The 144,179-nt window shown below is 42.6% G+C and overlaps 2 protein-coding genes and 2 long non-coding RNA genes across 4 annotated transcripts; 2 read left to right on the top strand and 2 right to left on the bottom strand.

Annotated features, from left to right (window-relative positions):
* Positions 1 to 34,296: 34,296 nt before the first annotated feature.
* Positions 34,297 to 108,628, bottom strand: kctd16b (potassium channel tetramerization domain containing 16b). Its single transcript, XM_037120772.1, has 2 exons — positions 107,464 to 108,628; positions 34,297 to 40,918 (listed from the first exon to the last, which is right to left on the bottom strand). The coding sequence occupies exons 1-2, from the start codon at positions 108,299 to 108,301 to the stop codon at positions 40,455 to 40,457; spliced, it is 1,302 nt and encodes a 433-aa protein (XP_036976667.1). The 5' UTR covers positions 108,302 to 108,628; the 3' UTR covers positions 34,297 to 40,454.
* LOC119031944 lies at positions 108,379 to 109,913 on the top strand. Its single transcript, XR_005078750.1, has 2 exons — positions 108,379 to 108,519; positions 108,627 to 109,913. It is a non-coding gene; the product is annotated as an uncharacterized LOC119031944 (long non-coding RNA).
* A 14,553-nt stretch (positions 109,914 to 124,466) lies between these two features.
* On the top strand, positions 124,467 to 130,383 carry yipf5 (Yip1 domain family, member 5). Its single transcript, XM_037120206.1, has 6 exons — positions 124,467 to 124,621; positions 125,349 to 125,466; positions 125,877 to 126,049; positions 127,677 to 127,822; positions 127,930 to 128,111; positions 129,229 to 130,383. The coding sequence occupies exons 2-6, from the start codon at positions 125,357 to 125,359 to the stop codon at positions 129,389 to 129,391; spliced, it is 774 nt and encodes a 257-aa protein (XP_036976101.1). The 5' UTR covers positions 124,467 to 124,621; positions 125,349 to 125,356; the 3' UTR covers positions 129,392 to 130,383.
* Positions 130,384 to 136,504: 6,121 nt separating this feature from the next.
* On the bottom strand, positions 136,505 to 141,839 carry LOC119031628. Its single transcript, XR_005078658.1, has 3 exons — positions 141,626 to 141,839; positions 140,053 to 140,392; positions 136,505 to 138,524 (listed from the first exon to the last, which is right to left on the bottom strand). It is a non-coding gene; the product is annotated as an uncharacterized LOC119031628 (long non-coding RNA).
* Positions 141,840 to 144,179: the final 2,340 nt, after the last annotated feature.

The raw sequence follows: 144,179 nt of genomic DNA, 5'->3' as shown, positions 1-144,179 counted from the left end.
GTGGGTTTCAGTCAACACTCACTCTCCCTTTTCATTTTTAGATTTACAACCTTGCTGGTTATCGTCTAACACTTCAGCCAGGCTTCAGCTTGTCTGTTTTTGATGGGACTGAATATCTTTTTTTTGTCAAGCCTGTAAAATTTAAGAAATTGGAATTCTCAAATGGGACACTGCATAATACAGTATTTTGCCATCTTCTGTAAAGGGAATTGAGTGTGTGAGTACCTTATCTTATCTCTGACATCAGTCAGCACTCAAGTGTTACACGTGTATAGAAGCCACACTCGATGACTGTACTTCACTGTATGCTTTGAAAAGTAGGATAAAGGGAAATGAGACAGAGAGAGAATTCAACAAGCTGTTCCTTCCTGTGATTAACTCTGACACTCTGACACACGTCCAGAACGAAGACACTTGCTGAAAATCTGCACAGAAAATAGACAAACAAGAGAAAAATCTTGGTTTGGAGAGGGATCAACACAGGAGATACAGAACAGAGTGAGAAGGTCATGACCTGCACTCCAGTGGTCAAGTTAATGGCCAAAAAGAGCTGCAAGACAAACGCACCTCCAGCCAAGAGTTCAAGCAAACAGCATTTGGGGCGTCAGACATCTGCGAATGGCAATTAGGAGTGAGAGCAGAAGAAAACTGACCATCTACAACAACAGTGGCGCAAAAAACACAAAGTCTTCTTTCAGATGTGTTTTTTCCCTTTGCTGTCTTTGGCATTTTCATCACAAGAGGAACCAATTACGGTGCTGAGGCCTGAATCTCACATTATGTAGTCTCTAATATCAGTGAGATGTCAGCGCCCAGAGGAGAATGAATCGGACACTATTAAATATTATATTTGTTCTGCTAGTTCATGTAATCTCAGGGTAAAATGTAATAACGAATAATTCAATCTCCATTTATTCTGTCCATGAAATTCCATTCTGCTGAAGTGTTGAATGAACACACTGTCACGTCTGTATAAGAAAATTAAAGACTATGTCAGGCTCCGAGTTATTGGAGTACCTGCTGCGCCCTTATCAAGGTGGCACTAATTCTGAAATGGAATAATCTTGTGTTAAAATAATTCATGAACTTCCTCCTGCTAAGATGACTTAGAATGACAAATGAGCAATTCATTCTGCGTGTAGTGGCTCCTGTAGGCTGAACTGTAACATGAACAAGCTTCAGTCTTCACGACCCTGAGGGAGAACTGTGGCAGCATCGTCAGGAGCACTCATATTACTCTCACTATTGTGCACATTCATTTCTGCAGGACAACGATAACATTTGAAATGAAAAGCAGCATTTTTTTTTTTACGTTACCACAGAAGTTGGGTAGCTAAGCTGTTGTGATTTAAACACGAAGGCAAATAGAGCTTCAGATTAATCGCAGTGTCTGTTCTTTTGTCTGCAGGTCTGTCTGATATCTATTTTATTTCCTTTTTCATAAACAATTCATCACTTATCACTTAACCCATCACTTATTGAGTGTGCACTGGACCTTGTAAATCTCCTGCACTGGACTTAGTAAATTGCTGCTATTTCATGCTGCTGCTAAATTTACTATTTTTTTCACTTTATACCACTTGTCACTTTATTCAATCTTATTGTGTACTTTCTTTTCAGTTTTATGCTGCTCGCGGTTGGATTGCATTCTGTGTACTTAGTAACTAGTTTATTTATTACTTTACCATTATTTATTACATTTGTATTCCTTTCTCACTTTGTTTTACTACTGTTGCAAGGCAATTTCCCTCGGGATAAATAAAGTCGTCTTGAATCTTGAATCTTGAATCAGCTGTCTCAAGTTACAAACCACATCTTTTCAGCCAAACTCTCGGCATGATTTGAGGAGCCCACCACTTTGGTCCAAACTAAAATGTCTCAGCAACTGTAGAATGTGTTTCCTTTAAATGTTCATGGTTCAAACAGGATGAACCATATGATGTTCCTACAGGTGTAAGGAATCAATCCCCATCAGGATGAGTTGCAATCAAACGCAGTCAGATTCACATTCTTATGATTTGAGTTACAGTTTTGTGTAGTTCTCTCCTCACGTGTCATGTTCTGTTTTTTCCTTCTCCTGCCTGTTTTTGTCCCGTTCACCTGTGTTTCAGGTGTTAATCGTCCCTGCGAGTGTTTTTCTTGTACATTTTTTTTAGTTTGTCAGTTCTGTTCCAGTCCTGTGTCCTGTGTTCCTCCCTGTGTTCCCAGTGCTTCTTTGGTTTGTACATTAGTTATTTATTTATATTAGTTGTGTTTTATTCTTGGATTCGTCCCTGCCTGCTCCTTCTGATTTTGCATCCTTTTGTTCCCAGCTTCTTCTTTTGCTCATGCATTTAGGATTTTGTGTCTTGTCTTAAGGTCCCGTTTTGTTTGAAAATAACATACACTTATATAACATACATATACATTAGCAGTTAGCTAATGGGAGGCTGTGTCTCAGGGGCAGAACCAGAGTCTTGTTATCAGAAGGTTGCTGGTTCAATTCCCCTGGTCTGCATGTCCAAGTGTCCTTGGGCAAGATACTGAGTCCCAAACTGCTCCTGATGTGCTGCTCAGCACCTTGCATGGCAGCTGCCACCATCAGTGTGTGAATGTACGCATGAATTACTTTGAGTCACTTCGGACTAAAGCGTCTGATAAATGTTAATGTAGCTCAAAGCATCACTCTTCCAAAAACACTATATACTGTATCATAAAGCTGTGAGCACGGCTGCTGACTCTTCTGTTGTCATGCTGCTTCAGGTTTTCTGATCATGTCTTTCTCATTTGCTTCTTTTCACTGTGACATCTATGGAGCTAATATGCAAACCACACTATCTGACTGATGTAAAGCGCTTTACAGTGAAGGCCACAATAGAATGCAGCTCACATACAGCTCAGGCTAATGCTCTGCATTTTGAGCATGTTGTCAGTGTACAGTATGGACCTTTGACCCTGATGGGAGTAAAGACGGGCCATCAGGCAGACAGAGACCTCTGCCCGTGGCAGTAGAGGTCTGAACCAGAAACAGAATGGATAATGTTCTCTCTCCCTCAAGTGCTTTAGTCATGATGCCCTTGAGCAGGGCACTAATGAGGGCGAAATCAGTAAAGTTTTCATGCCCTGATGAAGTTTTCTCTCTGGTGGTATTTCATGTTAATGGCTCAGTGAGTACTTCATGAGCAGCTGAGATTTTGGCTTTTAAAACTTATTTTTCCAGTCTGATCTCTGTTTAAGAACAAAAAAACTTCCTGCCCACTTAGATTTCAAACCCCTCTCCCTAACTTTAACTATTTACTCACAAATGCATCCAGCTAAACTGTAAAAAGACTCAGACAACAACTACTCAAACAACACCTACTGTGCGTTACGATGGCACTGTGAGTGCTGGCTTTGTTTTACACAAGGCGAAACAAACCTGGACATTTTTAGTATTCTGTTCATCTGTGCCTCTCTCCCAAGGGTGTGAGCACTGACTTTGGCAGATCACTTTCTCTGGAAGAGAAATTATGGATTTATTTGAAGTGATACAAATAAACAGTGCATACAAACTTGTTTTTCGTCAACAGAGTGTGATATTGTAATTGATATTGCAGAGAACTGGAAGGTGTAAGAGAGAGCGAGTGTAGAGAGGGAAGATGAGGCAGAGAGAGTGACTGAGGCCCAAAAAATGGAATTATCTAATTATTCATGTCGGAAGTCTATTAAGATTCAGACCGATCAAAATGTGATCCTTGGGGTTTGAAGTTTCAAACATAATGCAGCAAGAAAGATGAGAAAATAAATGTGATCCGTATCTGCAAGAGACAAAATGCTTATTCATGCTGGGATCCGGCGTGACTTTGAAGAATCTTTGCAGACAGTTCTTTCAGGCCAAGCCGAGAGGACGTTACGATCCAGGTCACAACACCGTGACACTTTCACTCTGTTTCCAAAGTGTTTTCTAGCTCTGAGTCACAGCTAACCTGCCTAATCAAAAGAGACATGAAAGTGTTGCTTCTTTTGAACCAGTCATTAGCAGCAGCAACCTCAGGGACTCAGTGCCATTGACAACAGTGCCCCGCCTAATCACAGGGATAACAGCTCGATTTAACCAGAATGGCCACATGTCTGACTGTTCTGTCGAGTGTTGCGCTCCAGTTTTGGTGCTCAGCTGCAGTGTGACCGGCTGATGTCTCCAGCTGGATGTCTGGCTCAGATTCAACGAGACTTCAGTGGAAACGATGCTTTCAACCTCTCCATCGAAAAATAACTGTCGTGACCATAAAAGGCCGCTAGATAAATTAGCATGGGAGCAGAAAAGAGATGAGTCTCATCACTAACTCTTTAAATACTAATGCTCAAGATTAGTAGGGTGAGTCGCCATCCCGACACACCAGTATTTGATGATTCAGAGGACAGACAGCCTGTGACTGTGAAAACTACTTGGTTACGATTGGGAAAAAGATTGTGGTCGTGGCTTGAGTAAAACAGACTTCTCTCTTTGCTGACTTTGTGGCTCCTTTCTAAGTTATTTCTTTGTATTCTTGCCTTTTTATTTGACAGTCCAGAGAGAGGCAGGAGGCATCATGGGGAGAGAGAGCAGTATAACATCCTGCGAGGGTCTCCGGTCTGAGAGGCGAACCGTGACTGTTGTAGTCATGTAAAATATCACATTACTTACTTCTTTGCTTCCAGTAGATGAGAGATATGTTCCCACATCCACGCCATCGCTTGACTTTAACATAAAAGATAAGACTTGCAGTTTGTCACTGTCTCCCCAGAAACGATCCATGAGACCCTGCTAAAGATTAGACTTTGAAAAAGATCTGGATTAGTTTTGGAACAGGTCGCTTTAGAGAAAAATGTCAGTTTTTTTTGTAGTAAGCATTTACATTTATGTTACTTACACATTCTCTCAAAGGTGGGAATCTGTGACATCCTTTCATGGTGAGCAGTCATCGGGATGATATTCCTGCCCCTCCTGTCCCAGAACTTTTTTCATCTAGAATAACATCAGCCCAGACGGGTGCGTTAGAGTGACTTCTATCCAATTAGTTACAAGGAGCTTGTATAATTTGCTATTATTCCTCTTGCCTTTCCGTGTTATTGGTCTTTTAGATGGAAATCATCTCCTGCCAGTGTGATGACACACCATTTACTGCGGGTCAGATGAGTACCTGTAATTATGTAAATCACCGTTGTTTCGTGGACTGGGAGTTAAGGCTGGAGAGAGGGATCCTGGGTACTGCTGCAGTTCAAGGTTCTGTCAATGTCGGCTTTTTGAATATGCATGTCAGCACGTGTGTGGTTTGTGACTTAATATGAAAATTATATATTCATTTATGTTCCTGTAAGTCAAGCAGTGGTGCTGAGCAACACAAAGGCTTCGTCAAAATGATAATGATCATTCATTTTAGAGTGAGACACCAACATTTTTCAGGTAATATCTATATCTATATAATGCCCTTTTTCAATCTAAGAAAAAGTGAACAGGGCAGAATTATGAGACACTGCTGAGAAGTTCACAAGGTAACAGGCAAGTTGTAAACAGAAGCAGTTAAAATGAGATCTGCAGCAAAACTCGAGAAAGGATTGATCGTTTTGGAATGGAAATAGCAGCTTTATAGTAAGAGATGTACATACAAAAAATGAAGTGGTTGAAACCGTCTCTGAAAGGTCGGAAATGGTTTCAATGAGTTTAGCTGCACAAAAACTGCACAAAGTAAGGTAATACTTCAAAATACATTAGTCAAATAATATAACAGGATTGTATCATATTGAACCCTGCCTTAAAGAAAAGGTTTAAACAGAGCATGAATAAAAGCTGTCCGGTGTCTAATGGTCTGGATGGAAACTAAAGCAGAAATAGAAGAGGAGGTTCCAACATCTTTAGACTCGGACAATTTGCTTCATGCCTCTTCTTTAAAAAGAACTGGAGGTTTTCTATAATGAGAGGGAAGCAAAATAAAAACAAAGTTACTGTGAAAGCTACTGACAGGATACTGACATCTTAAAACCAATCTCAAACATTTTTACTGTGTTTTATTACCATCCCTAACTCAAGCTAATCCTTTTCCTGTTTACCTTCAAGCCGCTGAGGATGTCACACTTCAATATCAGATCATGAAGTGAAAACAACACCAGTGGATCATCAGTCAAGCTTTATCTTGCACAGCAACTCTTGTAAACAGTTAAGAGAAACTCACAGAATGTGTGAAGTTCAAAATGAATCTTTTATTATTTGACTTTGGCCTGTCTAGTTTACTGCTAACAGTTGTTAGGGAAATTCTCTAATGTCCCTTTTAATTTATTTCATACGTTGTTTATGCATATGAAACCCAACACATGATGTGTAACATCAAATGTGTGTCCAGGGTGAAATCTTGTGTCTGTGGGCTTCCAGCATGAGTTCTGTCTAATGACAGCCATCGTGTTGTTGATTATGAATGGATGTATTGTGTATATGAATGTGTCGAGAGAGCTAACTATCAGGAACTCAATTAAGGAGTTCATCCTGGAGGGGGCTGATGAAGCCTCCTCCTGTGTACAGGTGTGATGACCTTAGCTTGACGTATGGTTGACATGTGTAGAACGGTACATGTGTTTCCTGAGGAGGACGTGGAGATGATTCAGATATCGTCTGCAGTGAGATCACATGTAATCTTGTTACTGTGCTACAGCTGTGTGTATTGCTCTCTGACTGCCTCTCTTCAGTCATCATCTATGTGTTACTGTTGTGTGACTCTTGCTTGCAAGCAAAAAAGAACTTCTAGAAAATAAATATTGTGTCAAACTTGACCGACTCACATCTGCATTAGACAAGTGACAACACAGTTTTGTGGATTATTTTTGATGCCAAAGTTTTATGGAGCTGTGATGCTGCTTGTGTCTTTCCACGATCATTCTTGATGGAAATAACCGGCAGGAGAAAAAACGTGAGAGACATCCGGACCTCCACACCGTCTTACATTCTCACAGTCTTTTCATTATCTAAGTAAGAATATGTAACCTCCCATCACATGGAGATTTTATCTTTATCTCACTCGAACGCTCACTCAATCTCTTACACAATTTCTTTCACTTTGAGCCAGAGAGAGGTAATACTGCATGAACTGTTCTGCCGTGGCTTTTACAGTAAAAGGCTGAGAAAGTGTTGTCAGTGACCTTGTCATCTCCAGTCTGGCTCTCCCGCTGAAGACTGCTGAAACCTCCCTCCGTCTGTTTCCCAGGTCTGAATATAGGCTCGCTGCTTCAGCTGACTGACATCTGGACTTTCTCTCTCCGTCTCAGTTTTCTTCTCGCTGCATTGCCGTTTTATAGGATTCTCCATCATCCCACACCATCAGAGAGATAATCTAGATAAGAGTCCTACGAGGACATGAAAAGAAAAAATCCCATCCCATTCCTCCATCCTTGGTTGTTATGATAAAGGAATCAGAAAACTCACTCTGGACCAGCACCGACGGGTCATCTGACAGACCTGTGACCTGAGGAAAAAAGTGGATTAAATTGTAGAATATGAACACCAGCACCAGCTGGTTTGGGACTTGCTTACTTTTGGACCAAACTGCTGAAATGTTGCCTGAAGGAAAGTCCCCTCTCTAAAATGTCAGAATATATCGGATCTTTATTTAGCATATGTTGGAATTTACTGGGAGAGATTAGTTTTACATGTCAGTTTCACAGACAGGAGGCCGTGTGCAGACACATGTGTATTTGAAGTGACAATGATAGATTAAGCTGCAATATGAAATACAGGAGGCATTTGTCTTAGTGACACTGTCACAGTGCAGTTTCATTCTACTGTAAAGACGACATATAATAACATACATCCTATGGGACAAAGACGATATAAGCTTGTTTTATACAGTGCAATATCAAGGTCAATGTATGCATCAAACTATGCTGTCCAAATAACTCAGACACATAAAACAATCTGAAATCACAAAAGTCAAAAAAATAATGTAAAAAAGAAAGAAAAGGAAGCAAAGTCAGAACATTTCCATGTGTGTGTGTGTGTGTGTGTGTGTGTGTGTGTGTGTGTGTGTGTGTGTGTGTGTGTGTGTGTGTGTGTGTGTGGCGACCACTGTGAAGGAAAGAGACCGAAACACAGAGGAAAATGTTAGTTTGTTAAAATATCAATATACATGTGGACGAGGACCGGATCTGAATCAAAACCTTTTGTCCACTGCGCACACATCCACACACTCACGGTCTAAATTTGTATAGCAATCACAAAAGAGCAGCACGGTCATATTGACCCAGATGAAATCTTACGGATGTAGTTTGCTCTTTATTATGGGTTATGGATCAATGACCAATCTAGCTAGAAAATTACAGGTCTCTCCTTGTTGCAGTGGAGCTCTGAGCCCAGCACTGTTGTTCTCATCTGAATCCTGGAGAGACTGCCGATATCCTTCTGGCACACATGTTGTTCTGCCTATTATTTGCCTCAGGACATTTTGTGCATCATAATCACACCAGTGAATATGTATTTACTTACTACATACATGCACATATTTTGTGCACATCTGAGAAAGCACATAATCATTTTCCTTTCTCTTATAAATTCACCGTCAGAGAAAGAAAGGTGAAATCTTCCAACCATTTCTTTATTTCAAGAGTGGCTGTAACTAAAATTCAGAGGTCAGGCCCGTTAACTTCACACCAGATTTAAGATTTTTTAAGGTGGCAGACATTTTGTGTGAAAGCAGAGATCTGGGAAAGAAGGAAACAGTGGTGGGAAGGAGGAAGAAGAGAGAGTGATGTGATTGTGTGAATGAATGGAGGATGAAGAGAGAATGAGGACACCAGGGAAGAGGCAGATGGCAGGACTAGGAAAAAAAAGAGTTAAAAACAGAGAGAGGGGGGCTAAGAAGGAGGGATGGAGGCGCAGAACAGAAGCGACAGAAAGAGACGAGGGATGATGGATGGAAGGAGTGAGATAGAGAAGGAAGGAGGTGTCCAATTGAATGTTAGTATGGATTTCTCTGTGTTAACAGAATACCTTGTCATGTCTTGCCTGTCTGAAGGCTAAAATCTATCGGGATCTATAATCCATCATCAGCTGCAGAAATGGCGATCAATACCGCCTCAGCTGTTGGTTCAGGCCTAATTAAAACAGCTTGTGGGATAAATCACGTGATTCTGAGCCAAATCCAAAAACGATGCCGACGAAATAAGTGAGTGAGTCTCTTTTTTTACAACCACGACTGGTTTTCACCAACTGATGTGAAAATGCAACGCTGTTTTTCTGGTGCACAACAGCGTGGAGAGAGTCACCATCAGGTCAGTCAGTGGAGACGGTGTTTCACTGTGAATGACACTGAACAGAGCTCCTGTGTGTCCAGTGTTTCCCAGAGTGTATTTGTTACAACACCATTACCATTATTGAAACTAGTGTAAAGCTCTTTTTGTCTCCTCAGTCTGCAACATTTCAGCTAACTCACGTCCACGTGACAAACCTAACATGCCTCCCAATACAATCATCAATTTACCGCTTCCAATACAGCTCACCTGCAGTTAATCCTCTGTATTACATTTAAAGGTGCAATAATTGATTCTGGAGGAAGATAGTTGATTTTTACTGCCCGTTACGTGAGAAAGCAGCTTTTTACAATGACGAACGATGATTGTTGTAAGGAGGAAGTCAGGTGAAGTAATATAAAGAGCAAAAACGTCTGAGTGTTCTTCATGCCGGTGTGTCAGAGAGGATTCTGGCCCACTATTGTTGTGTTCAGAACTTTATTGAATCAGTACATACAGTATCTCCCTGTAGACCAACATCCACTGACAAAATTACAAACATAACCGGAAAGTTTAATCAAAACCATGTCGACATTATTGTCAGCAGAAACTGCACAATATATGCTTTTTAGGAGTTATTGCAGCCCAGCGTCCAGAGGAATTACGTTAATATTGGATGATTCCGCAGCTTGTGATTTATGTCCAATGCCAACAGCAGTAGAGGAAGTGCTGCGCCCTGTATATATAGCAGGGGTGTGCAGATCAAGGTGGCTGATGGGTATTTATTCTGTCAGGCTGAGATGGCATCCACAACACCAGAAGTCTCTGTTGTTTAAGAAGCTGCATCAACAATCTTTCCCCAACTTTTACCCATCATTTATTTACAAAATGTCCCCTACCACATCCAACTTGCCATGCACATTTATCATATTATACGTAATATTCAGTCAAAGTCATTTTTATATTTATAGCCCAACATCACAAATGTCATTGCCTGAATGTCCTTAGGTGCTCGATTTAGACGCCTCCTCCCAAAACCATGTAACAGATGTGGCGTGTTTCCTGTTGACAGTGTTGTAGGGTTGTGTGTTGGATTACACTGTACAGAATTATTTACCACCTTAACCTGGTAACTCAGTGTCTTATGCTCAATTTATAGAAAAAAAACTAAACTAAAAACAGCAGCGTCCTCTCACATCACTGCACAGTATGAAGGAGAACACATCATTTCATTGAATCAAATTATGAATCATGCATTTACTCTCCTAACGAATGCCAATCACATCCGTTAACATTCTGTTTGATCAGAGAAAGTCATCGCTTCCAAAACAGTTGATATTTCTTATTCCGAGCACCACCTGGGCTCCACTGTGAGCCAAGGTGTGAGATACAGAGGTGTCTGTGTCCAGAGTGCTACAACCAGCCCGGCCAGCTTCTAAAAGCAGCTAATTAGTGCTAAGATGAATGCCCAGCGGGGCGGGAGCCAAGGTTAGGCCCCATCTGGTGCTGTTTGGTACAGATAACAACTGCAGCGGGCCTTCAGTCTCCACTAAAGATAGCTGTGACCTATGTGTGTGTGCCTGAGATGTGCCAAGTCTTTTTTTTCCATCACACACAACAAAATTGCTTCGTATGGTGATATATTGATTACATGAGCGAATGCTGTGAAGTGGCCTTTGTTACAAGGTCACCTGAGGTCAGCGTGGCTCTGAGGGTAATTGGTTTGGCTCGCAGCACAAACATTAAAGCAGCTCCAAGAACGAGTTCACCATTTGATTGAAAGGTTGAATGTGTTTTTGTTTTTTTTTTGCATGTTCTATATTTAAGATCTGATGGAGACACACAGAGTGAGCTAACCCAGTGCTGAGACGAATGTTTACACAGTGTACCACTTTGCTCCTGAATGTCAATTCTCTGCTCTCCATGTTTAACACAGAGCCTCCACTTTGAGCATTACAATGAGTCAAAAGAAGTCGCCTTTTATCAGAAAATTACAGCGATGCTCTACAAATTCTTTGTCAGGTCGTGGAAGGGTGAAACAAGCCCGGCTGGCCATTTGACAGGCAGCTGGAATAAAGGAGCACACAAACCACTGAGGCAGCATCCAAGTGACCATGACAAATACGCAATCTGTAAAACAAGAACAGCGGAGGTTTATACGGTGGGTGTCTGAACAGGGAGGGTGACACACATTTGTGTTTCTGCCAGCAGAGACTCGAGTTCTCACGCAGCCAGATGGCTGGTGCTGGTGCTGTCTTGATTCGTCTATCCGGGGCAGCTAAAATAGATAATTACACACCTTAGTGCCAGAAACTGGCTGGTACACATCAGTTGAAGTGGGTGAGTGTGATCCCCTCACATCAGTTCAAAACTAAATGAGACATCTAGCTGAATGTTGTCAGGAACACTCAGCAAATTGTTTTCATGCAAACACTTTAACAATGTGAGCGTTGCCAGTTCCCAGATATCCATGACTGTAATGGGGTTTATTATAATCAATGATAAGTATATTTGATAAGTCAGTGTTTTCAGGGTATTTCACAGCTATCAGAGGACATCAAAACACAGAAAAACAGCACTGACATGTTCATATTTGTACATGTTATAGGCTACGTTCCATCTTGACATTTCAGTAATGTATGAAAGCTGCTGATGACCACTGATCGAGACTGCAAGTCAACATCTGTAAACATGAAACCGCTGGATCTTTTTAGAGAAACCTCTGGAAAATGTCCAGCTGTGACGCGGAGTTGGGACGTTTCTAGCCTTTTATGTGGCAACCAAAGCTCGTATTTGAAGCCAAATCATCAACTTTCCTTCCACTAACCAAGTGTGTTTTTTGTGCCCAAACCCAACCAGAGCACAAACACAAAAAAACTGAGAATAGAACCTACAGAAATCTAAAGTATCAGCGTACCACTGGCAGTGAACATGTTTCCCACTCGCCATATGAAATACAGTGTGTGCAATAATCATTTTTTTGCCATCAATGGATGGGACAAATATTTCAAGGTTAAAATCAACAGCATCTAAACAACCACACACACAAACTGTGTTATTTCTCAATATGCACACCTTCAGCACCTTCGATAGGAACTTGGGGGGGAAACATTTACATTGCATCGCCTCCGGCTGAAGAAAGAGGCATCGAGCTGTCAAACAGCACATTACCACACTGCAGGAATAATCTTCAAATGAAAAACATGTCTATTAGAGGAACGCACTGGTCCCACACGTTTTTTTTCCTCCCCACAATGAAAGGGCTGATTTTTTTTTTTTTTTCACATTAAGCACATTCACTTCAGCTCCATTTTTTTTCTGCAGCATTGTTTATGCCTTGGCACAGCAGAAATCAGGCTGCAGGTCAGAGAGGTGTTCCTCCAGGTCTCCCTCAGTGGGAAACAATGGAGCCTAATAAATGGCACTCGAGCTATGAGCATCGTCTCTGTTGTGACTCTGTGCATCACAGGGTTTTTAAGACGAGAGCACATCGAGCTAAAATGAGCTGCAGGTCAGAAGGTGCCCGGCGTCCTCTCCCAGCGGGTGACAGTACAGAGCTTAATAAATGACTTGTTAACCAGCGGAGGCATCTTATGAAACTGAACGGAGCGAGGAAACACCCGGGGAGTTCACAGCACCGACGTGGAAAGGTTAGAAGGTCTGAGGCTAATTTTCCTACTGTAGATATCTGATAAATAAGCAACTACTGAGAAAATAAGAAGAAATAGCTGAGAGAATAAAATCTAACATAGACCTGCTGTACCAGCTGCTGAACGGCAGAGCAGCAAAATGGAATGAAGCTAATGTTAATTAAGATTTAAGAGTCGTGTTTACATCTCGTCTCAACATGCAGAAAATACCTTCCTCGATCAGACCCACCAATTCTTAACATCAATACCATGAGGGAGCGCAACACCGGGGTAAGACGAAATAGAGAATGCATCAGTCTTCACCTCAGCAGCACGACACATTAAAGTTGAATCTGCTGCTTTGTCTCCATTATGAGTGCATCTCAGAGGTGAAGTCACCAGAAGGGGACAAAAGCCCTCCAGGTAGACCTCACCCAGACATCTGTCTCAGCAGGTGTGGCTCATAATGCCTCTTAGTTTGTGCCTCAGAGGAAAAAACAGAGCTCCTGGATGAGGCTTCGTACATCTCAGTGGGTTCTGATCTGAGTGCAGATGTTGGGAAAACACTGTGATCACGCAATTGATTACATCTGAGTCAATGAATCTAAGTAGAATATATTAGTGCAGATGTGTGACCACAGGCTGTGGAGTAACACGTTCTGATTTGATTAAATATATTCCAAAGACACAAACTGGTATTAATATTTATATAGAGAATCTGAACTGGAGTTTCAGACTTAATGTTCAAACTTAAAGTTTTGTTATGTTTCAACTTCCTTCGGTCTCGGCACAGAACACCGCTCGGTTCGGCTCGGGAAAATATAAAAGTGTGGCCTTCAACAGAAACATCTTGATCGCCCATCGCAGCCTTGAAGCTCATAAAAACAAACAAAAACTAATTTTGAGCCGCAATTTTCTGTTATCGCTATTTTCTGACATTTCATAGACTAAACAATCATACTAAAAAATAACAAATGTTTAAAATAATCATTAGCAGAGGATCTGTTTTTTTAGTTTTTCATTCTTTGTTTCTTATTTACTCTTTTTCTGTATACACAAGAAAAAACCTGGAACATATTTTACTTTTCATATTCCAGCTCTTGATGGATGTTTATCCTGTTGTTCTCATTACAGCTGACAGGAGTCCACAGCCTGCTATCATTTGATTTTATCTCCCTCAAGGTAAAATTTGTTTTGTGCAGGAATGAAGTGAGAAGCATGCTGCAGACCTGCTCCCCTTCTCCCAAAACTTATCGGTGACATTTCTAATTCATGTACCTCGCTGCACTCTCCCCCAGGACATCTCACTTTCTCTCTTTTATTGATATTTATGGTGTGATGCTGTCTGGGTGCGGGGACTGTGACAGCTCACTCTCCAAAGCAGCACTTGGATTGTTTGCTGCTGTGCGCAAAGCAATAATGTATTTGTCACCCACTGCCAAACGCCATACACTCCACCGTTCATCTTTCTGTGTTCCATTTTCTGTACAACAAAGCAAAAATATGTCCTACTTTCCCCGGCAGGTGCGGGAAAATATGGGGACCTGAAATCAGAAATCTTTGGTAAAAGTGTGAGCCATTATCACAGAAACAACTGACTTTGGGTTTTCATTCATGAATAACCAGGCAGTGTATTTAAAATGGTCTGGAATGATTGTAGACACACTAAACAAATGTCAGAGGCAAGACAGATATTATAGTTTTAATATTACATGAGATGGAGTGAAAAATGTGAGGATGTACAGGACAAGAACAACAAGAGCTGAAGAACACTGCAGTGGTTGATTAATTCAACCAGGAAGGATCTCATTTTCAGGATAAATCTGGTAAATACAACTTAGTTTTGGCTGTCATTCCCATTGGTACTGTTGTAGTAATAATAATAATAATAATAATAATAATAATAATAATAATAATAATAATAATAATAATAATAATAATAATAATAATGAGAATGAAATAAAATATGTTGTTAATTAGTGAGATCTTTGAACAGGGCGCAGAACACATCCAGTCAGACAATTAGACCGTTTTTAATCCCAACCCGAGGCGACGTGGAAGAGAAAATGATTGCAAACAGTGAAAATCATTAGCAGAAATATGTGTTGTAAACCAGGGAGATGTGAAGTGATCTGGACACTGTGTTAGGATGTAGATACAGTACATGCTGTATATATCTTAGCACACTGGTATCTACCTCAGCAGACACCTCATTGTCTCTTCTATACGTACATAAATGATCCTGCACTTTGTGCACGCTGTGGTTAGATGATCAGCATTTGGTTGTCTCAACGTTAATACTCGAGTGTTTCCTGCTTTACTTGGGGGGACTGCTCAGGTATATTTGGTGACCCATTTCAGCATTTTATATTTTCATACTTTCGTAACAGACCCCATTTTTTGAGACTTGAGACTGTCTTTCTTTGTTTTGGATGATTTTCTGAATCCCTCTGGACTAATTGCAGTGGATTCAGATCACCTGTGTGCAGGTGGTGGAGACTGACTCCTGATTGAGGAGTCGGAGCAGCTTGAGGCGTTTCCCTCCCAGCCAATCAGTGAAGGCTTAAAAGAGGTGGAGGTGGCACCCAGCTGGCTCCTCTTTCCTCTTAGACTGTGAGCTAGAAACTCTGGTTTGTCTGGTCTGGTAATACCTGCTCGCTGGTATTACATCCCTCCTGTAAACACACTGATTGTTACGCGATGTCCCATATTTAATGTTGGATGTCTATTTAGTTCTACTTACGCTACTGTATTGTACAAACTTGTAAGTGCAGCTGGTTGTTGTGTTGTCGTTAAGGGCACGTTGGTTTTAATCGGCTACATTGTGAAAAATGCTGATCACAACCCAAACTATCATCTTGAAATGACATTTTGTCCAGCAAACTGTCCAAAACCCAAAGAATCTTCATTAAATGTAGTAATTGACCAAAAAAAGCAAATCCTTACATGTAATCTACTAACCCATTAATCACCAAAGCGAGAGCCCTTTGTGTGGCTGTCAGAAAAAATATACAGGCATTTATTTTGTGGATAAAAGTCTTTCTGGGCGTCACATGAACTGTAACTCTCACTGTTTCCACCACACCAAAGCCCACTGCTGTACTCACCTTACAGACTGACTCTGGTTGAAACCACCATATTTCACCTTACCTGTGTGCACACATCCATCCATCCATCCATCCATCATCTGTACACATTATATGTACGCCGCTTAATCCTCTGCAGGGTCGTGGGGTGTGCACACATCCTTCCTGTATTTCCCATTACTGAGGATTCTTTGTGTCTGCTCACTGTTGGTTTTTACTTCTTCATATATAGCGATGTGACCTTTTGCTTGCCTTGGTTTTATGGACTTTGTTGATGCCATTTTATAACCAGATGATCAAACAAAAGAAAATGATGGCCAAAGGTCTAAGAAGACAGAATCAAACCTTAAAGAGATGTAGAATGTAGTATGATGTGGAAATCAACTTTTTATATAGGTATATAGAGAAATTATTAGATTTTACTTAATATTCAAGCAGATTTAGTCTTGATATAACTGGTGAGAGGACTCCATCATGCACACGGCCACTTTATACATGTGTGCACTGTCTTTCAAAGCCTTTGCTGTAATTCAGCTGGTCGGAAGCTCTATCTGAAAGAAATCTCTGAAATCTCGGATAGATTAAGTAGAAGGCTATTTATAGAAAACGGGGCTATTCTCTGTGTGGCATGGTGCGTTAGTCTCTAACAATAGTTGAAAGGAGTCGATGTGCCGGAGCAGAAAGATTGGAAATTCCTCCATGATGGGTCGGAATGGAGTCAGAACCTTGTTAGAATACTTCTCCTGTAAAACTGAAGCGCTGTCAACAGAAATGCCGTCCCATCCGTTTGTGTCTCTTTAGGGTACAGACCTAATCAGCAAATACATTAAATGTGATTGGCTGGATTTTTGCACAGATGCGTCTAACCTCCAGTACATCTCATTCCTGTAATGACTGAGCCAATTTAATTGGATGGATGAAAGCGAGCGCTCTGCCACAGTATCCTGATAGTTAGAGTTATTACGTCTGATTTGTCACCCAGTGGCAGCGAGAAAGCATCACACACTGGAGGAGCCTGAAGGTTGCTTGGCAAAAATAAAAAGCTTCCTTCCTTTTCTTCCCTGCCAGCTTCCTCTGAGTAATTACCAAATGGGAAAAATGTAATTGGTGAATCTGGGAACTGAATTTGCGGAAGTCCATCCTCATCTATTTTCAACTGTATCTCCACCAAGTTATGTTTGTATATAACTAAATTGTTTTAATGATTACATTGTGGAGGAAACATAATTGTTGCCTGGATTTGAGTGAATGTAATGAATGTTGCTGGAGTCACATGGAGGGAGTCAGGGTGGAAGTCCACTGAGTCGGCCCTCACGCCTCCACGTCCATCTTGGCGTGCGGCCGACGTGTCCTCGTTACTGGACGGGGATCAGTCGACACGTGTTTCACAAGCAGCACAAAACACTTCAGTGTCACGTCATGTGTCATTTCAAGTGGAAAGCACACCATTAAAACATGATTTCAGTGAAATGTTAATTGTCTCACATGGCTGACTTCTTGTTTAACGCCAAATAGTAAAGCGTTGCCACAGAAAACCTCACAGTCTTCACCTTATACCCCCGTACTGGTCTTACAGAGACTGTCAGCTCCTGCGTCCAGCTGCTGCCACTGAGTTTATCACTGAACACCGGAATGTAAATGTTTTCAGGCCGGGACTCTTAAAGGGTCACTGGCAGATTCAACCGTGTACTTTTGGCTTACACCAACTTCTGGTTAGTGGCAGAACATTGAAATTCGCTTTGTTAGATCATTTCATCACTACATGCAGCAGCTATGTATATGTGCTACGATTGATTTAATTATCTCTAACAGACCTCTGTCAAAATGTTTCTGCTCCAACAAACTGGTTGTTTTTAACATATCTTCTGTGAGGCAGTCAGACTCACTGACATTTCATCTGCAGAAGAAATAAAGTTTAGTCTGAAGTCACCAAAAGACAAAGCAATTTGTTTTGTTTGTTTGTTTTTTCCATTTTTGCCAAACACTATGAAACTTAAACAACAAAAACAATTTCAATTCTCAAACATCAACTCCAAAAGCACCAAATCAAACTTGTTTCCATTTTCAGTTCCAGGCAGATTGAGTCCGGATGGTTCCGCAATTTCATGGAGCATTTTAAAGTCAGATTATCGCCTGAAAAATGCCTTTTTGCTGTTCCGCTATTTGTTTGTCCCCCTGCCTGGTAATACCGTCCTGGTGCTAAAAGGATTTGACTGCCATCTGCAAGTAATCCTTCCGCAGCACCCTGTCCTTGATCTGCTGTTCATATCAGAAACACATCAGGGGCGACCTTTGCAAATATTTCAGCCTGTTTGTTTCAACAGAGCTGCAGCTTTATGCATTCTGCAGATACTAGTAGCACACGTCCTACAAGCTCATCTTTATTTATATCATTATTTTATTGTACATGTGCCTCATTATTTCTTTTTAAATGTCTCTATCTTTTCGTACCCATTTCTGTCTCTGCCACGGCAACACCTGTATTTTCCCTTTGGGATCAATAACAGCTTATCTTATCTCGAAGGCCTGGAGCACTGAAAGACTTTCTGTTCCATTCAACTGGGTTAATATTGACTTTCAAATGAAATAAAAATCAGCACAGAATCAAAAGCAGTTCCCATTTCACATCTGTTATTGCTTCTGAGCAGATGCACTGCAGACTTACTGGAAGGACTCAGTGATGTCGGCTGCATGAATGATCGCAAGGCTGCGGCTGCCTGCGAGGATCTGAGTTGAGTTTACAGTGCAGTTGCAGTGGTCAGACCTTTTAATTTCATTACAGAAATACAGTTTGTTCATTATTCTGATTCTCAACTCAAGCTTTCCATCATCAACAACCCAAATAAATCAACAGCAAGAGGAGCATTTTATAAAATGATAATTCCATTTGTTGAATATTCATTGACAGGAGAGCAAAACCAAAAAAACTTCATTCGCAATTTCATTCAGCCACAGAATAAACTCTTCACACTGGAGTCAGCCGAGGCCCAGAGGCGTTATGTTTTCACTTAGTCCATCCATTTCATTCTGGAAAGCGACTGCTCGCTCCGTGTGGGAACTTTTGTCAATTTAGACTCAAAGATGAAATGATTAGAATTTGGAAACGTCTGTCCATAACTCAAGCATTCGTTCAGTGATCCTGACAACAGTTTACACAAATGTCTACTAGGCTACAGGATGGAGTTATGACATTTATGATATTCTGCTGAAACACTTTGATGTCCATCGTTAAACAATATGATCCATCCACAGACGGGAGACTGTGACTGTGTTTTGTGTTTGGTTGCTTCCTGAATCTGTGACACTAATCTTGTGTGCCGACCTTCAGACTGTGGTGACTGTACAGTATATTCTGTGCTGCCAGGCTGTGAAGCGTCCACACTTTGATAATTTTGTAGCTTTCTAGATAAAATTCAAAAAATGAAAACAAAACAAAACCTCACATGTACGGCATGTGTTTTCCGTCCTTCCTGCTTGTGGAATCCAACTCCTGTGACAGAGTTACATCTATCATTTTCTAGTTTTACCTCCATTTATTTCCCCCAAACTTTCAGGGAGGCAGTCTGTTAATTTAATTCCAAAACTTTTGCAGATTATATTATGAGTTTGTAAGTAATCAATATGCAATGAAATACATATATTAAAACTGTTCTCCCCAGTGCTTAACCTCTTTAGCATGCCTTGTCTTCAGTCCTTATCTCAGGTTTTGTTCTTACATCTCAGGATGTCTTATGATTCCAGCAGGGTTTGTAAGAGTTTTTAAAACCTTTATGGTTATTAAATTTTCTCTTAAAACATTTAGTCAGGTCTGTATTGACATAGCCTTGCAATCTATCATACAAATCAGCCAACTCCCTCTGGCTCTTTTAAAATACCCTGATCGCCTAATAAAGTTGAGGAATATGGTGTTAAATTGGCTTGAGGTCCTATACAGTGTGATTTTTCTATTATACAATAAATGGAAATCTTCTTCAGCAAGATTATGTCGTTTAGTAGAGGATGGTCAGGTAGTCTCCATCTATCACCCAGTAAAGAGAGGCCCGCTCCCTCTGGTCTCTCAATTAACTCATTTGTGGTGAAAACACAGAATCTATCACAGTTATTTAAGGCGTCACTTGGAACAATAAAATATTCTACTCCTGCTTTTCATTTAAACAAAACTGAAGTGAAGGTATCCCGAAAGGTATTCTACAATTAATCACACTACATTTAGCATCCCTCGAAGACTCACATAATATTTCCCCATAGTTTACTCTGCTGTCTAAATTAATGTCGTTATATATTATACTATATTATCCACAATTGTCAAGACAATAATTACAACTACTGAAGTCCACACATAAATAAACAGCATCTACATCAGACAGACTAACAATCTGAGCCGTTAAATGCCCAGAAAAAGGAACTTGGATCTTTCTGGAGGCAAATAATAAAACAGTACCTAGTTAACCTCTTTTAAAGAGGTTATGTTATCGAAAACAGAAATGTTCAGATCTCTACAAACTTGCACATAAAAAACATACAATGGAATAAATACCTCCATTCAATAATGTCTGGAGTGAGGACACAAAAATAACTTTAAAGTGAACATGTTGTCCTAAAAAAACATGAAAGAACAGCAATGAAAAGGAGGGAAATGGAGAGCAGTATGTTGGGTCTATTCCAAATCATAGTTATTAAGGGGAAAATTGTTAGTCTGGCTAATAATAAGTTAGAAACCTGTAGCCATTATTGGCCTAATTACACCATTTACTGAGCCAGAGGAGAGATTTCAGCCAAGCTAAGAAAAGTTAGCAACGCCCTGACACACATTACCATTCTTCACACAAACACTGCAGCCTTCCTCCTGCCTGCGACTCCTCTGACCCTCCACCAGCCGCGTCACCCCGAGTGAGTCAACCCCTCCATAGTAATGGTTCATCTCATTAAGTTATGTGGCATCAAGAATTACAATGTGTCACGGTCCTTCTTTTCAAATGACACAAATGTTCTGAATTTCGTGTCCATGTCTGTGTTACACAGACATAAGGGGAGAGTCTGTGGTCAAACTGTTTAAACCGTTCACTTTAATCACTGCAATTTATGCAACTGTATTTGCAACTCTGAGAATCTTTTGCAATAAAAGTCATGGATCCAAATGAAGGACGGCGTCTGTTTGACCCGTTTGGAGCGAGAGACACTGTAGAAAGTCAGATAGGAACGTATACATTTATTCTCATGTGTCTCATTAGGTACGTATGTGAAATTGTTACTAATGCACACACAACATTGCTAATTAATCAGTGTTAGTTAAATGAACATGTGAGTTAACTGCATGCATATTTTAATGGTTTAAGGCTTTGATGCAGTATATGAACCTGAAAGGAGGCAGACGTTGCCAAATGGAAGGCATCAATTCCATACAAACAGAAATGTCCAATGATTCCGGGAAGCTTCTGTCTGCAACTGTCTATCAACCTCTGTCAAACTTAACTCACTGTAAAATTGGAATATCTTTCAATAGACTACAGAACTGAATCTGTTGGGGATGGGACACTGCAGAGGGAGCTGTGGATCATTGGATAGAGAGTGTTTTGCATAGAGAATATATATATATATATATATATATATATATATATATATATATATATATATATATATATATATATATATATATATATATATATATATATATATATATATATATATATATATATATATATATATATATATATATATATATATATATATATATATATATATATATATATATATATATATATATATATATATTTTTTCCTTCTGCCCTCTGGGTACCATCATCACCTGAGACCTCCAGTGGGATCAGAACATCAGTAGTTTCACCAAAGGATGAACTTCTTGTGGCCGAAGAAGTTTAACCTGCCAAAGTCGATGATGATCCATATCTGTGCCGCCATCACTGAGTCCACCCTCACCTCCTTCATCACCATCTGGTACTCTGCTGAGGCTGCCAGGGACACGAGCCGACTGCAGCATCTCATCCTCCGAGTGGAGAAGGTGAGCGCCTGCAACCTGCTGTCATATTCCAACTATGATTCAGATTCCAAAAGAACTGGGCAGTTTTTTTTCTTCATATTGGTGCACGCATCATGTGTTGCCTACAATTTTGTAAATAGTATGTTTTTTCCCCCTTGAGGGTGTTACACCCAGCCTGTCCTGAATAACATTATCTTCTTCTGATACATAGCATTTCTTTCAGGTGGTGCGCTCGGAGCACGGCGGATTAAACGCATGTGAGCTGAGAGAAAGATTGACAGCTGCTAACGCTATGCTAACAGAAGACTACACAAGCTCACAGAGCGCAGGGTGATAAAGGCACCACACTCACCGGCAGTATTCACTGTTCAGACAATCTGTTCCAACAAATCGACGTTTCTGTCTCTGTTATGAGAGATTCTGGCTGATGAAGCTCAGGATAGACCAACACAGACAGAACAAGCTTCTCCTAGATTTTCTGGATTACCAGGGCAACGGGAGACAAGACCCGACCAATTATTGAATATTACTGTGTGACTGGCTGAAAGAAAAAAGCTTTGGTGATGTAACCAACGCCTTTTAAGAAGTTGAAAGATTTTCAGCTTGGAGACAGACCCTTTAAAACTACCTGGTGAGGTTTGATAAAACACAGTTAACATGAACATCGGTCTCGTGTGTGAACGTTGTGTGCTTGTCTGTCCCAGACCTCCTACCTATGAAGACTTTCTTGCTCTTAATACTACAAAAGAAATTATAAAATGTAAATACGAGTTCTTATAAGCTGCTTTCACATTCGGCAGTGGATGTTCTAATCAGGACGGCGTGTATCGTCAATCACAGTCACTTGCTCCTCGTTATTACAATGTGTTTGTGCACATTGTGATATCTCTATCAGGTTTCAGGAGTCTTTCCTTTTTTCCTCTCCAGCGATGGCCACAACAGAACAGAAGGCCAATGCTCACAAGGTTCACCGGGGAAGTGCACAATCTTCTGGATTCCCAAGTGGGAAAATTGGCCAGCGAAAGATTTCGTGCACTTTCGAGCAGCATTGTCGTGGCCTTTGACTTCTCTAGGTACAGCTACTGGACAGTATCGTGCCCATCATTTCGGAGCTTGGGAGCGGATAAAGCAGGTCATCCAGTTACTGGAAGGTCGCTGATTCGAATCCCCAGCTCCCCCGGCTCCATGTCAAAGTATCCTTGAGCAAGATGCTGAACCCCTAATTGCTCCAGGTTGTCTTGCATGACATCCTCAGCCATCAGTGTATGAATGTGTGTGTGTGTGTGTGTGTGTGTGTGAACGCGTGAACGTGACGAGCGTTGTAACACACCCTCAGCGGTCACTTACCTCTGTTCTTCTCAGTGCTTCAGTTCTTCTCTTAGATAATCACATTCAAAAAAGGTACAAGAACAAATTACTCATCTTAAGTGACCAGATTTTATGCGCCTTATTGTAAAGAGTAAAGTGGAGGCTTGCTGAAATGTCATAATACACGCATGACTGACAAGTGCAATAAAGAGCTGACAGCTAAATGACGGGCTGACATGCAACTCGCTGCTGTTCAGACTGTACTTTGTACTTTCACAAGATTGAAGTGGCAGCTATATTATGTGTGCTGAATAGTACAAAAGTATAGCTCTTGAATGCTAGATAGTAAAAAAAAAAGTTATTTCATGTGTATCCAGCGTAAAAAGAACATTACTACAACTGTTTCTGCCTCGTTCCTTAAAGTCGTAACACTTATTTTAAATCACTATGTAGTAAAACACGCACTTGTGCTGTGAAAACAATTTGTAAAGATATGTGCTGACATTAATGTTTGATGTCACACCGCTGTATTACAACTCGGGGAACTAATTTGACTAATGAGCTCTACGCATGAAGAAGTAACTCATTTCTCTGCCTGCACCTGTCTGCCCTGAGCTGCTGACCCTGGTTTGATGCTCGGGGAGTTGAACGTCTCTTAATCTCAACAGCACTCACCTTGCCAGCCTAACAAAGGCCCCACATGCTCTCCGCAGAGCCACAGACAGATTTCAGGTTTCATACACGATAATAACTGGACTGCCACGTTGGCAGGCTCCGGTATGTTCCGCCATTAGATTCACCGGTGGCCTCCCTGGCAGCTGTTAACAGGTGTCCACAGAAAGAACAGGCTGTTTGCAGATCTCTCTGCTCAGACTCGATCGACTGCGTCTCTGTTGCTGTAACATGTTGGCTTTCAGGCTTCCCACTTTGTAATCACTGGCCTGACTTGAGTTTAATGTGGCTGTCACTCTGCCCAGGAAGGGGGCTATTTCCGAGTATATTACTGGAAGCTGCACAATGTGACTGTGTCAGCCCACTGAAGGATCTGGCAATGCAAATAATGAATCAGGTAATTGCTATTGGCTACAACTGTGGGTATTTTTAAACACTGGGACAAAAAGTAGACGTGCATGTAAACTACTGCAGCCAATAGGTCTAATGGATTTTTGGGGTCTGATGTTGATATTTAGCCAATATTCATATATTCTCAGAATATGTGCATGAACAAACATTACAAGCCCTCTAATGTGGGTATCAAAAAGAATTGAGGATAATTTACCGTTTAATGACAAATATTATCTAAAATGACATTGGAGCAATGAAACAATGGGAATTTAGCAATTATAAATTACCCCAAGAATCTTTTTCTATATTATGATCTGAAAAAAAAGGATCATCATATTGGCCGTTATCAGCTGATAATATCTGGCAATCGATATGTATCAGTTGAGCTGTAGAAACACATCTGTGCTCTGTTAGCAACGTGGCCGACCCAAATTAAGATTAACTATAGTATGTCACAGATGTTTGGTCAGTCTGCTAGTTTAGCACTAGTTAAGAATTACAAAATTTTCCCGAAATACTGCAAAATATAAATTCATGCTGTTTCCCAAGAAGTTAGAAAACTCAGCTCCGCTATGCTGAGCTGGTAACATATTTCTAGGTGTGCTGTGATTTTCCTCGTCTCTCTACTTTGGAACCAACTGACTTCATGGACTGCTGCAGATTCAGCAGGTGATCAACAGACGAGACTGAACAGGATCGTGTAAAGTAAAACATGGACCCTATTAGGCCGTTAACTAAAGCAGAACAGCTGATTCTGACGTTTGTGTGTCATGTGACTAATTAAAGTAACTCTACTGGTTGTGTTTGGATCTTTTCATCACATTTTTCATTCTCTTTTTTTGTTGCCCTCAGTGGTCACTCAGCTACGCCTGGTTTAAGTTTGGGTTTAATTATGTGTTCTTGTTCTGTGTGCTCTAACTGATCCACAGAGGACCGAAGGCACCGCTCATCACAGGTAGACCTCAGATGTACAGATCTAACATGATTTATTACGCAGGACAAGACTGAACCTATCTGTGGGATTCTGTATTTGTTTTCCAGCGATGCCATGCATAGCACAATTAATTACAGCGCTTGTATTAATGAGCATCCTCTATTAATCCGACAGTGTTACATAAATAGTCACAGCCTTGTAGCGTAGCTAACAGGGCCTGATCATAATGTGTAAAGCGAGCACTATATTTATCCTACAACAATGCACATACACAGTAGTGGTGACACGCACGCAAACACAAGTTTGCACAGACCTGCTGACTTGTGAGATTTAAAGGTGATTTTGCACGAAGTCGATGGAGCATGTTAGATTGTTTTCCCACACGACACTTTAATTAACACGTTAAATATTACAACATGGTGCAATATTAATGTCTCACACATTCTGTCACCCCCCCACCCTCTGCTCATATGTGTAAACGTGTGTACATAAAATATGTTTGCCTTTGTGCTTCTGAGTTTATTTTATTGTTTGAACTGATGAAGTATCTGAAACACAAGTCAGAAGTTCCAAAAGCACAGCAGGGATGGTGGTTGGTTTCTGTTTTTTTTTTTTTGTTTTTGTTTTGGCTCCTGTAAAATTTGACGCTCTGTCTTGGGATGGAAAGAGTCGATGCGCTGGACGCGGTTCCAGCGTCCAAGGCCTTCAAACGGCACCAACGTCACATTTCTGGATTGAGGTATCATGAGCTGATTGGCTCTGTTGATCTGGCATCAACAGCAGAGATACACAAGCTGCTGACAGCAGCCACAGCCAAATATTATGAGTCAACATATCTAAAAATAATACCAGGTCAACAATGAGACAGAAATAGATTGTAGTTCTGAGCAGGACTGAAGAACTGACAGTAAACTTTCCAACAGTGGCTCAGTTTTCTTCAGGTTAAGGTGATAAAACTCCTCCGATCCCAATTTTGAACCACAAATTGAAACTTCTTGGTTTATATCCTCAACATTAAAGAGCGCATTCAGAGAATAAAGTAAAACCTGAATGTGGATATTACACAGCTGATAAAGCTTCATCAAATTCATTCACCAGCAACACAGTCATGTATATCTTTTAGTGTGTGTGCAGTTTACCGTGAGCTCGGAGAAGCAACGAAACAATCAAAATAGCACCAGCACACAGGAAGTGGTGACAGAATTACACCTTGGAGGGCTCTTCACCACACCTTGTCCACTGGAAGGGCACTCTGGAGGAGAGTTAGTCATGTTTTATCGAACATAAGAGCATCCAGGAGGCCACGAGTGGCTCAGAGATTTGTTCACTTGAACATTGACACTAAAATAATTTCACATCAGGGAACAAGAAGTGTCTTCATCTTCGAACCATCGAAAGATACAAACTCACCAGAGTATCCAGGAGTCTCCCCCCTCTTGACTTACTGACTGATTTCCAAAACAGATCTAATTTTAGTCAAATTGAGTTTGATTGAGTCCACATAGAAAGAAGATGAAGGTGAAGGTGAAGAGAGCATACTTAGAAAACCTTCTTTTTTTTTTCTCATGGCACAAAAGACAAACATGAATCGTTCCCTCACTCAGCAGCACCACTGCAGGTGTGTTTAACACATCTCACCCTTTAATTTGCACACGAGTCTTAACAACGGCCGGCTAATGGACTGAGGTCGTGACTCCTGTAGCAGGAAATACCATCAGCTTCATCTGCAACAACGCTGTACAAACAGACACTGAAGTGTTAATGATCCACTGTGAGGAACAATAGAAGTGTTGGCAGTCCACAGATTAATCATTTAAATAGATGTAAATGATCAGAAGAATGATGCCAGTTTAAATCTAATGGCTTAAATTAACACAAATAAAGTTTTTTTTTTTGTTTCGTTTTGTTTTTTTTTTTTAATATACATTATGCAGAATGAAGTGGGCCACTGCAATCACCACGTTTTCAGTGTTTAGTTATAATTAATGAATAAACTGACCGATCACATTAGCATTTTAAGGATGCGTTAAAAAAATGATAGTAATAAAACATCCTTTTTATAACTAAACAACAAAACTAAAATGGAATATTTGAAATCAATTTGAAAGGCTTTTAAATGTTTTCATGCATATCTGTGTTTGTTCTTAATGCTTTTAATGTTCTTTAAAGGTTTACTGTTCTTTTGATTTTCAGTTTAATGTTTTCCGCCCTGTCTTTATTTTATTAACGTGTTAAAGCATTATGTAAAGTCCTTTGAATCGCCTTTGTGTAAGAAAATGTGCTGTACTATTAAAACTCGCCTTGCCTATGAAATACAGTCTCCATTTCTGCTGCTTTTATGTAAAAGTTGGCTCTCTGTAATTTAAACAGCAGTGTGTCAAAAAAAAAAAAGAAATATTCAAACTCCAGCAGAAATAGAAGCTCTATTTGGCAAACTGTCTCGCGTCGCTGTTATCTGTCCGTTCTGTTCACTTCTGTTTCCTCTTTGTGTTCCTCTGAGATACTGGATGTCCTTGTTCAAGTGGTGAAGAAGGAGAGGAAGCTCGCTGATAAATGCTCGATGAAATGATCACTGTTTTCAGCTATAAATGTAGAACTACACTGCACAACTACATATTTATGAACATTTACAGACTAAATAGTTTTTTGTTTATCATGTGTCTCAAATCAATAACAGTGTCAACATTTGTCGGGGCAATATGGAATACCAGTGATAATGAGATAATGAGCCTTAATTAAGTTTTATCCAGCAGGAGACATAAAAGGCCGATTAAAGGTTCCCTGTGGATTCTAACCAAACTGCATCCTGCGATCATAAAGGCCTAGAAATGATACTGAACACATTTCCTTCCACATTTGAAATGATGATTAAGAAACCGGATTTGTTTCGATCCATAATGTTCCTCTCTGCCTTTTGCTGGTGCAGTTCTACTGCCATCAACCAGGACGAGTGTGAAGCCAACGGACGTCATATGTACGATGCATTTGCATTTCATTTGCACAGCAGGAATGTTCCATCACCAGCCTGCTTGTGTGGGTATAAAAGTGCCATTTTGTGCCTGTAAAACAAGAGATACAAATAAAACAGGGACTCTGTAATCTAAACATTGCTATCACAATTAGTCATCCCTCTCTGCAGAAAAACAGTCAGGCTGATGGAAAATAAATTATTCTTTTAAAGAAAGGCCATTTGTCTTGAATCTGATTCTGTCTTTTCGCAGACGCGGCTGAAAATGACCCCGAGGTTTCCTTAAAAAAATCCTGTGTCATCACACTTAAAAATCTCAAACCGCGGCCAGTTTGCAGTCACCTGATACATTTTGGCAGTGCAGGTTTCTGCAGACCACAGATGTGAGGAGTCTTTATGTATCTTTAAGTTCCAACTTTAGGTTCAATATTATCTTGAGACAATGTGCTGCTCGGTTAGGGTTAAAAGATTCACTCAAATGCTGTGTTACACATACAAACACAATGTTCTCTAGCACTAACTAGCACTAGTTAGTAGCTTCACGCTTACAGATATTAAAAATGGTTTCAGCTGCAGTCGCTGGTTTTCCAGCTGTCGCCTGTGTGTTGTTGCATAAGAATGACATGCAGTTTAATATTAGTTGGACCTTAACCTCATGAAGAGACACTTCAAAGATACAGACTAAATAACTGAGCAGCATGTCATGTCTGCCATTCTGTATATTTACAAGCTTGCTGTATCCATTGTGTGCCTCTCATTGCACAGGACCTCAAGCAATGTTCGTCTTGCTTCGGTTCACAGAGAGAAAGAGATAACGCATTAAATGTCCTTTTACTAATCTTGTCAATGCGATTGTGGCTCCAGGACACAGCTGAAGCTGGATCAGCCAATTGTGCACAAAGGCTTGCACCATTGTTTGCTTCACAATGCCTGGCAGTGTGCATCATTCAGCCGTGTGTCTGAGAAAATCATCCCGGCTAGTGGCAACAATGGCGATACACACGGCTGATCTGATTGCCGTGCAGGAGCGCTCCCTTTCATCTGTAATGCTGGAAAACAGATCATGTAGCTCGAGCTCTTATCTCCGAGATGGATGTTGACAGCCAACACAGGCTCTCTGCACTTCCTCCTGTTTTTTTTCCCTCTCCCAGCTCTTAATCTTTTATTTCCTCTGCTGCACCTCACTCACATCGCCACTGTTACTATCCGCCCGTACTCCTCCTCCTCCTCCTCCTCTTCCTGTCTCCACACCTCTTTCTGCTCTCTGCTTCTTCTCTGCCTATAAATTGCCTTGTATTAGCCATGATTTCTGTTCCTTATCTTTTATTTCTTCCATTTATGTCTCCTGCCTTATCACCGTTCCCTCCATCTGCCTGGATCCCTTCCCATCTATCTTTCCTACCCTCTAACCTCTCCCTCCTCCCGTCCATTCCCTCTGCCTCTTTCTCCTCCCTTTTCCCACCTTCTGTCCTAATTTAATACCTTTCCCTCTTTCAACACTCTTCATCACCTCTCCCTCACACTTCCATCCACACCTCTCATCCACCCATTTCTTGTGTTATCAGTCTCTTCATAGCTCGCTCCGGCCAGCTCTGAGAGCCACATGAAGCCCCCCTCGCCTGATCTTGAGAAGATAGCTGATCCCACTGATGCTATTTTAAGCCTGCCATGCATACTCTGCCTCCTCTTCTCTTCCACGAAAGAGCTGGCAGACACTGAGAGGGACATGAAACATGCATTCTTCCCTCACAACCAGACTTTCTCTTCCTGATTGTGACTTTGAAATCAGTATAATTAACTGTATTGTCAGGGGACGAGCCGGTCTGACAGAAATAGCAGATTCCTCTCCATATGCCGTTGCTAAATAGATGATTTAATTGTGCAGAGTTTTGTCAGAGGACTTGGAGAAGGTAGAAAACAAGTATTTTAAGCCGAAGGTGGATTTTTGTGTTGTTTTTAACAGCGTGTGTCTGCGTCGCTAAGAAGGAAAATGTGTGAATCATGATTCCTGCTCCATTTCCATCTCCCACATCTGATTAGGCTCTGGCTCTGTCCCAGTGAGCACCCTGAGAACTGAACCTAGACTTTAATAGACATCATCTGCATGATCAGTCAAAGTGCCTGAAGTGGAAAAGGTTCATTTATGAAGCCTGGGACAGCAGAGTTTGAAATAATTATCCGGGGCAGAGGCCTTCCTGTGGCTCGGAAAGCGCGTGAGTCATATTTCATCAAGCTGAGTCTGTTTCTGAATTTAAATATATAATAAGTCACATTTCAACTTTGAAATGACTCAAATGTAATAAACCCTTGCTACATATTTTGGTGTGTTATGTACTTTTGCTTTCCTGGTGTTGTCTGACATATCTGTCAATGATAACTGGATGTCTGTTTCTTTAACTTCTAAGGAAATATTAGCTGATATTTCAGATATCTCAGAGAGATGAGAAGTAAGTTGGAGAACGTGACCAAATGTAACATGAAGGAAACTTTCATACATTAGCTTTTGTTTTTCTGCCTGAGTCCCATCAGATTACAGATTTCCATCTGTGATGGTGTTTGTTTAATGATGAAGACAGCAGCTCCTATGATCCCACACTGATCACAACGTTATCACATTAATCAGACCTTCATCTTGTACAGTACAGACACAGTGCTTTCTGCTGCATACTTTACATTACCAGGAGACAGTCTGCTCATTTTCAGCTCCATCATTTTATTAAAGGTTTCTACTAGAACAGGTTTTAACGCTCAAAAAACATCAGTTTTCTCACACTGTGACTGCTGCAGCTCTGTACTCCCCCTCTGAAACACTGTTTTAGCTACTGTCTCTTTAAGGCCTCCCTCTCAAAAAACACATCAGTCTGCTGTGATTGGTTATCTCACACAAGCCTGAGCCGACACCGCTAACTGTTCCTTCAGTCGGGTCAGTCTGTACATTTCAGATTACTGACCTTCAACCAGCACCTGCATTTTAACCATGTAAGGTAACTGTGTTGGTTTCTGGCACCGTGAACTTTTTTCTTTGTATTCTTTCAATAATACTTTTTTTTTCATATATGAGGGGCCTGTGTGGAGATAATGAGATGGAGAGAGAGAGAGAAGTCAGAACTTTACACCAGAGATTTCTCATAAAACCTTGAAAAAAAACAATAATGGGAAGATGGAAAGTGGAAGAACAAGAAAAAGATCCACTGCTGAAGAGACTTTGGCGGCAATCCAGGAGCTGAGTGAGTCTAATGAAAGAGAAGTTTCTCTCCTCCTGGATTGGAGTGAGGAGGAGAGTTAAATAACACTTCAGAATCATCCTCTGATCATCCTCTGATGGCAGAAAGACTTTCTTCTTTTGAATAAACTGAGAAACACAAATACATCAATAAATTAGCATTAAATTGGCATTTATTGGTCACTGACTGCCTCTTCTGTTCTACGCTCTGAGATATTTTGTTTGTTCCCCTTAACTTTTAGTAACTTCCTCATGATAAAAATACATTATTGATGTGCTTGAGAATATGTACAATGAAACTGCATATGACAGCCTGACAGACCATGCAGTTACCTCAAGTGGGTACTAGGATGCTGGTAGTCTCAGTAATAACGTACCCGCAGCTCTTTCAAAATGTATTTTTTATGATTTCTGACAGAATGTAAAAAGGCTGCGAATTTCTGCAGCACTGCAGACTTATACAAGAAAAAGGGCTCTAAACGTCCTGAAGCATTCATGTCATTTATGTCTGTTGATGAGTTTGGCGGAGAGTCTGGTGAGGAGGGCATTTGCAGTCGTGGATGCGGGAAATGACAAACGAGTGAACCAGGATTTCGGTGCTGGATTGGGAAAGTGATGGGCGGAGTCTGGAGATGTGTCGGAGGTGGAGGAAGGCAGTCCGGGTGATGTTTGAATGTGGGGTGCAAATGAAATTGTGATGTCCAGAATGACGCAGAGGCTCTTGACTTGGGGAGAGAAGGGTACAGGGAATCCATTGATGATGATGGCTGGGGCTGGGGTGTGTTGTGGTTTTGGAGCTGATGAGGAAGACCTCTGCGTTAATGCCGTTAAGCTTCAGGAAGTTCCTGCTCAACCAGCCAGACTTGTGTTCCCTTAATTGCACTTTGCCAATTGTTGGTGGTCAGTGGGATACGATGTAAACCAGTAATGTGCAGCACCAGTGATCCCAGTGTCAGCCAGGCGGTCCAGGAGTACTGTGAGGGAGATTGTGTTGAATGCTGCACTGAGGCGTCCATATCAGGAAAATCCAGCTTCTTATTTCATCTCCTCTCAGCTTAATTACTGCAACTCCCTTCACACTGGTATGGGCCAGTCATCTCCGTCCCTCCTGTAATTGGTCCAAAATGCAGCTGCCAGGCTCCGGACTAGTTCCAGGAAAAGGGACCATATCATCCAACGCTTGCCACCCTCCACTGGCCTCCTGTATGATCCATTTAAAGCAGGGGTGTCAAACTGATCCAGTAAAGGGCCACGTGGCTGCAGGTTTTCATTCCAACCAAGCAAGAACACACCTGATTTGGATCAGGTGTGTTCTTGCTTGGTTGGATCAGTTTGACACCCCTGATTTAAAGGTTGTACCATTTATTTATAGAGCCCTAAATGGACCAGCCCCATCCTATATCACAGACCTCTTAAGGCCTTACATTACATCCAGACTCTTTAGATCAGCTGACTTGGGTCTTTTTTTACCATCCTGCTCTTCATCCTTAAACTCAGAGGTGATAAATAAAGGAACCGCTCACAGCTGAAAACAGTTAAACCTGAATGTGGACAGAAGTTTTTAGCTGTTTGGTCTCATCTGTCTGCTCGCTCAGCTTATGCTCCTTCTTGAGTTCTGTATCCATGTTGCAGTTTGATTGAATTTCCTGGTAGTTGATTAGAAACAGCTTGTTTTTTTCTTTTGTGTACTTTTCCCACTCGTCATTTCCAACCTTGCACTCGTTCACCTGCCCAGCAGACAGCATCGTCAGGCTCTCTCCTTTCTGCAGATCACCTGATTCAATCAGTTGCCTGCACAGCTGCTTCTCATTTCCTCATCAGCCTCTCAGTAAATGTGGTGGGAATTTTACCCTCGCTGTTGTCAGATTGTCGCGCTTGCTTTTGCACTTTGGCTGTTAGTTTCTTTCTGATTACCTGATTTACCTTCTGTCCTTTATGTTTTACTTTCCAGCCTTTCGTTAGTTTGGTCCTTCGTGCTGTCTGGCTGCTTGTTTTCTATCTGACCTTTTTAGTGAAGGTTTTTAATTGTGTCCGCTTCATCTCGTCTCGTCTGATTTTGCGAGTTCTGTCATAACCTGCGACAAAAGAAAAACACCAAACTCCATCAATGACAGACACTTTATGTTTGAAGAACACATTATACTGAGCTCTGAAATCACTTCCTGTTTACTTATTCAGCTCCCTGTACAAGACAATCAGTATATAGTGAACAGTAGTTTGAGATTTTAGCAGTTTTGATGTGGACGTGTTTGGATCATGGCCCAAAACACTCCCCTCCTTCCTGCACCGGTACAATAACAACATTTGCCTGAAGTGAATGTAAACCATCCCAAGATCAAAATGTTGTCTGTACAAGCTTGTTAAAAGTATCAGTGGGTAGTTTAACAAAGTATTTGACACTGGATGACCTGTTTCTGAACACAAAGCCTGTAACGTGTCATATTTTTCTTAATTGAATAGAATGACGGTGGTTTAATTGCAGCGCGGTGTTGAGGTCAGCGGTCAGTTAAGGATTTCTTCAACAGGAAACAACAGCTCGCTATGAGCTTGATGCCATTTTGAAGCTGATCAATCACCCACTGATCTGTGAAGTATTAATCTCCAATGAATAATGAATTTAATAATGTCTCTATATTTCTAGATGTATAATGTATGAGCTGATGAGAGCTGGCAATGAATACGGGTCTCAGTCGCTGTACAGAATGTCTTGTTTATTGGTTGTTGTCATACATTTTCAAAATGACTATATGCTTCGTATCTAAAGACTCTGAGACGAGTCGCACCGTCTCTACAGACAGACGTAGTGACACCTGGAATACAGGGCAGCTCCCACCAAGGATGTTCGGCTGTTGACGAATAACATTCACTGTAATTTCTGGAGGTAAATGTTCATTTAGTCTAGAGGATCAGAAAAAACTTTGACAGGTTTTAAATGTGTTTTCACGATTACCAAAAGAGTATTTCATTGTTATTTTCAGAAATGCAAGTACTCCCATGAACGATGATATTATGCCCCTGGTGAGAATCGCTCTGTTTTGCAAGTGCACGCTGCAGATTGACTTTTTATTTGATAATGTTATACACCTGTGGAAGAACAGCAGACACCATCAACACATTTGTGCTTATCTTTTTTTTTTTTTCTTTTTTTGCGAGTTTTCTTTTTTCTGTTAAATATCAGTTTTTGACATTTTCTTTTTCACAAGAACAGACTAAATGAAATCTGTTATAAGTTTTGTATACCAACATGCTCACAATGTTTCTGAACCATTTTTTCTTTTTTTCTTTTTAGTGTCAGAACAACAATAATCAAAACAGACGCCCTTTTGTCTCGAACAGTGCCAGATCTACCGTGACCGTGGTGTCAGAGTAATGGGATTTTCTTTGTGGTTCGCAGGTTCATCGAAGGCAGGAGGGAGAGAAGAGACCTGCAGTCACGTGCACGGGCCTCACCAGCAGGACATGACTATAATTTCAGGAAAAAGAAAATCACAGACTGTAGTCGGGCACTCGAAAACAACATAACCTGACAAACTGGACATCAGTTCACAGTCTCACATCCGTTTCATACATCACATTTCACTTGAAACAAAACCTCAAGTCATTTATCAATAAGATTTACAGTATCAGTTGTTCTTTTCAGGCCAAAAGAACGTCAACATCTTGTGCTCTGAAGGTGAAAACTGGTCGGCATGATCTACAATCTGTCTCTCTGATGGCAGACACATGATATGTGGCTGTGTTGTGCATGTTAGGTGATTATTTAATTTGTTTCTCTTTCAAATACTTTTTTTTTTCTTAGTTAACTTTATACATTGTGCAAAAACAGCTGTCGTCTACTCTAGAAGGCCACCAGGTGTCTCGGTATTCATTTTCACTCTGCGTCTGTTCAGCAGCACTTCTAATTGTGTCTCGTGACAAATCTGTGCGTCAGAATGCTCTCTGATATATTTTCTGTGACGGATCGATCTTGTTGCTGAATTATCTTAAAGTAAACGAACCCAACAGGAAAAGAAAAGCAGGCAAAGTCGTACAGACGTGATCCCGAACATCAACGTGCTCTCTCGCTTAAACTGGACTGAATATGAACAGCACGGGACCGACTGCTGCAGACGTTAAAAAATAAGTTCACAAAAAGCTTTGCGATCATTCTCTCCTCATAATCAGACTGTCACTTTTCACATCAGTCATGTTTTCACCTGTTTATCCAATCAAATGACAGTATGTGATGATGGGCGACATGACGGCTCCTCAGAAGTGAAGCCAAAACATCTAGATTGCCCAAATTATAGCTCAGAATCAGCCACCGCCAGACGGCTCGTTTCACTGTCAGAATCTGAGCCGCTCCGTCTGTTTTTCTACATTTTGAAAGTCTAGAAGAGTTCAGAGCTGCACCGTTACACCGTTTTACCCCAAACTCCCTGAACCGCAAGTCAGCCGCTCGTCCTGGAAGTCTCTCGTGCAGATATTACGAGGACGGTCAGAGTATTTTAAAACTCTGAAGGTTCAACATTTTAAGCTTCATGAGTCAATGGCCAACTTCTGCAAGATCTTCCCTCATTAGATCCACGGTGGGGCGGGACCTCAGCATCACAGCTCCACTATCCTGGATGTTTTGGCTTCATTTCTGCAGTGCAGTCGAGACATGTTGTCCATCTTTTCACAGTTCAGTTGATTCAGACTGTTGATTGTATGTGGATCACTTTGCCCGGATAATAATAATTGTACCGGCAACTGAAAACAAAATGTTTCATGGTACAAGGAGGAAAATGTTCTCAGCATGCTGTTCTCAGAAAGCTTATAGAGGCAAAAATGCAGCCAGAAGTGAAGTACTGCCTGGTGTGATGCTCAGACTGAGCTGTTTCTTCCTGTATTCATTTGACTTTTCCACGTCACTGTACGTGATCTTACAACAAAATCATGTGGAAACTGTTTCCTTTAGATCTAATCCAGAAAATAATCGGGGGATGCAACACCTGTACAAAGATTTACATAAAATTCGATCATTTCTTTGTGTGTGTTGGCTCTTTACTCCACACATGAGATCTGAAACGAAACAGACGGAGGTGTTGAAGTCCTGATTCTCAGCTTTAGCTTGAAGGTGTTTACATCCACACAAGACGCAGAACCGTCTCCTCCAAATCAAGTTGTCTTCTTCAATATTTGGCTGCTCTGCCGGCCGACACTGCTGCTGCTGTCACTTCTTACAGGCTTTGGCAGCACTTTGCATTCAGTCGAGCTCTCAGCAGTAAAACACACCATCAGCTGGACTGAGGTGAAGTGACCGACTCGATCAGTCAACAGCACTTCGTTGTCTTGTCTGCAGGTTTGGAATCGTCGCCTGTAGCTGCTGAAAGTCAGCACTTTGACTTCATGGTCATCTGTTTCATCTCAAAGCCAATGTTCTGGAGTACAGAACCAACAGAACAGAACACATCACTGTCCTAACACTTTCTGACTGCCCTGTATGGTCCGACAGTCACAGCTGAACAGTTTGTACCTTTTGTACTTTGAGTTTTAAACTTTTTATGTGTGTTTTTTTTTTTTTTTTCATTCTCTTCAGGCCTGAACATTTTCAGAGCTCTTCATCTCAGCTCAGCATGTCAGACTGACTGCTGACAGTCTGTTTGTGACACTGTTGTCTTGAAAAGCGAGCAGCTTATCGTTTGTTATCGTGGTGAATATACGTATATGTTATATGTGTGTATTATATTGTCCTTTTATCCCTGATGGTGCAACACTCAAAAATAATAAAATGAGAATGGCTGTATTACATTAGCGTCAGTCTACTGCATAACTAAGAACAGCGGAGCGGCCACACCTCATGGATTTGCATGTTATATACAGAGAGTATAATACATTATTCTGGTTAGGTATGATTTATGATGTTTATTTACATATGATATGTAGTCCGGATTAACATATAACAGCTCCAACTTAAGATAAATGACTTTAAAATGAAAATGTAATATTCTAGCAATGTAGAAAAATAAGTCATATTCATCGTATCGACATGAGGAAAATGGTTTTGTATCTAGCACCTATTGCAACTGTATTATTGTATACAATAATAAACCATAGCAGATATATGAGCAGCGCTGAATACAACTAGAAGTTTCTGATTAACCTTCAACCATCTCACATACAGGAAAAACAGCTTATGGGCAACATGAGGGAATTTGATAACCTGTTAATTTAAAGGCTTTTAGATAGAAAAATAAGTATAATAAACATTTTTTTAAATATATATTAACATATCGGGGACACTTTTAAATAAACTCATCTTTGAATAACATTAAACTATGCATATTTTGTTCTTATTTGTCTGTGCTTTTAATTCAACGTTATACTTTGTGCTTTGTGAAAGTTATGATTGGTAATGAAGCCCACTCCCCCGCACGCTCACATGCTGCTGTAACAAATCACAAGTAGTTTTAATAAAGTTTCAACTGTCTCCTGTTTTTATCTTCCTCCTAAAACACAGAAGGTCACTCTGAATTTTTATCTATACAGATGGATTCATCAATATTCATAACTTCTTAACCAAAGCTACGTCTTTCATCATAGCTGTCTATCACAATATTCATAAATACTTTGAGTTTTACCTGAAGCTGCTTCCTCTTCTGGAAACTCTGATCAATGTGTCTAATACATCGAAACACACGCCAGGATGAAATGTTGGCTCTCTACATTTCTGCAAACCACAGATATGTTATGTTTCTATTATATATTTATGTCATCAAACATCATATCTACATTTCTACTCATTCTAGCAGGGGTGAGAGGATGCCAAGCCAAAGACCGCTGTTCAAGACTTCAATATTTGTAATTAGTAAATCACTGCCTATTTTCAATAACCCACAGGGGCATGCTTCTGCTGTTTTTTTATTTTTTTTATTTTGGCAACAGAACAGTGTAAGCCACTGACACCTTGGGACAAATTCCAGTTTGTGGGGAACAACAATTTAAAAGTTAAAAGGACGTCTCCAGGTGTTTTAATAGACACGTCATGCCACGTCCAGCCTTGTTTTTCATGACTAAAGAAGGTATTTTAAGCCAAAACATGATCTTTTCCTAAACCTAACCAGACCAACAAAAGATTCAACATGTCTGTGGTTTGCAAAAGTTAAATCACCTACATTTTCTCTGGTGGTTGGCTCGGGAACGTTGGACATAATGAGGGTTTAGAAGCTTCCTTCTATTGTACTTTGAAGATTATGCTTGTTATCAGCCCCTCACGGCCGGATTAATTTACAAAATAGTCAGGTGTTCATTTGTTATGTTGACAATCTGCTGTACAATATGTTCAATCCTTTTAAATTTGTTCTCTCTTTTAACGTCTCTCCTAAAACAGAGATTTCCATATTAATAACACCTCTGTAAATAAACAGTTAACTAGTCTGACTATGAATGAGTCGAATGAATGAGCCATTTATCATCTTTAAAAGTTTACCATCATAACTTAACATGACACAAATGTTTTGTGCTCACAACATCACTGAATCATCACTGAATATCTTTGTACTTTTTTCACTTGCTGTGGTCTATAATGTATTTTGCAGCCTGAAATAATAAATCACTCTGTCAGCGACATTTTATCCAGTGAGAGTCTTACATAAATAACAATCAACCTACCTGGGAAATCAAATTCTTGAATTGTGCTCTTTTATATATTTATATATATGTATATACTGTATAAATAATATCTGTCTGCCATCTTTGTTTCTGTAACCACATCACAACACATCCCATTAACTCTGACAGATCCTACAGAACATAAATGAACACATGAATAATTGCTAATTTTCACTAAATGCACAAACAGCTTGTCTTTGTCAGAAACGCAGGCGCGTCATTAATAACTGTAAACAAGAACCACATCTTTCAGCTCTATCAACGGACCCTATCATCAATAATTATTGATCGCTGTGTCGACAGTCAGGGTGGAAAGCATCTGTCTGTGTGTTCATGGTGTTAGCTTGTGTAGCAATCCTGTCCCATTCTGTTTGTATTTACTGGTGTCTTACTCAGCATGTTTAACTGACCTCATGATTGATCGCTCCGTGTGTTTGTATGTGGGAATGTATCCGTTTATTTCCGTATTATAATGAGCAGAGAATCCTATAGGAAGTGTGTATGTGGTGTGTTAAACCGGGACTTTACTCTATTGAACCTCAGTATTTCCCCGTGGGTTGGCGATCAAATCAAATGCTTCACACAGTAACCTGTGTTGCTCCACATCTTGCCAACACCACAAAAATCAATGCGATGCAGGGCAGTTAGATTCACCCGGGGTACGTTTGCAATATAACTGATATTACAAGAACAAAATGAATTGCTCCGCTGATGAAATCGTACCTCCTCCTGCCTCAGAAGTCCCCTAATGTTGCCTAAAAGTTAAGTAATCGACCGAGCCTTTACGCCACCCTGGCAGCTGAGAGCTTGGCGTGTATTTATAGTGAAACACTGTCGAGACAGCATGAATTATTAATGGGTCCTGATGCAGATTTATCGGTGACCTCTAGGCCACCTGGGTGCGAACACACACACACAAACACACACATTCACATACTAAATCAGTGTTTGTCTTTGTGTTTTTTCAGTGAGATGATGACGGATGACACTGCGTGCAGTCCAGTAACCCTCAGTAACCCCAGTGTAGCCATTAGCCGGCCTTCAGTTAGTTGATGGGTTCATAGAGGATGTCTTTCGTCCACCTGGACTCGTCCTCAGGATAAATTATTCAAAGCTCTGAAGCATTCAGCAAGGTACAGCACATACTTACAGTACATACAGTAGGCCTAAACTACATACACACACATACGTACTACACATGTCAATAAGAGAACAGTCTAGTTCTTATGCTTCTTGCTAGCGTCTGTGCAGACTTTCATCCTAGTGGCATAAAGGTGAAGTTTTCCCCAGACACTGGATGCAAATGAGTTCCGTGTGATCTCCCTTTTGTTAAAAGTCGTGATCAAAAAACATGTAAACTGATCCTTGGCCTCGTGTGTCTGCCCCCTCGGTCCTGCTGCCTGGCTCAGAGGCGGTACTTCCGCAGCAGGTCGCTCTGCCACATGTACTTCCTCTCGGGGAAACGCTCCGGGATCTTGATCTTGCGGAAATCTTGAATGCACTTTTCCAGCTCCTCCTCCACCGTCATCTTCTCTTTCGCCGGCCTCTTCTTGCAGCTGCTGGTGTCGCGGGAGCTCGCCGTGAGCGTGCGCAGCAAGTCACTCTTCCGCCTCTGGTCTGACTGCTGGATCATGGTGATGGGGCCCTTTTTCAGTGGCCTGTCCAGGGTTTGGACATTGGCATGGGGATGAGACTGGCGGCTGACGGGGCCGCAGATCACCGTCCCTTGGGGGGAGCTGGCTTCTGACTGGCTCTCAGAGCTGGAGGTGGAGAGGTCGTTGAAGGAGGTGCCACTCTCGCCCTCGCCGTCGCCTTTGTGGTTCTTGCAGCAGCAGTCACATGGAGGGGAGGACCAACGTGATGGACCACCTGCAAAGAGACAGAACAAGAGGAGCTAATATTAGAGTCCAGGCAGAGCTCTTTTTCTTTCATTCAGGGCCAATCATCATGAAGCGGAAAAAGGAGACAATGACACAAAGAGAGCCACAAATTAGTCAGAAGGGAGAAGAAAGGCAAAGTAAGAAGCACTGAACACAGACAAAGAAGAAGAGTCAGCAAACGCCAAACGGCTATCACCTAGAACAAACTGACATGGCATCAGGGACAACTGGCTTGCTTCCAGTCCAATCGTGGAAGTGAGCTGGCTTACTGTGACAGGCCAGTATTGTTCAGAGAACTGCTGCCGTAGATCCGAGCTGTCACATCAAACAAGTGGAAGAGCTGTGAAATGTCCAGATTTAAATGCTCTAAATGTATTTACAGTAAGACTGGAGGCTGAAGACAGTGGTATTTGAACTGCAAAGACATTTAAGTGCGCAAGGAATGATTGTACAGAAAATACTGAACTGCTTTACAAATCAGTGGATTTGAGTACCACAACTGTGTTTTGCTGGAGCTGACACGGAGCAGGAGTCAGAACAGAAGCAGAGTAACTCAGCGTTGATGAGGTGGAGGCAGCCGCACAGTCGTTGTGGTCTCGGCCGATAACGAGATGAAAGCAGCGATCTACAAAAATCGCTGAAAGGAATCAATCGCCCAGCCTAACCTCTGCGTGAGCATACAGTACAGGCTGAAAGGCTCGGAGGAACCAGGGCAGCACCACACCTCTCACTGCAGGAAGCAGCCATTTATTTTTCATGCTAACCTGCTGAATAATTAAAGAGGTATCTGTTGCTGATGGACTCCTCTCTGTTTAGTGAGCAGAGAGATCAAAACCCTTGAGGCAAACACACACATGCAGCCTCGCTCCCGCCACCGCACCACTTTTTTGATTTCGAGCTGGACCGCTCGGCGCTGAAACTACCGCACATACACACACACACGCACACACACATGCACGCTCACAGGCTTTCGCATCAAGTTCAGTGGTACCGTCGTTCCTTTTCATGTGCTTCTGAGCATTTTGCTTCAAACAAGGTAGTACAAGGCTACAAATAACGCTGCTTAAAATAAATGCCCCCCTATGCTTTTTAGTTCCTGTCGTCCTCCCCGGTGTGCAGAACAGAAATCAATCACAGCTGAGATTTGTTACTCCAAGTACCGCTCATAAACAGTATCGTAACTACATTTATGTGGGTATAAATGAGAGAAATATTGCTTTGACACCATCACGCTGCTCATCCAAACTGCAGCCGGACTGACGTTCTGTTCTGCATGAACACACCTCCACGCCTGCATGCTGTATGTGAAATAAACATCACCCATCAGAGGCTGTGACAGAAATGGAACACTTTACCATCAATAACAGCTCTGAAGCTCTATAATTACTGCTGGCATTTTCAGCTTCCAACACATTTTCTTTGCTCACACACACTTGCTTCAGACAAAGACAGAGAATACACTACTGAGCTGTAATTTGCAGGTGAATGTGGAAGGCATCTTCTACACGGCGGCAGGACAGAGAACGTGACGCCATGTGAGACACGATTACGTTTCCCCTGCCTCTGCTTAGGGACACACGAGTTAATTTATGTCACTGAGTGAATAGGAAGCTCCCTGATCGATGAGATGCAGACCCGTAATTGGTGTTTTGAAAAATGGCCCCAGACTGTGGTGAATTGTGAAGTCTGCCAGTAGCCTTGCTGCCTGTCCAACACGAGGAGACGAGTAGAGCCGCTGTAACAAACGTCTCAAAGTGCCTTGGTATGTGATTGTGTGTGTGTGTGCAAAGATTTGTATCCCTGCAGCCAAATATTTGATATATAACATTCTGTTTAAATCTTGACGTTAAGTAATTATATCCGCCTCTACACAGCTTTTCATACTCCACACCTCGACAGTGACGTGCTGCTGTAATTTGCAGGTATTGTGGACGGCTATTAGCCTGGCTAACACTAAAGACCACCAGGGAGGGATCGGATTTATCATTCTGACCAGTTGGATTTCCCGTCAAACCTTTAGCTTCATGACAAATTGGCCGGCAAATAATTCAATTGAGGAGCACCGTTTAGAGGGACTTTATCTCTGCTAACTGAGATTTGTAAAATAAGTTGCTGAGTGGTGTCTCCACCCTCGTCTGCACGGTCGAACTGTAATTATGTTCCTAAAAGGATGTCGTGCAGGGTTGATGCTTTGTAGCACATGGAGGCATGTTAGCAGTAAAACCAATTTCCTCTGCTAATTGAAGTGAAAACGTGTGAATGTGTGGACCTGTGTTTTCTCGTTGGTATTTACACTGTTTGATTATCTCATCTTGCTAATTGAGGTGAAAATGAAAACACTGTTTATTTTCTTTTTTCTTTCTGGTTTTTACTTTCTTCGTTGCTCCTGTTGCTCCATTTTTCTGCATTCAGTGTGACTCCTCTCTGTTTTACGAAACTGTGGAAGAAACTATCCAGTAAATTGATTTCAGACCGATGCAAAGGCCCTTAAAGCAACATTATGTCACTGTTTACATCTAAATAACAGCTTTAAAATCATCAATCGATCATCGTTTGTCTGTTTGGCTCCTGTTGTCACTGTGTGTGCTCAGAGTTTCATTCTTGATTCGGTTTTATACTGTTTTGTGTTGCAGCCTGGTTTTGTCAGTGCTGTTGACCTTTTCACTGCCTGCATTTAGATTTTTGGACCTCAGCTCACGTTATTAAAGCTCGTTTTTCTTTTTAACCTGTCTGCCCTTGTGTCTGCATTTGTGTGCTCACATTGCTGCAAACTATAACACGTGGAAACACTGGGAGACTTGTTACCTGAGACAATCCCAGTCTAAGTTTGCTAAAACCTTTGATGAATGGTGCATTTTGGCAGCATGCTAAAGGTCAAGGTTTTAGAGTCTGAATGCTATATCTGCCACACAAACTGTTTGATTCTAATTATACTGAGTAGCCGAAAGGACGCCTGCATCATCATTCTAGATCAACACTTTTCAGTGCTTGTTTATTCTTCCACACCTGACGGCATCTAAACTGTTATACATTTATTTACACCATGGAGCAATAGCTTGTCCATGGGCCAGGGGTTTGGCATGATATGTCAATTTCCTCTTGTGGAAGAAGTGTATATGATTATTTTAAAAAAGCCCAAATTTTAGATCCTGTCATTGTCATAGATGAGGCACTTCAGCCGTCTACATGGCAGGAATTTGACAGTTTCTCCATGAGACAGGTGGGCGATTCTCCTGAATGATCCACTCAATCAAAAACTAACCTGAGGTTCATCGTTCGTACTAGTCAGGAGATGTCTCGGGGAGAGAGCGTCCCCACTTCCCGTCAATCACGCCCACGTGCATGTCAGCATTTTTGAATAGATGTAGAATGAATCAGGCGTGGAGGTGCAGTTAGCAAGAATGTGTCTGAATTTTAACTGAAGACTGACGTTATTTTTTTACTGCTCGTTCAATTTACAGGAGGCAAGATCTGGCAAAAAAAAACAAAAAAAAAAAACTGATGTTTGATTTTCTTGAATGTATGTGTTACTAACATTACAGTTTAATCTTATTTTATTATCTGTTTTAAAAAGTGCCATTAAGAGGGAGAAAAAATGAATCATCACGACTGACAGGACAAGAACATGCAGACAAGATCAGCCAGTTATTCATCAAATCTTCTCACGTGACTCATGTTGATAATCACTCTCACTCTTATTTGCATTATTTCAGTGACGTCGCTGCTTTTTTTTTTTTTTGGACAACAGTGGAGGCAGGAATGATTCCTGGCCAGCTGCACAGTCCTTAGGCAGAGTTTTTATGTCTCTGCCCGTAATGACTTCCATTATCGACCAGTAAATGGCCCAGCTGCCCTCTGCAGACGTAAATGGATTAAGACACAAACAAGCTGAGTAACAGTATGTGCTGGATTACCGTAACGAGTCAAACAACGTCACAAAACTAGTAACTAAGAGTAAAATATTTGAACTAGACTGTTTCAAGTCCAGTTGATCTCCTGCAAAAACAGGAAGTGTTGAGTTTAAAGCTGTGTGAGCTTTTCGAAATGTTTGTTCTTGTTCTTATTTATTCATGCTGTATTTTTTAATATCTTTGTACTTTTGTTGCTTTTAAATCTTACCTTCCTTAACTTTCATTTTATTTTCCATGTCTGGTTTTATTATCCCTCTTAAAGCACTTTGTAAGTTTGTGAAGGAAAGTGCTTTATAAATAAAGTTTATTGTCATATTATTATCACTGCGCAGCTCCTGGATGAGATCGTGTTTAGCTGTGTAAATTACAAGCAGGGAGAAATAGTGTTTAAAACCTGCAGTCTTCAGTATTTAGTGTAGGATTCAGTCTTACCAGGGGTTTAGTCTATTTTCTTTAAAACAAACACTCAGTGATGAGCTTGTGTCTTGTGTTTTCTTTTAACAAAATAAAGGTGCATCACGTATTATTCCTCAACAAACTAAATGAACAAACTCTTTAAACCAATTTATACTGTTTCACTTTGTTTATATGTGGCGGACCCTGCCACCTTTCTAGCTTCAGACAGTGTTCTGGGATCTTATTTTCCTCTGAGAACAGCTTTTTGTTCAGAAAAAAATGGAAGGGTTAAGATTAGCGATTGAGATTGTATAACCAAAACTACACAGTGCCACTTTACAGTAAGTAATAAAAGTAGATTAGAAAAACATCTAAAAATCTCCAGACATGAAAACCTTTGTGTGTGTGTGTGTGTGTGTGTGTGTGTGTGTGTGTGTCTGTGTGTGTGTGTGTGAATGTAAAGGTATATGTGGCATCCAGTGAGAAAAAAGGTCACTATTTCCTTCAGGGCTGAGTGTACATATGTGTGTGTGACTGTGTGTGTCAAAGCACATCCATGTAACATGTGTGAGCTGCAGCACCGACTGTCTGATGTAGGTCAGTCTGTGTGCTTCACTGCAGCCTCCTCGTACATCATGTATGATTTACTTTGGCCTGTGTGTGTGTGTGTGATGTATGTGCCATCAGTGTGTGTGTGTGTGTGTGTGTGTGTGTGTGTGTGATGTATGTGCCATCAGTGTGTGTGTGTGTGTGTGTGTGTGTGAACGCCCACGGTCATCCCTCAGTGTGTAAGTGACATTGGCCTTGGAACTATTATCTGTATGCCGTTGGGCAGGGAAAGGGAGGCGGATGTCAGGTGGGGTTCCCATTCGTGTCATCGGAGGTGTCAGACTGTCGGCCGTGCCTCCGGCCAGCATCAGTCAGCACACACACCTTTGCTCTGCGTGTGTGTGTGCTGTGTGATACTATATGTGCAGCCGCTGATTCATGTGATCTCGTGTTGTTTCTCTTCCAGGGAGGTCTGACTGAAGTCTAATGACTGTCACACGCTATTACGCCCGCACACACACACACACGCACACACACGCACATGCACGCACAATGCTTCCTGACAGGTGCTCCAGGCTCTGATGTATTGATCTCAGCAGGGACCTCCGCAACTTGTGTTAGCTCTGGCCGGTAAACAGACCTGGCTGACTCACACTCACAATGTAATAGAATAAAACACACGCGGAGTCCAAAACTAATTTCTATTCATATCTATCTTTTTCTTGAAGGAGCAGCAATAAAACCGACATGTCACTGAATATCTTCATATCCTCAACAATAGTACAGACGCATGTATTCCATAACAGGCCACTAACACAGTATCCCTCAAATGCCATGTATTACATTTAGTTATTTTGCTGGATGTTTCCGTGTCACAGTGCGATCAGTGCTTATCACCCTGATTTGTGACTCCCAGGCTGAGAAACAACTGCAGAGCTTGTTGACCCAACTCCAGCCATCATCTGCTAAACACAACATTTTCTCCCTTTAAACTCGTTGATATCAGATACCGAACACTCTGATTTGCTAATGTTCTCAGTCAGTGCTTACCCCACACAAACACTGAGTGCATCTTGGATTCTATTATCTTCCTCCATCCCCATTTTGAGATGAAGCAGCACTGAAGTTTACAAAATCAAAGCGAGTACAGATCCACAAAGCACATCAAATTACTCATCTTTAAACAACTCGTGCGGCGTGATTCAGCTCTTTTGTTCCCAAAATCCTGTCGTCCAAACAGACGGATGTTTACCTCATCATGTTGGGCTGCTCTCAGAGAAGAGAAATGATTATGTTTCTGTGTTGAGTCGAGATTCAAAATGGGGAAATCTACAACTATTCAAATATTTGGTGGCCACACAATCACGAAGAGACACTTAAAGGTGCAGTTTGTAGTTCTGGGGAAGAAATTTTAATCAGGAGAGAAAGATCGTCTGTATTTATACAGTTTTACTTTGTTTATATGTGGCGGACCCTGCCACATTTCTAGCTTCAGTTCAGTTTACTACTTCATTAATATTGTAATTAAGATTCTGAGTTCGAATTTCATTAAAGAAAACTACATAGCGCCCCTTTAAATGTGTATAAAAAGACACAGCACAGAATTCATGTGTGTGTTTTGTTCCCTTCTTTCTTCTGTTCTTCTCCTCTCTTTACTTTTTTTGTCTGCATGTTTCACCTTTTGCTCTTCCGCTCCACATGCATCTACCGCCGCACCATTCCTCCCCTCTAATGCCCGTATCGATGGGCCGGCGCATCAGTGGAAGAGTATGGACGATTGCCCTCTGATTGATTTCTGTCATACAGCCTCTCAGCGCTGGGAGGCTGTTCAGCGGAGATAAATGATGTTGGCTCAACAAAAGCAAATAAACCTCTTCTATCTATCACTCCCTCTCTGTCACTTCTCCCCCCCGAGTCCCACCTCAACTCTGCCATCTGCAGCTCTGCACCGCGGTGCCTCGCTCCCCGGCCCGCCTTCCCATCTCCTCCTCAGCCTCTCGTTTATTTTCTGCTGTCTCTTTCTCTCCATTAGTCACTTTCCAATTTATTTGTTTTCCTTCGGATTTATTCTCTGTAACTTTCTTATCTCATTTGCTTAATTTTGGCAAGTCAACAGCCCCAAAAAACTCAAACTCCTGCACTGCTCCTCACCCCGTCTAATTCAGCAGTTCAATCCAGTGTCACAGTTTATTTGCACTGAGCAGACAACAGATCGCATCATTAGTCTTTTCTGGAAATAATGCAAAAAAACACAGAGAATAGCTCTAAATGAAGGAGAAAACTTCAACATGAGCTTACTGATCATGAATAAAAGAGATCAAGTCTTTTGTTTTGACAGTAATTATCTTCTAATTTAAGCAAAGTGATAGAACTTGTATCCACATCCTCTCAACCTACCTCTTCTTATCTGCTCCTACGCAATTACTGATTCTGCATCGCTCAGAGACCGAGTCTGAACTCGTTGCAGAAAAAAGTAAATTTAGCTCGAGTAAATGTGAGTCGAACTCAATCAGCCATCTGGCTGCTTACATGACTGCTTTGTGATGGATGTCTCGCTGTGAGACGGCTGAACATTGGTGCAAAATGGGAGAAGCAAAGAATGACAAAGACACCTGCGAGTCCAAGGGAGTTTGAACCTGTTTGAAATAATTATAAACTTTGTGACCAATTATTCAACTGCAACTCTTCAGTTACTTCAATAACAAAAGAGAAGGTGACAGCAGCTGTTTTAGACTTTAACTGCAGTCATGCTGACGTCACCACACAGACAGAGACAGTTAAAGATGCTCTAGTTTTCACTATTGATTAGCTTATTGTGCTTTTTGTAAATACATTTTATTTGATTTTATTTTCCGTGAATTTTATTTTATCTTACTTTTATTCTTATCTCTACTTTATATATTATATATAGCTAAGATTTTATTGTTTGCTGTTTATTTATTGTCTACTTTCTATATTTAGCTAAGAGTTTACAGGCTGTTTGCATTTCTCTGTGGATTTAGTGATTTGACACATTATTTATAAAGCACTCAGACTTCATAATCATAAAAAGAAATGGAAATCTCACTTTCTATGGTTTACTGGAACTTTTAAGACTGCAGCTGTGATAATGACTGGGCCGGTTTGGATATTTCATCTTAGTAATGCTGAATGTCTTTTCTCCTGTCAGAGACGCTGCTCACTTGATGGACAGAATGGATCAGACTAAAGTGCATAAGCTCGTTGTAAATCTGTGCCATAACAACATAATACCACGAGGATGAAACACAAGCCACAAGTGTCGACTCAACAAGCCCGAAGTCAGACCTGCAGCTTCTACTGTCCTTCACAATCACAAGACAAGTGATCGATTACCATACTCCAGTCTAAAACTGAATTACTAACGTGTGCCGTGCAGTATAATCCAGAGGAAAAGTGAGGTTACGTGACCGAGTGCTCAGTCTACCCTGACAAAAACAAAGCCAGAGACAGAGAGAAAGAGTTTGTTCCTCCCATGAGCATCAGACCGATGTGTAGCACCATAGAGAATCAATCAGAAAAGAGGGAAAATGAGACGCTGGCTGCACCCTGTGTGATTTTCTGGGCATATGAGTCTATTTTCTGGTGCTGGGCTGATACCACTTCAATAAAATGGATTTTATTAGAGTTCCAAAGCTCAGACAAATGCTCTCTGGGTCCATAAAATCTGTCTTTTTTTATTTGTTAACAGAGCGGCTCGGAGCGCTGAGGCTCAACCTCGTGTCACTACAGGTTAAATGTAATAAGAATGAAAATAATGTGTTTATGAGGAGATTATCTTTATTCTTTCAAATTCCTCCATTTAGAGGTCAGCAAAGTTGGCAGTGATTCAGCATCTTGCCCGAGAGCACTTCAGCATGACAAACGCTGGACAAGTCAGAAGAGTCAACCTGCAGCGGTCTGCAGTACGTCTCAGCCGTCCGGTTTATAGCTGGTTGGTCAGATATTGATTCAACCGACGCTGACTCCTGGAATGAGTTCTGGACAAAGATGTCGGCTGTCAAATGAAAACAATTCAGCATATCCAGAATGCAAGAGCTGTTTATTCCTCATCAGATTGTTTTAGACCGCATGCAAGATTGGCATAATAGATTTCTTCTTCTTCTTCTTCTTCTTCTTCTTCTTCTTCTTCTTCTTCTTCTTCTTCTTCTTCTTCTTCTTCTTCTTCTCTTGATGCAGCCAAATGAGTCTCTCAGATGGGAGTGTGAAACAACGTGTTTGACTGTTCAGCTTCTCAAACCAGCCACTTCTTTCGCGGCAGCGTTTTCTCACCCCTTGTATTTAAGGAGCACATGCCTCGGCGAGTTCCTGTCTGCACTCCCGCTTGTTTTGTTTTGTGTGTTCTGCCGAGGGAAAATGCCTCTCATGCCTACGAGCAGGTGTTACATTTCACTTCAGAGAGTGACACTATGCGGTGACAGGAGTTTCCATTTCGAGCAGCGCCTTTCGTTCCCTCTTACCGTCTCTCCATCTCTCATTCTTTCCATCTATTGATTGCCTCCACGCTTCCTCTCCTAGAGCCTGCAGATCTTAGTGCGTCGAGCCAAAGTGATCTAAAACAGTGTGTCTAAAAACGTATATCGCACAGTGCATGTATAATTCTCCGTATGGTGGAGAAGCACACTGGCAGACTTGAGATTACAAGAGCTACTCTGGCTGCTTTTATTCTCATTTCAAGATGAACGAGTAGGAGAAACTGTCAGTAGTTTAATGTTGGTGGGGAGGGAGTAACAAAGAAATTATGAAGTTCAAGGTCATTTGAACATGAACAAAAATGAGCAATTAATGTCTGACACATCAGCAGCGTCCTGTCCCCACATGTACTGGAGCTAACTGTAACAACGGGACCTTGCTTAGTCTGAAACACATCAGAGAAGCTGTGCTAACACAGCCACAGTGAAACTCTCCCCTTAAAGACCAGATGTACTGATTACTGATCAAGCCTCCTCCTCCTCCTCCCAATGTTCAAAAACTTTCCATTTTCAAGTTTTTTGTCAGGCGCCAGCCTCTTTCCGCATTCATTAATAATACTTGTGCAAATTAGCCCTCTCAAAGCACCATATCAGCTCTCTTAAACATTCATCATAATGCAAATTAATGATCCTCCAACTCCGGCCTGTCTCACAGCGAACACCAGACCATCAGCGCTGACACTGTCACTGTTTATATTTCAGATTTTATTTTAATTAGGCTGCTTATATCAATACATGTTAGAGAGGAGAAATTCAATGTATGAAGCTTTATGCATTCTAATTTTTTGGCTGTTCAGGCACAAAAAGGTCACAAAGAGTGATGTTACAGCCAGTAAGACTTTGAAGTTTCTCTTATCATCAGCCAGAGGAGACGGAGGATGTGTTGCCAAGACAGTGACCACTAACCAAGACTGAGATTCAGCGTTTGTTAAAGGGAACCGCTTGATATTTTTGACAAGGGCCCGCAGGGTTTTAACATTTGTAAGCATCACACCACTGAATACTTTAAGGGGACCTCGGGACAACTTCCAGCTGTGTATGTGCAACCAAAACCACAGATAAGTTACAGCTTCATATTTCATCATGTTGTTCAGGTTCCATTTCCTCGGTGTGCTTAAACTCTGGTTAGGTTTAGAAACACAAACAACCTTGATGGTTGTGAAAGCATCAAAGTCAGCCTTCCTGTGAAAAATATCCAATATTGTTGCCATGAACACAGATGTAAATCACTCCACTTCCCATGAAATAATCCAGTTTCAGCCGTAAACTGTCCTGAGTTCTCCTTACAAACATCCAGTGGTGTGTGTGGTCACCTGTTTGGCTGGTGATGATCTTTTCTCTGACCAGAGCATGAACAGTGTTGACACGAGACAAAATACAGAATAATTTTACATCTCTTATCTGTAAGACATTTGTTATATAAGTTGCAATGTATCAATGGTTTGTAGAAACATAGATTACCAACATTAATTCTAATAGTTGTTTAATTATTGCTACATGAACCAGCTATAAGTAAATATTGTATTGACAGTTTCACTCCCATGATGGTAATTAGGTTTGTGTCCATTAAGGAGTCTGTTATTTTATCCCCAAGTCTATTCACAGCCATTCATCAATCCACATAACTGTCAATCAATTCTACATCTACTATTCCTCCATTACTAAGCTACTTCACCTTTGACCCTTTCATTGATTAGTCATCCATCTCACAGCCGTCCTACAAACTGGAGGCAGAGGCTGAGCCGTGCATTAAAGGGTCACTCCACCAACTGTAAACATTACAGTGTGTTTACTATGTGAAACAATGTAGTAGAAAGCCTTTTGTTGATGTCACTGAGTGGCTAAGGTGCATTGTGGGTAATGTAGGATCCAGGTGTTTAAATCAAAGAGGAATGGAGTAAAAAAAAAGTGATATCTCTGGTTCTTGATATTGATCATTTGATTTGAAACTGGCCATGATGAGTCAATGCTAGCACACTGCTAGACCAGCAGTCTGCTGTTCATAAACTCCACCTGCATTATCCATATTGCTGCAAACACACTTTAATGTGTAAAAAGTGATGGAGTTACCCTTTAACAGTGACTAAACCAGCTGAGCTGAAGAGTGGAGCGGTGGGAGGTGTGCAGGCTGTGACAGAGAGATAAAAGTGTCAACAACATGAAAGGCTTTTGGAGCCAAATTCATATTGTTATTATTTATAATAGAACAAAACATTATTTCACAGAAGAAGAAAAAAAATCAGATCAAAGCAGCTGACAGAAGAGCTTCTGTCTGTGGTCGGTGGTGTCTCAAAACTCAGAAGACAAAATGGTGAAGTTTAAGCTCACACTGGTAGAGTGTGTGCAGACATGCATACACACACTTATTATTTAAACAGTGTGTTTATGTTCATGGTAATAAAGGTGCACCGCGCTCGTGATGAACAGACGCTCTCTGGCACATCGACCGCTGGTGAATTATCTGCGATGTCAGTCATCACCGACAAACAGGCTGTAATCGACAAACAATTGCAGGAGCACTATCACTGCCCAGCAGAGCGCTCAGCAGCCACTATCTCTGTCCCTCCGTCACACACGTTCACTCATTATCCATCCGTTACACACACACACACACACACACACACACACACACACACACACACACACACACACACACACACACACACACACACACAAGGTTGGGAAGGTTACTTTCCAAATGTAATTGCTTACAGATTACTGAATGTTTCCTCATCACTGTAGTAATCCCGACACGATGCTGAGTGTCTCTGTGGTTACTGTACAGATGTATCTGGATGACTCTGGAATATCGGAGGTTAAACGGCGTTTCGTTTCATTTTAATTCCGCCATTATCACCATTTTGCAAGAACGATCATCCATTTTTCATCTTTTAAAAGATGGCTTTATTAACTTTCTTTTTTCTCATCATTAGCAACGCGGATCCTTACGCGCTCTCATTTCCTCCTCTCTTCCTTCTCCCCTCTGGTCACAATCAGTCTCATTTCTGCTCAGTTTCCTCCCACTTGTTTCATCCCTTCTCAATCACTCCACTCTATTGTCTCCTCAATCTGTCATCTGACCCCTCTTATCTTTTTCTGCCAACATAATGGACTGCCTTTACACTCTCGTCTCTGTCTCTTTTTCTTTCTTTTGTCTCAGTCTCACTTTTAAGTACTTGTTCTCCACATCTTACATCTTCCCCAGCCTCTTGTCACTCTTTCTTCGAACACTCTAACGGCCCTTTCTAGCTCTATCCTCAGCGGGTACCAATGCTGTCACTTCAGTAGCCTTTTTGCTGTGATGCTGGATGCAGCAGTGGGATATGACAGCCTTTTTGGGGTGCTTAATAATGAGTGTCTGCCCTTTAGTCCCATGAATCAGTTGGCCTTTCCGATATATAGTCTGTACATGTGATGCAAGACTGCAGCTAAATACAGCGCTAACCCACCTCAACTTATAAAACATTCATGCCTCCCCCTGTGCTCTGTGGCCCAGGTATCAGTTACACCTATTAGTAGCAGATAGGACCCACTTTTACCGCCAGGCACTCTGGAATCTTTTTGAATTGTGCAGGAAATGTCACGACTTCCACCTCTGGCACGTCTCATTTTTCAGATGTTTTCATCCACGAGATTGCGACTGACTGCTGATGTTTTTGTTTACCGTCGTCTCAGGAGGCTGACGACACTGTTGTGCAGGAGAAAATCCCAGGAGAGGCTGGCTGCTGCTGCTGAGCGGTAATGGTAGTACCACGTTCAGTTAATTAAGTTGCACAACTTGTCTGTTGTAACTGAAACTCTGAATGCTGCATGACGGAGCTGTTTGTAATCACAAGGAGGTGGCATAAAGTACAACGAGCCCACGGCTAGCTTCTGGTCAGGGTGAGAAAATGTGGGGAAGTCAGCAGTCGAGTTGATGACGTGAATTCCTGGATATTAAATTCTGATGCCAATTTTTTGTTGTGGTCTCAGTAATATTAGTTGTTGACGAGAGCTGAGGTAGCAGATCACATGATGTTATTATGCTGTTTCAGTGGTAGAAGTTGCAGTTTCCATGTGCAGGTACATCTGTGTGTCTAGGACCATGTTGTGTTTTGTCAGACTGATTGTTACTTGGGTGACTGTTGATGTAGGAGAAAACAGTTCTGTGTAAAGAAGGGAAACATTTAGATTAGACTGCCTTCATTACTCGGTCAGTCAAGTTATGGACGCTTGTATGTCTAACTAAACTGTAAAACGTGTTTTTACAGACATTTACCACAACAAATCATTTTTCATATGAAGATAATTTGCCTGTAAAATAACCTTTTTAAAAAAATCAGTTCCACAAGTTTGTACATCTTAAATTTTAAGAATCCACCATTTTATGACACCATCATACAGTTTCTATATTAATGGTTTAGAATGTAAATGCTGTAGTTATCACTGTAAAAATCACTGTATTGTGTTTTTAATATACCTGTTTAAATGGTAATTGTAGACTTTAAGTGTAAAATTACAAAGAATGTATTCAGAGAGAAACTGTCATGTTGCAGTAATTCATTATGGAATAATGTGTAATATTTCACTGTAATGGCTCCAAAGGTTCTTTTCCTTTTTTTTTTTACATTGAGTCGAATCTGTTTCTGTGCTGCTGATGGCGTCTTTGTCACATTCACACATGTCAGGGATGATGCATGTTGTGTCTGAAATTGACAAATGTAGTGTTGCTGTGCTGCCTGTCGGCGGAGGAGTTCATGAGCAGTCGACCGCGGCCCCATGTGACCAGTTGAATTTAACAATTCGTGGGACTGGCACTGATTTCCCATGAGGAGCCAGACATCTCAAGTGCCTGGGCAGCGAATGTGTTGTCCATTCTGTGGCCTGGATGCCTGCGTGTGCACAGCTGAGGTGACTGTGAGGAGCGGTGGACTGTCAGGAACAATCATGGCTGACATGTGAAATATTACAGATACAGAAAATAATCACTTCATGGAGGAACCCTCTCTGGTATTGTGCTGGGGAAAGAATGTGGTAGAATAGTTGACCGCACACATTTCTGAGGGACTGCTCAATAATTCAGAGCTTCTAGCAGGAAAAATAAAAATTACATAAAATCTCCAAATAAAAAGAAAACAATCAGCTTACAAAAGAAACAGCAGAGACACTTGTGCCACAGCTCGCAGTCCCAAAATTCAAAGAGCACATGAGGGTTTAATGTGAACATGAGTAACTCTGGATTCAGACAGAATCAATGCGGATGTCCAGGATGGATGGTTGCACTGATGAAAGGATTGACTGAAAAGTAGGCGAATCAAAAGATTAAGAAAGGCTGTTGTTGGCTCTGAAAGGTATACAGACTGAAAGGCATCTGATCAATACAACCTTATCACGGTGTTAAATCCTCTCACATCCTGGCAGGACTCTCTGTACTTGGCCTCTGTATCTTTGATTCCATCACTTTCTGTTTTTCACTCGCTCTGTTCTACTTTTTTCAAGCGCGCGGCCACATGGTCCAGAATTGTTTTTTCTGTATTGAGAGGAAAAGCTGCGAGGGGAAACAGATGCGATGAGCTCTGGAGAGATTCGGTCAGAGGCCAGCAAGGATAATTTTCAATTTAGGCGTTTATGTGGGGTTTTTTGCCACTACACCATCTTCTGGTAATGTGAATCTCTCTGTTTCAAGCCTCCTCTCGGCGCAGGTGGCTGCGTGAGTGCATGCTTATGAGAGTTTAACATCTCGTCCCTATGAACTCTGTGGAAACAAAACACTGCATGAACTTGAGAACTGCTTTTTTCCCTCTTTACACTCCACTCCAAGCATCTCCTCTATGCAAAGAGCCTCAGTCTGGAGCATCATCTGTAAATGGCTCATCGCGGTTGTCCCACTTTACCTGGCGTGTTCCCAGCAGGCAGGATTTAAAGAAAACAGCACAGGACAGGATGTGAACGACAAAGCATGTTCGGTGAACCAAAGGGAAAAGGCTACGTCCCCCAGGGTTTCTTTAACATAACCTACTGTAAATCTCGACGTGTCGCTGCTCCCTCGCTCTCCGTCTCCCTCGCCTACAGGAGGCACGTTCTGCAGCCTCCCTCTCCTCCGCTCCCTCATTCATTTTGCAGCTCTTTTCTTTTTCTGCTTCCCTGCCAGTCATCCATTGTGTTGCCCATTTGCAAGCATTTTGTTAAATGGAGAGACATTATTTGTCTCTCTGTGTGGTCGCTCTGTTTTAAGGCACCGCTGACTCTCCTCTAGCGCCGCTCATGATGACAAACGAGAGAGAGAAATGAGGGGAAAATGAAAAAGAAACAGCTTGGGCAAACAGAATCTACATCTTGCAAGTGGCTGTTGGTAGTTAAAGTGGGAGTGTTGGTCTGCCTTGTCTGGGCAGTTTCTCTGTTTGTGCAAATTGTGAACAAATGAGCATACATTGTTTCAAGACATCATCAGGGTATTTAGGCCAAAGTATGGCATTAATGTCAGAGAGGACAAGGACAAAACTGGACTGATGGTTACAAACCATGTCAGTTCAAAGGATGTGCAGCCGTGAAGAGAAGAGCTTTGAAACAGAGCTGGAACAGGGACGTTTTTTGGAGAACCACAAGCTCTGGACCGCTTCCCAGGGGCCTCATTAGGGACTATCCATGATGAGTAGATGGAGGAAGTGGGGCACAGCTACCAAACAGACACACACATGCATGAGAACACACACACTTGCTGCCTCTCTCTCTCTGTCTTGCCCACACACTCTCACATGCAGGCCCATAGCAGGAGCGAGACGGAGCCTCGGAGCCTCGGAGCCTCGGAGCATGACCGAGTGCAGAAGTAATTGGCAGTAAAGTGATGCGTCAGGACTGCTGCGTACACCGAGCGCCGCGCTAATGCCAGAAACAAGTTCAGACACGTGACAAGAAAAAACATTTGATAGTGCCACATGAAGTTTTCTCAGAAGAAGCAAATCAAAATCTCAGCGTTTCTTTGATGCAAAATGTTGTTATTATCAGTTTAGTTAATTAATTTCATGTGTTTCTGTGTATGCGTGTGCGCACGTTTGTCTATGTGTGTGTGTGTGTGTGTGTGTGTGTGTCATTAGCTACAACAGCTTTGGCTTTTTAGAGCGTCTCCAGGGTTGATCTCACACAAAGTGTCATTAAGCCACTCGTCTTTTCACGCAGCTGGCGAGCATCGGTGTGTACGTCTCATTGCGTGTGTGTGTGTGTGTGTGTGTGTGTGTGTGTGTGTGTGTGTGTGTGTGTGTGTGTGCTGGGAGCAGGCTGTGTTCCGACACCCTACATTTAGCTCCTCTACAGCTCACTGACGGAGCTCCATATGGCGTCTCTCAGTTTCTACCTCGTACACCCATCACAATGTGTGATTTATGCTTTTTTAATAGGCAGGCACCCATGCAAACAGCCACAGACAGACAGGATGCAGTAAAAAAATAAAAAACAAACAAAACAAAATAAAATTCCCCCTTTTAAAAGGAGCCATTTTCCTTCTGAGGTGTCAGCGTCAGTGACTCAAAAGAGACAACAGACTGCATTATTATATTCATACATGGTAACGCAAATATGCAAATGCTTGTTTTTTTTCTTAATACTGTGAGAAAAGTTATATTTTTAATCCATGACATGAAGTTCTTCTGGCGCACCAAGCTGAAGCATGAGTGTACAGTTCCATTTGCTCAGTATGTCAAAGATTAAATCCAACCCACATAATCATCTGCGCTCCCTCACACTTAATCCATGTAAGTCCTCACTTTAAGATGTTCCATCTAAAAGACTGTGGAAATGTCATGTGTGAGCGGATCTGAACATTTCTCATTGTGTTCCATTACATTCATTTTCTGTCAGCCTGGTCGACCAGAACAAATGTTGGTAGTTTCTGTTTCTGATAAGATAAATCAAAACTTTTGTTTGATTTAGTTTAGTTTTTTTTATTCTCTTGTCACAATGTTGATCTTTTGCTCTGGTGACTTTCAGGCAGAGTTAGAAAAACATCATGATCCAGGTCAAATTACCTGCTTTGGTCCCCACAAACAGCCAGAAATTACCTGGTTGTGTTGTCACAAACACGGCTGAATATGTTCAGCCTTCAGCTCAGCCTGGTCACCAGTAACTTCTCCTTCTGATGTGATGTGAAGTCAGGTAATACACAGGTAATGTAAAGGTGATATGACACATTTCATTCAAATGTCATCATGGCACAGATGACACATCTGTATCTGTGATTCACAGAAACATTAACTGCCAACATGTTATCGAGGGGACTGGGCTTGAAATGCTGGACAGAAATGTGCAATCCTGTCTGTGAATAAGATGAATCACTCATCATATAACACAGGCTGCTGTCAAATTACTAATGTTAAGCAACAACACATCGCTAATTTGTCATGAATATCATTTATTTTATTTCATAATCAGCAGTGAAGATGCAGACTTAAGATGAAACCTAAAGGTTATTTCTCCACTGTGTCACCAGAAGTTAAACATGAGTGAATCAACGTGATGCTAACTGTTGTTCTTGTGTTAGTCCACAGCAGGAGACGGTGAGCTGTGCAGAGTTTATCTCCAGTCTAATAACTGATCCATCCATACACTATGTGCAGAGTATGTTGACAATCTTCTGCTGATCTGTTTCTAAATATAAAGCAGCACTGATCTGTTTTTTTTTTCCTCAAAGCTACACGAGCAGCTTCCAGTCATGTGGCATTCAATCAGTGCAAAACAGTATAAAAAGAGACAGACAGTACAGTACTGTGCTGTGTATGCAAATGCATGCTAATACATTTATATACAGACGGCTATTTCCAGCATACAAATATACTCCACACACAGTTTGTCAGCTTCCCTCAGGTAAACTCCTACTGTTCATAACATACAGATACGGTCCTGTAATGAGACCAGATGGCACAGCAGGAGGGTCTGATTCCTCTCCTCCCCACCGGGAGCAAAACCATTCGCAGTATATCACCGCACCCCAGGCAGCAACAACATACTCTTAGGGAGGCAGACAAGCACAACAGCTTTTCTGTGGCGTTTATGAAAGAGGACATTTAGATGCATCTTTGCGCAATGATTTTCACAGGCAACATTTTGGCAAGTCACACTGAGAGAAGGAGGTGTAAATAATGACATCAGTGAAGGCTGGATCCCATTTAGCTGCTTCAGTGTCGGGGTCCTGCTCTGTGCATGCTGACGCACTAGAGTGCGTTTACATGCACCTGTTTCTATGTGAGTTTTCAGTCAAAGTACGGCAAAAAGTGTCCTCTTGCTTCACTGGGATGTGAAAGGAAGCTGTCAATAGAAACGAAAAATGCCTCCAGTGATGTAACCTGGCAACTTGTCCAGGGGAGTACCCTGCCCTCACCCAGACACAGCTGGGATTGGCTCCAGCAAAGACCCCTGCGACCCCATGAGCAAAGGGATAACGCCGTTACAGACAATGGATGGATGGATGGCTGTAAGTTGCATTGTGGGTAATGCTAGTGCCACCTTAAAGAAGGTGATATCTCTGGTTCTATCTGCCGAATCGATTCTGATCATTGTTTTTAAAAACTGTTCATAATGAGTCCAACAGTGTTAGCGCCTACATTACCCACAATGCAAACTAGCCACTGTGTGACATCAGATGACATGCAGCTTCTTCTGGAACCACAAAATGCTTCACAACCTTTTTTTCACACATGCAGGAGCGCTCACTGTGAACACACCTAACATGTAAAACTGGTGGATTTCTATGTGTCTAAGTCTTGATATTGTTTAGGGAGGAAGTTGGAGTCATGATCACGGATCACAGGTGGCAGGTCGGTGGCAGTCTGCATGTGCACTTGAAGGCTTTAATGTGCAAGATGTCAGCTCCCTTCAGCGATACTTGTGCCTCAGCAGGAGAACGCAGGGAACCAGAATCTGTCTGAATCGCTCCCGTCTTTCTCATTCACTGCTCCGCTCTGTTGACCATATGTTGCTCTTCTTGCTGGATTGGATTTCGAGGACTCTTACTGGATTCCAAACTCCACTCTCCCTCTGCCCCTCCAGTCTCCAGCCGTCCAGCTGTCCCTGTGAGATATCCCACGTCCCTAATCTTCTAATTGCTTGGTAGTCGCGACCATTACCTGAGCGATGACAGGGTGGAATCGATAAAGAGGCACAATGCTAAACGATGTGTCCCGCTGTTTCTCTCTCTTCTATTCACTCTGCCTATTTCTCACTCTCTGCCCATTTTGCTCTCTCTATCACCCTCTCTGTTTAAATTCGCCGTATCCAAGGCAACAGCCATTCAATCTCAAAGCGGCGATGAAATGAGCACTCCTTTAATTTGTCTTTATTACTGCCCCATTGTTCTATTCCTCATCTTCCTTCCACATTTCACACACACGCTCCGTATGAAATAGCGAGCAAAGGTTTGCAGAATGTCTCCCCATCAGCTTAGAGGTAATCAATGGAAACCAGGTTCTCAATCAATGCCATTAATTTCACCCCGACCAGCCCCCACCACCCTCGAAATTATGCATTATTCACTGTGTGGCGCTGCGTGACATGGAGCGGCCTGTTTGATGAACAGTCCTTTAATGAACTTTGATGACAGATGTAAATGAAGGGAACATCATGGAGAGAACAGAGAGAGAGAGGGGGGTCAGATAACACATGACTATTAAGTAAAATTAGAAGGTTCCATTATTTATATGTTATATATAACCACTGGAGACGGAGAGAGACAAAGAAAGGAAGGTGTTTCAGAGTTTCTCATCATTTTTTTTTTTTTACTTTCTGCATATCCTCTTTACTGTGTATGAAGCAAATGAGCATCATCATCATCATCAGCATCATCATCAGGCAGTTTAGAGGCGAACAGAAACTCTCTCGGAGCAGCGAGCTGCTGGCATCCACCGCTTCCCTCTGGGTAAACATTTGTCCGTCTGTCTTTCTTTGCATTGCAGAACGTTACACACACCATTTGAATAAAGGCACCTTCGTTCCGAGCCGTGTGTGAATAGACCTCGCTACTCGGTCCGTCGTCACGTCTGAGCTTCTGGAATATGTGCACGCATACAGAGCAGAAAATGAATAAATTCCCCGGAGAGAATTATGTAGGGCTGAAAATCTTATTTGGAGCCCGCGGTGAGCGGTCCCACCAGATTATTCTCTTAAGCGGAGCCAGAAAATGGTGACAATCAGTGATTTCTAGCGCGAGGCAGAGCTTCATAAAAGCTCTGTCACGGTCGAGCAAACACCAGTAAACAAAAAATAAATAAAGAAAATAAAAAGTGGTGATGGATGAGAGTGGGAGAGAAATTCATAAAGTTTGTGAGAATCCTTTTATACTCAGGTGGATTCGACACCTTGTGACAACAGTTTGTGGTCTATAACTGCAGACCTGAAAGAAAATATTACATATAATAATAATACACACTCTCATGTTTGTTTAACATGAAAATAAAGGATAAATTGGAGGCAGTGCAGGATGCAACAAGGAACACAGTCAAGTGTTTTACTCAAACCGTCTCCTGGCATGAAACAGATTACAGATTGTGCTCCATATGCTGAAAAAACAAACGGCCAGAGGTGAATAGATGTAAACGGTTCCCTGCTTTCAAAACAGCAAGATAAACAGATCGGCAGCTCATGTTAGAACACGACGCGGCGCGTAGAATAAGCAGATGTATGGAGTTTTTATAGATACTGCCTCTTTCTTACATTTGAACCTTGTGTAATATCTCTGCAAGCTAAGAATAGAATTTGGAGCAGGCTGCAAAAAACTCCTACTTGCATGTTGTCTTTTAATTAGGACATTCTTAGCATTTCAGCCTGGTAATCTGTGAATATTCCTGAAAAGCTCTCACTGTTCTCCAGACCAATTAAAATACAGCGTACAAAACGGCCTCAAAGGGCCCCTTAGGTAGTCTCGGCTTGTGCTCGACAGGCTCTCTGTCAAAACTTGTCTGGCTGAGTAGCGCATATTTACATATTGAGCACAGAAACAGCTATCATTATACTGATACTGAGCCCGTACTTCTGTATTAAGCAGGGAGGATGGGGGGTTAATCACAGCGAGCTGGAGCAGCCAGACTCGCTGTGTAGCACTTGTAACCTACAAAAGCCCTTACTCCATTTTCAAAGCAGTGTCACTTTTGGACATCGGCACACGGGGGATTTTTGAGGCAGAGGCACTTCAGATTTGTTATTAGCATCCGTGTTCGGAACATGCTGACAGAATGTGATGTCGAGTCATTAAAGCGTGTGTTGATTGAGCTCTGATCACCTTGTCAAAACCCAGCAGGGGATTAATGTTAAGCTAAGCTAATTTATCTTATCCTCTAATTTTTAGGATGATCTAAAAAATGACATGATTGATCTTAAGATGTGCCTTTTAAAAGCAGAATACAGTACGTTACTTTTTACATTAAATAGTCTTCATTTTACTTTAAAGGAATACTTCAGCGTTTTGAAACAAACACCAAAACTACATAGTTAAGTTTCACGTAAATAATCATGTTTTGAGTTAAATTGTTACAAGCTCACGCCGAAGAACTCAGCCATGTTTTCTGGTTTCACATGGAGTCAAAGTCCTGTGCTTGTATAATCTTTGTTTAATTTTGGAATTCGGAGGTCATTTCAACGTTTTATCAGCAATAACATCAGGAGAATGATTCCAGAAAACCTGGTATCTAGAGCGGGAATTATAGAACAGGATTTGAGCGTCACGGTGTAGAAAAGGTAAACAGGCGGGAACTGGCGCCTGCACACCGCCGGGCCTTCCAGGCTGATGGATGAAATGGCTTACAGAGGACACAAGCGCTGTGACATTGATGGACAGTCTGATATTGCCTCCCTAATCTCGCCTCCACTCGGTCTCACACACACTCGCACACACACATTCCTCTGTGCTGCTCTCACTCCTCCGTCGCCCTCTTTCTCTCTTGTTTTCTCAGCTCGGCTCTGACTCATGAATTTCGTCTCTGCTCCCTCACTCATTTTTCTTTTCTTCCTTTATTATCTCTCGCTTGCTCATCTCTCGTCACATCCTCACGGGGTCTTATGTCGTCTCATTTCTCTGTTTTTTGGCTGTCGGGCGCTTCGACCACGCTCTCCTCCCCTCATCTCTTCTTCTGCTCCCCCTGTCCTTGTTTGCACACACCAACCAGCAACGCAGATCCCTATAATCATTTCACAAGATCAAACAACCACCACTTTGTGTGAAGGACACGGGGGAAAGACGCCGGCGAAGTCAAAACCAACACAACACAACACAATCAACACAAACAATCACACCAGCTTCAGTTCACGCAGAGATGCTGTGAGCGACATTTAGAGAAGTTTCAAACACTAAAATCAGAAGTTCTGCGAGACATTAAATCTGCCCTCATCAATATTTCATCCATCTGTAATCGTCTGTTATTAATTAGCTAATTGGGTCGAATGTCTCCATGTGCTGCTTCTACTGACGAGCCACAGTGAATTCTCACCTTCCTTCCTTTCATTCTGCGTGTTCTTAAAATGTAATTATTTTACTACACGTCATCAAAATACGAATAAATAATAATATTCACTGCTTGTTTGTGTGGCTCCATATGATAATAACTGTACATGTAATTCTGTTGTCAGTCTACAGTAGATCATGTCATGTCATCGTCGCTTCCCATCTGTTACATTCATTAATTACTGCACTTTGTTTCCTCTGTTTGTGTGTTTCATCCAGTCACCATCTGCTGCTAGTGTTTTCCTTTAGGCTCCTTTTATTGATGCACCAAATCGAAATTATTTTTGAGATTATTTTTGTTTTAGTCTTTTTTAAGGATTGAGGATTGAATTTTAAGGACAAACTGAAAAAGTGCATAAAACAGGTGGTTGTTCACTTTGATTAGGAATGCGTCGCATCATCCATCACACACAGGCTTTCAAAGGCTTAAAGGAGCAGTTCACCCCTTTATGTTCCGCTTCAGCTGTTGCAGAATGCTGCAACGCTTTTTTTGCTGTGAAGCTCCAGAAATGTGGGTGTGTAGATAAAGATTACATTTTCATTTTTGGGTGACCTTTCCCTTTAAACCTTGAGCTTGAGTCAAATGTGAGCCTGAAGGTCCGCAGAGTGAATGTAGAGTTTTACTGTCGGCGCTGTGCAGCAGCTCGTCTGCTCTGACTTCCTGTCTGCTGCCTGCCGGCGAGCGCGTCTCTCCGCCAGCCGATTAACCTGCGAGCACTTACTGTCACTTCTTTCTGCTCTTGGCAGCGAGGAACACGCTCTCGCTTACACAGACAAACAAACTCTGCATTTTGAATTAACAAATAAATAAACATGATTATTTTCACAGGCTGCCTTTGCTTCCTTTTCTCTGCTGCTATGTGAACCCAGATAAAACAGATCTGCCCTTCTCTTGTACAGCCTGGATGGTGTGTTGTCCAAAGTGAGGATTAATTGTTTGCCTTTTGTTTCCCCTTTTACCTGTGACCTCATTCACTCGGAGACCTGGTTGCACAGAAAATGGGAGTATTCCACCCAGCATGGGCCGGAGAAGTGGAAAATAGCACGGCACTCTGGGACGACCGGGCTGCAGCACGCTGTTTGATTACAGCAATCAATCGACTGAGATAGATAGAGACGGAGAGATAGAGGTAGAGAGAGAGAGGGAAAGACAGAGGAGAGAGACTGTGTGTGTCCACGTGTACTCACGGGGGATTGTGGGTCAGACAAAGCAGAACAGACAATCACAGAGGGCTCTCAAACACACTCCACTCCACTCTTGTGCTCATCTGAAGAACATGTGGGACGAATATCAAAGAGAGCAGCGGATCGCTCTGAAGGGGAGATAAAAAAGAACAACAAGAACATCCCTGCTGGACCACAGTTTGTTTGCCCGACTTTCTGCTCTGCACCGCCGAGGGTCGGTCAGCGTGGGTGGTTTCGGTTTGACGTTAGCACGCTCCAGTGCTCTCTGTCGACATATCATTGGTTCCCAGTGATGCATTACTGCCCCACTCCAATACGGCTCGAATGTGGGACACGGGTCGGGGAAACCATTCGGGGACTGAAATCACATCCAGGACTGGTCGGTGATGGTTTTAAGCTGTTGTAGAGGACTGTGTATGTGTATGTGTATTTGGTGTTGTTTTTTAATTTTTTTAGGAGCATGCATGAATAAATGAATGACTGATGTTCACTTCAGAATGCTCTCTGAATAAAAATTTCACAAGTCACATCCTCCTCTCACATCTCTGTGGCAACCGCTGCCAAAAGTCCAGTTAACTGGGCTGCATATTAATCTGGAGATTTCACAACACTTTCTTCAAAGGCTGCCCTTACATATCTGCACAACCACACTCATTTGAAATGCACTGGTCCGACCGAATGACTTTGCGAATCGTAATGATGCAACTGAAGTTTCAGAGGTGAGATGAGTTACACACGTCTGTTCGCAATAGTCTGTCTGGAGGCAACACCAGAATCAGAATGACTGGATAATGATCTCGGGGACAGACAGATTGATCCGGTCGTCCATCACTGCAGTAATGAGAGACTATAAGAAACCCAAAACACTCTGATTGGGCTCCCTGAAGATCTGGCAACAAATGTTGGACAATTTCTCCTTCTGCTTATTACAGAGATTCTTAAGGTCCCAGCAGAGATGGGAAACGACACATTAAACGGCAAGCCCTTACATAATTTCTGCACATGCTATCAGATTGGTGTTCGCAGTTGCTGATGAGGCGAGGGAGCGGGCTCGCACATCAAACAGCTGGATCCTCAGGCGCTCAGATCCAGATCCAGCCTCCAACCACAAATGTTATCCCGTTGCAACATTATAAAGATATAGATGTGCTGGATTGCTGATAATGAGGGAAATTAGGCAGAATTATATTAATTGCAAAATGACAGGAGCTGTCATTTGGCAATAAAATTGTCTTCTGCACACTGAATTAAAATGTAAATGTCCTCGTGTTTATGCAGCTTAACAAGAAAATGGTGGATAAAACAAGCTCGGGATGATTTATGCTCCATTCCTGGTGTATTTTCAACCACTGCTTTGTATATATTACCCTAAATATCCTTCATACAATAGCCTGCAGTCCAGTCGCCAGGAAACTGTTGGCAGTCAAAATGTATGTGAGCCATGAATATGTCCAAGTGTGTGTGTGTGTGTGTGTGTGTGTGTGTGTGTGTGTGTGTGTGTGTGTGTGTGTGTGCGCGTGTGTGTGTGTGTGTGTGTGTCATAGGCTACATGCCATACTGACATGTATACAAGACGTGTCATATCATGTTCACGTCACATTTTGATGACCTGACTTTCATGTGGAGCAGTGGAGGGGACGCTGGTGGAGAAGCTGCCCAGCCAGTGAATCTAAAAGTGTAAACTTTGTTCTACTGTTGTCTCCCTGGTTACTTATCAAAAAACACTGTTTAATTGCCCTCTTAAAAGTTCACCATGATCTTACTTTTAGCATAAAATAGCATTTTGTATCATTACTTGCCTTCCCACACATATCCAGCTGGCCTGGATGAAAAAAACAAACACTCTTCATCGTCTTCTCCTGCTTCTACTCAGTAATTACAAGAACATTGTGTATCTGTGTTCCTCGATCAATCACACACACACACACGTCTGCAGCTTCTTCAGTTATCCTGATATCTACCTAAGTGTAATAAGCAACTCCTTCCAGACATAATAAGTGAGCCAAGTGATTTACTTTCAAATGAGGCAATGCATAGCTAATCTAGTGCATCACCTGAGGAACTGCTTCAGTGATAAATGTTTGGAATGTGAGGTCATTTTTTGAGGGATTGTTTCTCGTTTTCCCTGAACTGAAAGAAACAAGGTCACATTCTTTAAAACAGAACTGAGTCCAAACACTCACATTAGCAACAAAATAACATGTTAACTGTGGTGCAAACTGCCATGTTTAGTCAGAATTACATGTTGTTGCATGTTCCTGTGTAGCATTATGTCACATTTATTTGCACTGCAAATGAAGAAAGTTCAAGAGCTCAGTTTGACATCAGAGACGCGTCCGACGTTCTCTTCAGAGGAGGAGGATGAGGGAGCGTTTGGCAGCTTTCCATCCACGTCCCCCTCTCGTAATCACCACCTTTTCATTAGAGATTTAGCATCAACAGAAGAGGCTTTCATCTCCCTCACTCTTATCATCCTCCATTCACGACTGTACGATCTACTTCCATCACCTTCACCTCGGCGTCCTTTGAACTGGCCAGATGCTCACATGAGTCTCATTTGCATAAATGTTTTGCAAACACCTTGCAAGATGCACAATCGATGCACAAAGCTCAAACAACTGCAGCTTCCCAACAGCAGCAGCGTTCAGAAACACTTCCAGTATATTTACAGGGAACTAAAAATATCTTTTGACATTCATCCTATGTTGTCTTCAGCTGTGAGAATCTTTCAGCTTCAACTGAATTTTGTAAACACCATAACATGTTCTATAAATAGATAATCTCCCATGTTGGCTCCTGATCTAACCGTATTGATCCCTTTCATTTCCTTCTTTCAGACCTGTCTGCTCTCCCACTCCTGACACCATATTCACCGCTGCTTCTCATCGCACAGTCACGGTTACTATCATAACACCGTCCATTCACAGCAGCTTTTTTCCTCTCACCTTTACATTTCACGTGCCCAGATATCAGTCATGAAGAGACGCAAAAACTGTTGGAGATTAAAATTCCCCAGAGCTGAACATCTTACGTTCTTTAACCTTTTACAAACACTGGGAACTTACTGTCCCTTTTATTTTATTATGTTTATATTTATCACACTAAAATGTTGAAACACAGCCTTGAACTGTGGTCAGTGGCTTGGCTCCCTGTGGGGTCATAAACCTGAATAATGTGACCATGATATTAAATGTTTGGTAGTATTGTTGCATGTTATGTGAATGTATCAGCAGTTTGCAGAAACATCCAACATGTTATCCTGGCGATGGGCTGATGGTGAAGAACAACGTAATGCTGACGTTAAAATAATTCCCAGCTGCTTAGAAAACCATTTTGATACAAGCTTGTGGAGAAACCTTGACAGCTAAAGCTAACAACTACTGAAGCAGCTACACTTCAGTTATAAATTAAGTGTTGGTTTGAATTTAATATTTTATGGGCTGTGTAGAAAAACCAATCCTAAAGCGAGTGAAAGCGATCCAATTACTCAGAGATTGTTTGGCTGATTCATTAGAATTTAATGCATAAATAACAGGCTGACAAAGTGAACAAACAACCTTATTGAGCTTCACTTTAACCTTTATCTCTCCTGCTCTGTCTCTCCATCTCGTCCTCTACACTGTCCCATTACCACACCTCTCCATCACTGGAGGAAGCCTGTGCATCACCTATTACCGACTCCCCAGTACTGCCATGGATTATTTATTCAGAGAGGGCTCTATAAATCATGTCAACCAGACCAGTGTGTGATGCTTAGCAAGGAGAAGAAATATGAACACGTGCATGTGTGTGTGTGTGTGTGTGTGTGTGTGTGTGTGTGTGTGTGTGTGTGTGTGTGTGTGTGTGTGCGCAGACAGAATTTTCTAGAACACTGTGACACCCAGGTGGTTAGCTTCGCGTCAAGCTAACGTGTTCCTCAGGAGAAAAACCTGAATGCTGAAACATGAAAGTTTCATAGCTCGCACTGCATGCTAAGAAGGATAAAGTAGGCTGATGTAGGGAGCACTGTAATAAGTAATAAGTGCAAGGGTGTATTGGAATGTACAGTGTAAAATATTCATAATTACTGTAATGAAAAGGGAGATGGAAAAGGAAGGAAAGGTCCTGTGAGGCTGTCAAACCTGTCAACATCTGTACGTGTGAAACTTCTGGATGTTGTATTATTTATTCTAAGACATGTTCTTCTCCTAACCAAGTGGTTCTTGTGCCCAACACTTTTATGGGACCTCAGCATCAAAAGAAAACATTAACTGTAAATGAAAGGTTACACAAGGAACTTTAAACTGGTTATGCAACAGTCTCAGTTTAATTCAGATCCTTTTCTAGGTCAGTGGGTTTTGACTTATCCGAGTTGGATATGTCAGACTGCTGAAGAAGAACAGCCAGAGGAAAAGCCAACCGTGACCCTCGCCTTCGTCATCTTCTGTCCACAATCACCCAAAACTTCAAGCTCCCTGCGGTGGCTTTAAACTACCGTGACACAGACACGTTAAGAAATGAAAGACACAAAGCTACATCACATCCAAGGTTTGCAGAAATGCACAGTGCCATGCAATTAATTCTGCCAGTTGGGTTTTGCTGGCAACATGTCTGTGTGTTTCTACACAAACACTGACGAGCCTGGTTTTCATGGCCATCATCAAGCTTTTCTCCAACTCGCTCTGGAAGTATGAAAATGTTTATGTCCCTGGAGAGTGCTTTTTTAAACTTTGTCAAAGCGCACTAAAGATGTCAAAGAGTTGGTTGACAGTCGATGACAGTGCAGCTCTGTCTGATTGGTGTCACGCACTCTGGGATTTTTGTCTTGCTTCAGCTGTGTCACTGTGGCTATAGATAGTTAGGAGAAGTGAGATGACGTCCCTCCTCACCTGTCTGCACACAGATGAGTAAACCGACTGAGAAGACAGATAGATAGATAGATAGATAGATAGATAGATAGATAGATAGATAGATAGATAGATAGATAGATAGATAGATAGATAGATAGATAGATGAAGAGCGGGTGAGAAATGGAACGAGTGGGGAAGCAGATCTGGTGGCTGTCGTTCAAAGTGAGCTAAAAGGAGATAGGCAGGGGAGAGAGATGGGAAAGGGAGTGACTTTGCGAGCCAAATGAGAACACAGCCATATATATAATTGCCGCCATTACCATCATTAGTCTTGTTCTCAGATTCACTTGGCTCACACTGTGCCCACACTCTTGCCAGCCTGCACAATGCCCTAAAATAGCCCTGCATTTTAAATTATGCATGCTGATAGAAATAGACAAATTGTAGCAGGACTATTCCCTTCTCTCTCAGCAGGCTTACTGCCGCTTTACAAAGTTGAAAAACAATGAACAGGAAGTCTTTTTTTGTCAGGAACAATCATTTCATCAACACAATGGAAAAAAACAAAAAAAACAAAAAAATAATCACTCAGCAGGCCAAAATAAGAGGCTCATTAGAATGCATGCGATGTGTGAGCGGATACACTCAGCGGTATCTTCTCCTGATTTATTACAGGTAAAGGAGGTCAAGGCTTCCTTCCTGGTCGGATGGGCTCTGGGAAATGAAGTGAAAAATGAATTTGTGCAGGAGGGTGATAAAATTTGTCCGAATGACAGGATGTGGAGCTGTTTGATAGGCCCCGCCCGACAAGTAGCATTTACATGTTTGATGATTGTGTTTGAGCAACATAACAGCCTCTCAGCAGCGTCACAATCACACATGATTACAGCTCTGCATCCTTCTGCTGTCATTTGCTCTCTAAAAAACACCAAACCGTGGCTGGAAGTCTGGCTGTAACAACACAGGCAACGTATTCAGGATGTGCCAGAACACAGTTAATAATAAAGCCCAAAACATAACATGTTGTGAAATGAATTTCAGTGTATTTCCACTGAATAAGAAGAGCTGCGCCATCAGAACAATATTGGATTTTGAAAAACTGTTTCCTACCACGACTCAAACCTGCATTAACAGATTTACTGGCCACCAGAAAACAACTGTGAATCCAACAGTGGTGCTAAAGTGGTGAAACAGTGATAAGTATGAGGCTGAAGCTCTCCAGCTTCACTTCTTAAAGCGCCCCTGTCCTGCTGATGTGTAAAGGCTGAGAAAGGTCTGAGCCAGCAGTGGACAGGACGGGTGGACAGTAATACACTGAACATTTTCCACCAGGACGTCAGGGTTTACGCCGTATATGACCTAAAGTCAAGACTGATTGGTTTTCAAGTAAGTTAATAAATAACATAACCTAAATTCCAAAAAGTGACTTGACTGATTGTAGTTTTTCTAACCCAAAATAAGATCTTTTCCTAAACCTAACTGAGTTGTTTTGGTACCGAAGCCTCATCAAACCACATCAGCTGCAGTCCAAATGTCATAAAATATCTTATCATGTGAAATATTTGTCAGCCAGCATCATTTTGGAAGTCTGCTTGGATGTTACTTAATATGTATTACTGCTAACACGAGCGTGGAGCCCTGTAAGTGCAAATCTGACATGTTTTGATTTGGCAGATTTATTATTTCTTACACATCGAGCAGATTCAGAGCAACGTTAGGATCCATTCTGAGTGTTTCTGGTCCTTTTAGCTTCAGTTTCACCAGTTGTTAGACCGTCTGACTATCATTTGGTGTTATTCCAGCTGCTTGCTACGAGTGGAAACACGCTGATGAGGGCGTTGAACCTGAAACCATAAAGCTTTGTGCTGTAAAAAGAACAAGTGTATAATCATCTATCATACACTACAAATTATGATGACAGTCTCTGTGTTTTCTACAGTATGAGGGAGAAGGTCGAGGGTTAGCTTACATTTTAAAATAAAGAACAAGTAAAAATGACAAAGAAAACATTAATTTAACTCATACAGATTTCTACCACAACCTCGTCTCACAGGGAGCCTTTAAAGGTCCAGCTGACCAGTAATGACTCACACTGTCAGGTAACAGGTAGTTATGGAAAATGTTGGAATATGGTGCATCTGGAGAACGTGCAAACATCGGTTGGATCTCCTAATAATCCCATGTTGGAGTTAAGCCTTCCCTTTAATGCTTCAGTATTCCCATTATTTGAAAATAATTCAGACAAAATGTAAAACATCTATAAGATCATTCCAGCTGGATTTTACCAGAGAATATAGAGGAACTTCATGAAGGAGACAGGGATTAACATCCAGCATGTCTGGAATAATCCTGTAAAATAAGATCAGCAGGGAGCCGGCGTTACTAAACTGAAATCTTCGAGCGTTGTTTACCACTCGGTGTGGTGTACGTCGTCTACTGTTGCGTCTGACTCACACTGTTTTCTTTGCTCCACTTGAAAACTGAGTTTCCCCCGGGACAATATGAACACTGTGCATCTCTCATCTTCCTGGTATCATTCTTCAGGCCTCTGCAGCTGTTTGTCACACAGCATTTTGATGTAAATGAGGAGTTTGGAGGCTGTAATTCAGGCAAGTTGGCTAACACGACGGAGCAAGATTATGCAGTTACTTAAAAAAATGATGAAATTATTAACCGGAAAAAGAGCGTGGTGGTGCTGCCCCTCCCCCGAGTGACTCATTACAGAGGGCTTCCCTGAGACGAGCCGACGATTGTATGTTTTTGTTTATTCTTTATTTTGTTGCACCAGCCTGCGTTTTACAGCAGAGCGCCTTTCAGAGAGCGCTCATTAAGAATGCAAATAATGTTAGGTTCACTTCAGCGGCTCCACAGCGGCCTTGAAGCGAGAGGGAAGAGACACTTTCATATCCAGTCGAAACTGAATGTGTGAGGCAGAGAGAGACGGGAGAGCACAGGAGAAAATGGAGAAACAGAGGTGGAAGAAAAAGGAGCCACGAGTGAGAGGAGAAAAAAAATGAAAAGAGGGAAACGGGAGGGAAGAAAAGGCTCGGAGGCAGAGCAGATATTACGTTTGTGGAGACACAGCGGCACTAGTTTAAATTGCTCAAGGTTTTTTTCTCCTCCATCTAGATGCGCTGTGTATTCATGTGCTTCGCCCAGTTGTCAGCTCCCTTGATTCGAGCCACAGTTCGCTCTGCTCTGTGGTGCAGTGTTTTCAGAAGAGGGCCGATGCAGCAGAGAAACGCTGTCTTGTGTTCATGCACACGCACACCTTCATGGTGATTACAGTGTTGATTAGTGCTGCTACATGTGCCGTCCACACATCTTCTTCCCACGGGAATCATTAGCCGTGTCAGCGGCCTTCCCATCTTTCACTGTCTGTCAGAGGGAATGTTGTACAGTAATGCTGCATTTCTACATACTGTATAACTAAAATCCCTCCACAGAAACACGTCCCACACATCCTTGCCATATAATGCACGTATATTTTAGAGATGTCTTGAATAGAGGAATCCAGCTCGAGTTGTCAGCCAGCTCCATTCTTGATTTCTAAGAAGACTGTCAAGTATTTCATCGTTTTAAATCAGTCTCTTATGAAATGATCACTTTTCTATCTTACTTTTCATTTCTGTCATTTCTGTCAGTCCATCCATTTTTCTGTACTCACTTATCCACTTCAGGGTTGCAGAGAGTCGGAGTGGAGGAGGTCGGACCAGGAGGAGGTCTCCAATCTACAGCGTTCATAAGTGACTGAAAGCCTTGGTATTCAGACAGATAATGATTGCCTGCCACTCCTGAGCACCACTCAAAAGTTACATATGAGTCAACTTTTTTCAGAAGTTGTGAGGGAAAACAGGTGAACATGTAAAGATAAGAAATGTCATTATGTATAGTTCGCCTCCGTCTGCTGAGCTGGAACATGACACATAGCTGAATTTGATGGATCTGTATTTATTTTAGCTGCTGTAATAAAAGCACAGTGAAAGCTCTTCTTCAGCTTAGCTGTTCATTTGCTACCTTGTCAGGTGGACAGATTTTATCATCTAGATCTATTCCTCTGCAGGTCATGGTTCATCCTTAATTCTAAATAGATCAGTTGGACCATTACTAACTGCAGGAATTAAGCGTTTAATGCAAGTTCAAGCAGGAAGGGAATTACCATCCTAATGAGCTCATCACACCGTTCTCTACCTCTCAAATACGATCTAACTAACACTAACTAATCCCGTTAATGAGTATTTAAACTACTTCACGTCTCTTTGCAGTCACTGCAGCAAAGCAGAACTTTGCCACAGTGTTCTCGGTGCTACCACGTACCAGCAGTCTGCTCCGTGTAACGTCCAAGCATCATTCAATCATTCTGACAGTCAACTAATTATACAAAGATCACCAGTCTGTGTCTGTTTCCACGGTGCAGGACCCTTCAGTGCAGAGAGATCGAAAGTGTGAAAGACTAGCGTCGGCATGTTTGTGTCCGAAAACAGAACAGAAAGGTTTTGAGCAAAGCATATTTTTGCAGAAGGTTTCGTTGGAAATCGAAATACTAACTCTGTGCAGTAAATGTTTAAAAGTGTGTGTGTGTGTGTGTGTGTGTGTGTGTGTGTGTGTGTGTGTGTGTGTGTGTGTGTGTATGTTGTGTGACTATGTCCGCACACCTCACAGACTTAGGCCATTTATCAGTAAGTAGTCAAGATCCAGATCAATGATGAGAACACTTAACAAATTAAATGAGCGATTTCTTCACTCGGCTTCAACGTGAACATCGATTCCTGTGAAACTACTCCTGCTGGTTATAAAGATGTTTTCACTGCAGTAAAGAAGTACAGGGTGTGTCTGTCCGGATAGATGGACGAGCCCATCGACTGGCTGCAGAGGACTGAGTAAACCTGCCACTGTGATCCTGTCTCCCCTGAGTCATCTTCTCGCTTTCCTCTCTGCAGCCCTGCCGTGAGCTCATCTCTCACCTGGGTAACGGCCACAGACTCAGCCTCGGCTGCTGAACAACAGCCTCCTTGACCCCAATACGCTGCCCTCAAGAAGCTATCAGCGGACCCGGGGAAGCGAGGTTACAGTGATAATGGTGAGTATTCAGATGTCGCACCTGGAGGTTTGCTGGGGGCGACTCGGTGAACCGTGCAGGTCTCTTTCTTTCCATTTGTGTCTCCCTCTGTCTTTTCTAGCTCACTGCCTATTTGTCTTTTCCTTTACAGCTCATGTTCATCATATTTCTTTCTGTCACTGTCCCTTCGATCGTCCCTCTCTCCTGGCAGTGACGCTTATTGCTCCTTAGCAATAAGAGATCCACAGTGTCAGGGGTTATTTTGGGAGGCACCTGACCTTCTTAATTTCCTGTTTTCTGGGGATGCAATTAGCGAGGAGAGGAATAAAACAACGGCTAAACATAACAAGAACACCATTCAACCAGCTGCCTCCGCAGAGCTGGATATCAGTGTTTATGTAATTAGAACAGTGCTCCTTTGTAATTGGCTTGCCTTTCTCAGAATATTACAGGGAAATGGGAAAACCAACCAAAATACAAAGAGAAGTAATAGGACTGTTCACAGTCATTATCTTTGTGCGTAATGCACAGCGGTACATGAAGTACAGCGGTACTCTGCATGTTTGTGCACACGTGATCAAACGCACCACACTTTTATTTGGATGCTGTGAACATCGACACACAATTATAAGCACATGAAAGGCTTCGATTTTACCTGCAGTGTTCCGGCAGACATGAACGGGTCTGAGAGTGGTTGAAATGTGTGTATAAATAAACAGCACCTGAAGTTCTCACCCTGTGTTGTAAGCAGACGCCTCAGCTCACCTCCTGCGCCTCATCCCTGCTCTCCATAGATGAAAGGAGCTGCTGACTCCTTCAGCATGCATTAGCATTCAGACACCCACCTTCCACCTTATCTGCTGTCAAAACAGCCACCTCTAACTTCCACAGAGGAACACTTTGACCACACATCAATGACAGCAGCCTCCTTATCAATGGCCTAAACAAGCTTGGTGCATGTCAAAACCATGGACAGCGGGAGACCAGGAGGAGCTGGTAAAAAAATCAAAAAGGGAGAGAGCAATGTGAATCTGCACAGAGGAGAGAGAGAGAGAGAGAGCAGAGTGTGTCTGACATTTCCAGTGCTGGTATTTTGCGCTATGAGGAGACCTGGAGGGAATAGAAAAGAAGAAGCCTCCTTTCCTCCACCCGCCCACACATCCCTCTTTAACATTTGTTTGGGGCAGCTTTGCAGCTGACTTGCCCTGACCAATAAAGCTTGTGAGGGGGGGTGAAGACATGTCAAAGAGTGGCTCAGAAACACAGAGCGAGTAAGCAAGACGGAGAAACAGAGCGAGACAGTGTGGTTAGAAAGTTAGAGAGAGAAAGAGAGAGAGAGAGAGATGGAACAAACTAAAAGACAGCTCGAGTGATGGAGGAACAATAGCAAGGGTCTGAGGCCTCGTCATGATGAAGCACACATCTCGTGTCGCTGCAGGAAGAGACGGCCGCGGCTGTAAAAATCTGCATGCCTGCTACTGGGAGACACGACATGGTGCTGGGGAAACACTTGTGCCACTACAAAGATGCCCAAAAGTGGAACACGATGCTTTTTTTTTACTTAAGAGCAAGTGCCTGTGTGACATTTTGGCAGCCGTCCCCTGGTCTTTCATTCTCACCATTTTGAAACCCTGTTGAGATGTTGCACAAGAGTAGCTATCAAATGTCACCGCAGACGGTAGTTTTGCACCTCCGTGAACTCGAGGGAGCCCTGAGAGGCAGATTGAAAGAGGTTGGTTGATGCTGCAGATGATGAGATATCCTGACGGCCCAGTCCCAGTGCTCCTCCTCGGCTCTGCTTCTTAGCCCTTCTCCTCTGTTTGTCTTTGTCGAGACAGAAGGGTAGGACGAGTGTTGAGGATCTGTTGGTTCGTCTGTGTCTCCTGTTCTCTGGTTCTAGTGTTTTTAGTTTTTAGTTTTTTTTCTTTTTCCTGACTTTTGTTGTTTTTCATACATGGGAGGACATCACGAGTGATGTGACCACAGTCCTCAGAGGTTTCAGATTACAGTCTCAGTTGAATAAACGTGTAATTGCCTTGGAAGCCAGGCTCATGAAGACACAACGGCACACTCTGGATACATCAACTGACAAAAAAATGAAATATAAAGCCAATTATAAACATCTCATGAATGCAGAATTTATGCTGATGCCTGTTTGACTTGTTTTTATTTCAGTTGATGCTTAGCTGTCTCAGTGTGTCTCCACTGTCAGCAAACTGCTGACAGTGATCAATGGGAACGCCGTGAACCTGCCCCGGCTTATAAACCCTTGCCTCTAAAGTTACCACCCTCGATTCTCTTCATTCCTACCCTCCAGTCCCTCTCTGCCTGCATGTGTTGTATCAGCAGAGCAAATATGCCGGCGGTGATGGAGAGTTTAAAGGTCAGCTACAGTCCTTCCAAAGTCAGGGTGGGGGTGGGGGGGCGGAGGACTAAATGTCATTCACAGTCTGGGCAGTGTAGCCAGTGCGTGGCCAGAGGGGAGGTCAAGAGGTCTGATGAAAACAAATCCATCACTTTTCTGGCCGGGTAACAGGCCGGTGAGCTGAGGGGCTACAGAGGTGCACGAGAGCTTTAGGTTACAGAGGCAGAGGGAGGGATGGACGCGGATGAGAGGAAGTTTTGTGTGTGTGTGTGTGTTGGTGGTGTGGCGGGATGATACTAAGCTGGCTGGAGAAGGCAGCAGGCTGAGGATGTTTTCAGTCAACGATGAAGAGGGGATGGAGATTATCACAGCCTGGCCTCCCTCTTTAGTCTGCAATCAACAGTTTCTGTGATCCACAATCTGGGATGAGAAGAAAAAACCACTCTGCTGCACCGTTCAAACACAAACCACAGTCGTGTAGAAAAATGTCTCCCATGTCACAGATCAAGGATTACGGTTTGAATACCAACATGTAAATGCCGTTGCCATAAAAAAATGATGTCTCAAGCCTGGGCAAAGTGATTCTTCTAGATGAAAACAAAGCTCAGATCACACATGTGGACCAACACTGTCCTACACGCTGCAGCTCCACAACTCGTCTACTGCAGCTTCCCTGAGCTCTGACCTTGCTGGAGGGCGAGAACGTTCCAGTCGTGATCATCAAGGCATCACATAATCATTGTTTAAGGAAAATGACTCATTTAATTTGCATCTCTTTGACCATTCTGCCACCTCTCTTGCTACTCTGGGTATTCTGCTGGATGAAGCAGAAACACAGACAATCATGTGCGTGTGGGGACGACTGGAGGATAGAAGTGCTGTGCAGCCGATACAGGAGGCAGAGAAAGGAAGATGAGACCGACATATGATGCTGCTGGACGGGAGGATGATACATCTCTTACCTCACGTTTGCATAATGTGGCTTCACTCAGGAGACAGATGCTTGTTTTAACATTTTATCTATACTGTTTATTTCTACATTAAAAGAGAGTTGTGGTCAGTCATCTTTAACACATTTTGAAATAAGTCACTCTTGTTTATATTCAAAATAATGACAGAATATTTAAAGTTAATATCAAATTTGACCTCTTTCCCCTTAAAGTGTTACACTTCTCAGCACTTCACTGGGGGCAGTACTTTAACAAAGTGCTGTTCTTTGTTGGACTCTTTAAACTGAGAAAAAGTTAAAGAAAATCAATATTATTTAAACTCTTAAGGTTACTGAGCATGTTTTTTTCAAATTCAGTGAGCATAACAATTGATTTAACAATTAAAGAAGACTCAAATAAGACTTTAAATCACTTATTTATCCTTAAGTTAACTCAAAATCTTAGGAGGGCAGCTGAACTCACATTTTTAGGATGAAACATCCCAGAATTATTCAGTGTAGGTTTCAAAACATCTCCGCAAACGACTGCAGCTGAAAATTAGCCAGCTGGCTAATATTTACAGAAATGTTAATTAACGTTTGTTGTGTTCTTCAATAAACAGATGAAGTGAAATGAGATTCACTGTGTCGAGGCCAAGTTCTGCAGAAACGCTGCCACCTTTTATCCTGTTTTAAACATAATAAAACCTGCACCCTCCAAACTTGGATGTCGTCCCACACTTTCACTTTGAAACGCAGGAACACCCACCACCAGATGCTGAGTCACTCTGGGGGGAAAACAGCTTCATTCTGATATCTGATTGGACACGAGTGCTGACTCCATCAAGTCCCAAGAAGTTTAGCCAGACAGTGTAATTGCTAATCGTTCAAGCTTGAGACACACCTAACAAGGCGTGCCGGGCCCCTCGCCTTGAGTACAGCCATTCTCTGTGGCTCTCTGACTGTGGTGAAAGTGATAGGCTGTCCCCTGACACCAGTATAATGTACATCTTGCTGCAGCTTCTAATGGACTAATGGGGTGAGTGTAAAAAAAAAAGAAAAAAAAAAAAGAATGGAGAGCTGGAGTCCACCGGAAAAAAACGAGTCGGTGGTCATGGTGAGAAAAAAGATGAAAGTCAGAGGGAGAAAACTGAAGACAAAAAAAATGAAATGAAGTGACGGAAGAAGACAATGTGAGTGAGATGAAGTGACAAGACTTCGAAAGATATGGAGGGGTAAAGGAAGTGAGATGCGCAGCAGTATTAGAGACAGTATAGTAGATGGATAAGGAAAGAAAAGGAGACAGATAGAAAGGCGAACAGTAATTATAAAGATAGAAGGCGGCTGAGGGAAATAGAGAGACGGTGAAAGGGACTGAGATAGGGTGTTGGGGGAGAGAGAAACTGTGAAAGCGCTAAGAGGTTGAGCGGAAAAGCCATTTAGAGCTCTAATCAGATTGCTATTGAATGTGCAGGAATTAGGCTTTGGCCCCCGAAGCCGTCTTGGCTACAGTATGACCAGACACACACTCAGCATCCAACACCCAGTACAGTTGGATCCGTGTCAGCCAGACAGCACGGGGGCTGAAAACACCCCACAAACCGGTCATGAGTGGAGATACGGGGGGGGGGAATGTATGTGGGATAGTCAGGTGAATCTGTGTGTGTGTGTGTGTGTGTGTGTGTGTGTGTGTGTGTGTGTGTGTGTGTGCGAGCCTCTGCATTTTTTTTTTTTTTTTTGCATCTGTGTGTCGTGAGACGAGAAGGCTGCTGGCGAGATTAGCGGATTATATAAATTAGTTTAGCGTATTGGTAATGCCTGTGTTGAAAGAGAGATAAGATGCCGGTTGTGGAGCTCATTGTTCTTAAATGTGCAGGAAAGAGCTGCAACAACACGGAATTCAATTTATTCATCGCTCGGCGTTATTAATTCTTACAAAAGGGGAGTTCTGTGCAGCGCGTATTCTCAGAAAAAGACTCAGTGGCAGCAACAAAGAATCTTGAATCCATGTTAATGAATTAAACTGCAACCTCAAGAAATATTTATTTTCTCCATAAGTGAATAAACGAGCTGCTCTCAGAGGAAAACAAGGTCCCAGAACACTGTTGGAAGCTGGAAAGGTGGCAGGGTCCGCCACATATAAACAAAGTAAATCAGTGTGAGATTGTGTTGTGCTTTAAGGTCAGTTTGTTTATTCAGTTTATTCAGTCATGAAAGAGAAAAGAGTTTGTTTAGGCATTTAAAAATCCATTGAGGAAGATCGTTCTCTTCTGATTCAAATTATTTTGTGTTTTCATAATATTTTATGTATTTCTTTATTATCCTTACTGTATCTGTGGCTGCTAGTGTGATTATTTGTGCGTTGTGCTGCACCAGCTCTGTTTTCCACAGCGGCAGCATTTCTAAGATGACGGCTCTTCCCATCATGTCCGATCTGTCTGAGCCCAGTCCGGGACGGACCTCTCAGCAACGGGAATTGTTTTCGACACAATTCACTGTCAGGGCAAATTGGTGCAGTGGGCTGAACTTGAGCATCATGGGTGATGGAGGAAGAGAAAGGATAATGAGGAGACAGACGCAGTGGGAAAGACGGGGCGAAGAAAGATCGACAGGGAGGATGATGGGGTGATGCAGAGATGTGGAAGGCGGTGGCGGGACTGGGGAGGAGTATGAGAAGGACAGAAAACAAACAGACATGAAGAGAAAAATGGAGTGAACCAGGCTGCGTAGAAGAAAAGAGAGAAAAGTAATCAGAAGTAGCAAAAGACAGGATCAACGTATTCCTAAAGGGATAGTTTAATCCATGATCTAACACACTGTGACACGGAGGAAAACCCCCCTCGAGAGATCAAGTTTTCCAACTGCTAGCTTATGTAGTTTTAGCAACCGCAGAAAGGACCACATGCTAGCTTAGCTGGATTTTTATTGTAAAGAGAACACAGCTCACCACTCTCCTGCAGCATCCCTTTAAATCACTGCAGACAGTTGGACATGTTTTGTCACAGATATGCTCCGTTGCTAGTTTGCAGCTAGCATACACCTGGTATGTGCTGCATGAATGTGTGCGAGTCTGTGTGCTCATGCATTTAACATGGCAGGAGTGGACTGGGTGGAATGAGGAGGCGGTGTGCAGCTCCTCAGCATGCCAGCAAACGCGGAAACAGAAATACATCCAGCTGATGAGATCTGCAGCGCGTCTCTCTCTCCTCCTCTCCCTTTCTTCTTCTATCTGTGTGTAACCTGACTACTTTGATGTGCGTGAGACTAAAAAAGAAAAAAAAACTTCCAACTCCTTCCAAAGGCCCCGAACAGGGGAAGGAACGTTTGAAGAGAGGAGGCAAACTTGCCTAATGGTGTGTGGGTGAGCGGGAAGCACAGATCCTGGCTTTAAAAGTGAAATGATTCCGTAATATGAATGCGATTAAATCCATGCTATAATTGTATTGTGCGCCTGAGAGGTATTTTGATTTTACCTTCGGAAAGCTCAAATTTAACAGTACATGCCTCATTACACACACAGCTCACCTCCACACACACACACACACACACACACACACACACACACACTCTGACATGTCAAGGCACAAGAAGAAAGACCAGGTTTGAATGTTTCGACACTACGAGAGAGAGAGAGACTGAATATTTCAGCACCATGGAGCCAGAGAGTTAAAGGAGCCGTGGCCCAATTCTATCTATTCGATCATTTCAGACGGGGTTCTGTTTGTGCACAAACGCTCCTCACACACTGGAAGATGAATGTAAACGATGATGATGCGACGACAACAACAACAGCCTGCAGACTCCGAACTGCCAGATAATGTCTGAAAATGTCTGGAAGTAGAATAAAAGCTAAACTCATTTCGGAGTTTGGATTATTTTCAATAGGATTTTAAAAGTAAGGAGGTTTTAGTTCCTTACATTCATTCATCTGTTCCGAACATTATGGAAATGCGGAAACTAAAAAAGATTGAAAAAGTAATTATGCAGAACGATAATATCAAGAACACTCATTACTTAATTGCCATTAAGGAGTACAAAGCCAACACAATGATAATAAGGATCTTATGATAAGAAATTAACCCAAACAACAACATCATGTTTCAGGAAACGTCATCAAATGAAAAACAGCATTACAGCCGCCTGTTCTCCCAGAAATGTGTCATCATCACCACTGTGGATAGAGGCCATCTGTACGTGGTCCATTCTTCTCCTGCAGCAGTGAAGCTTTCTGGTCTTTGTGGGAGCTCGAGCCTCGCTGTTTCCACCATGACTCAGAAATAAATAAACAAGCACGGCGGTGAGGATCACTCTGTCTGGACGCATCCTCTCCACTTGGCTGCTTGCTAAATCTTTTCTTTTCCGGTGAATTAATGCGGTCTTCAGATCCGTCTCTCTGAGGCACACATGAGCCTGTGGTATCCTTAAGTTTCACATTTTACCAGGTTGCGTATGTCGAAGTTCATTACGTCTTCATGCTGCACAGGAAACAAGTGGAGACGCTCGTCCCTCTTGGGAGTGAGTGCACTCTCCTCCTGTTTGGGTCGGCTCAGTGTTTGTATGTCATCGTCCTTTCCCTTTTCTGGATATCTGCTCGGAGGCACCATCCCAGAGAGCACTGAACTGTCGCTGAGGAACGCTCTGCATAATCTGCATCGCTGTCAATCAAAACGGGAGTCTGGGCTCTCGCAACCCTTCCTCATAACTCACCTTGGCAACTCGCCACGCCAACTTAGCCCACAAACTCACCGTGGCCTAAATTAAATCCGTCTGCATCGCAGCGACCTGACATCCATACACATTACACACAGCACGTTACAGAAGAGGGCTTTCTCTACGCTGGCCAACAAGGTTTTTGTTTTATATCGTCAATCCTTCTCATCATCGCTCTCAAAAGACACGAGGGGATCATTTCAATCAGTCTCCAATAAAGACAACAAACCTTGAATATCACAATCGTATGGAAATCAGTTCAAAGTAAAGGTGGATTTCTCCATCACGCGTTTCTACTGTATGTTTCAAAACTCATCAAATATGCTGTTTGCAGATTTTAAAGCATGGCTCAAACTATAACTTATGGTGTGTATAAATTAAAAACCAACATTTTATCACTACAAGGTGCAAAAATCAAATGACACATACACTTCTTCTGGTGGATCTTAAGACACCTGCAGACTGTGCAGTACTTCTGCATCCCTGGATGCAAAGAGTGTAGTCGGACAGAGAGACGCCCTGGTGCCAGTTGTCTAGTTGTGTTTTTGTTGTGTTTTTTCTGGACTGGTGTTGTTTGAGTCAACAGACCGCAGGTCTCCTGCAAAGCTGCAACTGCGAGAAAAGGCCACAAAGCTCCCTCATCTCCATCCTAATATATGAACATTGAATTTCAGAGGTTCCCGCTGTGCGTTAAGAGTGAAGCAAACACATTCCAAGACATGCAATAAATCAAATTAAGCCTCAAAGCTTCAAACTGTCTTTCAAGTTCAACTCTTTGAAGTTTCATAATTCTGAGTTTTATTTTCTATTACGAAGAAAAAAAGGTGTTGAAACAAAAAGTGCGTCAAAGTAACGAGTCCTGGACTTCCAAGGATCAATAAGACGGTGAAGACCACACTGACTTCAACACCAGCCTTTGACATCACAACACCTGCTCAGTTGTGTTTGTTGTTCTCCTTTGGTTTATTTTACCTGGAGGTGTAGCCAAAAGTGCCCTTGAGCAAGGCACGTGGCCCCTGACTGCTCCAGTGAAGCTGTTCTTGTCCCTAAAATCTCCCCGAGGCGACCGTATGAATACAAAGTGTGTTGCCGTAAAGAGCAAGCTTGGGGAGGAAAATTAAGATTAATTTCCTGGATAAATGAAGGTTGCTGGTTATAAAGGGACTGCGCTCGCTCTTTACTGTTCTAGAAAGAGGATTCACCCTCCAGTCACAAAGGCTATCAGTGGCATTTTGCTTAAAATAAATCTCTCTGTGTCTCTCTCCTCCTGGAGAGCAGTCTCTAATTAATTAATAGCGTGCGATGGTAAAATTGCTTCCACCCAGACTTCTGTATTGTGTGTATTGCCGAGTCTCTGCAGCAATTATATTTTCTGTGGTATTGTCAGAGAAATGATTGAGAATTATCTACACAGTTATTACATTAACTACGTTCTCTTCTACATTCTCATTCATCTTCAGAGCGTTCGTATTGTCTCGTTTGCTTGTTTGTGCCCGTGTGTGTTTGTTTGCAAATGTGAGGTCGTCTGCTGACGATCCAATTAAACCTTCCATAATTGATTGTTGGTCACGTGGGGTCGGTGCAACAAGCAACACGACATCGATCATTAACGTAAGAAGCTGATTTGGTGCACATGTTGTCAGGAGACATTAGAACTCACTGGAGTCGTGACTTTGTCCCACTGGAGGAAACATCCGGCTGCTCTGCGTTCCACGATATTCATGTTGTGTCTCCTGTTTGGTGCTGAGCAGGTAGCTCACTGCGGTGTTAATCAGAGCTTCTCTGGATGAAAACAGCTGACAGCTGCTGACAAAAGCACCGATGAGAGCCATGAGGGTGAATCAAAACACTAAAGTTGTGCTCTGATGAGCTGGAGGACAGTTTAAAGCTGCAGAGTCAGATGATCGCTCTTTGTTCTTTGTAATAAGCGACGGCTTCAAATGACACAAAGTCATTTGTGTAAAAACACTGTTTAAAAAGCATTTGGCCTGTTAAATGAAAACAACGACATCTCTGTGGAACAATATCATGTCTATTTAGTTGTGTGTATCTTTAAAGAAGACCCACCGTGCATTTTAATTTTTTTTAGGTTTATGTGCATGTAAAGGGTCTTGAAAGCACCAACTGAAGCTCCTCCCACAGAAAACAGCTCACCCATAGACTCACCTTAAATCAGTAACTTTGTGACATCACACTACATCACTTATGTCTAGCTAGTTAGGCACTTAAGACTTGATTTAGATGCTGTGTTGCTGTTAGCGGTGATGACCAATCAGAGCAGACTGGATATCCAGGAGGCGGGGCCTTAAAGACAGAGGAGACAGGGGGAACACAGACCTGCAGCATAGAACAGAATCAAGAAACTGACGTGTTTGTTGAGCACTAAAGCATGTAAACCTGTTCAGGTGCACAACTAAAATCAAGAACTTGAGGACGACCACGTCTCCTTTTAGTCTCTCTCCTCTGTTACCTGCCTCTTTGTGTCCCTGCCCTCAGACCAGTGCACCGGAACTCCTCCACTAAGTGGTATGACACTTTTTGGGAGATTTATATTGGCCTTTGTCCAGGAAAAATTAGCTCCTTAATAGCTATTAAAAGTTGTGTGAAGAGGTGGCAGTAGTCGTATTCCTTTTCGAGAGCCCCAACGTCACATAGATATTTATATGATCATTGATTTATTTAACAGGCCTGACAGTCTCAAGGGGCCACTGTCTGTGATCTAATTCAATCTGACAGAGAGTGAAAATCTGGTAACGCTTTGCATGATCTGGGAACAATGGAAAGGAAAGGAAAGGAAAGGAAAGGGAGGGAAAGTAAAGTAAGGAAAGGAAAGGACAGGAGAGCAAAGGAACAGAAAGGAAAGGGAGGGGAGGGTAATCAAAGGACAGGAAATGAAAGGAAAGAGAGGAAAAGGAAAGGAAAGGAAAGGAAAGAAAAGGACAGGACAGGAGAGGAAAGGAACAGAAAGGAAAGGGAGGGTAATCAAAGGACAGGAAAGGAAAGAGCTGCAGTAAACATGAAGCACAGCAGACATTTTTGCTCTTTTCCTTACATCGCAGACAGGATGACAGCTTGGTTGGCCCGCCCTCTCAGAGACCTCCTGTTCCGTCTGACTACCCTTCATCGAGTGTTGCTATAAGTTGGACTCTAAAGAGCCACTCTGTACAACACGGTCAGGTAATTGCACAGAATGTCTCAGGCGTGTGTTTTCTTGGCACTGTAGACTGAGACTGTGGGGCTAACATTCATTAAATGTGATAATCCAGTCACTCATGGATGTCAAGCAGACAGTCACTGCTTATCCAATCATCCACTTAAATGCAAATGAGTTTGTCCATTGGTGCCAATGGCTTGTGTAATTGTGTGCTTTTATGCAAATCGAGTTCACATGAAGTTGAGGCAAACTCTTACTTCAGCAGACATCACTAAATACAGAGGTGAGCACGCATACAGTCATCACAGCGGCATTTTCCTTGACGGCGCAGAATGACAGCGGCAGTTGGCCGACAGCATACAGTACGTTAGGTTCATTCATGAGACGAGCAGTGAATTTAATGGTCGACTTAATCAACCGCAAGCTACACATGAAGACCTGCGTCTGAAGATGGAGGGCAGTCAGAGATCATAATAAGGTTTCATTGTAGCGTTACAGTTTACTGAGTCCAGCTGCTTTAGGATGAAGTACCACACTACTTCTCCGGGACCATCCAATCTAATATCCACTCTCAATCCAATACGTGTCTCTTCCCCTGAATCTCTCTTTCCTTACAAAGCACCTTGTAATCGATTACACGAAACCGCAGGTCAAAGCGGTTCACTGAATTAATGAGCGCTGAACAGGCTTTCCTATTCGGATAAATAATGAAGGAGCGTTCACTGTGAGCAGCACGGTTACAAAATGTTTGCTGGTGTGTTTTCACTGCAACAGAAAATTCTGCTTTTTGCAAAACATTTGTATTTATGAAATGAGTTCAGATGTATGCTCTCTATGTATGCAAATGAATGAATATCTAAAGCAACATTATGTAAATATTTACTCATTTTGATGCTTCAGTGTCTTGTAACAGGATGAATTGTGTCTCAGCCGCTCACTCACTGTGTAACTCCAGTGAGTCTTCATGTAAGAAACCAAAAAGGAAAGTTTCAGTGTGATTCAGCATCATTATCCAACTGCAGAATATTACTTATCACCCAATAAGGTATAGAGTGCTATATCACAAATATTCAAAGGCTGTTGTCTGAAAATGGTTTGTTCCCTCTGAGCCTGATGTCACCTCATCTCATCTGTATTCTGAAGGTTTACACACATTATTCACATCCTGATTTATTTATAAAAATTTTTACCTAAAAACATGGCAGAAGTAGATTTATTATGGCTCTTGACAATATTCACCTGATTTATGGACAGAAAAAAGAGTTCCTTCTGTGAAACTTTTAAATCTTAAAAGTCAACAAAATGAAAAAAAGTAATTTGAACTTGGCTTTTTCTGATGCTCAGATTTATGTTTTGGGATGTTTATGCAAATGTTTTTAATTAGACAAATGCATCACTTGTATATTTGCACCCTACCACCTGTAGTTTCTCCCGTTAAGTAGAGAAAGTGTGAACTTGTTGAAATGACTGCTAACATGTCAACATAAGGACTCATGCTCAGGTACTTTACTGGCAGTTTCGTGACACCTGATTTATCAACTACTATCCTGAATCTCTGCTGCTCACCTGCTGCAGCAGATGTTCACATCGGGTTGAGGAATGTGTATGTGTGACTGGGACTTTTTAATTTCCTTCACTCTTTGTTTTTGGGGTGCTTTTCTGACATTATCAGATGTTGTCTATTTTAATTCAGGCTTTAAAATGCTGAAGCGAAACACGGTGAGGCACTGCTGGAATCAAAGAGGGGGGCAATGTTAAGCTGTAATTTTGTAATGAAAGAACGAGCGCAGAGCCGATAAAAAAGAGGTATTTAATTACGGTGCATTCACGTAGAAAAGATCACAATGAAGATTTGGGGGATTAAAAATATGTAAAAGCTGAAATTCTCCTTCAAACGCCTCTCTAACAGTGAGCTCACTTACACACCAGGCCATCTCCTTTGGATTCTGGGCCCCAAGCTGGGTGCTGCAGAATCAGGATGAAACATCCGTACTATATCTGTTTCACTATATGCTACGGAGCCAGAGGTCCCCAGAGCACGTGGAGACACACATGAAATTGAATTCCACAGAGAATTCCATTTGGGACTCGACATTTCCTCAAGCCATCAGCGCTGGCATCATATTGCACAAAAGACACCCGGTATGCTCCAGCCAGAACAATCAGGACTTCAAAGGCCTGCACCCTGAAAGAGCGCGTGAAAAATCATTCTGAGGCGAAGCTCAAGGTCATCTCTCCCGGAGAGCGTCTGTATTAAAGAGCTGCTTTGAGATGCTTTCACACTGCCTTTGAATGAACACTGCTTAAAACAAGAATCACCATTTGCTCTTTTCATTTTCTCCTTTCCCAAAGTCTGACTCGATCCCTGATCATCACCTCCGACAATAAGAGGTCGCCTAACATCAGCTCTCCGAGTGGCCTTTGATCGGTACACGGATGGAGGCGTAATTTTAATCTTGGTGACTGTGTTGAATGTGAATCTGGGGGATTCTGATGAGATGTCACAGGTGTAAAGGTCACCTCTCTCTACTGACATTTGCCAGCTGGGTTATTTACGATTCCTTTCTAGCCTTCAGCCTCTGTGAAATGATTTGTATAAAAATCGTTTTCTCTAACCCTAACTTTACAGGATAACATATTATAGTAACTGCTAGCTGCACAGCTAACTGAGCTGACTAGCAACCAGTAGCTACAGCTAACGGCAGCAGCCTGGCCCGGGAGAACAGAATGGTACGACGAGACAAGACGGCTGGGGCTAACTGATTAGCATGCTAGCTTAGAGCCTAATTTAGATCAAAGATTCCGGACGTTTCCGAGCGCTGCAGGGAGAAGCTGCAGCAGCGTGGACTTGACTGAGGCCTGCTGACGGTGTTGAATGCCACTCAGCTTGTCAAGTTGCCGGTGGCTGGTTTTAGACCGTAACGCATGTAATCAGTGTAATCAGCGCCTACTGCTTAATTGACAGCGTCTCTGCTTTTCTTCTGCACAGCTCACTCTCTCCCACTCAGCCACACCTCTCTCCACCGCACATATTCTTTTTCTCCCACACTCTTGCTTCGCGATGCACACTTCTGTTTTTAGCCTTTTCATTATTACTACAAATGCAACACCAACACTGAAGTCACTGTGCTCATATTTTAAGGCGCTACAAATTGTACTCAGCTATAAAGAATAAAGATTATATAGAGAAGATAAACCGTCTCTTCTAGTAGCATTGGTGTGAGGTGGCAGGCTGCAGACAGAAGTTACAGCTTGTCTCGTCGCAGATCTTTGGTCTGAGCCGACCTTCAGCAGATATCTCTACACTTTTATTTGTCTCTCATTCACCAGTTAAAACAAACACATTTGCACATTTGAAACTAACCAGCGTAGTTAGCACAGGAGCAACCATCAGAAGCAATCTGGACTTCTGTGTCTTGCTCAAGGACATGCTGGGGATCGATTCCGCAAACTGTGTGATTAATGAGCGACTCTACCTTCTGACCCACGGACGCAACACTTACATGTATGGTACTGTGTAGAGGGAACTTTAAAAGATAAAGACAGGAAAGTGTTGTGCAGTGATGCTATTATGTGTTCCTGTGTTTTCATCTCATCATCGCCGCCTGTCTCACTGCATTATATGTAAATTCTTATATATCTGTGTCTATTTGTGTGTGTGTGTGTGTGTGTGTGTGTGTGCTATTTCTGTGAGCTGTAGAGTGCTGGAGTCTCCAGAGGCGCAGCCAGCCAATAGCTTCCCTGTCAGAGTGCTGCCTTATCTGATGATCCATGAGCGCATGAAGCAGCAATGAAAGGCCGTCCAAAGGGTGGAAATATCACTTGATAATACCACATCAGATCCCCTCGTTCGCAACACACGACCTTGCAATTTATGATTGGTATAATCCTGGCCCCCCATCGGGGAAAACTTCCAGATGAGACGGAGATTATTTAGGTTAGCTAAGACAGATGTTTTTGTGAAGTGAAGGAAAAAAAACAAGGGCTAGAAGTGAATTATTAATTCTCTTCTACTCTGCTGCTCCTTTGAGAGACGCTTGTAAGCTATAACTGCCCCAGTGGAGTCTCTTCGATGCAAATGGCAGAAGACTGTTCGCCCCCAGCGGCTAATAAAACAAGGCAATCCAGAAAAATGTTTCATGTCTCCTTTTTTTTAGGGAAAAAGTGCTAAAAACAAAAACATACAGAACATCATGTTCTGAAGTGTCGCAGCACTGCTTTGGTGTTTAGATATTAATAAGCAAGAGCAGAGAGAACTTTTCACACTGTCCTCTCAAATACAGTAAACATTATTGGAGACAAACACGTCTCAGTCCTCACACCTCCATCAGGTACAGGTCATGAATATTTCCACCCGTCTACAAGACTGAAAGTGTGCACGAGCTCTCACAGGGATTAAATATATATTTCTAATGTTGAATTTTAAACTGTGCATATCTTTCTTTCTGCAAAATTCAGAAAATCCCAGCTAAAAATAGTAAGTTCCCATCACGCATTTTGAGCAGGTGATAGTGCTTAAACGTTGGCCAAGAGGATAATCCAGTGGTCTCTCTCACAACATGACAGCGGGCCTAATGGGCTACTCAACCGAGCACTCACAACCACTTCCACAATATAAAATATCCATTCTGAAAATGTAACATTACCTGCCATTTAATTTGGACAATCACTTTGACCCAAAGCTACCAACTGCCTTCTCATTAAGATAATCTTTGTGTGAACCAAACTCTAGTTAGCCCAGATGAGTGACCGGCAGCCCCGCTATGCTAGCACTGGTGAGCTGAAACAGCTCCCAGAACCTCCATCTGCTGCTCTGCTCACCTGCGCACCATTTCATTCAATTCAAGAAGCTAATGAAGAGAGAAAATAAAGCTCTCATAGCTAACAAGCTCGCTAATGGTAAGTTAGCAGACTCGTTAGCAGAGTAGATCAGCTCGGTGATTTAACAAGGCGATTTTCAATGACTTCTGTCTGGAAAGTGTCTGAACACCATCGCTCTGTTTCACATATTTGCATGTAAAGATTTGCCTTCTATACACAGAACAGGTTTATTTCATCTCCACAAACAGATCAGCAATTCCATGGGAGCTAATTAAGTTGTCTGTGAAAATTTGTCACTTTTAAGCTGAGGTGTCCCGACCTGAGCAGCGTCTGAGTCAGAGAGGGAAAGGATCTGAAAAGCCTTCTGGGAAATGAATTGTTGAACTAACTTCACTGACTTATAAATAATGTGCCATACTAAAAAGAAAATAAGCTTTTTTTTTCAATCAAGGTACTGATTAAAAGTATTTTTTAGATAAAGTCTCTGAGTGTGTAACCAAGAAAATGAAATGAAATGAGAACGTTCATCCGGTCTGACAGCTTCAGAGTTGATCTCAACTAAATTCAGGAACAAAGTCATCATATCCCGCCGCAGAGTTTTCAGCTCCTCGCCTCCCCAAAATGAAGTCGAACCGACTCGCATTCATCACACCGTAACCGAGTTGATCATAGGAAGTCCTCCGCTCAGCGTGAATGCACAAAGTCATCACTTCAGCTGGCTGGTGGCTGCGTGCAGTATATGAGAAGCATCCATTCACATTAGCACCCCACCCACTCATACCACATCACTCACACTCTCTCTGGGCTACTCCATATTGGTAATGGATTCCTGTCTTACCGTAAGCATTAGGGTGCGTGTGTGTGTGTGTGTGTGTGTGTGTGTGTGTGTGTGTGTGTGTGTGTGTGTGTGCTCAATAAAGCAATCGGTTCCTAAAATGTCCTGTCTCATTTCCTGGATGTTTGGATGGCAGTGTCAAGTGTTTTGATTTCAATATCTGGATGTCACTGTGACTCCTCCTGTGGTCATTCACTGCTGAATCACATGATCACACACACACACACACACACACACACAAACAGATGCATGCAGGCACAGATGCAAACAGAAACATAAAGTAGACACAAAACACAAACAGACAGGCCCCAAACATGACTGGCACAGTCTCCGGTCAGTTATTTAGTGTAAGCTGCAGATGGACACACGCAAACACACAGGCTGACAACTCCATCCTGAGATTGAGGGTTACAGTAGGAGGCATCTCTGTCCCTGTTTGCTGGAAGACAGGAATAAATCACTGCCACAGGATGGAAGAAGCAGCTACACCAAGTGAAAAAACCCAAAGAGCAAAACAAAGTTCTACATGTTCATCAGGATAAAGACAAAACTTAAAGGATATTTAAAGTCCACTTGGTGCCCTGCTAATCAAGACTGAGATTTGCCTGCATCCTCCACCGACTTGTAAAGCAGTCAGGATGGAGCGAAGATCTGAATTAAACAATCAAATTATGTATATAATAGTCACCAAAAGATGAACTGAAGATAAACTTATAATGACAGTTGGAGTTAAAGGTAAATGATAAAGATTAATGCAGCTTCTTCATCTAAACCTGCGACGTACATCAACATAATGCCACTCAACCAAACCCACAGTCAAGGCTATTTTTCGGGCGTGTTACACCAGCGGCGGCTGACGATGCCCCGGGCCACGAGCCTCAGGCAGAGATGAGTGAGCAGTGGTCTACAGAGGTCCAGTAAGTTCACTTCTGTGATACCACCACCCCTTTGAGATTTTAATCATTTTCAGGCTGGTAGTGTTCGACCCCGATCAATCTGGCCTCGTGTTCAGAATAGGTTGAGGAGCTCGGATATCCAAAACAAGCCCAAAGTGGAGCCATCGCTCCTTTGCATTAAAACAAGCCAGATAAAGAGGTTAGGCATCTGATTGGGATGCTTGTAGGGAACTTCCTTCTGGGTATACAGCATTCTGTGCACGTCCAGTTGATGGGAGACCCGAGGGCAGACCTGGAACATGCTGGAGGGATCACATACCCTGTCTGGCCTGGAAACACCTCATGATCACCCAGGAGGGGCTGCAGGATGTGGGTGGGGAGGAGGTCAGCTGGTTAGCTTCTACGGAGTGTGTTTCAGCTGCAGTGGATGGAGGGAATGATCTACTGAGACGCATGCTGGGCCTTCTCGTGGTTGTGTGCATATATGATGCACGTGGAAGATCTTACCTATTACCTACCTATCAGTAACTTGAGGCTCCTGATCAGTTCTTGTTCACTTCTAACAGACTGTCAGGAAGTCGCTTGCAATTTAACCTCTGTGACATCAGTAACGCCTTGAGAGTCCCTGAGATCTCACGGGTCTCTCATCATGTGACCTGGATGACTGACAACTATTTACAACTGATTAACGGAGACAAAACCAAAGCTGATAAGGTCATTTTGCAGTGGAAAATGCCTCACCAGAGGGACCTGAGAATTTGTACAAAACGTGACCTTTTCCCTCAACTTTTCTCTCTTCACACTCGGGCAGCGTCGCCTCCTAATTGAGCACAGAATGCACCTAACAAGCCACTTGCCTCACTAACAAATGACTCCCAATCCCTCTCGTTCCTCTCGTTCTGACCTTTCGAGGTTTATTTTACGGTCTTGCGGACGACCAAAAATGTACGGTTATGCTGAGCGTTTATGTTCTATAGCTTTAATGTAAAAGCAGCAAACAGCCATGAAGTGCATCTCAGATCAAGAGACTTGCACTTCTCGTTGCTTTCTACTTGGTAGTCATAACCAATAGAAAGGATATGCAGATCTAGGCAATAACTAAGTGGAGACGATAGTGTAGGGTGAGACACGAGCAGAAAATAAAATGTAGCAGAATGAAAAGCACCAGAAGCGCTGTTGTTCTGGCTTCTGTTGATTCTACTCCTGAGGCATTTGGAGAGAAAAAGAGATTGAGACACCAACCAAATAAAGAGAAGCAGGCAGATAAAGACAGAGCACAAAAAGCCTTACAGAAAATGAGAGCTAAATCACAGCCAACCCCAGCTCCTGCAGAAACAAAGCAGCAGAGAGGAGGCAGATACTGAAGGAGGGACAGACAGAGAGAGACAAAGGCCTTGAGCGGTGCGAGCCACGCTGACCAAACACTCAGCTGCAGCTGTCAGAGTGGGACGTTCAGGGAGAGAGAGAACGAAAGGGATGGAGGGAGGGTTAACAGGACAAAGGGCTGCGAGAGTGAAACAGAACATTAGAGCAGCGAGAGCAGTGAAAGCTACAGCAATCAAAAACATCTACCAGCAGCTTCAACACTGGCAGCGTAACCACTGCGTGCACTCCAGCAGCCATGTTTGGAATGAGTAGCCCAGAGATTGTTTACGGAAGACAGAAGGCTGAGCTCTGGGCGCAACACCTTGATGCTCCAAATGCTCCAGAGAAAACCCAAACGCATCCGATCTGCACAGCTGGCACAGAATCAAACGCTCAGAGCAGCATCAGATGCGGAACAGGAAGGTGAGACCTGAGAAGAAAAAAACACATAAAATCTGAAAAAGAAAATGCTCGTGGCATACATGCTAGACACCCACTTGTACACTTCAATCCAGAAACGTATTTCTGAGTTGCCAGTGAGCCAAATCTGAGCATCTATTTGTATTTCTGCAAACACTCAGCTGTCTCCGCTGCCCGTAGCTTATAAAACGGTAAGAACGGATATCTTCGCAACACCAACAGGCACAGAGATACAATGATAGGATCGCTAGAGATTAAGCTGCGCCACATTCTAGATATCGTGTGTGTGTGTGTGTGTGTGTGTGTGTGTGTGAGATGTTCTTTTCTCCTCTGCTCTCCTTGCTCCCACCCTCCCTTCTTCCTTCTCTCCACCACCATTTCCTGCTCTCCTCTCTGCTCATTTAAATGTTTTCTCTCGCACATAATGTGCCATTTGGTGTAAATTAATATATTTCATGCTGTATGCTGGACGATTTCATTAACGAATACCCAGAAGGCCCATGTGGTGTATCTAACGGCGAAGGATCGTGACGCTCGGAGTGTGAACACAAACCACCTGATCAGTAAAACGAGCTGGGAATAAAAAAAACAGAAAAGCAAACAATTGCAGAGCCCGCGGGTGCCCTTGAGGAGGTAAGGCATTAGCAGATGAACCAGAGAAACTTTGAAAAGACTTCCAAAAACAAACTCTCTCTGACAAACACACTCTGAATATTTATTCTGAATCTTCAGCTCCAGCTCATTGGTTGACTAACTCGATATGCATATTGTTTCTCTTTGACTTTGTCTGCTTTTGAACCTATTTTTGGTTTGTTTGCCGGCACCATCTGACACGTCTCTTCAACCGTACAATCTTTTCGCTCTGAAACGGAAAGACAATACAAAACACAGCTAATGGCGTATTCATGTGCATGTGTGTGGGGGTTTAAACGCAGGAAGAGAAAGAGAAGTGCTCCTCCGAAGGCAGAGTGATGTCTGTGGGTGGAGGACAAAGTGACGTTTGTTATTGGGTGTTGCCTGAAAACAGGCGAGTGTGATCTGAAAAGGCCAGTGTCCTCTATTCCACCTCGCCGAGACTCGAGAGCAGGCGCATGCCACACACACAAAGTCACGCAAAGCACTAATCAAGATGAATGAGGTTTGCTCTGCGACGAGGCCACGTCGTTATATTATGAGACAACTACATTATTGCTCTGATCCCGCTGTTTTAACAGCACCAAGTGTAGCGTGAGCGTGTGCATGAAAGGGCGAACCTCCATGATTAAAGGGGATCGTTGAGCCTAAATGTCAGCCTGTAACGGCGTTAATTGGCTAAATGAGTTTCTGAGGTGATGGATGTTGATAATTGTCCCGCTCCATTTGCTTGTTTCTCAGCCCGACACGTGTGTTCATGTACCGGCGCCCCTCCAGAGATCTGATACGGACTCTCAGTGCAGACACACGTGTTTCCAGGTTTTGGGAAACTGTTGTGTTTGTGTTGGTGCATCAGTTGTGTTTCCGTAGAGACACACGCCGCTCGATAATACCTCCAAAGCTTCAGCCAGGTTAATCTTGTGGTAAACATTGAGTCTCTCAGCTGTCTGATCTTATCTGCATAATGTGTGTGTAGTGTTTGTGTTCATGTGCTCGCGTCCCGATGCATTCGATGCCGTCCTCCTGCGATACCAATTTACCAACAGACCTCCTGTCTTAAGACCATAATAACACAGATTCCCTACCAGCAGTCATTATCCACGCACGGCTTAAACAGGCGTGTGGTTAGGGGACCATTACACAGGTAGCATGTGTACATACAGTAGGACCCCAGGTAACAACACATTACTTTTGCAAACAAACAGCCGGGCCTCATGTGTGTCTGCCACAGACTGTGCAATCCTCTCTGAACAGCACTCAATAATTCATCGCACCATGAATAGTAAACAGGAGTGCGGCAGTGGGATGATAGCGGACACTCGGGTTTTCTATAAATCATCATCATCAGAGTCATTAAACGCAAACTCCTCAAATCCGCTGGATTTGCTTTGTGTTTGATGAGACGCAGCCAAGCGACCCCAAACAATCTGATGCTGATGTTTGCCGTCTGTATCCGTTACAATCCAATCTTTCCTCGCAGACTAGGAGTCATTCTTCTTCCGCTGTGATTCACGGTGTGCGGCGCTGTTCTGAAGGATGACAGTTAATTAATTTCAGAAAAAAAGTTCAAGCATTAGTCCGGCTCTTCGCGTTCGCTTGATGTGAAATTCGAAACTTCTGCTCAAACGTGAAGAACAAATATTCCATCTGTAATTATCTGTTTAAATTCAAACTGTGTGAGCAGCACGAGCCTCGTGCTCAGTGGAGGAAGTGTCCAAAATCTGCTGTTCCTGTGAGTCGGCGCTCGCTCTGCTGCCTGCTGCTGAACAAGAAAACTGGTGAGCAACGCTGAATGAAAAAAACAACATGTCGCCATAGTATCTGAGACGTGTGGATGGAAGAATCTTGGATAAATGTGACGCTGATTCTTGACTCTGAAAAGCAAGTGCTGTAAGTGAGGTGACGCTGAAGTGAGGCAGCAAGGGCACCGAGACTGAATGGAACAATGTCGTCTCTGCAGCATAGCTGAGGACTCCTTTCATTCCTTCTTTGAGTATACACCAGGCAGATTATTGTCGCTTTTCAACCTGCGTTTTCAACAATGCCCAGTCAAAGCGTCCGTGAACACTTTATCACACTGAGTGGATCCGTGCATGGACCCTCTGTGGAGTGGTGACCACACTGGCCCCTGACAAGGCTGCGATGATGCTGTTTGTTCGATACACCGGAGGGAAGGACGTCTTTTAAAAATGTCTTTGTACTTTCAGACATCTGTTGTATTTTACTGTTTCATCATTGTTGCAATTCTTTCACGAGTCACTGCCACTGAAATCCCAACATTTTCAACTAAATAACAGCAGGCCGATGTACTGACGTGTCTCTTAGCTGCCATGTTATACCTACAACAGTCTCTAGGGAATGGAGGAGGCTGAGCTCATGGGCTCAGGTGAGAACTGGATATATTTGCCCAGTAAATCCCCTCCAATGTTAGACAGGAGTGAAAGCTACAGACTAAAGCTTGAGAAGTAATTTCAACGTGTTCCTAAGATTTTGTACACTTGCTGTGTGTTACTTTGCCACGACTCCAGAAGAAACTCATGTATCAGATTCATTAATGGAAAATGGGTTGTGAGCTCTCCCTCCTACATCAACAGTTAAAGGGGAATCAACACAGCAGAGGGAGAAGTTGCAGATATCTATGGACACATTAAGTGTGTTTAAGTGAGCGGCCTCATCTACAATCTCCAGTTTAATGAGAGTCATTTTTCATCAGTTGGCTGTTTGTTTAAGTTCATCTCCGAGGATGTGTGTGAGAGGGGCGGCGTTCGTGTGTGTGCCCACATGACACGCCTACTGTGTGTGTGTGCGTGTGTGTGTGTGTGTGTGTGTGTGTGTGTGTGTGTGCGTGTGTGTGTGTGTTTTCACGGACAGGGAGAGCGTCACAGCCACTTAGGGATGAAATGGTGATGACGGTATGCTCTGCCAAGCAGCTGAGTATTCTGAAATGACACCGAGGGATTACTAATGAGACGCAGCGCTGGAGTTTGGAGTAATCCTCTGCAGTGGCACAAGTTCAGGTGGAGTCTGATATCATCCCGCAGACTTCACACTGGAAACTGATTCAACACAGTTGTTTGTGTGCCTGGACACCTGCAGTGAATTATAATCAGTTTCAACCCTCAGCTGGTGAAGATGCAATGTAACTGCAACAGCCTGAAATCAGTCTCAACACTTTTCCCTGATGGAATACAACTAAGTATATTTACTCAAGTTCTGTTCCAAAGCAGGATATTTAGGTAACTGTACTTTACTTGAGTATTTCCATTTTCTGCATTTTGTGGGCAACTTTAGTTCTTTTTACTCCACTACAGCTATTTAATAACTTTATTTACTTGTTACTTTCCTGATTACATGTTGCATCAGAGTTGTAAGCATTTTTTTAGTTCAACTAAGTTTTAGGTTGAATTTACTTGCACTTTAAATACTTTGAACTATTCCAGTACTATTCGTATATCAGTATATCTTTTACTCAAGCGGGACTTTCAAGCTTTTTGTACAGCACTGCTCAGATGTTTCAATCCTTTTTCGTCTGTGTCTGTAAAGTACTGGCAAAATGAAGTAAAACATCAGATTTGGATCAATCAAACCAAATTCTCATCCGGTGCCAGTAGTCCTGAAAACAAATCAGTTTTTAACAAACTGCCCTCTCCCCTGAGCAGACAGAGCCATGATATTATATTTTTATGTTAGAATTATGCCTCTATCAGAAGTTACCATTGGTGCTTTCAGTAATTTCCTCTGGAGTTAATTTCCTCTGGAGTTGCTACATTCGTGCCCCTGGCTTTCTTAATGGACATAAAGACTTCATTGCCACTTACAAATGAAATGCCACTGACACTCTGCCCTGGGAAGCTGTAAAGCACCGTGGAATGAAATTACAGCAGCATGACCGTCTGCTGGATCACACTGTGGACCGCTGCTGCCTGAGCGACAATGTGCGGTTCTAATGAGGCACAGAGGAACAAGGAACGATCCACAACACCATCAAACTCAGAAGTTTCATCTCAAAGTTTAAGCGTTAATAGTCCGAATATTGACTGTGTCATCAGTCACACTATCTCCAGACTGAAGGAGATGAATGGAGGCGCAGGTGGAGTTAAGTGAGGAGCTGAGCTCTGGAGCGAACAAGTGAGAAAACACACACCAGTGGAGCAGAGCACCCACCCCGAGAACACTTATTACACTGTCGCGATGGTTTTGACCATGTTGACTGCAACACGTTGACACCACAGTCTGCAGGTATATATCTTCAGCTGGCAGGATACAACTCTTGTGCTTCGACTTATCATTCTGAGGTAAATACTGATGCTGTAGAAAAAGGACTTGCTTCCCTTCAAACCTCACTTTCACAAATGTTTCCTGGAGAAATGAAGGGAACATTACAGCACAAAGGAACCAAACAGTTGGGGGACTTGTTCTCCCTGGTCGCTCTCCCCAGGTAACACTGGAACAACTGGAACAACTGTGGAAACTCTGCACTGCAAAAGAAAAGGAAGCCTGCTGACGGAGGAGGAGAAGCAGGGGGACGGAGAGAGGTTTGGTGTTGTGGCTGAGTCTTTTCAAAACCGGCATTCTCTCTAAAAGATAAAAACACGCCTGCTTACTAAAACAATCAGGTGTTTTACTGTGACACGTGGTTTTCAGTGGACAGAGAGGTTGTGACACGTTGTAATCTGCACATTCATTATTAACTAAAGCTGTCAGACAAAACAGAATCAAAATTACAAATAAAGAGGGTGTTCCTCGAATGTGCATCCACCAACAGACCTGTGAAGACGCACTTCTTGTACTTCATGAAGGCTCCCAACAGAGTTTGGGTTGTAGGTATGTTTGAATCACAGTATTTATCAGGAATTAGCTTTAGAAGCTTTTCTATTCCTCGCAGAATTTCTCCAACCGGATGTTCAGTCGCTCCTCTTTGCCATCAGAGAATCTTCAGCAGCCATTAATCTACACAGTGACACGCACTCCCATGGCGGCATATGGTTTGGTATGATTAGACAATGCAGTTACTGATGTGATAGGCATTCTGCGGATCCTTTACGTTGTGTATCCAGCCAATCTGGATTCGCATATAGCGGGTGTATTCAGGCGTTGATGCATTGCAGCAGCCAGCCGGTGGGTTGAGCGAGTGAAGAGGCTCTCCGGCTGCAGTTTCTGTCATTATGGCAGACGCTCCACACCTCGTCGCACCGCAGAGCACTTATTCCAACACAACAGGGGAAGAGCATCAGCATTATATCAAGCGTGCCTACCACCGCAGAGAGAATAGAGTGTCAAGAGTCACGGAGGAGGAGAAAATGGGCTGATAGACGGCGAGGAGAGGAGGGAGTCGCAGAGGGCTTAGGGGAGCTTGTTGTTGATGCTCCGGTGTTCACTCTCTCTTTTCTTCCTCCCTCTCTCTCCACTACAGCTCTGTAGTTCCCCACATCCTCCAGAGGCCGGGGATTATGGGAATCTACGCTACGTAGCTACACAAAGCCTCCGCAGGAGAAGGTCAAGGGGAGGCTAGACAAACAACAAAGTCTATCTTCTTTCCATACGACCCTCTTGCCCTTCATTTATCATTTCGTCTTTACTGTCCTCTTCGTACTTTTAAGCAACTCCTCTGCACCTCCCGCTGTGAGCTCTTTGAAAAGTAATCAATCAACAACCAGCAATGTATCTGCAAACAAATATACTGTTTTAGGATCGAGTTTCCTCGCTCATCGGACTTCTAGCTGCTTCAGCCTAGTGTGTACTGGAACTGAAAAGGTGACTAAACTCTATTTCAGAAGTGAAAATTGGGTTCATTTTCTGTTTACCCTCAACTACAGTCAGGGTTTAACTTTCCATCACTCACTCCTTCCATTGCTCTCTCTCCCCTCTCTGCCTCCCACTCTCCATTACTGCTTTGAATCAGATGTCCTTTTTTGACAAACAGAATTTTAACAGTTACATTAGAAGATTTTTGTTTCTTGCAGCCGAGCTGTGGAGCAGTTTTCTTATTGTTTCGTGAGGGAGGGAAAGGGCTCGTCTTTTGTTTCTGAGCAACTCTGTATTTTTGACTCGGTCGAACGTCTTCTCTTATCTTCGTCTTGGCTTCTTTGCCTACAGCTTGTACGAAACGCTGCAGCTCTGCTTCACATTGGGGAAGAAAAGTCAAGCTCAGTTTTATCTCACTGTAACATTTTCTCTATAAACAACAGCAACAAGACACAAAACTATATGTACATTCATAAGTACAGAAAACTGTTTTTAGCGTCTGGAAGGTTCACCACTTGAAGAGAAAATGCTCAGGTTGTTTGCAGGACCAGCAAGTGTCACTCTTAAACATTTGCATTGTTTGTAACTGTGAGAAGAAAATCTACATTCAGGTGGGGGTGTTACACACTCCACCCTTTCCATGTTTTCTCTCCTCCTCTGCGCTCTCCTCTCAGGTGCTCCTGATCAGGTGATCAGGCCCTGCCTCATATTTAAGGGAGGCTGGAGCAGAAGGAGTTCCCTTCTAGACCAAACAGTCCGGACCGTCTTAGAATTTGAGGGTTAACTGGTATCAAGCTGACACATGTTGAAACACTTTGGACCCTCGTCATGATTATCCAGAAGTTTGAAACTTAAAATTGTTGAAAAGCAGTCTTGAACTGTAGTCACAGTGGAGCATAATACACTTAGACTCAAACTCTAAATATATGCTGTCTTTTCAAAGTGTCACTTTTATAAGCCCTCCCGACGATGTACATAAAAATGAATTATCGACGGTGTCACTTTTATGGTCGCGGCCTTGCTTTTATACACTTAACCTTGTTTTTATTGCGTTTGCTGTTGATTTCTTGTGGCTTTGTTTTTTTGTTCTCTTTTACGAAGCGCTTAGAAACAACAGCAATAATAAAGCCAGGAAGCTGGAAGTACAAACAGAAGTATCAAATAAAATCTATTGTAGTTATATGGGCCAAAATCACAATCACATTGCCTCAGTAGGCTTTAAGATATATACTGTGAACAGCATCCTCTGTCCTCAGACGCTCGATTTGAAGGAGGAAAAACTTTTGATGTTGTGAAAAAAACGGGGGACAGAAACGTCAGGGAGAGCCACAGAGGAGGAATCCTCTCCCAGGACAGACAGACATGTAAAAGATGTCGCATGTACAGAACAGAACAACAAAATCACAATTTTCAAACTGCTGGTTGTTTCCAGAAGCAAGGAAACGATCATAACAGTCAAAGTAATAAAAAAAATAGTAGTGGCAGTAAAAAGCATGTTTTTCTTCTCTTTCATACATCAAACCTTGTTGTCCACCTGCTTCCTCTCGCCTTCCTTTATGTCTCAGTCTGAATAATGCAGAGTTGAGGTGTGTGGTGCTGGACTCCCCTGTGGAGCTGAGGCCAGGGTAGCAGCTGTCCCCATCAAGACTCTCCTCAGAGCTGTCACGGCCTGTCTGCTCCTCGGCTAATCACTTCCTACAGCCCTGCAGCATGGGACCGCAAATGCTAATGTCGACAGCGTTTGGGCCGGGAGACGCGTGCAGGATGAGCTTGATGTAGTTTCATATGGTGATGATGTATATGTGTGTGAGGGTTTTGGTGGAGACCAGGTGTGTTTAGCCAGCGGCTCGACGGGTGTGCAGATGCCTCAGGTAGTGCAACACGGGTCACGCATTAGCGCACATGCACACACAAACATCATAACATTACCATAACCCTTTTCTTCCCACCTGCCAAAACACATTTGCTGCACAGGGAGTTACTCATCTGTGTGCAACAAGCTAATGGCACAGTGTGTCACACATCAGCACACATGGTCATAGAAAATGGGCATTTGTAATGACAAGCACTTCACTCCGCATGTTGAGCCGAGGTTAGAATAAAGCCTGGGGACATAAATCCTGAGCAGAAAAATATGATTTTCTCATCCTATGAGGAGACGTTTGAAATGTTTCCTCTCTCGCCACATGGATGTCGTGTTGCTCGTTGGTTCTGATGCGGTCGGCTCTGTCGGGCCCTGCGGTGAATACCACAGAATCAACTGTCAACAGTGATGATTAATTATCAGTCGCTCCAGCCATGCAACAAATTGGTAAATACATTTGCCTTCTAGGGCTGCAGAGGCCACCCAGAATTTGAATTTAGCCAAAAACAGAGAGGAGATTGATCGACACAGTCAGACGAGTGTAGAATCCAGGGCGATAGATAACAAGCAAAACGAGGACTGAAAGAGATAAAGGAGGATCAGACTTCTGGAGAGGAAAACATGGAGCTTATAACTGATAGTTTGCAAAGTTTTGAGAGTCAAACTGGAAGTGAAGTGAACTGTGTGCCCTCAAGCAAAGTCATTTACCCAAAACACAAATGGTTCCACATGAAGAAACAGACCTTTTCTCTGGCAGCGCTCAGTATTCTCGCTGTCTTGTTGCAGCCGACCACCAACCCACCAATCTCTCCTCCTCTGATTTTAGATGTGTTCGGTATATGTTTCAATAAGATCAATAAGAATTTAAGGAAGTTAATAAAAATGTTTGCTTTTTAAATATTTGAACATTACTCTAAAGGCAAACACTGTTTTTGAACCTTTTTTATGCTTTTCTGAGGTGAAATAGTATGAAGCTTCACTAACTGCACTGGAGTGTACACAGATGGACGCACAAGAACCCTAAAGAGGATCATTGAGGTCAAGGTCGGGACTTTGCACGGGCAAGTTTTCACGCTAAGCCGGGAAAACCTCTTCCCAGAAAAAGAGCCATCCCTGAGGAGCAGTGGGGAGCCAGACTGGGGCTCTAAGGATCAACTCCAGCTCGAGGATGGTGCTGCAGATCTAGACCGCTGACAGGAGAATTTATGTATTTGATGATGGGGGAAACCAGAGCACCCAGTAAACTCCACACAGTGAAGTCCTGCCTGAGTCTACATGGACCTCTTGTGCAAAAGCTGCAAGTAAACAAAAGAATGGGGACGCACATATGGGAATATACTGCATTTAGTTTATCAGAAGGTTGACAGCATTCAAACACAATGTGAGAGTCGCAATCAGTCGCTACTGACCTCAGCAACTCCAATATGGCCAACAGAGGGCCAGTAAATAAGAAAGACAGACTCACTGGCATGTGTATAATAAGGAGAGGCAACTGAAGATGGAGGCAAGTAAACAATCATGGGGATGGACAGGCAGACAGACACAGATATGAATAAGAAGCGAGACAGGAGGCGTGACGGTGCAGCGAGGCTTGTAAAGGCAACTGGTGCCGCCGCGCTGCTCGTTGCCCCTGTGGCGCGCAGAGCAAAGACGAGGCTGGGAAGAGGCAGGCGGGAGCCGAGACGAGAGAGAAGAGCCGGGTGTGATTGACTAGAGCAAAACGAGGAGACATGAAAGGAGAAGAGGGAGAGGAGAGACGAGGAAGGCGAGGAAGAGGGAGGATGGGGAGGGAGGGGGTGACGAGCGTGCCAAAAATGTGACAGGCAGATAAACAAGAGGCTGTCAGCGACTACATTTAATCCACTGGGTGACTGCAGCATTTAACAAACTCCCTGCGTGAAGCTGCGAGCCCTCTGCTTACCTGCGTGTGTGTGTGTGTGTGTGCAGTTGCCTGTGTTTGTACTCAAACTCTTCCATCTGCGTGAGTAGGCTTTCTGTGTGTGTTGACACACAGGCCGAGCGCGTCGTGCCCTCGCCATGCGCCTGCGCCCTCCAGCAAGCTGAACCGTTGTCAACAAAGCCAGGAAGCAGTTGTTGTTTGTCAGCAAGCAAATAGAGACCTGCAGAGGCAGCCCACAGACAGACGGCCAGATATTGCATAAACAAGGTGTGTGTGCTCAGTGTGTGTGTGTGTGTGTGTGTGTGTCAGCAGCCCCCACCACCACTTGATTTGGCTTGTTAGCGCTACTTCTGGGGGTTACAGGAGCCAAGAGCCATCCAGTCATTGTAGCTGCTTCATGCAGGCCATTAATGCAGAGCTCATTTAGCCTGGCAGCAGCCCAGCGAATCACTCGCATGTGTTTTTTTTTCTTTTTCTTTCTGGTTTGTTCGCTTGTGTTCGCTCCTCTTGCTCTGTGACCATGTGATCGTTTGACTTATGTGATTTATGGGGCTGGCAGTGGTTTTCCCTGAGGTGCTGGTGGATGCACAGCTCAGTGGTTTCTAACCGGCAGACCTGGCCACCGTCCCAGTCCCTGCATGGAAATCTTGGAACAAGATGAATAAAATATCACAGATATAGAATTGATAATTTTGTGAATGTCATAAAATACAACTTCAGCCTTTTGTGCTCCACACCACAAACAAATAGTCTTTTAAGGATGTTTTGCATAACGACCCGTAACTGTATTTACTCGCCAGACATCTGGACGATTGGGCTCCGAAATGAGACGGCAGAGCCAGTGTTAAAGAGAACTGGGTTAGACTCTCTCTCTCTCTGTCTCTCTCTCTCTGTCTCTCTCTCTCTCTGTCTGTCTGTCTCTCTCTCTCTCTCTCTGTCTGTCTCTCTCTCTCTCTGTCTCTGTCTCTAGAACAGCAATAATTTCCTATGAATGTGAAACAGCGTCCGTCGCTTCATTACAATTGCATACAAAGTGCTGAAATTGTCTGCTCTGTGTCACAAATTACTTGGGAATGAGGATGGTTTGATGAGAAGGTTTGGGACTGCGAGGGACGTTCAGATATCAATAAGAAGCTCACATCCACCCGGCGCTGCACCCTCGACACAACCTGGTCCCAGAGCGATCGCAAGAAGTCACAACTCTTTACTGGATTATAATCTTTTCACAAGGCCAATAAAACATAACTTCCTCTGTGCCCGTGAGAGCAGAAACTTTTACTGTGTTATTACTGAATATCAATAAAGCTGCCTTGACACATTGATTTCAGTATTGTTGGCAGCTTCTCCTGTTTCATTAATGCATTAAAGCACCCATAATGCATTGCTGTGCTGTTTCACACTCAAGTAACAGGACTGGAGTTAAAGTTTTGGGGGTATTAACATAACACATTTTCACATATGTGTTAAAATGGTGTCACTGTAGTAACTATAATACATTAATCAGCAAAATAGAGTCAACTTGCGAATATTGTTGTTGTAAATTCAGATCTCAGGTCAGCTGTAATGTAGGTGCTGACTACAGACTAAAAAAGTGACATCATGCTGCTGTACGTTGTCTGATGCTGCTGCACTGTGGAGTTCCTCTCTTGCTTTGCTAACAGAAAGCAACGTGAGCGTTATGTTAGCCGACTTTAGAAGTCGGCTAACATAACGACCAGCTTTGTGCACAACAGCGCCCCCTTAAGAAAAGAAAAAGCAAAGGGATGCAGCTGTCTCAGCAGTAATAGGTGCGGTCAGTTGCATTACACTTGCACAGTTTTGTCAGATAAAGCATTAATTAAGTTTTCTCTAAGTTTATTCTGCTTTGTGATTCAAAATCCAGAATAATAAGTGTGGCTCTGACTCGTTGTCCTGCAGGACGTGTTCAGACTCTATGAACTTGTGCAGGTCTGAGTTAAAACAATCAATTTCCCAAAACGGCCCAGTCAGAGATTATTCTTTCCTCTCTTAAAAGCCTGCTGCTACTAATTCTGAGGTCACTCCAGTTCAGTCTTTTGTCTCAAAGCATCCGAGAAGATGAAGCTCTGACTGAGGACGTACTTACACTCTGGCTTCTCTTTCATGGCAGCTACCAAAGACTGTGTGATAAATTATACACCGTCAGAACAGAGAGTATGAAGATTATCTTGTTGCCTCATAAAATCTCAGTAAAGTTGGTTTAAAAGCCACCAAGATCTCCTCCTCACCACCGCGCTCACGCCACGCTGGTACCAGGCAGTGAGCAGCAACATGGAGAAATGGGCAAGAGAAGAAAAAAAAAGCAATAAGGAGGCCGGGAGGAAATACAAGAAGTTGAAAGGTTTGGATAGATGAAAGTCAAAAAAGGAGGTGGAGTAGAAAATTGCACTGAGATGGGAAACGGTGAACGTTGACAAATCAGCGCTCTGACAACTGCTCAGATGGGAGTGAAATTATTATTTTTTTAAAAATCTTGTGAAATCCAAACTGAATGCTGCAACACGCTGTAAGAGTCGTGAGCACGCTGAGGTTACAGCGTGACCCGGCCTGTCAGACGGGCGCCGCTGTGCAGGTTTCATCTCTGTCAGGGCAGCTTAACCCCAATTACCAGGACTGATCTCTAATTGGTTTTGTTCCACAGGGCTGAGACAGAACTTCACACTCGCAGGGAGCTCCACTCTGAGTTTCTGCATCTTTATCCCAGGTGATGTGGGCTAACTGCAGGTCATGGACAGGTGCATCTGACGCCTGTTTTCGACTCTTTCCAAGCAGAAAACAGAGACACAATCACAGGAGCGAGGTCACAGAAGCAGGTGGAGGCAGCTGTGATCATCACAACATACACCCACATCATTCAGGAGAGGGGAGGTCCTTACGGCCCAGCCCAGCAACCACAGGGGCGCCTAAAGCAAGTGCGCCTTCTAGTGGAGACTCCAGCTCCGTGAAGGTGATGGAAAGACAGATAGACAGAGAGAAAGAATAAAAATAAAGGTGTCACTCACGGTAGAAGACATATTCTGTGTAGCTGGACCAGATCTTGTCCTCTGTGTGCTGGTTGACGAACGAGGCTGTCACGGACGAGTTGCAGGCGACCATCTGGAAGCCGCACTCGGACAGCATGTCGAAAGACCTCTCCAGGTGCTTGAACTTGAGGTAAAACCGGGACGTGTACCGATCCGGGGTCCTGTCCGGGTCCCGGCTCTCGTTCAGGGTCTCCCCGAAAACTTCTTTGGCGAGCGCCACCCTCCCGCAGATCAGTATCCGGGGCACCCTCCTGAACTTGGCGTCGGTCTGACTCTCCCGGCCCATGGTGCACGACCCCCGGTACCCCACCGTGATGAAGCCGCTCTTCCTGTCCGCGGGGACGAGGGAGGGCGGCGGGCACTGCCGGTGGTCGCTCCCCTGGGAGCCGTCTTCATAGTCGCTGTGGAAGTAGTCGTCCGGGCTGTGCTTCAGATCGTCGGGGGTCAGGAGCTTCACCAGGTCGGGCAGCTGGAAGTACTCCGCCTCCTTCCTGAGCCTCCCTTTCTCGGGGAAGTGGTCCGGGAGGACGACCTGCTTGTCTCGGAGGTAGTCCAACACGTACCGGAACAAAAAGCCATCTCTGTCGATGAAGTACCTGCCCTTGGGGTCTCTGGCCAGGTCATTGAACGCGTCTTTTTTGGAGGAGAATAACCTGCCCAGTAACGAGCTCGGGGTGCTCACCAAAGTTGAGTGACGCGTGTAATAAACCTGCCCGCCGACGTTTAGTTCGACCACATCTGGGAAACTGTTCTGAACTGACGCCTGCTCTTTGGGGTTAGTCCTACAGTTCCCACTCAGCGCCATCGTCTCCGTCATCAAACAGCTGCACTCGGGCCACACACACCTGGACTCAGGCAGGAAAGAAGAGAAGGACGATGGATCAGCGGTAAAAGTTGCTAAGCCGAGTCCCGGGGGTCTGTGTGCGGACGCGGGGCCTCCAGCTTCACCTCAGAGCGGTCTGACGGAGCAGCTTCCATCCACCCATGGCTGGTACCACCCGGCGGCGTCTGAGCAGGAAGATGGCAGTTCCCTGTGTGAGTGATGAATCTGAGGGAGAGACTCAGTGGGAGGAAGAGGACGCCTGTCACACAGACTGAACGAGAAACTTGTCTTTCTCTATTGTTTCTTTATGTTCCAACAGATAGAAATCCAGAAAATTACGCAGCAGAAACCAAAAAACAAGAAAGAAAGATAAGAAAAGAAAAAGTCCAATAACTTCTTTGAGGCTTTGGTCCGAACAGACGGAGGAGCTGATGCCACTTCTGCTTCCTCCTCAACTTCCCCTCTAACAGCAGCAGATTTTCCGGGCGGTGCTGGTTCGGTGGGAGGCGCAGGCTCGGCTGGAGGCGCGGGCTCGGTGCGTTTCAGGGGCGAGAAACTTGAGCAGGGATCGTTCACGCAAAACCTCGGGAGTCCTGTGATGGTTCTGTGTGGTGACTGCTTCCAGAGCCGTGAGTAGAGATGATGATTAAAAACAGTAATTTTAAAAAATCACAGTTTGGATTTTCCTCGCTTGTTTTATGGGTTCGGAGCAGCGGAGAGGACCGAGGACCGACCCGCTCACTGCTGCTGCTGCCTGCACCGGAGCTGTCCGCGGTGCTGAAGCGAGCATCTCCCCCTCCTCCCTCCTCCTCCCTCCCCTCTCCTCTCCTCACCCTCCCCTCCAGAGCTGGGTGGTGTCTTCATGGATACTCCCCCCGTCTTGCACGCACACACGCACACACACACACTCAGGTAATCTATGGGCCACTTCTAGGCTGCTCGGTGAGGAAGAGGAAGAAGAAAAAAAGAAAAGTTTGGAGAAACAGAAATCAGTCGGGTCGAATCGGGTGAAGTTAAGCGGACATGGAGAAGCTGTCAGGGTCAAACTGCTCCGTGTCCCTGTGTAAAAGCTTTCACAGCAGTTTAAGCTGCATCCATCTTTGTGCCATCATTATAATAATCTTAACGCTGCAGCCTGACCCCCAGCTTGCATCTATTTGCATGACATTTCGTGTGAATGCATGACTGAAGACAGGACTCGTGGTGGTTTGTACGGTGCAGATTCTGTTTTGATCCCAGTTTAATGCATTTTTTTTTTTTTGCCTGTTTGTATAATTCACTTTTGGACCATTTTACATTCAGAGTCTTCTAACAGAGTTGCTGCCTTCAGACCAGCTGATCGGCTCTGAGCTCGGTGAGCGGTTACGTGATGTCAGGTTTGGTTTTCTGGTCGCTTGTAAGATGAGCAACAGCGCCTCCTTCTGTTTGTGTCGCCACATGTCCGGACAGAGAGGTGATGGAGACGCTGCACGGTGGCTGGTGTCTTTACCTTTTTTTACCTCTCAGCTGTGTATCCAGGTGTGCAGCTGTTTTCATTTATGTGTCAGAGGTAACAAGAGCAAATTAAATGACATTAATATTCTTATCTTTTCCAGGGAAATTTTCATCAGGAGTGATTTTATTTGTGTGTCTGTGTCGCGCTTCACATCCACACAAACAATTACGATAAAGAAGCACTGATTGAGGTGATGAGTCAAAAAGTGACCTTATCAAGTACAGGACACACAAAGACTTCTCTCTGTTGGCATGAACAAAAAACAAACAGTTCGATGTAATCTGCGGTCACACACACACGCACGCACGCACACACACACACACACACACACACACACACACACACACACACACAGCTGCAGGGCCAAATCAGGACTTGCATTACATATGCGCTGTATCTAAGAACGTCTAGTTCTTATTACAGCCTCGTGCCTCTATGTTGCATTTATTTTTCTTTGGCTTTCATCTGTCTACTTTTAACCAACCTCGCCTCGAGCAAAACGGCATTTTTTCGGGATCCGTTCTGTGTGTGTGTGTTCTCCCTCTGAGCACACGATGCCACTGCTTTTCACTTGAATTTTTAAAATTAGAATTGCAGAGACAGAGCCACAGAGGCATTCACATGAATAGCAGAGGTACAGCAAACAGGAAGAATCTCTTGTCCTGGCTCAAGGGCACTTTAACAATATTGGGCATCACTTGTACCGTTAAATCAGTGAACAAGACCTGCAGTCCTGTGTAGCCTCTGCAGAAGCCCTGCTCGTCTGCAGCCTGAATTATAAACACGTCTTGCCTTCTGTCCAAACTTTGTTCTTCATAAAATACTTATTCAGACCTCTCTAAAGTTTATATGCTCACTGGAGATATATATTTTAAAGATGTTTGAGCCTTCAGTTTGATTTTTCGTTGATCCCTGGTGCTTATTGAAGATAAAGGAGCCATTAAAGCTGTTCGTTTTCTGACATGTGAAGAATAGAAAGGCAGGAAAATTATAATAATCATTTTCTATTAGTGACATTTTCAACTTTAAAACAGCACACAGTTCAGAATGATAGAAGGCCAGGGGGACGTGACGCTTTTGGTTGCGTCTTCAATAAAACAGCAATTTCAAAATCAATTCAATTTGTCATAATAAAATAACAAAAGTGCATCTGACATACGGAACTTCTTACACAATGAATACGTCTTTCAGAGAATGAAATAAACTTCATCGTTTCACATTAATAGAACAGAAATCTCTCAAAGTTCAAGCAGCAGAAGTCCCTCCAGAATGATATCAACGTCACTTCAGCTTCAGAAATGTGCAACACAGTAATGTCTATGTCCAGTATTTTCTATGCAAGACAAAAATAAAGATGCTGTCATTTCAAAAATCTTAACTTCATAATTAAAGAATCACTTCAGGGAAATGTACCGTCTCACATGTGTCAGAATACCAACAGTAAACCAGTTTGTGCTGTTTTTGTAAGATAATTTGATTCAGCCAACTGTAAATGATGAATATTCAAAATGCAAACCCACCATATGTTTCCACTCAGTGTCCGTTTGTTGGTTGGTTTCAACAGATTTCTGTGAAACTTGGATTGAACTCAGAATAGACGCTGTTCATTTGAGGTTCTGATCCGGATAAAGGTGGCTGGACTCTATGAGTTAGTACAAATTAAAACCCAGATGTAACAGATTTTAATATGTTTCATTTCATATCGGATCAGAATGTACAGGCCCATGAATCTTGAGCTACGCCTCTGCACAGCAAATAATTAGTCAAATAAATTCTGCATCAACCAGATGGTGATGTTAATTCTTAAATCAGAATGAGACACTTCAGCTCCAAACCATCCTCGACTATTCACAAAAAACCGCTCGATCCCTTCAGACACCGTTGACACTACAAGAGAGAAATGGGGCAAACGGAGTGAAAGCTGTAAACAAAGTGAATAAAAGATGGTGAGACGGCGAGGAGGTGTGTGTGTGTGTGTGTGTGTGTGTGTGTGTGTGTGTGCGACTGAAACCTGAGCAGTCACCCAGAAGTAGAGCACGCTGGAAGCTTCATCATAAATACATGCAGCCACTACATCGCCCCCCGCTGTGCCGCTATTTAAAGATCGGACGATTGACCACCTGTACGGAGTTAAAGCAGTTTTGGCCGACACAGTTCAGCTGAGCTCGGCCTCCTCTGTCCCCGGGGTGCACTCGGTTTAATGGCATAAAAGCTCACAAAACACACAGCAGGACCTCCCCGAAGCAGACGACACATCCCTCCAAGGTCTCTGCTCCCTGCATGCATTTCAAAATATATCTGCACAGTCGGAATCACATCTCAGTTAGTGCTTATTTCACAGAGGAACTCCAGCAAAGACATTTTGGATATTAAGTCTCAGAATTCACATTTATTCAGTTGGTGAAAGGTGATGCCAGATTATGTCACGCAGCTGAAACATCAACATTTCTTTGCTGTTTTATATCTTTGAAAAGTTATCTCAGATTTATGTCTTCAGTGCAAAATAAATGATGAAATGTTTACACCACAAGCAACATTTATTATTTATCATTTTTTTTCCAAGAGAGACACAATATCAGAGAGATTTTTAATTTGTCACTTGCAAAACAAATCTTAGAGCAGAAGTGAAATCAGGAGCGCTTTGCTTCCTCGACACAGATCGACTCGCAGCTCAGTCATTTTCTTCCTGTGCAGGATACTATTAAAGGGGATTTTCAGGCCAGTCACAGATGGTTGAAATAAACAGCACACTACTTCCACTTCCATCTCTCATTACAGCCACACTGAACGATGCCAGGCCTAAGATGGGAAATCTGCAAGTGCAGCAAGCAGACATTCAATGCATAAATTCAGTTGACTCAGAGCATATTTACCAAAATGAGTTTCTATGTAAGCCTCCGCTATCCCTCAAACTTGGACGTTAGCTATTTTTTATTTAAACTTGGTCAGCTATTTATAATTTGCAAAACTTCCAACGGGAAGAAACTTCTGATGTAAGTTGAGATTTTTTAAGGAAAAAAAATCACACACGGGAGAATTCAGTTGGAAATGAGAGAAACCAAAACTAAACCAATCAGTGGAGAGGAAGATGAGGAAGATGAGGAAGATGAGGCAGACTGCAGCGTCTGTCAGGGCAGATCTGGTATCTGGGCAAAGTGATTACAGGTGACATGGAGAAGACGCTGCTGATGGCATTATGCCGATTTGTTTTGCTGCCAATAGGGAGTCAGTGTGTGATTAGATGGTCTGAATGCAAGCTGGAAGGTGTGTGTGTGCATGTGTGTGTATGTGTGTGGTTTGCAGAGCTTTGAGAGGAGTGCATCATCATCAGTTATGTCAGTATGTTGTTTGTTTCGTATTTGAGCTCTGGTGTCTATATTTAACTAAGATCATCGACGTCAGCTCCGTCACATCCTGCAGCATCATCGCTGTGCTCATGATACAGCTGCAGTAGTTTGCACAAAGGTGAGGACCGACATGCAGACACGACAGCAGGCAGGTCCAACATCAAAATCCAATCCAACATGTTTGAATCCACTTTGCATGTGACTTTAGAGTGAAGTGATCGAAACACGGTCGAGAAAAAAAGGTGAATGTGAAGATATCTCAAGGTTAGAGAGACGGGTTGCTGGTGCGATCCCCAGACTGGCAGGATATAACTAGGACGGTGAAAAAGAGTTACCCTTGAGCAATGTGCTTAATTCCTCCTGCTCCACTGGAGACATCCAATTAGACTGGGGCTGCACAGCTTCAAGCCATCAACGAGTGTGTCATCAAAAAGTCTTGCAAAAGGGAAAACTTCTGTGAGGAAAACTGCAAAAGTTGTGTATATATATATATATATATATATATATATATATATATATATATATATATATATATATTATAAATTTAAATAAACCATTAAAACCATATGAATAAATACATCAGATTTCTCTTCATGGTGCACAGCTCCTTACCACGTCACTGAGGGCAGATAGAGTTCTTGTGTCTATGAATGAACCCCACAGCGTTTCCTGAAAAATAGATCAATTTTCTGGAATCCTTTATTAATTTATTCGGTCTTTGCGTGCGTCCAGAAACAGCCTGCTGATGCTGACGCTGGCTGCCTCATGAGATCTCGGTGAACTCGCCTGTCCTGAGCAGCCACACTCCTTCACACCTTCAGGTTCTGATGCACTGAGTCATCGATCTCAAACGTGTCTTCAAAGACAGCACGGCAGGCTGTCAGCTTATTATCGACGTCTGCCGATGAGCTCGTTGTGATTAAGCAACTCATGTCTCCACGATGTGGATCTGCAAATGTAAATTCATGTGAAGTCCTTGTGGGAATCGGCAGCAAGTCCCAACGCCCCAGATTTGGTATCAAAACAAGATATTTTTAGCTGATCCCAACACACACAGAGCCTCTTTAGACGTTTCCCTCACATTTGCTACAGGAGCCAGTTAAATTGAGGAAGTAAATCTCAGACGATAGCATCAATTTATGATCTTCAAACGATTGTTTGCTAAAAAGTAATTTCCTCCGTGGCTCAGAACACAGACTAAATGCCAGCAGACTGACAAATTGGGGGCATATTTGTCGTGAATGTTACAGAGTGATATTCTCTTGGCTACTGAGCAATAAAATTAGAAAAAGTTCTGGACTTCTGCTCGTTTCAGCAGGTCAAAAAATGAGTTCCTCTTCGCTTTGTGTCACTTCTCTGCTCTGCTCCTCAACCCCCTTGTCCACTCTCTGCACAGGCCGAGGCAGCGTTCCCTGCTGCACTGGGTCCACTGCTCTCCCTGGAGACGAGGCTATTTAACAGGAAGCCCACTAAACATTACGGGCTTTGGCAGCCACAGCAGAGCGGGGTGTTGAGGCACAGACGAGCGACTCCTGGAGCCAGGATAAGTACAACCCTGCAAGACGCCAGAGAGAGCCAGGAAGTTGAACATCCCAGCTTGTCTTCTGGCCAGCAGCACAGCAGCAGAGCTGTCATCCCACTCACTACCACTGACTCTGCAGGTGTGTGTGTGTGTGTGTGTGTGTGTGTGTGTGTGTGTGCATTGTGCTGTGTACGGGTTGAAGGCATCAAGAGAGAGGCTGTATCCTTGAAGCCAAGTCTAAACAGAGCAGGGGAGTATGGATCCAAAGTTTATTTTGGACGCAGCCAGCCGAGCCAGGAGTTGCTCTTGTGTTTATGTGTTCCTTCTCGTTTGTGGAGCTGAAAAGAGGGATAATGGGAACGATGATGGCACCGCAGACTGTTTCTGTAATGTCGTGGTTTGTTTGTGGTTTTAGATCAATTTACATATTTGCTTGGACACAAACAGTGTTTGTTTGACAGGAATGCATTCATGAGTTTTCTTCTTTTTCATTGAAAAATATAAAAATAAAATACATTAAGATATACCATCGTAGACCAGGAGCACCCCGTCATGGCCACAGACTTTCACTCCTCAGTCTTGTATTAGCTGGTGTGATGTGGACTACATGCTGTCCACTATGAATGACTTCTCTGTCGACCCTGACTGTTGATCTAAATCAGACGTCCCAAACTGGGTCTTGGGTCATTCAGCACCGGTCTGTATTCAGGCTATTGCGTTGTGTTTTGTTATTTATTTTCCTGGAAATGCCAACTTTTTATTACATTATCACAAGGCAGATTATTTCCATTTAACATGAAAATGTTCAAGAAACTGAAACTAAATGATTTTAATTACAGAAAAGTTTTAAAACAATGATGAAAACACTTCACACACTCGACCTCTTGTCCAAGGGGCTTCTCCTGGGTGAGAGGTCAGATGTCGACCTGGATGACTGAGAATCTCCATCAACACAGACAGTGAATATTAATGGAGACATGACGCAGAAAGAAGCTAAATCCAACCGAAAATATGACAGCAACTACATAAAATTCAGTTTCTTGGCGACTGTAGGCACAAAGGCTCCAAATCCTTCTAATTACAGCCACTAAAACAGCCACTGATAATTCATCCATCCATACTTTTCTAAACCTTTCATCCTGACAGCGGTTGCAGGGCGGCTGGAGCTGATCCAGGCGTCACAGCGTGGTGGAGGATACGTTCAGGTCACCACTCTCCCACAGGCACAGCTGATTAAGGAAATTTACCATTAAAAATCTCTTTACTATGTGCTTTTACTTTTCACTGATATCAGTCTTGTGTGTGTGTGTGTGTGTGTGTGTGTGTGTGTGTGTGTGTGTGTGTGTGTGTGTGTGTGTGTGTGTGTGTGTGTGTGTGTGTGTGTGTGTGTGTGGGCACATGGAGCTTGAGTCACGATGAGGAAGAAACAAGTAAAGTCATTATCTTCTTTGCAAATCATTTTCTGACAGCTAGCATTTATGTTTCTGCATTCATAATCAAATATCAACTGTGGGATAAAATAAAAAAACTATCTGCGGCTGTTAAATGACTTGGTAGAAATAATAAGAACGTGATTGTGCGGATGACTGAGATATCGATGGGAGACGGATCGTCGTTCCATTCGCCTTCAAAGTGTTTGAAACATCAGCAATCAACCAGATGTTATGATAACAGATAGTAGATGAATCAGTTGCTCAGATTTACTCTTCATTTCTGCAGCACAATAATTTTGGGTTTGAGAAATAAAAGAGAGCTGATTAACTAACTAGCAGAGTAAGTCTTTACTTCCACATGGAGACAAACAATGATCTGCTGAACACTGATGATTACAGTCAGACCTCTCTGCTCATGTTCTTGGACACTTATCGTCCATTTGCACATGCAGAGACAAGCAAACTTGCAAGCGGTGTTGAAACCAGGAGCTTTTTGTGTTTCCTACAGTAGCTGGCGTTTGATTTAATTTGCACCATGTGGGACTCAGAAAGCAGTTGGCCAAGATCAAGTTGTGGGTGTAGTGAAAGGATGGGAGGGGGCGGAGGATCTGACAGCTCCGTGAAAAAAAAAAAAAAAAATCTCTCTTCATTTGTTAAAATAAAACATCCATTGAGTCAGAGTGTGTAAGTGTGTACTGACTCATCCTTCTGTGAGGATTGGATCCGACTCAGATGAGCCGTGATGAGCATGTATGGAGCAACTGTCAGTCAAACCGCATGAAGTCTGCCGACCACCCAAAGGACATTCTGTGGTCTCCAGTTCATCCTGAAGTATAACACAGTGTGCATGTAATCATGTTAATGTGGGAGCTTAATACTGAACTCACTGCACCAGTATTTGTGTTTAAAGCAACTCTTGTTATGTAATTGTGTTCTGTTTGCTTGTGTCTCACTGGAAATTACCTTTGAGGTGTGTTTTTTAGGCTGTTGTGGAAAATTGGTGGTGATGACTCATTTCCACTGTCTCTCATTCAGTCTTGCTTTGGGGATTGAAGCAATCTACGACTCTGGCTGGTGCTGACTGAAATATACTTGAACCCAATTCTTAAATTAACCCCAAATTATAATTAAGAGGAGTGAACCAGCTGGGGGGAAAACATCTGTGTTTGATCTCTTATTGAGTCCTCAAGTCTTATTTTCCAAACAAAGATCTATTACGCCTCTTTTTTATATCTTTCTTTCTGTGTTTTGTGTTTTGTGCAGGTTCTTGCACCTGAAAGACCTTGAATGTTAAAAAAGGTCCAAGTCTGCACCAACAGAAGCTCCTGAGAGAACGCCGCTCCTGAAACACCTCATCAGCAGTCGTGCTGTGGTTCTCTGACTTTGTGGTGTCACACATATTTACACCTAGTGGCTAGTTTGGCACTGAGACTTGATTTAGCACAGCTGCTCTGTTGTTAGCTGACGGTGCTATCAAGGTGTGAGCTGACCAGTCAGAGCAGACTGGGTATTCAGGCTTTGAATACTTTCCCACAAGTATCAGTTTGTATTCAAATTGTCTTGTGACAGGCTGCAATCTGACTTTAAACTCAGAATTTTGACACTGAAATCGAAGAGAAATGGCACTTGAAAGCGGTGTACGGATCACTTCACACTGGCATCCTTTTTCCTGATTTAAGAAGAATAAATCCTGAAGGCTGCAGACTGAGACCAAAAAGGGATTTTTGCCAAGAAGAGATTCAGCCGGCCCATATGCGTGCCATCCTCTCCATCTCTGAGGCCACTCCTCGGGGGTGCGCAGCACAGTCGAGTTCTCCAAGCCTTCAGGGATCTTGACCCTGTTGATTTGGCGAACCATGCAGATGAGATGTTGCTAAGCACCCGCTCTCCCTCTGCCAGCGTAAAGGCCACGTGGGAGCACTGTGAAGGGGTAGATAGCTGTGCTAGTTTACTGCCACACTCAGCTCTCCTGCAGTGTGTGTTTGCGTCTCTGTGAGCGTGTAGGAGTGTGTGTGTGTGTGTGTGTGTGTGTGTGTGTGTGTGTGTGTGTGTGTGTGTGTGTGTGTGTGTGTGTGTGTGTGTGTGTTACAGCTCAACATCATCTCTCCCCCTCCCTCTCATATTTTCCATGCTCCGGTCGCTGGCTCTTGGGATTAAAGGGTGGTTTCTGCAGGTCCTCAATGTGTGACAAACCTCTTGATGGGGCCAAATCTCCAAAAGTCCTTACAACTGTAAAAACCCCTTTAAAGGTGCAGTATCCAATTTTACTCCTCACCAAACACCATCAGCAATTTGATGTAAAAGCTCTGAAAGATGTTCAGCACACTGGAGGTCTAATGCTGCTGAATCACGTGGAAACTTAAAAACACAATCAGTCTTTTCTGTCACCAATCAAAACAAAACAAACATGGTTGCTGGATATTGTGTGTGTGGGCAGAACATCTCCCCAGCTGCTCAGAGCCAAACACACCTCGACAGGAGCGTGGAGTGCAGAGCCAGACTTTCTGGAGGAATAAACACACACACACACTATCTGTGTGAATAAACTTGTACAAGTAACATAAAGAAATATAAATGCAACCTCTCTCTGAGATGTTTGGTGACCAAATCAAACGTACCGTCATCTGGACTAAATTGGGGTTTTGAACATTGTTGGAAACATTTGGAATAATACAAAACTAATTTTAATGCAGAAATGTCACATATCTCTTACTGAATCATTTTTATCTTCATCTGAAATATATACTCATAGAATGTCAATGCACTGCTGCACAGATCCTCCTGCTTTTGATCCCTATTTCTTCTTCACCACTGTCAGACCGAGGTACATTGCTGTATAAAGCAAAATTAATACAGTGAGAAATCAGGAACTGTGTGAAGCTCTCTGCACACAGTCAGAATGAATAATTTGTAAGCTTCAGAAAGTGAAGGGCGGAGACGTGGTGAGTAGAGGATGTATAATTGAGCATGTGGTGGGTCTCTGTTCACTCCTGCCATCAGTAATTTCATCAGGACAGCAGAACGTCCAGTGGGGTGTCACCCCAAACAAAGACGGGAGGCGACAGGAATCACAAGTCTTGGCTGTGCTGGCTGTTACAGTACACGTGAGCCCTGTCAGCGATTCTGAATCCTTTGTCATCTTCTTTTCCCACTCAGGGATCATTTTGCGATCATCTTTTCCATCTGTAGACTCATTTCCTTCTTTTATCTAATTGTCATTGATGGTGTGACATCTCACTGAAACATTAGCAGTGCAGCTGGTGTTTATTTGCAGATAATCTTCCAGTCATCACTTGAATAATAAAAAAAAGCAAACCTGTTTTTTTGTTAGTTTTTTTGTAATTCCCACAGATACCCGTCTGCCTACAGGGATCTTCTACGGTCATTCAGGGAAGAATCCATGATTAAAGGACAAGAATTTACTCCTTTAGTCCAGTAACTTTAATAATGCAACAATGCAATGGCTCATCAGGATAATGTGCATCCAGTGAAAGAGAAAAAAAACACAGCGACAGGCAACAAGATCATACTTTTACCCAGAGGACTATCGAAGGGCATTTGGGGAAATAAAGAATGAAGTATAGAAAATGGAGGAGGCAGTGTGAGGGAAAGCGGGCAGGCCTACAAAATTGCAACACTTCATCATAACTTCAGAAACTTCTGAAATGCGTTAAACATCATTAACTGATGATATAAAACCATGTGAGAGCACCGGAGGGAGAGTTATCTGCCACCGAGGAGCCAGTCTGACGATCAGATAACGTGAGTTTGCAATTCAGCTCGAGTCCCCAAAGAAATCTTCGTGTCTTCGACTGACTCTTACTCTGTGGAATCATCAGTTTCACTTGGGTGGAAAAACACACTTATAGTAAATCCCCCATATTTTCCTTTTATAATGGAAAATACTGTAATCCATAAGTACATCTACTGTGCAGCTACTGCTATTAATAATAATAGGAATATCAATACATGTGAAATAATGTGATTAACATAATTAATATTCACTCAATCCGTACAGGCTGATTAAAGGCCTGTGTCAGTCTCGTTGTAAAACTCGCCATCTGAAATATTCCAAAACCACGTGAGTTTAAAGACATCACATCGTATTTGCTTATTAGCAGTGATCTATCCAAACAGATCGATCTTGGCATCAACCTTCGACGCTGAGATCAATCTCAATCGATCCTCGCATCAACAACTAGAAGAACTCTGGCATTTTAATTCTAAGGTGTTGATACTGCGTTCTGGAAACGATATAAACAGCAAACCCCCAAGCTGCTGAAAAAATATTGACTTTTAACTACATTAGCGAAACACTGCAGCATAAAAGCCCGCTGGACCAGAACTCATTCATGTCCAGCACGACACGTCTTATAGTGAGAGGAATCAGCGCCGTGTCACAGAAGTACGGAGGGCAGGGAGGGGAAACTTGGCAGAGCGGCTGTCGGGTATAGGACGGGAGCAGAAGGAGCGCCGAGGCCATGCTACTGTTTATAATATGTGACTTATTTTAGAAGCCTCTAAATCTGTTTTGACAGGTAGAACAGTCGTGGGCTGACTGGGTGCCGTCCCTGATGCCAAACAGAGGGAGATAAGACAAGGATGGCAAAACTCCACAGTGCACTCCATCATAAAGCACAGGTCCTGCAACAGGGCATACTATTTCAGGATATGAATTAAATTAGACTTATTTAATGCTGCAAGTGTTTAATGAAAAAGATAGACTAAGAAAGGAAGCACGAATGTGTTGACCTCAGTCGTTCAGAACATGCTGTTCGGCACAGATTAGGCTCCGTCTGAGGGCTTTACTCATCCACTTTTAAGCCTCCTGAACTGCTCACATTCCTGGAAATGTATGTAAAGTCAACCCAAATCACCGATCCACGTCTGGTTCAGAGTAAATTCAAAGCTGTTGTTGAACCACTTGGAGTACAAATATGGATTTGGGCTCATTTTTAAAAGGTTATAAGCTTTTTTTCCCCAAGCTAACAGAGGCTCTGTAATCTATAGGCATTTGAACACACTGAATTATTTATGATTTCTCGCCTTAATTTATAAACTTGCATAATTCCCTAGTTTAGTGCTTTGGAAACTAATACAAACTAAATACTGCTGGATTTTGAATGTCATCGGCTGCATGATGCAGCAATCACCAAGAAGCTGGTGTGTGAGCTGCTCAGGAGAGAGCAGAAAGAAGACAGAGTGGGTCACTCACCTACTCAGGCACTCGTTGGCTGTTGTAGGCTCCATGGAGGGCATACAAGCTCATATCTGCTCAAGTGAGCTGTCAATCAAACAGCTGCCATCTCAGGATCTCTGCTGTCGATGCATCACGGCATCTGCTGTGAACTAAGAAGAATCTTAAGGCAACAATATCTCTTCTTATGTGTTTGACACAACCTGATTCCAAAATGGGTTTTAAAGGTCCTGTGAGTTCAGCTTCAGTCTGCAGAGCGCTGCAGAGCGCTGCAGCCGCGCCGACACTGCAGCACAGAGCGAGGTGTTCACTGTTTATTGAAACGTTATTAATAATGAACGTGTTGCATGCACTGCACTTCCAGGCATCCTCAGCAACACACCTGTGTAGTATGAAGTAGATCGGATGAATGGTTCTCGGGATATGTGAGGGACAGACAGAGGATGGCTTGAAATAGTATGACACCTGAAGAAAACAACACCACGCTCATTTTGAATCGAAAAGGTAGCCTGGCCGCAGTCCAGTATAGAGTAACATAAGATCATTTGCACCCAAATACTACATTTTTGTCTTGTATCATCACTAGAATGAGATGCATTTTCATGTTGACTATCATTTTGTCAGGAGCTGCTGAATATCAGGTGGGTGGAAATCTCGTTTTGGAAGAAACAAACTTGACAAACTCTTCAGCTGCTGATTGTTATTTTGGTGCTCATGCAGCTCGCTCGGAGTGGAGAAAGGACCCCACGAGCACCAGATGTCTAATAATTTATGATCTGAGCAGCCGTCATATCAACAGGGTGGCAGGAAATTGAATTAGACGAATCACAGGAATTTATTTAATGTTCTCCTAAAAATAGAGTTCTGTGTGTGTGTTCGCTGTTCATTCACGTGTCCAATTTGTTATGTGCAGAAGGAGCAAAGTCATCTCCCATCTGTGTCTCTGTAGACAAGAGGAACATGTGAAATAGCTCCATCCCTTGTTTTTTTTTCCGCTCTCCTTGAGCTTGGAGAGGTGGAGAGAGAAATCTTAATTGAGGGTACAGTAGGTGGTTGGAGAGGAGGGGCTGCTGCGCTAAAGGAAATTCAGTAGTTTTAATCCACTCATCCACCCAGGCAGTGACAGCAGGATTACAGCAGAGACTTTATAAAAGAAGGCAATTATGACAGCGTATGGCAATACACTGCCCTAAATTCAATTACCCTCTCTGGCACTTTTCAATTTTCCTTCATTAAGTGGCTTAAGAAGAAAGACATGTTCTTCAAGTTTAGAAATGATTAAAAGTCCAAAGGAGGATGAGATGCAATGGAGCTCGACTTGATGGTTGGTCGTGTGTGTGTGTGTGTGTGTGTGTGTGTGTGTGTGTGTGTGTGTGTGTGTGTGTGTGTGTGTGTGTGTGTGTGTGTGTGTGTGTGTGTGTGTGTGCTGTATGAACTCATGTTGTGTACATTAAATTGATTTTGTTCATCAGGAGCCAGTTTTCTTTTCATATTTGTCTCCCTCATCAATTGTTCATGTTCAGGGAACTTCATTGTCTGTCCTTCAGCATGATAAGGCACCTGTCACAGAAGTGTCTGCGAGCTGTGTCAGAACAAGGGACTCCACATAAAGGCCGAACTCTAGTTGCCTGGATTGCCTTCAACAGGAAACAAAATGTGACAGATGGCCACAGAGTTTCCCAGCCAGAAATCGCCCTCCTAACTCATGCAACCTTGTTGAGGAACAGCTTTGTGCAACACTGGCCCAAAGGTTTCTCTTTGTACTTTTTCCCTGAGACCCATAACTCAATCAGTTTCTCTGTCAAAGAAGGAGGAGGCTGAATATGTCTCCTCTGAATAATGACAACGCTTTGCTCCATGCCATTTTCCCACTGTATTATTTTCCCCATTTTTCATCCTCTAAAGATTGTGTAACTGCAGGCTGCTGGGAGCAGAGCCAAGTCTGTGTAATTCAGTTCCTTTTCACACGACACCAGTTAATCTACGGCTAAAACACAAACACTTTATCGTTACGGGTGCCGGAGGTGTTTTTGTTCCAGCACTGAGGCAGAAATATTTTCAACAAACTCTCGGTTAGATGCCAAGATAATAGTTTCTACAGATGTGACTGAGGTGTGAATTTTCTAGTTTTCATAAAAAGTCAATTGGATCATTCTTTGTTTATCTCTGTTGAACGTTTATCTGTTTTGTTGTCCCCGCTGGCTCTTCCTTTTCTGCTCCCCTGACTCTCAAAACATTCAATATTAGGACAAACCAACAGTGTTTTGTTTTTTTCCTCTGACTCTTCACATTTTCTCTCTTCCATTCATTACAGGTCAGACTCACATCTGTGATGCTCTCCCTGCCTCCAGATTTCCTCTCAGCAGAGGTCATCAGCCTATTACTCCACAGTATCTATCATCATCAGAGAGGATGGATCCTCCCGCAGTATTTGGTTTCGGTGCATTTCTCCGGCACGGGCAGAGTGATTGATCTGCTCTTCTGCCTCCTAATGAAAGAGACTACCTTTGTTCAAGCTCAGCGCTTGTCCTGTTAAATCACTGTCCGCTCTCTGTCTCTATTTGTTACAATTAGATGCCGATTTTCACACTCAAACACGGTCTCATACCGACCTGTGATGAGCAAAACAGGAAGGAGTTTGAGATGTTGAACCATTTCTATTTGTGTCTTGTATTTGTATCATAATTATAAGGAAAATTTTAAGTTTCTAATAGGTCTTATGATGTGTCTTTACACAGTAGCATATGACCTTTAAGTGCTTCATTGGTACTTTAATCCCATTGTGTATGCATCACTTTAAAGTCACTTAATAGCCTCGTCCTGTGATATTTGCACAGTGTCCATGGTCTGTACTGAAGGCTAATGCTTTTTTCATGAGGTTAATCCATAACACAAGAACGTCCAAGCACTTCAAGTGTTTTGACCTTTAGAAATACAATATTCCTCCTTCCATAACATCTCCACACTCACTCTCTGCATAAAGATCAGCATTCAGAATCAGGGGAAAGGACTGCATGAGGACTCGTCTCAAGCACAAGCCTGCAACGGTCAGCACTGCAATTATTTCAACCATGGAACTGAACCACGGCGCATACAAATCATGCTACTATTTTTACATTCAGGCATCAAACCCAGCCCCTCCTGTAATGCCACCAGTCGTCTGTAGAACGCGCCAAACTATTCAGCGAAGCGCAGTTTGTCAGTGTCCCTAACGGCTTCCCGTCGGCCGCGTACCAACCCGGAAGTTTAATCTTTCTCCTGACACGTAGCAACCGCGACCAAGTTGGCAGGGCTGTGGTTTGATTCGTCAAACAGGACAGGTATGTGTCAGCTTTTGTGATGCTTTTACACCCCTAGAATAATGATTAAGGGATAAAAGTTGAATAAGATATTAGAGACGCCGCTGACATGATTTACAAGATCAGCGAGCGTCTCCACAACTGTTAGAGCTAGCATCAGCTAACCAGCTAGCCGCAGAGTTAACGGTGCATTAGCTATCCAGTGAACAGAAGCTTTTGTTATACAGGTTAATTTATATTACAGATTTTATCATTTAGTGTGATTGTCTCGAGTCATTTGATGCGAAATGTTAACAGACTCATATTAGACCAACGACGTCCGTTTTTAAGTTGGCTATTGCGACGTTAGCTAGCTGCTGCAGCTAACGGTTGTACTGAACTCAGACGGAGGTAAGTTAACGTTACTGTTGTCCAAACATTAGCTAGCAGTTGTTTATTAGATAAAGCGGTAGGTGTTTCAGTGGTTTACTAGTGACAGCGACGTCTGCCACGTAACTAATTGACATTAGCTAAACTAGCTACGGGCTACATGTTTACCAGATGTACCAGGAAATGTGCCAGATGTACCGTGATTTAAACTGTTGATGAGCAACCGGACCGTCCTCACGGAGCATAGCTGTTCAGTAGAACAGCACTCAGCATTTGGAAGTGTAATAATAATGCATGTGTACATTGATGCCACTGTAGACTGAAGTGATCACCCTGACTGACGAGTTGTGATCTGGTTTGTTCTCTGTGTCTCTGACAGAGTGAGAGATGTCAGGGTTTGACAACTTCAACACAGACTTCTACCAGTCCAGCTACAGTGTAGACGACCAAAACCAGGCCGGCTACGGCTACAACAATGCTGAAACCCCCTACAAACAGTAAGTGAAGAAAGCGGTCCTTCATTTTCTACATTTCTATTCCTTTACGTGCCAGTTCAGCTGATGGAAACTAACCTACATGACATTTTAGTGCATGTTATTTGATTTGACATATTGTAAGAGAGATTAATTGTATAACCTGATGATGGTCTGTCTGCTGAAGCGTTTTTTTTATTGCAGTGGAGGTGAACAGTGTGTGGGAGGTTTCTCCTGATTATGTCAGCCTGTGGACTCCTGTCAGGAGTGCTTGTTTAAAATGAGTTAAACATATTTCATAAGATGAGGAAAGGAACTGGTCTTGCAGTCTTTTAAAGCTTTTCTTAACTACATATTACTGGTGACTAACTGTAATAACATGCTTCTTGATCTTAACACGTTCTGTTAAACACTATTACTGTGTTTTTTCCCAGGCCATATGGTCAGTATGACTACTCCCAGCCCATGGCTTACTCTTCCCCGGGGATGATGGCGCCCCAGCAGCCATACACAGGACAGATCTTCCAGCCCACACAGACCTACACTCCATCCACTTCACAGTCCATGTACAGCAGCACCTTTGATGATGAGCCACCACTGCTAGAAGGTAGGTGAACTGCAACCTGGAGGTTATGACTTCTAGCAGCCTCACTGGCTTGTATTGAGCTCCTATTACCTCTTATAATATTTATAATGTAAGAGAGTAGGAATATTGCAAGAGAACTGGTTAGTCCTGCACAGTGTAGCACACTCAACAACACACCAAGTCTGTTTTCTCTGTCTGTTGTTTGCAGTGCTTAAATTGTTAGTTGGTTATTATTGTGACTTTTAAATGTGAGGATTTCTTTCAGTTTCATATTACTGCAGATTTATTACCATTGCCTGCTCAGCTAATGTGGAGAAATGATCAGTGAATGAACGTAATCAGTAGTTGTTCTGTGAACCAGCTTTTGGAATAATTAGTAGTAAGACCTCCGGCTGAATTGCTAGAATGTGAAATTATAGTGTTCCTGTGGAAATCAGGCTGCAGAATCACTTCCAGGACTTGAACTTAATATCTGTTCTCAAGGCGTGAAATTAAAGTTGCAGTCGTCTGTTTCAGTCACTCACAGAGTCAAATGTTTGTAGCTGCAGGAGAGTTATGATGGAATAGAAAGACTGACGGATGAGAAATCGACTACCTGACAAAGTGACGCAACATTGAAACATCTGACAATCAAAACTACAGATATAAGATCACACAGATGTAAATTATGTTTAGTGTTGCATTACATTACAGTACATTGGGAGCTCGTGAAAAGAGACTGTCTGCAAGGATTTGACACTCCTCATTATCAACCGCAACATTATAGTAATTCTTTATGTCAAATCTATAATTATGTTTGTAGCCGAATTACCCACTCAAGTTAATTGTCATGCCTTGCAGAGAGTTCTCGGATTCAACAAAAGGCCTTTTACTTCTCTTATCTTAACATCCTGTATTTATGTTCTAAACTAAGATAATCAAAATGTTTTTATTCCTGAAACTTTAGTACACGGAGTAGATTCAATTAACACTGGATGTTGTGGTTTTGCTACATGCTTATTTGGAGAAAAGGACTTAAAAAGTATGATTTTTATTGAAATATAGAGACAAGAGAGAATATCATGAACTGTGACTGAGGATACTTTCTGTAAGCAGTCTTGTGTGGAGCGCAACACTGCTGGTGATCAGGTTGGATTCAGTGGTGCTGAAATAATTATTAACAAATTAAAGATAATTTATAAGAAAAGACCAATAATTATTATGCCTCTTCCAGCTTGCCACATGCATGTACAGGTGTTGTTTTCTGTATTGTATTTGAAAACATTATGAATAGAATGATATGACTGAAAATGACTGATATTGAAAGAAGAGAAGCATCCTGTTACAGACTCCCTCCCCTTTAAACAATAACGACCTAGACAGGTAAAGACACACCTCAGGACTAGAGGAGAAATCACACTTGTATCACAGTGTGAGTCTTTTCTGCCTTCATCCTCTTGCAGAGGGCTGATCGAACAGTCTGACTATTCCTGGATGTTTCTATTTCTCTTTCTATATCTCTTGGAGCAAAGCGTTGATTTAGCCAACCAGTGGCCATTTCCTGTACAGTTCTTGGTTACTTATGTTGTGTTTTTCTCAGCTCAACTAGATTTGAGCTGATTATAGTTTTGTTATTCAGTGTGCCTGATGTGCGTTTTCTCTGTCTCAGAATTAGGAATCAACTTTGACCACATCTGGCAGAAGACCCTGACGGTTCTCCATCCGATGAAGGTAGCAGACGGCAGCATCATGAACGAGACAGACCTGGCTGGCCCCATGGTCTTCTGTTTGGCCTTCGGAGCGACGCTTCTCCTGGTAAATCACTTAGTTTAAATTAGTACTAATATGTATCTGTACAGCTGTCAGTATGCAGGTGTATATTCTGACTGTGTGGATGTTATATTTTTCCTTTCCATTCACAGTCAGGTAAGATCCAGTTTGGCTACGTGTATGGTATCAGTGCGATCGGCTGCCTCGGTATGTACTGCCTGCTCAACCTGATGAGTATGACGGGCGTGTCTTTCGGCTGTGTGGCCAGCGTGCTGGGATACTGTCTCCTCCCAATGATCCTCCTCTCCAGCTTCGGAGTCCTCTTCTCTTTACAGTGAGTACACAGGAAACAGGGCAACAAATAAATATTGTGTCAGAATTATATAAGATCCAGGTATTGTCCTAAATTTTGGATATGATTATAAGTTGTTTTCCTGCTTTTAAAGGCTGCATTACTGTAAAGTGATTTCATTTGAAGAATTTACCAGCTTATTCATTGAATCCACATTCTAGCCATTTTAAGACAGGGCACCAAGCTGCCAATTTGCCCGTCCTCTTGGCAGCTCGGTCTGCGGTTTTAGACAGAGGGCAGCAAACTGGGGGTCTGTTGTGGTCCGCCAATTTTCCGCCTCGGAGGGTACAGACTTATTTCCACCTCGCCTGATATCTTAAAATGAGACAGAAATGTGCCGGCCTCTGCGTGAGGTGGGCAGAGGTGTCAATGACCTGCACTGTTGTGCGACCCACAGCCGGGGAGTTTTAAAACCAGGAAACAGCTGATCACAGCAGTCAGTCCATCACTTCATCCGCGGTCATTAAGATGAACAAGTGGACAGCTGCTGAGATCCAGGAGATGCAGCATCTCCTCGGTCTCTGTAGCTGTTTGGTTGTGTTAGCTTGTTGTTGTGTCAGCAAGCTAAGGATGGTCGCCGCTTTCAAATTAAAAGCCCCCCGCTAAGAACCCAGTTCTAAACTCCAATGGGGTGCAATGTAAAGCTCTTATTTTGAAGACAAATTCATTGTCACTGTTCACAGCCCAACTTCGAGCTTCACCTCACGTCACATGTTTACGTCTACCTCAGAGGCGGCTTTTAGAAAAGGAGGAACATTACACCTCCATTTTAGAAAGACAGGCCGGCACATTGCCACTTACCTTGGAGCAATTGTGCCGCCTTTTCTATCTAAAAAGGGCTGCTGATGATTATCTAACAGAACTCTCAATATGAAAGCACCAGAAATGATCCCTAAAATACTTTTGCTGTATTATTTATAGAATGACTTTAAAATCATTGTTGGTTGCTCGATAAGCTTCACTAAAGTGTGATATTTATGTGTTGGACTGTAACTTTGTTTCATGTTTCACAAATATTCGTTATCCATTTCACATAACTGGATGAATGCTGTTTTCATACCAACATCTGCTAGAATCATCTCCTTCTTCTTCTCTTTAGGGGCATGATGGGAATTATACTAACAGCAGCAATCATTGGCTGGTGCAGTTTGTCAGCCTCAAAGATCTTCATCTCAGCGTTGGCCATGGATGGCCAGCAGCTGCTGGTTGCTTACCCCTGCGCTCTCTTATATGGAGTCTTTGCACTCATCTCTGTCTTCTAAAAGCATAATTGAGTAAAAACTTAAAGTAACGGCACCTCAGTTTCTGTTATTTCAGTATAATTAGCAGCAGTGTAATTAGGGTAATTATTAGCTAATTATACTGTCATTACAGAAGAGTGGGCGGTCCTGTCTAAAATGGCAAGGTTTTTTTCTTTTTTTTTTTTTTTTACACAAGTCTCCACCTGTCACTACATTCTGACTTGACCATCTGCAGGCTGGAGTGTGCCGTCTCACTCACCGTGCTCCCCCTCATACGAAACTGAGAGGACTGTCAAATAAACCTGGTGAAAAATAACTCTCCTGTGGACCATTTGTCGAGCCTTAAACGAGTCCTGTGATTTTAAGGACACGAAGAGGAAGGAAGCAAACAACTAGTTCACACTATGGAAGCCCAAGCAGACAATTAATCCGCTCCCAAATTTGGAGCTAATGGAAACACCACAAATGATTCCTGCAAAAGCCGTTGTGAGCCATTTTTGGTCTAACAACCTATAAATTACAGCTGCAAGACTACTGGAGACACGCACTTTCCTTCTGCACAAGACTACCGATCATTCTTCTTCTCCACCCAAATAGGGCGGAGGAAATGGGAGGGATCCCTTCTCCCTTTTTTTTCCAGGACTGAGGACCCATGAATCAGATCTTCACAGCAGGGATTCTGATCTGTGTAAAAACAGCAGCTGTGCTAGATATTCTCATGCATTGTTTTATTGAAATTCATTTGAGTTTTAATGCTTTTCAAGAAGACAAAATTACAGTTTGCACAAAATCTTTGTCTCTAATTTTCAAAACCAAACAAATTTGATTGTTAAGTATTAATAGTCTGGCAGATACTGTATGTTTGTAGGTACAGGCATGTCTCTGGGTCGTTGCTATAGTTTGCATTCTTTACATTTTCTTTATCTTTATTTTGCAGTTGACTCACTTTGTATGCTTTGATGTGTCATCTGTTCCTGTCTTCTCATACACATTAAAGTTGTCTTTGAAGGTTATCCGCCTTGTGGTGTTAAAAGGTCAAGCAGATAATTTTAATAAGTGGTTTGACTTTATTAAAGAGCGACAGAAACAATCGCTGGCAGCTGTGTGGCAGAAGAAAAGCTGGTGAGCAATGGAAAAAGTGGGCGTATGATGCATAATGACAGTTTTCAGAGATTTTCTCAGAGCTGGGTGTTAGAACACAGGACACAATCTTCACACTGTGATCATAACTGTTGTCATTTTTATTGTTTGTCAGGTCTGGAAGACCTTCAAAGCTTAAAGCAAGGTTAGCACACATCGCCCTTCCTGAATATTTCCCAAATAAACCACAAACATATTGGAACTTCTCCAATATTTCTTTTTATATTAAAGCACATTGTTTTGCTTGCCTGGTTCTATCCTCACAAACCAGCGTTAAAAATCTTCAGATTTGTTGTTGCTACAGGGCCTGAAAATGTTCTCATGTCTGAAAATAGCCATTGGTTTTATGCTAACAAATGTTGGAACGCTGTCTCTGACTTGGAAGCCATCTTGCCAAGCTGCTGGGTAGCAGCACCCTGAGATCGTCTAAAAACAGCCTTCTTTTGTCTTGTGTTCTCTGTTCAGCTACTTCCTTCTCTCAGGGAACTAAGCTTGATGTTAGATCTTCTGATGGTGCGATCACTGTCGATCTGCCTGACGCGTGCACTGCCCCATAGTAATAATTTGATTTCTAAAACTTTCATAGAACTTTTTATTGACTTTTGCTTTTATCTAGTGTGAAGGATTAAGTGGCGTCTAGCAGTTTGGTTACAGATTGAAACCAACTGATCACCTGTCGTCTTGTGATTGTTCCATTTCTGCCAATACGTCCCCTTAAAGCCTACGCATTGTACCTTTAAGTAATCAGCTGTTGGTAGCTTATCTGTATATATCTGCATATTAATATATGCAACTCAAGAGCTGCTTGTTCACAAGCTAACATAAAAGTACTGTTATACATACGCTGGCATGACTTTTCTGTCGTGGTGTCACGTGATAAAACATCAGGATTAACTTTCAAACAGACCAACGTCTGATATTACTGAAAATCACAGACGGGACTCTGCAGAGATTACTGTTGCACATTTGTCTCATTGTGTCATCTGGTTTTGTGAAGCCACAGGCTCTCAAGGTCAGTTGGTTTTGGCAGAATGAAAACCACAGGTCCCACATGGAGGAGACTGGTCAACATACAGTCGAACCGCAGCGGTCGACTTCCTTCTTTTCAGTAAAGCTTTAAAATGCAGCAACCCATGTAATCCAAACAGAAGGTGGACAAGAAGAAATATTGAGTTTTATGGTTAGAACACAAGCCTCTGTTTTTTTTTCTTCTCCCTGATGGGTTTTCTTTGCACTAACATACACAAAACGCGTGCACGGGGGGGGGCTTTAAATGGACGGTAACCCACTTAGGAGGGATGAATAATTCAAAAATGAGAATGTGGTGCTTTTTCTGTTCCAACAAACTCAACATCAAGGAGTTATTTTGCATTTCAAGCAAACCCAACAGGACCAGTTTGCTCTCATATGGCCATAAAACTGTTTATATATACGCATCATTTGTATCTACAATCTGTATCAATTTAAAAGAAGATCAAATCAAACTTATTTAGTGTTGATTATATTCCTTTTTTCCATTCCTTGTTAGCAGTGTTTGGTGTCACACTCCATCTGGATTCCTCTCGAGATAATAACATTTCTTATGTGTCAAACACACAAACTCATAAACTGTCGCGAGTCTGGGGACTTTCACATCGTTGCAGTTTTGCATCTTGTCGGCTCCTGGGATCTCAGAAACAGTCGAAAGGCATTCTGGGTAATATAGAAGTGAACAGGATGTTAACATTCTTGCACCGTGTGTGTGTGTGTGTGTGTGTGTGTGTGTGTGTGTGTGTGTGTGTGTGTGTGTGTGTGTGTGTGTGTGTGTGTGTGTGTGTGTGTGTGTGTGTGTGTGTGTCTGCTCTCAGCTGGTTTCAATATCTGGCATCGGAATTCACTCGGGCATCTCATGTTCACACATTTTCCCTCTTTGGCTCAGAGGAGGAATTCCTTCCAAAGTTCCATGTTTTGTTCCCATTTCAGATTTCCTCACCAGCTGATTGTCTGAACCTGAGAGCCCACAGTGGCTCAGTGCTGAAGTGAGAAAACTCTTTTAAGTCTTAATGTGGGCGACTGCGACTCATTCCTTCTGTGTACAATAGTTGGAACCTGTTGATTTTTTTTTTTGTTTGTTTTTTATTTGACTTTAAAATCAAATCACACCCAAAGTTTGGTTCGCTGTTTTTCTTTTGAGCTGATGAAGTTAAGAAAATGACAGAGACAATATTTTGGATGAGACAAGTTTCAGGTTAAAAGAATGTGAGATCACCATTCAGGACCAGCAAGAACAACAAAAGAAAACACATTTTAATGTGCACAAGTTTTATGACAGACTAAAAAAATATTAGTTTAATGACTCATGTGAACGCTGTCACAGATCCAGTCGACCTAAATCTCTGTTTCCATGACTCGCAACTCGACAGAAAATAATGGATGTCTTTGAGTCTGACAGGTGCACCGGCCAATGATTGTTGTTAGTAAAGAAGTTAGCTTTGATAGTTTTCCTCAACTCAGCCATGATAAAACCAACACGCAGTGGTTTTAAGTGATTCTGTATTTATAATACAGTAAAAAACATGATTGTTTTGTATGTATTGACTTGATCTAAGCATCATTTATAGAAATCCTCTCGGTGCTGTATTTTAGAGTTGTGATACATCTGTGAACAAAACTGTCTGAATCAGATAAATAATATTATTAGCAAAGCTCGTTACCGTCGTCAGTGGAGAACTTTGATGACTCATTTTCACAGTTATTGCTCTTCAGTATTTCATCATGTCACGGGGGAGTGTAGTTTCTGAGTGTGCTGGATGTGCCGCTCTCAGCCCGTCTGGCAGCTGCAGGACTTCTTATCCACAATGTTTTGACAGTATTACTCCTGAAACACTCCGGGTTATTTTTGTTCAACTTAGCTGGATTTCATGGTGTTGACTCATCATCAAGTCTTATGATGAGTCAGTCATTCTGCAGTTGTGTTCACAGCACAGATCTAAAATAATAAAAGAGGATTTTATCCTCAGGGGTCTAGCGTCTATAAGGGGAGCTTCATCCCGATCCCACCCAGCTCACTACTCAATAAAAGAATGAGTAAAGAACCACAAAGCTGCTGAAGCGATGGAAGCTGCGTCTCCTCCACATTTACACCCAGTCGCCTCCAGATGACAGTGTTGAGTTGCAAACTGTCTCTTCTCTTGTAACCCACTGTTATTTTTGCTGTGTTCACTGGCTGCAGCCTGACGTTTCCCCTGGAGCAATGACTACATCTCCACTTCTGGCTCTTTTTAAACCTCCTTGCAGACATTATCAGGAAATTTATGGCTCACTCTGAGCCCAGATCGGCGTCTGAGAGGAGCTTCAGGCCTGATCCCACCCAGCTCACTGCTCAGCTCGCTTCATGTGTTGTTTGTTGACACATATACTTGGCTCTTTTTTTAAAAAATGTTTTACATTGCACAGTTTAAAGGCTAACTGCTCATTTTACATAACATCCCATCATGTGCACACATTTTTTAAGTGCCTCAAGTATCCTGAATAGACGTACTGTGTTTGGATCGTGGGTGGACCCGCAGAAATCCCCAACAGTCCCAGAGTTTGTCCCTGTGAACTTCTATTGCACGATATGAGACCATAACTGTTACCAAATGTAGAACCTTTGAGTGAGATGAATGGGAAGACTGGAATGAAGGAAACTTGTGTTGAAAAGCATAAAAAATTAGTCATCATTGGAATCGTACGCTCCTGCTGCTGCCACTGTTCCTCCTCATCCTGCTAATGCAACTAATCATTAGTTATTCTTACCATCAACTCCAAACTGTATTAGAACTAGCTGACTAGTTGACTGGTCCACTTGTCTCTAGGGAATAAGGGCCACTGAGCCATCATGTTATCTAATGGCGGATAATCTCACCTCCATCTGGCCGGCCTGAGCCGCAGTCTGTTCCGCCCAGCAAGCTGGCTCGGCCGACTGGTGAGTAGCAGCTAATGATGAAACCGTCTCCTGCTCTGCTAGAAACAAATACATGGAGCGAGACAAGCTGGAGGGATGGAGGCAGACTGGAGGAGAGGAAGGAAACAGGCAGGAGTTGTGCTGAAGACTGAAAGAGAAGAAATGCCACTTAAATTCTTTATAAGATGAGATGTTAACACTTAATATCTAACAAATATATGGTCAATTAAACTGTAGTTATGTCACCGTTAACAGACGCGTTCTAACCCATTGCTAATGGTGCTTGTTATAAGATGTTGCACAATAACTGCAATAGTAAATGAGATGAATGGTGAATTCAGCACGAGCAGGTTGACAGTAACCACTAACAAAATATATCATGTCTTTAATATGTGCATCAAACATTAGTCACAAGCTTATCATGTAACATAAAGTGACATCAGTCTCCCGTGAAGACAACATGCTGTACTTATGTTTAGGAAGGCTGAGCCAATAATCAAAATATCAAAATCGCAATAAGTAAATCTAGAAACAAATATGTCACAACTTACACACAATGAATGTTTGCATGAAGAAAAGTCATCTAACAAATGAGGAACACAAATGAAATGACTGTTGATCATCTGCTCTGGCATCGTGTGATCAGCCTGTCAGCTTGTCTAAAACCACAAACGTTGACGATCAATTAAGAAAATGTGTTTTCATCTTTGCCCTTATGACTCCACCACTTCTTTAACTAAATGCAAATACTACCATTCATCCTATGTTGTGACTCTTATCATAATTAATGTTGCTGTTACTGTCACATTAAATTACTGTGTAGCGTGTCACAGTTCATCAGGATCATGTCGAGCATCGTTATATTAACTCATGGCTCATCGTGTTTCCATCATGAGTTCAGTATCATCACGTCAGATCTGCACTTCAGGTTTACTGAATGCTTACACGTAACAATGGCAATATTTAAGCTGCACTTATCAGTATATACCGTATATTATATTACAATTTATAAAAAAAACTTCTCTTCACAGTAAGATGCTGCATCGTTCCATCTTTTCAGTCTCATTTAACAAACTGTCTAGATTTCCATTCCACAGTCCCGACATGATGAGACTGTCAGTCCTGTTTCCAGATAGAAGTTTTGTATTTTTAGCCTCCAAAAAAAAAACAAAAAAACATCTACTGCCAGAATTAACAAAAACATAAAGCTCTTTGTGGAGGCTGAAACAGTTGCTAACTTGTGTTAAAGTCCACAACGTGTTTGATGGAATATTTGTGACTTTGGGAGCTTGTAGTACCATAGGTCACTTCTGATCTGACGCTTTCCCGTCCCATAATCCCAGAGCCTCAGTTTTTGATGAGCTGGTGAATGAGACTCAAATACCTTTAACAAAAAACAACACTGTGCCAAAATTCTCAGACATTTTAATTGAGATTGTCTAATATTTCCAAACTTTAATGCTACAGAATACATAAAAAATAAGACACATTGAGGGATTTGACTTTTAAAAAATAACAGGAGTGATGCATTCATGGTGAAATCTGTCCTGTCTTAACTGTTTTGTAAAAGGTGAGAAGGTGTCTCTGTGTTTACTGGCGGGCAGCCACAGATGCAGCTGGGTGGAATAATAGATGCGGCCTGTGTAGAAAGCCTCGCAGCCATGAGGCTGATTAGGATGTTATCTTCAGTGAGCGAGCAGACGAGCGACAGGTGGAAATGTAACGATTGGTATTCAGCAACGCAGCGCCGCCTTTTAATGCATCTGCAAAGCCAACAGCACATGAATATTCACTGAGCAACTGTTAGCACAGCACTGAGTGTGATTTGCTCCTGCACCTCATTAGGCTAATTGTCCCCCCTCATTGCACTGCGGACTCTTCTAACAGTTGATTCAGAACTCAATGAACTAATGCAAACACTGCAAGGGACGATCAGCAGGGTCCAGATGAGAGAACCTGTGTGTGTGTGTGTGTCTGTGTGTGTCTGTGTGTCTGTGCACATACTGCTGTACAAGCATTAAATGTTACGTACGTGCTGCTTTGTACAAACAGTATGTCTGTGTGTTTCTGTGTTTCTGTGCAGCTCTTCAGATTATTTTAATGCTGTTGATCTTATTCAAGTGCAAAAACAAATATGTGCATAAACTAAACATGTGAAAAGACGCAAAAATGCACGTGACACGTGAAGCCTCTGAGCGTTGCTGTATGTGCAACACGACAGCGGTTTACCACACAACGGTCAGGCGACATTGATTTCAGATCATCAGCGTGCGGTCGCCTGAGCCTGCCGTCATGTTGCTCCACTGGTGCGTTCCAGTCACAGCTGGAGGTCGGAATTAGTTGAAATTTTCCGACTTCCGACCACGCCAACACTCAACAAGAAACCTTGTGTAGCCCCGTTGCACGGAGGAACAGACGCCATTTTAGATGTAATTTTATGGCACTTTTATATTTGGAAATGTATGTTAATATTCCACTCACCCATACGTCACCTACAAAAATGAGTTTACAAGTAGGATTTCCAACTTCAAGTGGTGCTCAGTCGTACTTTTTCCAAGCAGGAGGTTGGAAATGTTGGAGTTGCGAGTCGCCTGGAATGCAGCACGACTTCAGCTGCACCCTGCACAACATGGAGGCTTCAGAACAAAAACCCTGCGTATGTGAAATGTGGAGGGAAAAAAATTTGATAAGACGGATTATATTTCTGAACTGACAAGCGAAGAAACAGTGCAGCTGTTTTCTCTGCAGATTCATTCATCACAGTTTAGAGCACATCAGACTGCAGAGTGGATGTTTCCTGGAAGCATTTTTCACAGCAGGCAGTGTGTGATGTGTCCTGACAGGAACAAACAGACTTGTGGCTAATAATTTTATCGATGGCTGCATTTAGTTAAGGTGTTTCAGGGCCCTGTCATTATGACTCACTGGCATGGCTGGGACGTTTAAATGGAATATAGTCTGAAGTGGCAGTGCTGTTGCCTTTACACATGTTTTCCTACCATGTGGCCTCAGAAGGACCAACACACAGGGTTTCACAGCAGCGCCATGATAATTCTCTCAGCATCGCAGTGGAAACATTAAGTATCCTGGCACTAGTATATGTTAGCAGGCTCCATTTCTAAACTAACGTTAGCTCCCGCTGATCTGTGTTAGCAGAGCGGAGAGAGGCACTGGACAAATGTGGATAACGTTACATCCTTTGGACTGTTGAGGAAAACGTCTTACAAAGACATCCGTCATTCACACGCCGTTTAACATCTGAGGGCAAGTCGTCCACAGGCTTGTAAAGGCAACCGGGAGAGACGGGAAGGTTCTAATTTTTCACATCCTGTTACAATTTATTCACATATGGCTGATAAAAAAGTGATTAACACACATAAACCGCTGCAAAATGTGACATAGAGCCACTTTAATTCAAAACACAACACCAATGATGTACAATTGGGAAGAGAATATAAAGCCTGTTGCACACAACATATTATATTACTGATGACTTACCACAAAAACAAACAGGAAAATGAATTTTTAAAAAATGCTTTTAAGGCTGTATTTAGTTTGGAAAGGATTATCTGACTGATGAATCAAGTCTTAAGTTCTGAGTGGACAAAGCAGACGAGCACAGCGACAACATCAGCACACAGATGTGTTGGCCCGGACACGTCTTCAGGTGCTCACTCTGCCTTCTGAGGGAGAAATAAAAGCGTCGTCGCTCCCGAGACGCCTCTCCACTCTTTGAAAGCACTTTCTTTTTCAACTCCGCATGCCGTCTGGAACCACCTACTTCAGCTTCGGGGAAGAGACACTTCACTCCTCCTGTCGATTCCCAAACCAACATCTCTGCTGCCTACTTTTGATTCTTCATCGGATGTCTTTATGGATCCTCTGTGTTTGTGAATGTGTGAAAGAGCTCTCCTCTTCACAAGAGGTTTTCACAGAGGATGAGGGAAGAATTTCGAAGTGACCGTGAACAGATTTTGAATGGATCATTATTTACTCCTTAGACATGACTGACACCCAAACAGAGGAAAGAATAAGGAGGAGCTGGAGCGCCGTGTGCAGTGAGCTGATGCTGAGTCAGCCAAGCAGCATCTGGTGGATGACAAAGGAATAATTTAAGCTCAGTATTACATAATAATTTGTGTAATTTAGCTGTATTAATATGTAATAGCTTTACCCGGAACTATTTATCTTTAACATGTATAACGCTGACTGTTCTGCATGAATGAGAATAATTCCCCCGTCACTGCAAAATGTTTGACAGTATTTTCCGCTTAACCTCTCATTAATCTGCCTGAATGACTTATAAAGGGATTTTACTGCACACTTTGGGCAGTGAAATTGTGTGCAGAGGCTGGAGACCCATATGGACTTGCTTCTTATTCAATATGCATGACATAAGCATAATAATTCAGAACATGAGCTTACCACAGCGAGCAGCGACTCAGCTGACATCGTTCCATATTTGTGCTTTCATTAGTGGAAATGTGACTCATCCTTCACATTCCTGTTTTTCTCCCAAACTTTTAGTCACATGTTTGGATCAGTGTGAGAAATGTGTTGATAACAGACTACCATAAAATATCTCATCTGTTTTATCTTCACAAGCCACAGATGTTCAGGCCTGCGCTGCTCTTTTCTTGCACTACTCCACATAATAAAATATAAATTTACTTAATCATCGTGCCTATTTATTTATTAATGGAAGCTATTGCACCCTATTTATAGACAGGGTTGTGTTTCTCTGTAAATTATGTAACAGCCCCATACCATTACAGCTGAACGATCAAAATCTCAGATACATGCAGCAGCTAAATATGTGTCCTGGCACAACTCACCGCCGGTGCACAATCGCTTAAGCTTCTGAAGTTAGAAGCAGTCCATGATACATTTTAACGTGCCAGTGCATCAGAACATACATCACACTCATTACAGTGTTGGTGCATATCACCCTGAATTAATGTCAAGAACAGGCAATATAATTCATCTGCTCTGCAAGTACAGAAATTGTGTGAAGCATCAAAATTCAAAAGCTTTTTATCCTCTCGATGAATTATTTTTTGTCACAGCCTGTCCATCAATTAGCAGTCTGATTAATTCTATGCTGCTCGGTGAGGTCAGATAACAGCATAATTATGAGTCATCGGCTAGGTAGTTAAAAGTAGCACATGCAGCAGCAGCAGCAGTTTGAGCCACTCCCGCTTCTCTCCAGGACCCTGGAAGTAATTGGCAGCATGTCAGAGAGCTGCACAGGGATCCATGGACCTTATTGCAACTAAAAGGGAGGAGCTCAAGCAGAAGAAAAAAATCCTGACAGGGCCTCGTATAACCTTGTGGCTTTAATTATTCATAAAACGGCCGGCAACAAACTCGCTGGATGAAGGCACATGGCAGGCAGACAGGAAAAAGACGGAACATAACTCCAGGACCCAGCCGTCCCCTTCAATTCCTGCGCGGTGATGTTTTCAATTCAGCCTCAACCAACACCAAAAAAAAACATGTTAAATTATTTAGATTTTTTTATTTTCAATCTGCGTTTAATTGTAGATTCCAGACACCCAAAAACATCCAATTCTTTAATCAAGAGTCGTGAATTATTTCTGAGAACGTCATATCTCACATGGTTAAAGACAAATTCCTGATCTGCACTCAAAGCTGATGCAGTCTGTTCTGGGCTGAGACTCATCCTCCTCCATCCAAAGTCCATCAAACTCCGCTCTTTAGTCATTGTGCAATCCTGCTGACAAACCAACAAAACAACAAACAAGCAAACCGAAATGGGCTAAAACAGCTTATGGCAACAAAAACATGCTTGTGAGTTTTGAATAATGCAGAAAATGCAACTTAGACTGAAGCATCTGTGAGCGGTGTAGCTGGTGTTCTTCTTGGACAGACGTCCCATGACGGCTGTACAGAAGTGAATGCAGAGGCTCAGCAGGGAGCCGGTACAGTCTCACCTGCTGCAACAACATTTTGTCATTTAGCTGATAACAATATTTCATTCCTTATCATATCAGTCATTGCTCTGGGGTCCTAAACTCAGAGCCTGGTTTATCTTGTTGGCACATCATGGGGACCACTTCACACCTGCCACTGTCATATCCGGTAGATATCATTTAACTAAATAACCTTCACACCTGCGCTGGCTACATATTCACACTTAAAAATATCCTATTTTTAACATCAGGAAACCTCATAGAGAAATGTAAACAGACTTCATCTGTAGACTCGCATTTGATTCTGTGACTTTGTGATATCACACTACATGTGTGTCACATATTTGCGTAATGTATGCCTAGCGGCTAGTTTGGCACATAAGTATTGATTTTGCACAGCTGCTCTGTTGTTGTCATCTGGCTCAGGCATGTGTGAGCTGACCAATCAGAGCAGACTGGGTATACAGGAGTGGTTGCCTTAAAGAGACAGGAGCTGAAACAGAGAGTTTCAGATAGAGAGGGAACACAGAGCTGCAGGACTGGGCAGTATGAGCATCACAGCATGTAAATCTATTCTAGTACCAACCTAAAATAAGGTGTAATGTGTCTCCTTTAATAGACTTTATGAAATCAGTTGAGTTCTGTGATGAGTTGACTTCTATGTGTAATCTGTCTGCTCTGTGTGCTGCTGGTCCAGGAATTTGCGAACACAAAATGTATATTACTCAGTATCTATATAACATATAGATACTGAGCAACATATAGCAACAGATCTGCTCTCTATTGACACCGTTAGCTCGATAATACAAATAAAAAGCCTTTGTTATTGAGCAGATTGCACCGCGTTCGTCCCACAGTGAGTTATTCTTCTCCCTGCATTCCACTCAACGTGTGAGAGACTGTGCAAGGTCACTAATTAATGAGGAGAGACAGCGCTGAATAAACGCCTGGTGTTTAGTGAGTATCATAATGTACTAAAATACAAACTAATTATACTTCCTGTTCAGCACGTTACATGCTCGTCAGGATCTTAGCAAGTAATGTGCTAATGGTGTCAGTTGTTGTTGGTGACACGACTGTAACCCACACATTCAACCGTTTTACAGACACTTTTTACTGACGTGGTTCCAGATCTGTTAAACTGTGTGGTTAACCGTCAGTGTAACACATTATTGGTTGCAACAACACAGTGAAATGGTTTTGAAGGAAACAGAGTGGAATACTGATACAACCAGAAAGTCAAGCACATTTACTTACCAGCAAGAAAACTGTGACACAGAACAGACAGAAGTCACGTGCCAGGAGCTTCCATCCCCTGCAGACATCTTCACCATTAGACTCAAGAGAAAAGGGTAACGATATTCTCCCTACCTGCGAACCATCGTTACAGACTTTAAAAGACTGAAAAGTAGCAGAACCAGGACGGCCCGGCATCTCTAAACTCTTCAATCATTGATGTGCTGCTGTTATTCCTGTCTGTGACACACTATAAGGGAATGTATACAACTGTGTGCGTCCTAGAGGGACTGATAGCTTCCCCACGGGAGGTTAATTATTTACTCATATTACTTCCCCTTAGATTACTTTTATTTCCCAAGGAGTTCATATAATGTCAGTGGGCTCTTGGTCTTTCTGTTCACAGACCTACAGTGATTGGTTGACTAATCAATCAGGCTGTCAAATAACATTTTTGCCAACTATTTTAATGATGGTTTAACCATTTCTCATGTAAAACTGTTTAACATTTGCTGCTTTCAGCTTCTTGCATGTTCTCTGCTGTTCTAGTAAAGACTCTTTGGGTTTTGGGACTGTTGGTTGGACAAAAGAAGCAATTTAAAGATGTAATTTTTGGCTCTGGTAAATGGCAATACACATTTTTGTCATTTCCATGGCTCTAATCGACAGGACAGCCCAGTGAAGTGGCAGGAGATGGAATGAGAGAGGGGATGACATGCAGTAAATGGCCACAGGTCGGATCAGAACCCTGCAGTAAGGACACAGCTCCTGCACATCAAATGTTAGGTCTCTTCTGGCCCGAGACCGTCTTCATTCAGTACAGCAGTTTTTGTAAATTCCTGCTGACAAACCAACAGCGGACGTTTATAAAAACACAACTTCCTGCTCGGATCAGCCCGATGTTCCGTGTTGCTGATCCGTCAACCATCAACTGTCTTTAGAATCACCTGAAACTGATATTATTGAAAACTAATTATCAATTATTAATAATCATGAATGTAGCTGTGCAGTTCCTCTTCCTCTTAGAGCTTAAATACATACAGTACCACATAAAGTATGCATGTGTTTCAAATACAGGCACTATAGGTGACATTAACGTGAGAAAACATTTACTACGACCATCTCGATCTAACAAATGAGGTAACATTAGATCAGATCTACAACTGTTTAGTGTTGAACTTCCTCTTAATATTCAGCTTAATCCACAAAAGCTCATAATAATCATCCGACTGTTTTACTTCCTCATCATTAGCACCGTCTCTGTCAGCACTCTCTCCTCACAGTACTGTACAGGCAGTGCCTGTCTCTGTCCTCAGCCATGCAAGCATGATGCACAGCTTAACAGCAAATTAGATCATTGTGCTCTAATTGTTGAGGCACTGATGATCCACTGTTGATCCAGAGCGGAGAACGACTGCCTCTCTAAGATCAAGGTGGGTTATTACACGTCTCGGGGTGCCGGGATGGTGGACGGTCGCCACACTGCAGCTCTGACAACTCGCTGTTATTGTGCTTGTTTACTGGAGTTTTGTATAAGAATGAGCATGAATGGAGGGAGGTTCAGGGTTGAAGTGAACAAGTTCACTGCACCGATACACTCACACATGACATCCTATACTTTTAACATCTATCCAATGTACCCTTTACTATTTGGCGAGCTATTTAAGATGTTAACGCCCGTCAGTCCTTTGCTCTGCCGCGCTGCGCTGCTGCCACACGAGTCCTTTCCAGGCCGCGTCTGCTACTGGATACTTGTTGCATTTCAAACGCAGGCTCGTCTGCCAACAGTCTGGTGGCGCTGCTTCAGGACGGCTTCTCTCACTCGTGCTCCACAACTATGTCGGTCATATCAGCTGTCGGCCTGTTAGAGCGGCGTGCAGCGAAGGGTTCCTGTGCTGCTGGGGGCAGTTTGGGACAGCAGTGACAAAGAGTTTATTCTTCGCTGAGTTGTGAGGGGCCGCTGCTTCTGTTCACCAAGCTGCTGTCAGAGTCGGTGCTCATCCTGTTGTGCACATTGTGAATCGATGCCTTGGCTCCGTTCATGTTTCTGTTGGTGTGCTTGGCAGTGGAAATTGGAAATAAGCTAACACTGCTGCAGGCTGTATAATTGAACTGTTTGGATAGTCTTGGTGTCTGCTGGCTGTTTGTGCTGGCTCTAGTTGTTTTCACTTTGGAATTAAATTATTTCATGTGTTATTGGCTGACTTTTGTCCTTGGTTTGTTTGTTGCCTTTGTTCGGTGGTGACATTTGCTCTTAGTCGGCTCATCGGCCTTCTATTAGAGTGTAACGTAATGTTCCTCACAGAGGCAATCTCAGTGTTGTCTTTAAAACTCATTTGCATAAAATAGCTTTGAGCTTGTTCTTATTGTCTGTTGTTTATTTATTCATTCATTACTTTTTTGCAATTAATCTGTGTATTTATTATGTGTGTGTAATAGTTGTTACACATAAGAACGTTGTAAGATACAATAGGTAACATTCCTCTTTTAAGATTTCTAAATATGCATATATAAACATATTCAGGAAGGAAGCTGGCAAATGTGACTAAACGTAACTTTTATACATTACTTGAAC

The sequence above is a fragment of the Acanthopagrus latus genome, chromosome 13 (genome assembly GCF_904848185.1).
Source record: "Acanthopagrus latus isolate v.2019 chromosome 13, fAcaLat1.1, whole genome shotgun sequence".
In the NCBI taxonomy this organism is placed as follows: domain Eukaryota; kingdom Metazoa; phylum Chordata; class Actinopteri; order Spariformes; family Sparidae; genus Acanthopagrus; species Acanthopagrus latus.
Note: the sequence above shows the minus strand (reverse complement) of the source record. Positions and strands in the feature narration are given on the sequence as shown.

Coding starts and splice junctions, on each gene's coding strand:
- kctd16b (XM_037120772.1), bottom strand. CDS start 108,301: ATGACGGAGACGATGGCGCTGAGTGGGAACTGTAGGACTAACCCCAAA. Junction 40,919..107,463: donor CACAGAATATGTCTTCTACC/GTGAGTGACACC, acceptor GTCTCTTTGCAG/GTGGTCCATCACGTTGGTCC.
- yipf5 (XM_037120206.1), top strand. CDS start 125,357: ATGTCAGGGTTTGACAACTTCAACACAGACTTCTACCAGTCCAGCTAC. Junction 126,050..127,676: donor TGAGCCACCACTGCTAGAAG/GTAGGTGAACTG, acceptor TCTCTGTCTCAG/AATTAGGAATCAACTTTGAC. Junction 128,112..129,228: donor GGAGTCCTCTTCTCTTTACA/GTGAGTACACAG, acceptor TCTTCTCTTTAG/GGGCATGATGGGAATTATAC.